This window comes from Mustela erminea, chromosome 3 (assembly GCF_009829155.1).
Source record: "Mustela erminea isolate mMusErm1 chromosome 3, mMusErm1.Pri, whole genome shotgun sequence".
Taxonomy (NCBI): Eukaryota; Metazoa; Chordata; class Mammalia; order Carnivora; family Mustelidae; genus Mustela; species Mustela erminea.
Window position 1 is genome coordinate 15,991,981 of NC_045616.1, and position 144,179 is coordinate 16,136,159.

Sequence of the window (144,179 nt, forward strand, 5' to 3'; positions counted from 1 at the left end):
ATTACTGTAGGACATGTAGGACTCTTTGATAAGAGAACACAAAATTCCCCTTTCACAATTTGTACCAATTATAGTTTCACCAGCAGTGTACGATAGTGCTTAATTTCCACACTTTGGTCAAATATTCTCCACTTTTTTAATCTTTGCAAAAGATTAGGTCTTTTGCAAATCTTCAAAAGATGTAACCTTTTAACAGAATCTTTAAAAGAGTTTATCTTTTGCAAAGATTAAAATGTGGATGAAAAGTTGTATTTCCTTTTATTTTCCATTTATTTCCTTTCCTTCCTATCCTTTTCATTTTTATCTCCTCAGATGCTGAGGGTTTCTTCTTGGTCATTTGATTTCTTCTGTGAATTGCTGGTTGTGTTGTTCTTTTTTTTTTTTTTCTTAAGATTTTCATTTATTTATTTGAGAGAGGGAGAGTGAGAGGGAGAAGCAGACTCTGCTATCTAGAGAGCCTGACCCCATCTCAGAACCCTGAGATCACGACCTGAGCTAAGGCAGACACTTAACTGACTAAGCTACCCAGGCACCCCTGGTTGTGTTTTTCTTTTCTTTTCTTTTTTAAAAAGATTTTATTTATTTGACAGAGAGAGACAGTGAGAGAGGGAACACAAGCAGAGGGAGTGGGAGAGGGAGAAGCAGGCTTCCCGCCGAGTAGGGAGCCCGATGTGGGGCTCTATCCCAGGACCCTGGGATCATGACCTGAGTTCAAGGCAGACTCTTAACCAAATGAGCCACCCAGGAGTCCCTGGTTGTGTTTTTCTTAGTGCTTTTATAACTACATGCTGATGTCCCCACTATTCAGAATTAACAAATGGCTCTAGAATTAATAAATGATAACATTTTATAATAGAAGTTTCTACTATTTTTAAAATTGAACTTTTTATGTTGAGATAATTATAGATTCACATGCAGTTGTAAGAAACAATACAGAGAGAATCAGTGTACCCATTATGTTTCCCCTATGGTAACATCTTGCCCACGTATAATACAATATCACAACCAGACTATTGACATTGATACAGTCAAGACACAGGACATTCCATCACCACAGGGATCCCTCATGTTGACTTATTATACCCACACTTTACCTCCCCGTTCCTTCACTCCATCTTTCACCCTAGACAGCAAGTAATCTGTGCTCTCTGTTTCTATAACTTTGTCATATCAAGAATGTTATATAAGTGTAATCACTCAGTGACTCAGTTCACTCAGTGAACCTTTTGAGATTCACTTTTTCCATTCAGTGTAATTCTCTGGATACTTATGCAATTTATTGAGTGTTTCCACAGCTTCTTTTTATAGTAAGGAGTAACTATTGCACACAATATATAGAGATATAATTCTGAGATACCCACAACTGAAAGGGTAACAACTGAGCTGTTAAAGGAGCAGAGATTTTGCGTTTTACTGAAGGTAAAGTGGTATACATTCAGATTAGTGTGTTATAACTGTAAGATGGTAGATATCATTCCTATAGTAACCACATAGAAAATAACCATAGGGGGCACCTGGGTGGCTCAGTGGGTTAAGAGTCTGTCTTCAGCTCAGGTCATGATCTCAGGGTCCTGGGATCGAGCCCCATGTTGGGCTCTCTGCTCAGCAGGGAGCCTGCTTCCCCCTCTCTCTTTGCCTGCCTCTCTGTCTACTTGTGATCTGTCTGCCAAATGAATAAATAAAATCTTAAAAAAATAGCCACAGAATATATACTAAAGGAAATGAGAAAGGAATTTAAATGTTTCACTACTAAAAAATTAACTAAATGCAAGAAGACAGTAAAGGCAAGACATGAGGGACAAAAAAAGCTATAAAGCAAACAGAAAACTAATAGCAAAATGACAGAAGTAAGTCCCTCCTTATCAGTAATTACTTTAAATTTAAATGGATTAAACTCTCCAGTGAAAAGGTAAAGATTGGCAAAACTGGTAAAAGCCATGATCCAAGTATATGTTGTCTATGTACAGGAGACTTGTTTAGATCCAGACACACAAGTGAAAGAATGGAAAAGGCTATTCCACACAAACAGTAATCAGAAGAGAGCAGGGAGACTGTACTAGTATCAGACAAAATAGACTTTAAATCAGAAAAGGTTACAAGATATGGTAATGGCACAAAGAGAGACACATAAATCTATGGAACAGGATAGAGAGCCCAGAAATAAACCCCACTTATATGGTCATTTAATCTATAGCAAAGGAGGTAAGAATATATGATGGGGAAAAGATAGTCTTTTCAATATATGGTATTGGGATAACTGGCAGCTATAGGCAAAAAAAGAAACTGGATCATTTTCTTACACCATACACAAAATAAAGTCAAATTGGATTAAAGACCTAAATATAAGACCTAAAATCATAAAATTTCTAAAGGATGATATAGGCAGAAATCTCTTGGGCATTGGCCTTGGAAACATATTTATGGAAGGAAATGGAAGGTAAAGGAAACAAAAGCAATAATGAACTGCTAGGGGGCACCTGGGTGGCTTAGTGGGTTAAGCCTCTGCCTTCGGCTCAGGTCATGATCTCGGGGTCCTGGGATCGAGTCCCGCATCAGGCTCTCTGCTTGGTGGGGAGCCTGCTTCCTCCTCTCTCTCTCTCTGCTTGCCTCTCTGCCTGCTTGGTCTCTCTCTGTCAAATAAATAAATAAATCTTAAAAAGAAATAATAAACTGCTGGGACCGTGTCAAACTAAGAAGATTTTTGCACATCAGAGGAAACCATCAACAAAATGCACAGGCAACCTACTGAATGGGAGGAAACATTTACAAATTATGTATCTCATAAGGTCTTAATTTCCAAAATACATGAAGAACTCATACAATTCAACAGCAAAAAAACCCCACAAAAAAACCACCCCCCTAAACAATCTGATTAAAAAATAGAGAACCTGAATAGACATTTTTCCAAAGAAGACATACAGATGGGCAACAGACTCATGAAAAGATGTTCAACATTACTCAAGATCTAGGAAATGCAAAACAAAATCACAATGACATATCACCTCACAGCAGTCAGAATGGCTAGATTCAAAAAGACAAGAAAAAACAAATGTTGGTGAGGATGTGGAGAAAAAGGAACTCTTGTGCACTGTTGGAGGGAATGTAAATTGATGCACCACTGTGGAAAACAGCATGGAGGTTCCTCAAAAAGTTGAAAATAGAACTACCCTATGACCCAGCAATTGCACTACTGGACATTTACCCTAAAGGTACAAACATAGTGATCCAAAGGGGCACGTGCACCCGAATGCTTATAGCAGCAATGTCTACGATAGCCAAACTATGGAAAGAACCTAGATGTCCATCAACAGATGAATAGATAAATGAATGGATATATATATATATATATATATATATATATATATTGCAGCCATCAAAAGAAATGAAATCTTGCTATTTGCAACAATGTGGATGGAGCTAGAGGGTATCATGCTTAGTGAAATAAGTCAATCAGAGAAAGAGAACTATCATATGATCTCCCTGATATGAGGAAGTGGAGATGCAACATGGGGGGTTAGGGGGTAGAAGAATAAATGAAACTAGAGGGGATCGGAAGAGAGACAAACCATAAGTGACTCTTTTTTTTTTTTTTTTCCTCATTAAACTTTTGTTTTAATGGGTCTCAAAATTCTGTGACAGATTTTTGGTCAAGTTGTTTCCATTAAAAAGTATTGATTTTAAAAACTAATAACTTAAAACTGCCACACACACACACACACAAAAACAAATGGTCCACAAAACATTCTCCTTTCCTTCTGAAGGTTTTACGATGCATTGTTATCATTAACCAGTCTTTTACTATTAAACTTAAATGGCCAATTGACACAAACAGTTCTGAGACCGTTCTTCCACCACTGATTAAGACTGGGGTGGCAGGTATTGGGGATAATATTCATTTAGCCTTCTGAGCTTTCTGGGCAGACTTGGTGACCTTGCCAGCTCCAGCTGCCTTCTTGTCCACTGCTTTGATGACACCCTAAGCAACCGTCTGTCTCATGTCACGAACAGTGAAACGGCCCAGAGGAGGATAGTCAGAGAAGCTCTCAACACACATAGGCTTGCCAGGAACCATATCAACAATGGCAGCGTCACCAGATTTCAAGAACTTGGGACCATCTTCCAGCTTTTTTCTAGAAAGACGATCTATCTTCTTCAGCTCAGCAAACTTGCAAGCAATGTGAGCTGTGTGACAATCCAGCACAGGCGCATATCCAGCACTAATTTGGACTGGATGGTTCAGGATAATCACCTGAGCTGTGAAGCCAGCTGCTTCCATTGGTGGGTCATTTTTGCTGTCACCAGCCACATTGCCACGACGAACATCTTTGACAGATACGTTCTTGACATTGAAGCCCACATTGTCCCCAGGAAGGGCCTCACTCAAAGCTTCATGGTGCATTTCAACAGACTTGACTTCAGTTGTAACATTGACTGGAGCAAAGGTGACCACCATGCCAGGCTTAAGAACACCAGTCTCCACTCGGCCCACAGGGACAGTACCAATACCACCAATTTTGTAGACATCCTGGAGAGGCAGACGCAAGGGCTTGTCATTTGGACAAGTTGGTGGCAGAATGCAACCCACAGCTTCAAGCAGTGTGGTTCCACTGGTATTCCCATCTTTACGGGTGACTTTCCATCCCTTGAACCAAGGCATATTAGCACTTGGCTCCAGCATGTTGTCACCATTCCAACCAGAAATTGGCACAAATGCTACTGTGTCGGGGTTGTAGCCAATTTTCTTAATGTAGGTGCTGACTTCCTTAATGATTTCCTCGTATCTCTTCTGGCTGTAGGGTGGCTCAGTGGAATCCATTTTGTTAACACCAACACGCACCATAGCACATACCCTCCCCAATGCCCATAACCCCGCCCAGTGTGTAAGCCAGAAGGGCATGCTCATGGGTCTGCCCGTTCTTGGAAATACAGGCTTCAAATTCACCAACACCAGCAGCAACAATCAGGACAGCACAGTCAGCCTGGGATGTGCCTGTAATCATGTTTTTGATAAAGTCTCTGTGTCCTGGAGCATCAGTGATGGTCACATAATACTTGCTGGTCTCGAATTTCCACAGGGAGATATCAATGGTGATACCACGTTCACGTTCAGCTTTCAGTTTATCCAAGACCCAGGCATACTTGAAGGAGCCTTTTCCCATCTCAGCAGCCTCCTTCTCGAATTTTTCGATAGTTCTTTTGTCGATCCCACCACATTTGTAGATCAGATGACCAGTAGTGGTAGACTTGCCCGAATCTACGTGTCTGATGACAACAATGTTGATATGAGTCTTTTCCTTCCCCATTCTGGTTTAGGATGAGCGGTGGTTTTCACGACACCTGTGTTCTGGCAGCAAACCCGTTGGGAAAAAGCCATAAGTGACTCTTAATCTCACAAAACAAACTGAGGGTTGCTGGGGGGAGGGGAGGTCGGGAGAGGGGGGCGGGGTTATGGGCATTGGGGAGGGTATGTGCTATGGTGCGTGCTGGGAAGTGTGTAAACCTGGCGATTCACAGACCTTACCCCTGGGGATAAAAATACATTATATGTTTTTAAAAAAAATAAAAAATAAAGATAAAAAAAAAAAGCAGGCAACCTACAGACAAAACAACAATAACAACAACAACAAAAAACCAAACCAGACCAAAAAAGGACTGCCATACAGGCCAGGGGTACCTGGATGGCTCAGTTGGTTAAGCATCTGCATTTGGCTCAGGTCATGGTCCCAGGGTCCTGGGATTGAGCCCGCGCTGGGTTTCCTGCTCAGCCAGGAATCTCCTTGTCCCTCTTCCTTTCCCTCTGCCCCTCTCCTTGTTTGTACACACATGTTCTCTCTTTCTCTCTCTCAAATAAATAAATAAAGTCTCAAAAAGAAAAAAGAAAGAAAGAACTTACTGTGCAGTCCATAATTCCATTGTTGGGTGCCCAAAGAAAATGAAAACACTTTTTTGAAAAGATATGTGTACCTCTGTATTCATCGAACTGTTATGTACAATGCCAAGACATGGAAGAAACCTGTATCCATCAATAGACAATGGATAAAGAAGAAGTGGTATCTATCTATCTATCTTCATATATATTCATATATATGTGAATATCACTCAGTCTTAAAAAAAAGAATGCAATCTGTGATAACATAGATGGACCTAGAGGATATTATGCTAAGTGAGGTAAGTCAGACAGAGAAAGATACAATATGATTTCACTTATATGTGGAATCTTTTGTTAAAAAGAGATTTTATTTATGTATTTATTTGAGAGAGAGATAGAGAAAGAAAGAGAGAGCATGAGTGAGGAGAAGGGCAGAGGGAGAGGGAAAAGCAGACTCCTTGCTGAGCGGGGAGCCCCATGTGGGGTTTGATCCCAGGACCCTCCGATCATGACCTGAGCCAAAGGCAGACGATCCACCAACTGAGCCATTCAGGTGTCCCTTAAAGATTTTATTTATCAGAGAGAGAGGGAGAGAGAGAGAGATCTTGTGCATGAGTTGGGGGAGGGGCAGAGGGAGAGAGAGAGTGAGAATCCCAAGGAGGCTCTATACCCAACATGGAGTCTGACTCAGGGCTTGATCTCACAATGCCAAGATCATGACCTGAGCTGAAATCAAGACTTAGAGATGCTTGATTGATTGAGTCATCCAGGTGCCCCTGTAATAAATCTTTAAATCAGGTAGTGTTGGTCCTCAAACTTTTTTTTCTGTTTCCATATTCTTTTGGCCATTCTAGTGCATTTCAGTATGAAGAATCAACTCGTTAATTAAAAAAAAAAAACACCTGCTAGGGGATGTCTGGGGGACTCAGTCCATTAAGTGTCTGACTCTTGATTTTGGTTCAGGTCATGATCTCAGAGGTCTGGGATTGAGCCTTCCTTATCCATTGTCTATCGATGGACACAGGTTGCTTCCATGTCTTAGCATTGTACATAACGGTTCGATCAATACAAAGGTACGTGTCAGGCTCTGTGCTCAGTGGGGAGTTGGTTTGAGGATTCTCTCTGTCTCTCTCCCCCTGCCCCTGTTCTCTCTCTGAAATAAATAAATCTTAAAAAAAAAAAAAAGGAGAGAGAAAAAATATGCGGGGATTCTGATGGGGATTGTGTTGAATTTGTAGACCAAGGTGAGGAAAACTGATATATATTTTTTTAATTTTTAGATTTTATTTATTTATTTGAGAGAGAGAGCGAGAGAGAGAGTGCGCAAGCGAGCGAGCATGAGTGGGGTTGGGGAGGGGTAGAGGGAGAGGGAGAAGTAGGCTCCCCGATGAGCAGGGAGCCTGATGAAGGATTTGATCCCTGGACCCTGGAATCATGACCTGAGTGGAAGGAGATGTTTAACCAACTGTGCCACCCAGGCGCCAACAACTGATATCTTTTTTTTTTTTTTTTTAAAGATTTTATTTATTTATTTATTTATTTGATAGACAGAGATCACAAGTAGGCAGAGAGGCAGGCAGAGAGAGAGGAGGAAGCAGGCTCCCTGCTGAGCAGAGAGCCCGATGCGGGGCTCGATCCCAGCACCCTGGGATCATGACCTGAGCCAAAGGCAGAGGCTTTAACCCACTGAGCCACCCAGGCGCCCCAACAACTGATATCTTAACGTTATTGAGTTTTCTGGTTTCTGAATACTATATACTTTTTGTTCATGTAGATCTTTAATTTTTCTGAGCATGTTCTTATGTAGTTTTTGGTTGTTTAAATAAATCAATTAGCATCAGATAATTCAGTTTATTGTACATGTTTTGCTACTTATTTGCGGTTAATTACAGTGAAAAATGGAGATAACGGGAAAGTGACACATACCACTTCAACTCACTATGCATTTGCCAGAGCTAATGGTATGTTCCCACCCAGCTCTAAGGGGGCCAGGAAATACAATTCTGTTATTCATCTGGAAAGGAAGAAAACCAGAAATATTGGGTGACCATCACTGAAGACTATTATAATACCCTTTGTGGCTATCCAACAGCCATTCTCCATCCTTTATTACTTGCCAAGAGAACCCCAGTCCTGTCTACTCTCTTCTGGGTGATATCTGCTTTAGGAAAGACGGGACCTCTCATGGCAATCCCATTCCTTCCTTTTTGGGACTAGGACATTAACCATGTTCTGGGTAAGAGATGTAAGGATGTCTATTTCTGGAGCTTCTGGGAAGGTTTTTCTCTCTCTCTTAAAAGAAGACATCAGACAATGGGCACTTATCTTTGGTGGCGAGTTATGATGTGATTACTTTAGAGCTGCAACCAAGAGGGGGAGTGGTGGACACTAAAGATGACAGAATGGTAAGCTGGACAGATGCTGGATGATTGAAGGCATTGGTGTGCCATGTTGAAATGATTGGTCCTGGAACCACCCTACTGGTAGACTTCTTGTTAGAAGACAAGAAATGTCCTTCCTTTGGGCCTTTTTTGGGCTTGGGTTTTCTGTCAGGTGAACTGAGAAGCACCTAAATATACCAAACAGCTGAGTCATGAGTTGGGAATTGTGGTAAGAACTTCATCTGTGTAAAAGTAATGTAATCTCATTTCATCCCCATAAGAACACTGTGCCCTAGGTGTTATCATATCCTTTTTGTGGGTAGAGAGATTAAATCATTGCATGAGGCCACACAACTTTAAGTGGTAAAAAGGACAAAAGCTTTTGGTCTAGTCTATGCAAAGAATAACTTGACATCATTTGTGAATGTTCTATACCTTCCCTACTTTCATTTTTCTCTGAAGCATATGTAAAAAGTAGAATTGCAGTGTTTCACCCCAAGAACTCAGAAATTTTCAGGGGTATGGGAAAATACCAGAGAATGTAGAGCTGATTAACCTTATGGTTTAGTGTTATCTAACTTTAGGTAAGTATTCTCTCTTTTTTTTAAAGATTTTATTCATTTATTTGAGAGAGATAGCGAGAGAGAGAGAGCATGAGTTGGGGGGGGGGAGGTGCGGGGGAGAGGGAGAAGCAAGCTCCCCGCTGAGCAGGGAGCCTAATGTGTGGCTCAATCCCTAGACCCCGAGATCACCACCCAAGCTGGGGCAGACGTCCCATGGACTGAGTCACCCAGGTGCCCCAAGTATTCTCTCTCTCTCTTTTTTTTTTTAAATTTGGATGAATGTGTTCTATATTCTTACCAGGCATCAGCAATACAAGCATTTAGTTATTCATTCAAAAGGAAAGGAAATGAATGACAGGGTGCCTGGTGGCTCAGTCAGTATCTGCAATTCTTGATCGTGGGGTTGGGAGTTCAAGCCCCATGTTGGGTGCAGAGATTACTGAGAAAAATAAATAGACCTAAAAAAAAAACCCCACACACACGAAAAGAAAGGAAAGAGTGAAAAAAGGATCACAGCATGAAGTCAATGCTTGATACTTACATATTATATCATAGTCACAACCATCCTATGAGTATTCTTTTTTTAAAGATTCTAATTATTAGGGAGAGAGAGAGAGAGAGAGAGCGCACAAGCAGGGTGAGAGGCAGAGAGAGAGAGGGAGAAGCAGACTCTCTGCTGTGCAGGGAGCCTGACATGAGACTCCATACCAGGACCCTGGGATCATGACCTGAGCCGAAGGCAGATGCTTAACTATCTGAGCTACCCAGGCATCCCCATCCTAAGAGTATTAAATATACCTATTTACAGAGGGGAAATCTGAAGGTTAGAGTAAATGGTCAAACCAATAATTGCTGGAACTCTGTTGTTATGGGATAAGATTGAAAACAGTTATGCGCCTGATCCATTATAAAATGTTTTCTCACTACATACTTGGTATGCTCAGATATTATCTACTATCTGTTTTGTCTCGGAATGAAGCTGGGCTTCATCATAGCCTGGGCCAGCTTTCTATCTCTACCTCATTCGTTACTAGTAGCATGGCCTTGGGTTAGTTATTTTATTTTATTATTATTTTTTAAAGATTTTATTTACTTATTTGACAGAGAAAGAGATCACAAGTAGGCAGAGAGGCAGGCAGAGAGAGAGGAGGAAGCAGGCTCCCCGCTGAGCAGAGAGCCTGATGTGGGGCTCGATCCCAGGACCCTGGGATCAGGACCTGAGCTGAAGGAAGAGGCTTTAACCCACTGAGCCACCCAGGTGCCCCGAGTGCCCTGGGCTCTTAATTAGCGACAGATATTATATTGGCATAGCTAAGGAAATTATGATACACAGAGATCAAGGTAGTAGTAAATGTTCACACGGTTCAGTGATATCTGTGCTGGGGCCAGAATATAGAACCTATTTCTGCAACAGGCAGAAGACATGAACAGATATTTTTTCCAAGGAAGACAACCAGATGGTGAACAGACACGTGAAAAAATGCTCAGTGTCACTCATCATCAGGGAACTACAAGTCAAAACCCCCCTCAGGGGCTCAGTTGGTTGAGTGTCACACTCTTGATTTTGGCTCACGTCATGCTCTCAGGATAGTGGGACCGAGCCCTGCCTCAGGCTCTGTGCTGTTTGTGGAGCCTGCTTGGGATTCTCTCTCCCTTTGCTGCCCCAAAGAGATTAGGAGCTCAAGGATTACAAAGCAAGTTTTTAGAGGGTGGAGATGATCAGTCCTGATTCCAGATTCTAAAATATGGCCAACCAATGAATATTTGTTTTTGTGTCTCTGCAGTTTTAGCTGCTGATGAAACTGACAAACAAGATAAAAAAGGTTCTGGCTCTTGAGTTTATAGTCTAGTGAAAAGAGCAAATTGTAAATAAATAAACTAAATAATTTAAAGCAGTGGTAAATCATAATGGATTGATGTGGGAGAGCCTGTCTAGGTAAGGGACAGAATCTTGTCTTAAATGATGAGGAAGTACTGGGAGGAAGATTGTCTTGGGCAGGAGGAAACTATGCAACTGGAAATTTCCCTTGATGGTAATGAACTTGGGTGTGTTCACAGGCAAGAAAACAGAGCCTGTGAGCGCTGAAAGTGAGGGTGAGAGTGAGGAAGATGAGAGTGAGGAAGATGAGATTCAGGGAGGTAGGGCAGAGGCCTGCTCAGTAGTGTCTTGAGGGTCCTGGTAAAAAATTGTGGGTTTTTAGGGTGCTTAGGAGGCTCAGTCCATTAAGCATCTGCCTTAGGCTCAGGTCATGATTCCAGGGTCTTGAGATGGAGCCCTGCTTCAGGCTCCGTGATTCATGGGGAGCCTGCTTCTTCCTCTCCTTCTGCTGCTCCACCTTCTTGTGCTTGCACACTCTCTCTGTCAAATAAATAAACAAAATCTCAAAAAAAAATGTGGGTTTTTAGTAGTTGGAATAGGGAGTTACTGGAGTGTTTTATGTAGGAGTGTTAGCCTATCTGGCTTATATTTTTATCTTTTTAGGATTTCATATATCTTGAGGAGCAAATGGATGGCTCAGTGGGTTATGCCTCTGCCTTCGGCTCAGGTCATGATTTAGGGTCCTGGAATCGAGTCCCGCATCAGACTCTCTGCTTCGTGCGGACCCTGCTTTCCCCGTCTCTCTGCCTGCCGCTCTGCCTTTTTGTGATCTCTCTCTGTGTCAAAAAATAAAATCTTGCGGAAAAAGAAGATTTTATTTATTTTGAGAGAGAGGGAGAGAACATGAGCAGGGGAAAGGGGCAGAAGTTGAGGGAGAAGCAGACTCCTTGCTGAGCATGGAACCTGATGTGGGGCTCAATCCCAGGACTCTGGGATCAGGGCCTGAGCTAGAGGCAGGAGTTTAACCCACTAAACCACCCAGATGCTCCCATCAGGCTTATATTTTTAAAAGGATCACTCTGGTTGCTCTTTGCAGAATGGATCGTGGAAAGACCAGAGTGGAAGCAGTTAGGGTGGCTAGGATTAGGTTTATGTCAGTGGAAATGTACGCAAGGAAGAGCAAATTCTCATAATCCTCTTTGACTTCCAAAACAAAAGAGTCCCCCATTTAGGGTCGCCACATAAAATACAGTGCTCTGTTAAGCTTGCATTTCAGTAGAATAAGGGGTTTTTGTTTTTGTTTTTTTACTACGTGTTCCCAAATATGGCATAGGAAATTCTAAAAACCTATTCGTTATCTGAATGCAAATAAAAGGGGGCATCCTGCCTTTTTGCGCGCTACATCGGGCAACTCTACCCCCACCGGAATGTGAACTCCTTGAGGGCAGAACCCGCGTCACACACCTGGTCCCACACCTACGTACGTGGTGGCGTAGTGCCTGCCGGGCACACAGAGGGAGCCTGCACAGGCTCACCGAAATAATTAATGAAGGATTTAAGGAAAGAATAAAAGGAGGCATGGGAGCCCCTTGGTGCGAAGGTGCGGACGGGGAAGGACGGAGAGAATGGGCTGCGTGAGGGCCGCGACCCAGGCAGGCAGCGGCGGAGAGGCGAGGAGCGACCGACGCGCTGAGGTCACCGGCGCCCGCTGCCCTGGTGACGTCATCACGCCCGCGCTCTTCGCTTCGCCGGGGCTCTCTGTGGCGCCGGCGCCTCCTCGGCTGTTGTGGTGACGGGGTGGGTTTCTGCTGACCCCGGCCCGCCTCAGGCCGCCTGCGGAGCGTCCAGTCCCGGCAGTGGCCGTCCGTCCCTGTCATTGACCGAACGCCCGCAGGCCTGGCCGCTCCCCCGCGGGGAGAACTTCTCAGGGCCATGTCCAGGCCGAGCAGCGTCTCCCCGCGGCCGCCCGCTCCTGGGGGCGGCGGGGGCGGCCCAGCTCCGTGCGGCCCTGGGGGCGGGGGCCGGGCCAGGGGGCTGAAGGACATTCGTATAGACGAGGAGGTGAAGATCGCGGTCAATATCGCTCTGGAGCGCTTCCGATACGGGGACCAGAGAGGTGAGGTTCCCGACGGGGACCCCGCCGGCTGCCCCGCCTCCCCCACGCCGGGACCCGCGGTGTAGAGGGGCCGCCTCCGAGCGGGGAGGGAAGGCTTGGGCCGCCCCCGGGCCCGCGGCGCACTGGAGCCGGCCTCCACGGCGGGCCCGGGGCGCGCTTCGTAGTGCTGGGTGGGAGGCACGGTGTCCTGCATATCCGCACGGCTGAAGCACTCGCCTGGCATGAGTCGGAAGGTGGAAAGAGACGCGTTGCTCCCCTGCAGGACGCGTTTCTTTGCCCCAGAGAGAGGCCCGCAGGCAGGCAGCTTGGGGGCGTCGAAGCCACATTGATCCTCCCCCTTCCCTTTTTAAAAGGAGATTAAGGTAGCCTTAGCTGAGGCACGTTTAAGCTACAGCAGGAGAGCAGAGGACATCAGACGAATAAATGCATTGGCAATATGTAGTATCTTTGGTTGAAATCCCGAAAGCATCACGCTTAAATACCGAAAAAAATTAAACCGGTTTTGGTGGATGAAACGTCTTTCACACCCCTTAACGATAGAAAGCTCCTTGCCTTGGGTCAACCCGTGCAGAACCCGCAGCCCACCCGCGGTGATCTGTACAACATAGTGTCCTACCAGTCCATGCTGGCCTAGGAAGGAGGCCCTTGACTTTGGAACCTTACAGTCCAGAACAGGCAATGACTTGGGTAGAGTCCGTTTGCCGTAAGCAAAGCCTCAGCAATAGGAAAGCAACACGTCCCCTCTGCGATAGTGAAATATTAATTCTAGACAGTTTTGAAACAAAAACAATAGAGTTTGACGTTGAGCATTTATAATGCTTGAGCATCGCTCATTGCAGAAGGAAACGAACCTTTTGTGAATTAAGCAAGTCAGGACTCAACTAAGTTAAATTAGGAAAATAGGTTCATAGTTAGTCATCTTACCAAATTGAAGATTCCAGTACAAATAAGAGGAGTAATCTTTGGTGAACAGGAGAGACCTCTATCACATTTAGATTTAATTTTTACTAATATGGTAACTCTGGTAGACATTCAGCAGTTAGTTGAATTAATCACTACTTCACACATAAAATGACCTTTTCACAGAATGTGAAAATGACTTTTCACATAAAATCACATATGCTTACAGGGTTTTTTTGTTTTTTGTTTTTTTTAAAGAATGCTTATTGGGGGAGGGGAGGAGAGAGGGAGAGAGAGAATCTGAAGCCAACTCTATGCCCAGAGTGGAGCCCCACTCAGAACTCAGTACACAACCCTGAGATCATGACTGGAGCAGAAATCAAGAGTCGTGTGCTCAACTGACTGAGCCACACAGGGGCCCATTTTTTTCATATTTTATATCTGTATGTTTATTGAAGCACCTTTATAGAAAATAGTGTATTCCCAAATGGTCCTTTGTGTGTGTGTGTGTATGTTTTTTTTTTTTTTTTTCATGTAGAAATGGAATTTCCTTCCTCTTTGACCAGCACTGAAAGAGCCTTTATTCATCGATTGAGTCAATCTCTTGGTTTGGTCTCTAAAAGTAAAGGGTAAGCTGATAGCTTTTTTTATTTAAACATAATTATTTACCAAAAAAGAGAAATGTTCCTGACTCCATTTAAGTAGTCACTACTGTTGTAGATAAACTGATTTATGTCTGTACCAAACTCAGCTCTTTGCGGTTTCCGTTAGGGGTTTAAAAAAAAAAAAGTAAAATTTAAAGTGTAAGAAAAATAGTTTAAAAGTTTAAGTTGCTTGCTGGAGGAAAATGTTTTCTTTTTTCGTAGAAACTAGTCTCTTTTTTTAAAAAAAAATGGATGGACTAAAGATAATAAGTACAATTATTTACAGAACTATTTCTTTTTTTTTTTTAAAGATTTTATTTATTTATTAGACAGAGATCACAAGTAGGCAGAGAGGCAGGCAGAGAGAGAGAGAGGAGGAAGCAGGCTCCCTGCTGAGCAGAGAGTCCGATGCGGGGCTCGATCCCAGGACCCTGAGACCATGAGCTGAGCTGAAAGCAGAGGCTTTAACCCACTGAGCCACCCAGGCGCCCCTACAGAACTATTTCTTTTAATGTTACTATACTGTAATGGTAACTTTAGAATACATAATCATTGTTTTCTTTCCTATCAGCTTAAGAATCTGGTGATTAAAAATGACTAAATAGGGGTGCCCGGGTGGCTCAGTGGGTTAAAGCCTCTGCCTTCGGCTTGGGTCATGATCTCAGGCTCCTGGGATCAAGCCCCGTATGGGCTCTCTGCTGGGCGGGGAGCCTGCTTCCCCCTTTCTCTCTGCCTGCATCTCTGCCTACTTGTGATCTCTGTCTGTCAAATAAATAAAATAAAAAAAAAATTGACTAAATAAAATGGTCCTATATTTGAGGACCACTGACCACAGAGAGAAAAAGTCATTTGAACTATCCAATTCGAAGGGCTCAATTTTAAAATTACATGGAACAATTTCATTTTGGGGATAAGAATGATGGGATTGCTATATATAGCAGGGTTTCTCAATATTGGCACTACTAACATTTCAAACTGGACAATTATTTTGGAGGGCTGCCTTGTGTATTGTAGCATATCTAACCTTATCCAGAGGAGCAACTCCACCCACCATTTTAACAACCCAGAATGCCTCTAGACAGTGCCAGAGTGTTTCTTGGGGGAGCAGAATGACCTCTGGTTAAGAACCAGGGATGGGGAAGAAAGATAAAATTTCAGTTTACCAGGGTTTAGGTTAAGAAGAGAGAAAACAAAAGATTATGAGGTCAGTATTTGTAACAAACAGCAGGACAAGTCCTAAGAGGAAAGTATCTGATGTAGGAATGTCTGGCTTTTGAATGCCCACAATGATACATTAGAGGAAGATGGGCTTTAGCTTAGGTGAACGTGTATTTTGAACATCACTGAGGCCAGGACTGGAAAACAGTGGTAGATTTTGGGCATGCCCATATCATAGTCATCTGGATAAGTTAAATACTGCACTCGCAGATGAAAAGAGTACGGAGCCATAATCCTTTAACCAAAAACAGTTGGAACAAGTGGATTTTGAGATTCAGATTTTAGAGACATTTTAGGGTATATTTGAAATATGTTATGTAATACCCCTCATAAGGTACAGGCATTACATTTAATCACAATATTTCTTCTGGTAACCATGGATGTTCACAGTAAAATAAATAAATACTAGAAATAGATTCATGTCCATGTAGTCAGGCTTTCCTGACAAATGTAGTTGCTGCCTTTAACCTTAGAAATAAAACTGCCAGTTACTTTGCGAGCAAGAGGTGGGTTTCTTTGGAAGTAGGGGGTTGCAGGCTGGGACAAGTAAGCTACTACAAAACCATCTGCAAGTCCAACAAAGAAAAGAGAGGAGCATGATTTTGTGGAGGAGGAGGAAGTTGGGAGGGGTTGTTCTGAACAAAAGTTAGAAGCCAGAAGGGTGATGACAGTTTCTCACTGGCTAGGTTTCAGGGATGGTTGATTTCTTGTAGAAGAAGCAGCAGCAATATAAAGCTTTTCTGTTGAGGCCTGTAGTGGAAGCTCCTTTTCTTTTCTTTCCTCCCCCGCACCCCCCTGAGTGGGAGGGAAAGGGGTAGAGGCAAAGGGAGAGGGAGATAGAGAATCTTAAGCAGGCTCAACACCCAGCATGGAACTCAACACAGGGCTTGATCCCACAACCCTTGAGATCATGGCCTGAGCTGAAATCAGGAGTCAGACTGATTGAATCTTAACCAGACTTAACCAACTGAGCTACCCAGGTGCCCCCAAGTTTCTTTCCTCTTGAGGCTCCTCAGCTGGGTCTGTAGTAGACAATTCTTCCTGTAACTGACATGAGTAGTTGGGCTTGTCCTACCAGTCTCTGTTTCTCACATCCCTTTTGCACTAGTGTGGTTCCACTTAGTGAGGTTTCCCTTTATTAATTTTCACAATGCAGACTTAAAGAAATCTTCTAGTTTTCATTGTTGTTTGGGTTAAGAGTTGCTGCTAAGAGGTTGTCTGAAAGCATTTGTTGTAAAGACACAGTTCTGTAGCTCCATCATTTCTGTGGTCGAATGGGTTGTGAATTCTGAACAGTTAACATGGAAATGACGTTTAGAGATTACCCTTAGAATAGCAGTCCCTTAGAATGGATGACATCTGCTTCTTCCAGTAGCACGATTGTTTAAGGGATGGTCCCAAATGGAGAAACCTGGGGCAGGGGAGAGTGCAAGATAGAAGTTATCAGGACAAAAAAAAGTGGATGAGGAAACACTGAAAGGAGAGAGGAAAAAAGATGCTGAGGGAAGCCAGCCAACCCTGCCTTCTCCTCTAGACCCTAGTCACTATTCCTCGTGCTCTACAAACCCACTAGGGAATGTCCTAGCACTTTCCCTCCCATTTTTATCTTTAATTAAAGGTAGTACAATGTTTATCTAGTGGTCCTTGTGATTTTCAAATGCCTTTTCTTCTTTTCATGTATATGAAGAACTTTGAATGTGGTTCTTGTATCCTTTCTTTTCACTTACATGAGAATTTGTACCTGACTTACATTTTTTTGTTTTTTTTTTTAGATTTTTAAAATTTATTTGACAGGGAGATGGAGAGTGAGCACAAGTAGGCAGAGTGGCAGGCAGAGGCAGAGGGAGAAGCAGCAGGGAGCCCAATGTGGGACTCAATCCCAGGACCCTGGATCATGACCTGAGCCGAAGGCAGCCGCTTAACTAACTGAGCCACCCAGGCACCCGTTTTTATGGGTTCTTTTGTTCACCATTGAGTAGAGGATTTTTTTCCCCACTTCCTTAGTTTTGCGCCCCCCCCCCCCACCTTTTGTACCTGGTATCATGGTTTCTTAATATGTATTTGAGAGAAAGCCTGGTGTGGAGGAAGAGGCAGGCAAGTTGGATTTGACTCCCTGTGTCTTACTGCCTCCTTCTCCTTCTTTGATCATGGCCCTTAACTTTCAGGGCCCGTTTTCTTAAATGTAAAGTATGAAGGAGTTAAGTCTCTTTGTTTTAGTTCAGATTCTGTAGTTTATTTTGAGCATCTTACAAGGTCTGAGAATAGATTCTAGGCTTACTGTGTGAAAGTTGACACTTATTTTTTCTCATCACTTTCTCCTTTTTGCTCTTCTTTCTTTCCAAAATTCAACCATGTGTGCTGGATTTTGTTTTTCCTTTCCTCCTGAAGAGTTGGACAGATTTTGCAATTGATTACTTGTTGTGGATTGCTTTTTTTTTTTTTTAACATTTTATTTATTTATTTGACAGAGATCACAAGTAGGCAGAGAGGCAGGCAAAGAGGGGGGTGGGGGAAGCAGGCTCCCCGCTGAGCAGAGAACCCGATGTGGGGCTCTATCCCAGGACCCTGGGATCATGACCTGAGCCGAAGGCAGAGGCTTTAACCCACTGAGCCACCCTGGCGCCCCTGTGGATTACTTTTTATAATTGCTCATCTTCGGGTGAAAATTCTCTTGTTGGAGTAATGTCCTCATATTGTGCTCTTTAGTGTAGCCTAAAGTTTTGTTTGAAATTGTTGGCAAGCTTCTCCATACTAAAATTTCACCTCCTTATAATTTGTTTCCGTTTTTCCCCAACTGAAATCTGAGTTTTCATTTTAAGAGCACACTTTTCTGAGTCTCTGACTTGCTCATGAACAGAACAGAATTTCTTTTCCTGTTCTTTCTAGTCTTAGTTACACAAAATGAAATTTACCAAATGAATTCTGTTAAAGACTTGTGGAAAGAGAAACTATGAAGTACGTGGAAGTAGGTTTTCCAGGTACAGGTTTCTTACCCTGTGATTGCTGACATTCCTGCTTCCTAGGTATCCATGTGTTCTAGTCACCGTGACTGCAAGTCTCTACCCTGTAAGAAAGCCCCCCTTTTCAGATTCAGGTTACTACCTCCATCGCCTCTTGTCTGGGAAGATTATGTACTGCACTTTTCTTTTTCTGCCCCTACTTCAAATAGTAAAAATTGGTTAAAAGTTACTTAAGTGTCTTACTTACTTTTTGGGCATCCATTGAAAAGAAACAGCCTACGATGCCCAATAGTAATAATAGTGACAATTCATGTTCATTAAGTACTCTTATGCAGCAGACCTTGTGCTAGAGGCTTTAAGTAGATTAGTTAATGCTGACAGTAATCGTAATCAGTAGATATTATTAATAACATCTGGTATCTGTCTAATAGGTGAGGCAGTTCGGGGTTGGAGACATTAAGTAATTTTCCCAAGAGCACATAGCTAGCAAGGGGCAGAGCCAGGATTCGAACATAGTTAATGTTTCATTACTTTTTGATTGTTTATAGGGGCACAGTAATGTCCTAGGAGCTGTGAGAAGTTAAAATGGAAATATTAGATAGATCTCGCCTTTAAGTTGTTCATAGTCCAAAGTCACAGAATGAACCAGTGTGCCACCATCATAGCGTCCATGACATGAGAGCAACTTTAGTGACAGAGTTAACTGATTGGTTTATTAATTTCCACATAATCACAGAAGAAAGTACAAATTAGTGTGATATAAACTTCAATAAATTTACAATTCTATTCTACAGTATTGGGAAGAAAATGGTTTGGAGTTAGGTCTTTGCATCTTTCTGCCTAAAGGAAGTATAAATTAAGGAAATAGGAAATGATGCATCTGTAAGGCATTGTATGAATGTGGATTATTTTTTGAGACATTTAGCTCCTTGGTGGCTGTGAGCTTCTTACATTGTCATCTCAGATTTTGGCTCTTTAGCTTATTTTTTTTTTAAGAAAAGGATTATTAGAGAGAGAGAGTGTGCGGGTGCATGGACGAGGGGCAGAGGGAGAGGTAGAGTGTGCGTGTGCGTGTGCACGTGCATGAGCAGGGGGTAAGGGGAGGGGCAGAGGGAGAGAGAGAATCTCAAGCAGACTTCATGCCCAGCACGGAGCCCCATGAGGGGCTCATGACCCTGAGATTATGACCTGAACCGGAACCAAGAGTTGGGCACTTAACCTATTGTGCCACCCAGGTGCCCCCTAGCTGATTTTTTTTTTAAACTTTTTATTTTTTATAAACATATATTTTTATCCCCAGGGGTACAGGTCTGTGAATCGCCAGGTTTACACACTTCACAGCACTCACTATAGGACATACCCTCCCCAGTGTCCATAACCCCACCCCCCTTCTCCCAAACCCCCTCCCCCTAGAAACCCTCAGTTTGTTTTGTGAGATTAAGAGTCACTTATGGTTTGTCTCCCTCCCAATCCCATCTTGTTTCATTGATTCTTCTCCTACCCACTTAAGCCCCCATGTTGCATCACCACTTCCTCATATCAGGGAGATCATATGATAATTGTCTTTCTCTGCTTGACTTATTTCACTAAGCATGATACGCTCTAGTTCCATCCATGTTGTTGCAAATGGCAAGATTTCATTTCTTTTGATGGCTGCATAGTATTCCATTGTGTATATATACCACATCTTCTTTATCCATTCATCTGTTGATGGACATCTAGGTTCTTTCCATAGTTTGGCTATTGTGGACATTCCCCTAGCTGATTTTTTCAACTGTTTACAGATTAGGAGAGTGGAGAATACTAAGGCATATGGTTCTATTTGAGGTAAATGTTCAGTAACGTGCTGTATCAATTGACAAATTAATATTAAAATTGCATCAAATTTGATGAGTTAATAGTTTTTCTTAAAAAGGAAGAAGTCAGGGCGCCTGGGTGGCTCAGTGGGTTAAGCCTCTGTCTTCGGCTCAGGTCATGATCTCAGGGTCCTGGGATCGAGCCCCATATCGGGCTCTCTGCTCAGCAGGGAGCCTGCCTTGCCTTCTCTCTCTGCCTACCTCTCTGCCTACTTGTGATCTCTCTCTTCCTGTCAAATAAATAAATAAAATCTTTAAAAAAAAATAAAAAGGAAGAAGTCATGGAAATGCCAAACTTTCTGATAGCATGTATTGATTACTTTTACACTTTGAAAGTTAGATGCTATGTTCTTGCCTGTAATATTAGCACATTTATGTTTAAAAATCACACGTGGAGCTTGAATTTTATTTTGAAAAAATTGTGACATTAATTTATTCAGCATTGTGTAGCTAGTTTCTAGTTAATTTTGCTTTGAAAAGGAGTCTCCTAACGGTTTTCTTCAGAGTAGTGCCACTTCGGAATGAAAGCATAATGAGATCTGAGTGTGTTAGTTTACAAAGTAGGACAAATCTCTGGTGTGTTGAATGTTTTCATCCTCACAACAAGACAAATATTTTATTGAACATTTCACTAATCTTTTTATCATTTACCACTGTCAGTGGTGCTGAATATGGCAGGAATGAGAGCACTAGGAGCCACAAGTAGAATCTTCCTGAAATATAAAAACTATCAAGTTGATTATATCTTTCTACCCTACCATCTGTGTTCAAAATGAATTCAGTAAATTTTAAATGGTAATGGCCAAGTACTCACACATGCTTACTTTGAAGTTATTTTTGTACTTAAATGCTGTATTATTAGCAGGCAGCTTATGTTAGGAAAGTTTGAATCTGACCCATTTTAGTTGTGAGCTTGTGAGGAGAGTATATTCTACTCAACTTTGTAATCCCAGCTTCTAGCATAGTGCTTGTCATACAGTAGGTGCTCAATATATGATGAATGATTGAATGAATGAATGAAATAAAATTAGTTAAAGGTAAAATATGGCAGAACTTTCCAGAGACAGTTTTCAAGAAAATTAAAGCCTCTTGGAACTGATAGATACAGTAGAGATTTTTAAATTAACTTGTGTATGGTGTGAGAGGAATACAATTTTTAATCACATAGCTAGTTAGTTGAACACAAGACTCCTGGCTCTTGGCTCTAGTGCTCATTCATTCCAGGACACTTCTTGCCTTCTGTAGTTGAAAGTTTTATGAAATAAATGGCACAGGAGGGGAGTGAATAATTGTGTCTATAATGATTGTGCTGAGTTTTCAGAAAGGTCCGTGGGAGAAGAACCTACTGCAGAAATCATCTCTAGAATCCAGTAATTCTTAATTTACCATAGAAATAACCAAAATTCTTAGATCAGATTAAATTTAGTTATTTCACTTTTATCTCATAATTTAAAGATCACTAAGAGCTTGTTAAGGAATAGATTAGATAGTTCTGAACACTTAATAATTCATTAAAGCATTCCATAAAGTTTCTAGAAATTAAAAATCTTGGTAACTCAAAAGTCTCACTTAAGGCTTAGACAGCTCAAACTGTATAGGTTAATCTCCAGTTTGATATTGTTTTTGCTGTGAAAATATTGTTAAAATTTTTTAAATCTTATGAAAATTAGGAAAAGTATACATGTACTTTTCATTGTATTTGTGGTTTTGTTGCTCACTTCTGTAATGTGATAGTGACAGTAACAAGTGGTAGAATGTTTTATGAAATATTTTGGGTAACTTTTAAAAAAAAGTTATTTTTTTCCAGACTATGTAATAAAAGCTTTCCTTCATTTAATACTTACTTTGTAACAGATTTTGCCGTTTATATGCATTATATTTCGTCATGAGTAATCCTTTGGGGCAGGTATTACTATTATCTTAGGGTCAGAGCTATTAAATAATTTGTTTATAGTCCCACAGCTGATAAGTGGTGGAACTAGGATTCATATCCATGTTGGTATACTTTTAGATCCTGAGTGCTTTACGAGTACTCTATTGTATTAGATTATGGACATGCATTTTTAAATCAGTCAAAACACATTTGAAGACTTCCTGTGTGTTTAACATTGTACCTGAAACTCTTGGAGCTACAGAAGTCATAAAAGACGTCTTCAGTCCTGGACCAATTGAAGCAACAAATACAGTTATATCAAATAATTTGATAACAGTTATAAAGATGTATCAGGTAATGATTTTGTAACTGAAGGCGAGAGCCCAAGGCTTTGAAAAATTTCTTTTTCCCAAGATGCATGTGAAAATACTTATCAGTAATGTTGATTTATGCTTTTTTGGTCCAGCCACTAAGCTTGGTTCTCAACAGGTTTTCATGGGATGCGACATTACCAGCATACTGTGGAAACATTCAGCGGGCCGTGAACTGTACCTTTTTTATTAGTGTTTTTAGATTCTGTTATTGAGTTTGGTTTTCTTCCTCTGTATGCTTCCAACTGGTGATGTTTCATCCACCATGAAGTCTGCTAAGTCAGACTTTAACATTTGTGGGTAAGTAAGCCACTTGGGGGGTTTAAAATCTGGATTTGCTGCAGTTTGAGATTTTAACCGAACATGGTCTTGTGGCCACTTCAGCACCAAACCCCCCCTTCTTATAGACTTTTCAGCATCTTCTCCCAAAGCATTTTGATTTTTTTCAATGTTTTACTTGAGACATGTTTTCTAAGCAGGCATACATCATTTGTGAACAAATTGACTCTATGTAGTAAATAAATGATTTTTATTAATATTCAGAAAGGGAGCAAATAGATACCTAACTGTGAAGAAGAAAGATGGATCAGAAACAGCTCATGCAATGATGACCTGTAATTTGACTCATAATACAAAACATGCTGTTAGGAGCCTAATTCAGAGATTTCCTGTCACCAATAAAGAGCGTACTGAACTTCTACCTAAAACAGAAAGAGGAAATGTGTTTGCAGTTGAAGCTGGTATGTATTTTCTGGGGAGCTTCCTTGTCTGTCCTATTATTTGATGACTGTTCTTTTACCATTTTAAATTTATTTTTTTTTTAAAAACTAAGATGCAATAAGATTTCTCAGTTTGAATCGTCTGTTAGAAATGAGAAAGAACTGTGGAAGTTTTTGGAATGACATGCAGTGTTAAGGTGTGTGATGAAGTTAGACAAGTCTTTAAGCGTCACAGTGACAGCTGTCTATTGAGCACCCGTTGTGTGCTAGACAATGTGATAAACTCTTTATATAGGGCCTCATAGAACCTTCCAAGGCCAGAATTTCCTCTATTTCGGGGGGTGATTAAATGGGTTCAGAGCAGTTAAGTAATTTACTCAAGGCTACTCAACTAGCCACTACACTGCAGAGCTGGGATTTGACTCCACAGTTTGGACTTTCCTATGTTACACTGCTGAGACATGCTAATCAGTGAGCTTTTGAATTGGGGCTTTAGCTTCTGGTAAGAGGACAGTCTTCAGTACACTAACTTGCCAGAAGGTAGATAAATAATATTTTTAGGTTATAAAATGAAGTTTTAATTTTATTATTTGGAAAAATAACTTCTTAGAAAATTATTATTTACCTAAAGTGACAGATATGCAATATTTCCATTGTCTGTTGGAGTAGGTTTGCACAGTGTAGAAAATACATAGCCCTAGATAGCAAGGAATTTAAGTTCTAAATACATGGCCACAAAAATGTTTTGAGTTAAAGAAAATGTTTTGAGTAATGTGAAGAATATAAAACACATCATGCCTCTTTTTTATTCCTGTCTGCTTATTAATTAAATGTAGATGCTGACTCAAATTCTTAATAAGGAAATTTGTTAAGATTAGGACCATATATTTATATGTATTCTATATGATCACATAGTCTTACATATTTAACTTTACACATACAGACTATTACTCTTTTCACGATGTGTTTTCATATTGTGCATAAAAGACTTGTTATGCACGTTGTTTCCCATTTTAGTTTTTTGTGTCGTTATTGATAGAAGCAAGCAAGGAAACTTTTTTAGGATATCAGAATCCCGTTATATTTTTAGTTACAGAGTGATTGATTTTTGTTCCTTTGTAAACATTATGCACCAGAAATACTTTTAGAAATTGGCTTTTTGATTGATAACCGAAATTTGTAACTTGTTTTTAAAGAGTAGGAGTACAGCGGTGGTGCATTGCTCGCTAACTTTATGTAGACTGAGTAGAGAAGAAACATTCGAATGGAATTACATTGGAAATTACATATCTTTGTTTTGTACACTTTTTAAACATTGCTGACCATAATTTTTTTTTGTTCTTTTATTCATTTTCAAAGAAAACCGGGAAATGAGCAAAACAAGTGGGCGACTCAACAATGGCATACCTCAGATTCCAGTGAAAAGAGGGGAATCGGAATTTGATTCTTTCAGGCAGTCTCTGCCTGTGTTTGAGAAACAAGAAGAAATTGTTAAAATAATTAAAGAAAATAAAGTAGTTTTGATTGTAGGAGAAACTGGGTCTGGAAAGACTACGCAGGTTTGTTTCTTCTTTGTTTTTTAGGGAAAACAATATTTTATCCCACAGGATAGTTTTATATCAAATTTGTACTGAATGTATTTTAACCAAAAAAGCCCCTTTTGGTTACTTAGTAGTTATTTTAGAAATACTGCTGGGAGTGCACTTTGAGAGTTTATAGAAAGGAAATGTTTTAAAATAATACTTTTAAGCTAGCACATTGGGGCTTCGTTTAAATAGATGGGGTGGGGGGGGCACCTGGGTGGCTCAGTGGGTTATGCTGCTGCCTTAGGCTCAGGTCATGATCTCAGGGTCCTGGGACCGAGTCCCGCATAGGGCTCTCTGCTTGGCAGGGAGCCTGCTTCCTCCTCTCTCTCTCTCTGCCTGCCTCTCTGCCTAATTGTGATCTCTGTCTGTCAAATAAATAAAATCTTAAAAAAAAAACAAATAGACACGGGGCATAGGATTGGGCAAAAAGGGATATGGACGAGGCTAGTCTTGTAACCTCCATGAGCCAGAGCCCACATTTGTAAAATGGAACTAATAATTGCTCCCATTTACGGTGACGTTTAGAGATGTCTGTAATGAGCCTACCAGTGTTTTGTATGCAGCAGCTAAATTAACAGCAGTATTAACAATGGTTTGTTAATATAAAGTTGACTGTAGACATTGAGGCCTGCGCAGGTCCCAACCTGTTTGTGGTTTGGGGTTGCTGTCCGTCTCATAAAACAAAGTAGAGGGTTTGTCTTCTGGAAAGACAAAGTCGTCTTCTCCTCTGAGAAAGCCTCCTACATCGTTGGCTTCGGCATCTCCCTTGAATAGGGAGGCAGGGATCGAGGCCTCAGGAGTCTGGGTTTTTGGCTGAGGTAAAGAGAGAATGACAGTGCGTATAACCAGAAAGTCCAGAGTCGTGTGTAATTACCTCTGGGACTCATCCCTGTTAACCCAGCCTGGGCTTCGTGACAGGTGTAGAAGGAGATTCCTTAATATTAATGATACAGTTTAAAAAAAAATAAAGTTGGCTCTAGAATGGAATTAGTATGACAGGTTTGACTTGGATGTTTAGTATCAAAGTGCTTCAGTACGCAATTTCCCTCATTGGGTGACGGATTGGAAGTAAGTATGGTATAGTGATTTGACCTTGTTTATGTTCTTTACATGTTCATATGTTAAAATAGTAAAATTTCTTTAATTTTGATAGATTCAGATAGAATAGTCAATATAATTTTACATTTTTTCTCTTCTTTTATCGACACATAAGTTTGCTTTTGACAACCGCTTAACATTTCCTATGGTCATATTGGTTGGTGTAATAAGCCTAGTTCATAGGTAAGGCAAGGGGGTAGAGGCAAAGTTGACTATAAAGTTTACCACTTACTCACTTGAAGGACTTAGCCATAGTCCTTAGGTGTAACTATGCCTAAAACATGAGCCTCTAAAACTGGATAATGAAAAACATGATGAAATTTTTACCTGAGCACAATATATAAGATTTTTTTTTAGCGTAAGTCCTTTTATGATTAATTGGAATTTCCTGGAGTCATTCCAGAGAATCGGTTCAGTTGTTGATTTAGTGTTAGAGTAAGTTTTGCCAGTGGGTTTTAATTGTACTCATTCTAATTATATTGAGCAGGGATTATGAGAGCTCACTTTGGCAGCACATATACTGAAGGGAGATTATGAAAGTTATGACAAATTTATGTTTTCATTTAAATTATTTGAATATCCTTGCTAAATGATCTTTGTATATGGGCATTAGGTATGCTTATTTTCACAATTATGTATATCATTATATTAGGTATGACGATACTTGAGAATTTAATTAGAAATGGATTATTTGATTATGGCTTTTCGAGAAGAAACTATTAATTTACTGGGTTTACATCTAAGAAATGATCACATCTTATTTGAGGAGTTCAAATAAAATTACTTATGTGTCTTTTTTGGAATATAAATGTAACAGAATTTAAAGTTCATATCATTAGCCAGTTTCATCTTGCCTTTACTAGCATTAGGAAGTTAATTGCCTTTTGCATTTTCATGTTCACTGTTCATGTTCATTATGTAAAATTCGAACATTATGGAAAATAGTACATAGAAAGTGAAAGATTTCTAGTTCTCTTGCTACTCTCCATGCATTTTTTGTAAGAAACTTGGAGTATGTATTTCTGGTTTTTAAAAAAAAATTTTTTTGATGCCTTTGCGTTTCATTTTCTTTAGAGCACTGATATATATATATGTACATGTATAATTATATATATATATAACATTAGCTACTACATATAACCACTGATATATATATATATATATATTTTATTTTTTTAAAAAGATTTTATTTATTTATTTGACAGAGAGAGATCACAAGTAGGCAGAGAGGCAGGCATATTGAGAGAGAAGGAAACAGGCTCCCCGCTGAGCAGAGAGCCCAATGTGGGACTCTGTTCCAAGACCCTGAGATCATGACCTGAGCCGAAGGCAGAGACTTTAACCCACTGAGCCACCCAGGCACCATATATATATATATAAACAAACAAACATGAAATAATATGCCTTTTGCATCTTGCTTTTTTCACTTAAAAGATATGGGATATTTTTCAGTAGCTAGAGATATAACTCATTTTTTTTTTTAAAGATTTTACTTATTTATTTGACAAGGAGAAACACAGCAAGAGAGGGAACACAAGTAGGGAGAGTGGGAGACGGAGAAGCAGGCTTCTCATAGAGTAGGGAGCCAGACTTGGGCCTTGATCCTAGGACCCTGGGATCATGACCTGAGCCAAAGGCAGATGCTTAACAGCTGAGCCACCCAGGCGCCCCAAAGATATAACTCATTTTTTAAAAAAACTTTATAGTATTCCCGAACGTTTTACAATAACAATGATAAAAAATGACAATTTACTATGTGTTGAACTTTTGCGTTCTCTTGTTTAAATCTCTCAGTAACCTCAACACATGTAGGCTTTTTATTATTTCTACAGGTGAGGAATAAAAACTGGAACTTACAGATATAATCTGTCCAAATTCCCATAGCTAGGAAGTGGCAGAACAGGGATTTTATTCTTGTATTATACTTCTTAATATTGTATTCTAATACTTCTTTGCTAATTTATGGGAGTAGTTTCTTTTTTTTTTTTAAAAGCCATTTTTTACGTGATTTTTTTTTTTAAGATTTTATTTATTTATTTGACAGACAGAGCACAAGTAGGCAGAGAGGCAGGCAGAAAGAGAGGAGGAAGCAGGCTCCCCGCTGAGCAGAGAGCCCGATGCGGGGCTCGATCCCAGGACCCTGGGATCATGACCTGAGCCGAAGGCAGAGGCTTTAACCAACACTGAGCCACCCAGGCGCCCCTATGGGAGTAGTTTCAGAGGATAAGTTCCTAGGAGTGCAAATGCTTGGTTAAGAATGTGGCAGTTAAATTTTAGTAGCTAGATTAGCTAGTTATTGTCTGATAACTCAAAAGAGAGTTGTATTATAATAAAATTGAAGATATTGAAGATTCCCATTTCTTTGAAGCTTGGGCAGCAATGATTTACCTTTATTAATCTGATAAGCAAGAAATAATGTTTTAATTTGTATTTCCTTTCTTAGTTGAGTATCTTTTCATTTTTGCTTATTCTGTGGTTTGCTTATTTATACCTTGTTTTTCATTTGGCTTAATCATCTTGGTTTATTTTTAATCATTTTGGTTTAATTTTAATCCAGATTAGAAATTTGGATTATTTTTAATCATTTTGGTTTATTTTTAAATTTTGGTTTATTTAGTATTTTTTTAAATGAACCCCATCTTAAGGGAGTTTTGTGGTAATTAGGACTATGGGACTGTGCCGGCAGAAGTTAGATATTCAGTATATCTGAAGTTTTTTAAAAGATTTTATTTATTTACTTGAGAGAGAAAGAGAGAGTGAGAGAGAGCATGAAAGGGGAGAAGGTCAGAGGGAGAAGCAGACTCCCCATGGAGCTGGGAGCCTGATGCGGGACTCGATCCCAGGACTCTGGGATCATGACCTGAGCTGAAGGCAGTCGCTTAACCTACTAAGCCACCCAGGTGCCCTATTTTTGGTTTATTTTTAACTGTTTAATATATAATTTATATGTTTTGGGTACATGTCTTTATGTATTATGGGCATATGTCTGTTGCCTGTTAAGAGATCCTAAAAATGATTTCGTCAGTTTTTTGTTTGTGTTTTTAGCTTTGCTTGTGGTATCCTTTGTATTAGTTTCACATTTTTACTTAGTCCAACCTCTCAGTCATTTTTTAGGGCTTTGAGCCATGCTGAGAAAGGCATTTACTACCCCAGGATTAAAAAAACACTTTCCTATAAATATTTTATTTTAGTATTTTTATACTAAAGTTTTGAAAAGTCCATCTGGAATTTATAATATCATATCAGGTAGGAATCTCACTGTTTTCCTCATGTTGTTATTTAGTTGTTCCAATGTAATTTTTACTTAATTATTCTTTTCCCTTTTAGTTAGGGTACCACTTTTGATCAAGTACTAAGTTTCTATAGTACCTGGCTCCGTTTCTGGAATTTTGTGTGTGTGTGTGTGTGTGTGTTTTTAAAGATTTTATTTATTTTTTAACAGCAATCACAAATAGGCAGAGAGACAGGCAGAAAGAGAGGGGGAAGCAGGCTCCCCACTGAGCAGAGAGCCCGATGTGGGGCTTGATCCCAAGACCCTGGGATCATGACCTGAGCGGAAGGCAGAGGCTTAACCCACTGAGCCACCCAGGCGCCCCTGGAATTTTTTGTTTTATCTTTAGTTATCTATTTTTGTGCCAAGATCCTTCTTTTTGCTTTTTGTCGTTTTACAATGTGTAGCATAGTATTCCTCTTTACTATCTTATCTTTTTAAATATTTCTTAATTTGGGTTCCTTTACACTTCTGGATAAACTAGTCAAATTAAAAAAGATCCTAGAGGCCAAGACATGCATAAAATGAAGTTCTCTCTCACTCACAGTTAAAGAGATGAAATCAAAAGAACAATTAAATTTTTCAACTATCATGGGGCGCCTGGGTGGCTCAGCGGGTTAAGCCTCTGCCTTCCGCTCAGGTCATGATCTTAGGGTTCTGGGATCAAGCCCCACGTCAGGCTCTCTGCTCAGCAGGGAGCCTGCTTCCCCTCTCTTTCTGCCTGCCTCTCTGCCTACTTGTGATCTCTCTCTGTCAAATAAATAAATAAAATCTTTAAAAAAATTTTTTTTCAACTATCAGATTGGCAGAAATTAAAAAGTTGATGATATTCAATATTTGAGTAGGTGTTGGGGAAACAGCATTTTCTGTTTTATGGGTATAAGTATAAATTGTTTTGGAAGGGCACTTTGGTGATGCTTCTGTCAAATTAAATTTATATACTCTTTCACTTGACACACATATATATAATGTATATGCAAACGTTTGTGAAGATAGGTATTCACTGCACACTTTTTAAAATAACAAGCATCAGTAATAATCTAAAAAACTGGAGATAATTTAACATGATACTTGTTAAATTACAGCACATCCGTAGGATGGAATATACAGCTATTCGAGTGGAGTGGGTAGATCTGCATGTTAAGGGAAATCTGCAAATTATAAACATTTAGTACAGTAATCACTTTATGTGAATAAAAACCTGTTTATATACACAAATACTTTAAATTGTGTGAATACTTTCCCCCCAAAAGCATTCATAAGAAATAGTAGTTACTTTTTTGGAGACTACTGATAGTGGTGGGGTGGGAAAGACTTAATTTTTTGTCTTTCTGACCTGTTTGAATTGAGTGTAGAAAGGTTCCTACAATCCCAGTATTAGGCTGTTTTGGTTTTCTTTAGGCTTTTCACTATTTAAAAAATTCCAATGGAATTTAGATTGTTGTTTCATTTATTTCATAGATAGTTTGGGGAGAATTGACATTTTTGCAATTACTGATTATTTCCACTCAAGATTGTGTCGTATTTCTTTATTCAGTTCATGTCTTTTAGTTGTAATTTATAGTCTTCTTTGTGCAAGAGTTAACTGTTTTTATATGAAATTTTTTTTAAATTTTTTTTTATTTTTTATAAACATATATTTTTATCCCCAGGGGTACAGGTCTGTGAATCGCCAGATTTACACACTTCACAGCACTCACCAAAGCACATACCCTCCCCAATGTCCATAACCCCACCCCCCTTCTCCCAACCCCCCTCCCCCCAGCAACCCTCAGTTTGTTTTGTGAGATTAAGAGTCACTTACGGTTTGTCTCCCTCCCAATCCCATCTTGTTTCATTGATTCTTCTCCTACCCACTTAAGAAGAATCAATGTTTTTATATGAATTTTATAAGAATCAATGTTTTTATATGAGTTTTTAAAATTTTATTTTAGAATGAGAGGGTGGGCGAGGGGCAGTGGGAGAGAGAGAGAATCTTAAGCAGGCTCTACCCCTAGGGCACAGCCTGACAAGATTGCTGGATTTTATACCTCAGATCATGACCTGAGCCGAAATCAAAGTCAAAAGTTGAATGCTTAACCAACTGAGCCACCCAGGCGCTCTATATATAAATTTGTTTTTAATATTTTAGTGTCTCTTGTAAATAAGATCTTCTAAAACTACATTTTCTAGTTGATTGTTAGAAGTTATATCAAAGTTGTTGATTTTAAGATTATTTTATGTTAGGACATGTTACAGAACTTTGCTTTAGTTCCAGTATTTTTTCCACTGGACTTTTTGGGTGTATAATCATGTCATCTTATAGGACTTTAAAACTTTCATTTCAGATTCCTCAGTTCCTTTTAGATGATTGCTTTAAAAATGGTATCCCCTGCCGTATATTTTGTACCCAGCCAAGACGGTTAGCCGCAATTGCTGTGGCCGAAAGAGTTGCTGCAGAGAGAAGAGAAAGGATTGGTCAAACAATTGGATATCAGATCAGATTAGAAAGCAGGTAATGCTGGTTCTCCGATAGCCTATCTTTGATCATTCTTCAAAAAGACTAATGTTTATATTTCACTAAATACAGAGGATATGTTGGTTAAAAAATTAGATGATCATTTTGCTTCAAGAAAGTCTTTGATAAGATATTGAGGTCATGACTGAACTTAGTAAGGTTTTGAATACATAGGTTAAAAAAAAGTTGGGCCATAGTTCCAAATCCCGTTTCATAGTTTTATGATTAAATACTAGTTAATTTTACCTCTTTGAACCTCAGTTTTCTCATCTATAAAATGGGGCCAGTAAAAGCAGCTAGAGCCCAGGTTTGATATGAAGTTTATAGTAAACAATAAATGATAGTAACAGAATTAATTTTTAGAAGGGGTACTAGTAGTACCTTCTTGATCAGTGTACTGTTTCTTTGCTCTCTGTAGTTTGGATGTAGTAATTCAAAAAGCTGCTCATTTATGATATACTTTTTTCCTCTGAGCAAAAAGTATTAAAGGTTTTTTTAAAAAAATCTATTTATGGTTCCTTAACAAAATAATTAATTAACGTCTGTTAATAAAAATTTTGTAAGATTAGCAAGTATGAAAGACATATTTTACATAACTTGGGTCATAAAGCATGCATACCAGTTTGCCATTATATTAATAACCTTAAGTAACCCTTATTAAAGTGCATATGAGACTAACATTTAATGTGATCATGCTTTCTTTACGTGTAGGAGTTGTAATTGCATGCTTTATTTTTATTTTTTTAAAAAGGGTTTCTCCAAAGACACTTCTGACATTTTGCACTAATGGTGTATTGCTTCGTACGTTGATGGCAGGAGATAGTACATTGTCAACTGTGACACATGTTATTGTGGTAAGAATATTGCCGAGTTTGTCATATACAACTCAGATTGCTTAGAACGTTGAATATGTAATGACATTTTTAGGACAGGATATGTATGAGAACCAATTCTTTTAAACAGCTGTTATAATTAGGTTGCTTTCTATTGCCTGTAATTGTTAGACATAAATATTTGTATTAAGTAGAGATATTCTTACTATCAGTAAGAATTTAGGTTTTATGAGGGCAAATAAAGTATGTAGGTAAGTTTTTCCAAAGTGCTTTTTATATGAGAAAATGATACATGTATTTAGCATTTCCCAGAATGGTGACAGTTTCCTTTTTTCTGTGTGCTTAGTCATCTGATTCCTCATTTTAGCTACTGTGTATTTCCTAGTCTTGGAGTACACTTTTTTTTTTTTAAGTTTTTATTAATTTATTGGACAGAGAGACAGCAAGAGAGGGAGCACAAGCAGGGGGAGTGGGAGAGGGAGAAGCAGGCTCCTTGCCGAGCAGGGAGTCCGATGTGGGGCTTTGGGGTACACTTTGGAGTCATTTAACTTCATAATTCAGCTGCTAAATTAAGTAGCTACTGATGAAGTGGATGAATTACCACCTTATTAAAAAATTCTAAGTTTTTATCCAGTTTGTGTCAGAAAAACATTAGATTAAGTTGTATAAGTTTGCAGTAAGCAGCTTTTGGAAACTTACTAGTTGTGTGCTTTCAAACCAAAGGGTGCACCAATGCCCCAATGCTAATGGAAGCTTATTTATTTATTTATCTAAAAGATTTTATTTATTTATTTGTCAGAGAGAGAGAGAGAGCGAGAGTGCACAAGCAGGCAGAGTTGTAGGCAGAGGTGGAGAGAGAAGCAGGTTTCCTGCTGAGCAAGAAGCCTGATTCGGGACTTGATCCCAGGAACCTGGGATCATGACATGAGCCGAAGGCAACGGCTTAACTGACTGAGCCACTGGGCGTGCCTAGAAGCATATTTAAATACATTTTCTATGTATTAAAAATACATTAGTCTCCAGTACTTCAGAATTTGTTGTAGTTTGTCCTTTATATCCTCTGGGAGGTGGTGCTTTGTTACCCATGGTGGTTGTTGATGTCTGATTATTTCTGCATTATCCATAATACAAAATTTTCATGAGTACTGATTGGATTTATTCACATTAAATTTGAATTATTATAAAACCTAGTGGTTCTGTACTTTTAAAGTCTTTGTCATCCATAATGTTTTAACTATTCCATGGTTTTATTTTTGTTTATTGCAGGATGAAGTACATGAAAGAGATCGATTTAGTGATTTTTTACTTACAAAGTTAAGAGATCTGTTGCAAAAGCACCCAACTTTGAAACTTATTCTTTCTAGTGCCGCCTTGGATGTAAATCTTTTTATAAGATATTTTGGAAGTTGTCCAGTGATACATAGTAAGTTAAACGATCAGATTTCTTCTAGGATTTTCATGAAAGTATACTTTTTTGGCCTGATTATATTTACTGTAATAGGAGCTGGGGAATGGCCTGAGGTAGGAGCATCCATTTCTGTTTTCTATGAGGTATGCCTCAAAAATCTCTCTAGATTTTTGTCTAGACTCTGTGGGACTGTTGTGAGGGCACTTCTCTAGTCTTAAAAGGACATGTGCTTTATTTTGGTCCTTTATCTTCCTTTAATTCTGTCCTCTCATTTCCCCTTTGTTGCTAGACTCCTTGAAAGAGTAGTCTGCGCTCCCATGTTTACTTCCTATGTACTTCAACATAGGCTGCCTTTCACTTTTGTCCTGTCCTTTAATCCAAACTGGTTTTGACACCAATCTTTAAAAAAACAAATTATTAAATTCTTCCTTAAAAATTGAATAAGTTATGTGTGTTTACCTCAGTGATATATACAAATATAAGAGAGATGTTCAAAATTGCCCCATCCTCTTTCCAGTTTATGGCCTACTTTGCTGATATTACTTGAGGTTAAAGCCTCGTGTATGTCCTTTCTTATGCTCCCCATGCTCATAACATATCAGACACATCCATGTACATGTGTCTAAACTGGTTTTAGAGAAATGAGCACATGCCTTCTACATTATTTTGCAATTTGCTTTATTCATATGACGTTACATCCTGAAAAGCCCTCCAGTGTCATAGTTGCAGATGTAGTTCATTATTTGAAGCAGCTGCTTTAATATTTCATAATACGAATGTACCATGATTTATTTAACCATTTATTTTCGGACACTGATTGGTCCTAACTCTTCCCCTGACCATAAACAGTGTTGTAATAAACATCATTGTGTGTATATCCTTATATACTGGTGCTCTTAATCCTAGGGAGAGATTCCTGAAAGTAACAGTGTTGGGTAAAAAGAGTGTATCTGTTTTTAATTTTCACAGAATTTGCCACTGTACTTTATCAGAAGAGCTGAAATGATTTATATGTATTTCTGTAGTGCATGAGGCTGTTCATTTGTATTCTTACAGATGTTGTTTGATACTGACTTAATTGCCAAGCCTCCTATTTCAGTTTTACACAAAGATCTTGAGTTTTGTGTATTTCTCATGGTTGGCTTCTCCCTTTTTTGTGTGTGAAATGCTCTCATCCTATAATTTACTTGACAGTACTGCCTCCTAATTCTTGCATTCTGCATTAGGGTCCATACTTTCATGGTCTCCTTTGTGTGGTTGTTTGTTGGTATTTTATTGGCATTCTTCCCTTGACCCATTTTTTTTCTCTTCCTTACTCACCTTCCCTTCTTTTCTTTCTTTTGTTTTTCCTCTTTTTTCCTGCTCTGTACTCCTAGGTACTGGAGACACACCAGTGGTTTCCCTGGAAGCTCTCATTCATGCCCTTGGCTTCTACTTTCTTCTTCAAACTCATGACTCCTAAATCCTCATTTCCAATTGAAGTTGTTCTCCAGAGCTTTGGGCTTAGATGTCTTATAAGCAGACCATTTTTTAGTAAGTCCCAAGCTAAATATTTAATCTGTTCTACAAAATCTACTTCTCATTTGTTGCCCCTTTTAGTAAATCATACCATCAACCTAGTCACCTAAGTCACAAACCTGTCTTTCTTCTCGTAATATTCTTAGATGATGAGACACATAAAATGTGTGTGTCTGCTAACTGAAAGCTCATTTTGGCATCTCATGTTTGACACATCTGAAACCAAACTCCCAACTCTGACTCGCCAAACTGTTGCTTTCAGCTTTTCTTGTTACCTCAGAGAATGACCTTGTCTACCCAGTTTTGTGAGCCAGACATCGAAGAAACATGGTTGACGCTTTGTATTGTTCCCTCACATCCAATTTAGTGTTGAGTTCATGGATTTTACTTCCTGACGGTCTCTAGAGTCTGTCTCATGTTCATTTTTATCATCACCAGTTTCATTCAAATGTTGTTCTCTTTCATGTGAATTATTGGAATGATAACCCAGTCTGTTCCATCCCTTCTGCTCTCTTTTAAATCTCTGCTCTCCATTGCAGCTAGAGTGGTCTTTTCTGACATGGAATTCTGAGAATGTTGAACACTTTCTTGATCTGAAGACTTTGGATAACTTTTACCTCAGGATGAAGACCTAAATCCTTAATAAAACTTACCTGTTCGGGGCACCTGGGTGGCTCAGTGAGTTAATAAGCCTCTGCCTTCAGCTCAGGTCATGGTCTCAGGGTCCTGGGATCGAGCCCCACATCAGGCTCTCTGCTCGGCGGGGAGCCAACTTCCCCCCTCTCTCTGCCTGCCTCTCTGCCTACTTGTGATCTCTGTCTGTCAAATAAATAAATAAAATATTAAAAAAAACCAAAAAAACCAAACTTACCTGTTCCTCCTGCCTCATCTAAAATTGCAGTCCCTTCTTTACTCCCTGTCTCTCGCCATGTTCCAGCCAGCTTGGCTGTTTAGTTTCTTTCTCAACATAGGATGTTCGCATGTACTTTTGTTCTCCTCATTGTACACTCCTCTCCTGTTAGTTCAGTATTTTGTTTACCCTTTCTTTTGGTCCTCATCTTCTCTAAGAGGATGATTTTCTAAATTCCTTCAGACCCCCCTTTATGTCATGGTATCTTGTCCTTCTCTCTGAGAGGACTTATTACAACTCTGTTTTTACATTTATATTCTGGATTTTTGGATTGATGTTTGTCTCCTTTGCTAGCATGTAAGCTTTAGGAGATTCGGAGGTGGCTGTCCTTCTTATGATTTGTATTCCTGGTGCCTAGCATGATGGCAGACACATAGCCCTGGAAGAAATGAATGAATGAGTAGTTCTGGAACATAAAAATCAGAATTAGGTTTAAAGGACAATATCATGAGGATCACTTTCCCTGTGGAATTGCTTTTGGATTTTATACTCAGGTTCATTAACTCAGGATTTTCATGTTTTTGTGTGCATTATCTCTAAGATGCAAATGGACTCTTTAAAGTATTCCTGTCGTTTAGTACAGGGAAGACCATTTGAAGTGAAAGAAATGTTTCTGGAAGACATCTTAAGAACTACTGGATACACAAACAAAGAAATGTTAAAGTACAAAAAGGAAAAACAACGAGGTAAGCTTTTTATCAAACAAATACTAAAGTACTATTGATACAGTTTTTAGAGTCTTCGACTGTGGAGGTGCAAGGACACTTGAAAGTGTTTTTCCTTTGTATATAATCATATAATAGTATATTAGAATTCTGTCGCAAGTGTACTTACTACATTGTGGTTTATGCCCATAAATTGTGATCTGTGGAGAGGAATTGACAGTGGATGCCAGGGTTGAGGAGGAGCGTGTCTGTATTCAGAGATGCAACCAGTGTTGTAAGGAGGCAGAGGGGTAGGTGCTGCCCCATCTGTGATGGGCCACGGGGTGGGGGGGATAAGAGTGCAGTATGCCATAGCAGAGCTCATGGGACGGGAGTGGGGAGTTGGGCGAGAAGGATGGAAAAAGGTAGCATGTGAGTAATGACAGTCTCATCTTTGATACAAATGTCAAGGCTTCAAATCTTGATTTCTTTTTTTTTTTTCTGAGAGAGTGATCCTTAGTGAGGGGGCGGAGGCTGTGGAGGGGCAGAGGAAGAGGGGGAGAGAGACTCCCAAGCAGGCTCCACACTCAGCTTGATCTCACAACCGTGAGATCATGACCTGAGTGAACATTGAGAGTCAGACGCTTAACCAACTGAGGTACCCAGGCGCCCCTCGATTTTGTTATGAGTTGCATCTGAACTTAAAATTTAGCTTTATTTGTCCATTACTACATCTTTTCTCATGACTTAACAGTATCTCTCAGCTTTTGAGTTAGGGTGAGATTCCTTTTTTGCTGACTTGTAATTACATTAATCATGATAGAAGATTTGGCTTCAAGCTTTGATTCCTTTGTTTGTAGTCTGTATGACCTTGGCCAGATATCTTAAGTTCTTTGGATTCTCCACTTGAAGAAAAGCAGTTTACTGTGCCTGTTTCACAGAGCAGTGCTGAAGTAGTAATATGCAGATCATGAAACTAGTAGTTCTATAAATTTTTGAAGGTGAAGACGGTGTATAACTATTATCTCAAGCAACTGGCATGGTGTAGAAGTTCAGTAAACTGGTTTTCACAAAGTGCTCTATGAATGTTAGTCGCTGATTTAAGCAGTATTTAGTGTATGGCTAAATACTGTTATTTGAATTTGGACTCACTTAGGAGTAAACGTCTTACTAGTAATGTGAACTAGATGTTTTGAAGCAGTTTCATATGTCCTTAAGGAACAGTGTGACAAATTTTACTGAACGTTTCTTGTTAATGTATTTTGAAAAAGTAACTTCAAAATTAGGCCAATGTTTAAGTATTTTTCAAATTCAGTTAATTTTTTTAAACAAAGGCATATATTCCCCCAGTTGAAACTTTTATCTGCTTACTCTTTCTTTTGTTATTAATTTAGAAGAGAAACAGCAAACCACCCTTACAGAATGGTATTCGGCTCAAGAGAATACTTTCAAGCCTGAGTCTCAGAGGCAGAGAACTGTTCCCAGTGTGACTGAAGAGTATGATTTATTGGATGACGGTGGTGATGCTGTCTTCAGCCAGTTGGTAAGACCTCATTGGTTTCACATTGATATTTTGAGTGAAAATCATACAGTTTAAATTAACATCTTACGAGATTATAATTGTTACTGGATTACTACTGTGTGATTCTCTTAGTTTATCTTAGGTACAACATATTTTTCAGAACAACTTTTTTTTTTTTTAAGATTTTATTTTATTTGAGAGGGACAGAATGATAGAGAGAGAGAGAGAGAGAGAGCGTGAGGGTGGGAAGGTCAGAGGGAGAAGCAGGCTTCCCGCTGAGCAGGGAGCCCAATATAGGACTCGTTTCCAGGACTCCAGGGTCATGACCTGAGTTGAAGGCAGTCACTCAATCAACTGAGCCACCCAGGTGCCCTCAGAACAACTTTCTAATGTACTTTTTGGGCAATTAATGCAGCATCTTTTATTGTTTAATTTTCAGTTTAAATTATTTCAATAAAATAAATTTTTTGAGGAAAATAGTTATAGATATTATGCGTAATACATTATCATTGTCTGATATTTTGTCATCTCAAAAGTTTAAGAACCTGTGAGCTAAACAATGGCTGATAGGCTCAGGCTCAGTTAAGAGAAAATTGAGGAAGGACTGTTGATACTAGAGCACATAATCCACCAACCCGCTGTGTGACTTTGTAAAATCGGTTACACACTACAGACCTCAGTCTCTTCTCTGCTCCTTTTTTTTTTTCTGTTTTTTTTTTTTCTATAGAATCTTTTACACATGAAATATTTCATGGAAGCCGTGCGTGCTCACCCTCAGTGTCCACCCCCATCGGTCGGTGGGGCCTCTGCTACCTTGGGTTTCATGGAATCTGTTTGAAAACTGGAACTAGCTGGTTTCCTAGGCACCTTCGGGTCTTTCATTTTGGCTTAGAATTCTTTAAAAGGCATTGGTGATGAGTGTGATGCAAACTGTTGCTGGGCCAATGGACTTTTTAGAGAATGTTTAATTGTTTTGAGCATGAGAAGGTACACATGCAGGCCCCTAAACAGGTATGTTTTAAGTTCTAATGCGTCCAAATGAACTCTACATGTTCCTAAAAGCACTTGTGCAGAATGTTTAAAAGTTGTTATGTAGTATGGGGAACATCCTTCTGGCTCAGTGAATGGCATTTGGACCAATAGATTCGTGTTTCTTAAGCCTGGCTGTGCACAATCATCACCTCAGGAACTTATAAAGCCCTGTAGGATGTGGCCTGCATCAGCAGAGGTTCTAACGAACTGGCCGTGGGGTGGGACCTGACATCAGTGTTGAAAAACACAATGGGTGGTCCCTCTGGTGTGCAGCTGGGAGAGAGAACCACTGGGGTAGGTATGTTTCACAGCGTTCTGCCAGAAGCACATTTAGATAATATTTTGACTGAATCATACTCCTTTGTTTACAAACCCATTCTCAGATAAAAGGTAAATGTTAGAACAAAATACCGTGTTATAAGTGGAATGTTTGTGTTGAGATGAGAAACTTCTATGGTAAAGCTGACGCTGTAATATGTGGTTAGTAGTTCTTGTGGCCATTGTGGTCATCTCACATACTTTGCACATAAAGGTTAAGCTGTTACGTAATTTATAATCTTTGCTTTTTTTTTTTTTTTTAAAGACAGAAAAAGATGTGAATTGCCTTGAACCATGGTTAATAAAGGAAATGGATGCTTGTCTCTCTGACATATGGCTGCATAAAGATGTCGATGCCTTCGCTCAGGTCTTTCACCTTATTTTAACTGAAAATGTTAGTGGTACGTGTTATTTCTTTTTTTTTTTTTTATTTTATTTATTTTTATTTCCAGCATAACAGTATTCATTATTTTTGCACCACACCCCGTGCTCCATGCAATCCGTGCCCTCTATAATACCCACCACCTGGTACCCCAACCTCCCACCCCCCCGTCCCTTCAAAACCCTCAGATTGTTTTTCAGAGTCCATAGTCTCTCATGGTTCACCTCCCCTTCCAATTTCCCCCAACTCCCTTCTCCACTCTAAGTCCCCATGTCCTCCATGCTATTTGTTATGCTTTGGTACGTGTTATTTCTTAAAACATATTTTTATCACTTTTACGGTTATTTATAGTGGAAGTGTAATTTAATTCGAAGTGTATGTACTACATTTTTTTGTTCATAACCAATAATTTGTTCTTTGGGAGTACTTATTCACGTGGACAAATCAGGATCTTATTAGCATAGTAGGATAAATAAATATTTGTTGTGTTAAATCAGGGAATCTTTTTTTTTAAGGTAAATTCTGTACCCAGTGTGGGACTTGAACTCATGACCCTGAGATCAAGAGTCCCATGCTCTACCAACTGAGTCAGTCATATGCCCCTAAATATTGGGATTTTTTTTTTTTTTAAGATTTTATTTATTTATTTATTTGACAGACAGAGATCACAAGTAGGCAGAGAGGCAGGCAGAGAGAGAGGAGGAAGCAGGCTCCCTGCGGAGCAGAGAGCCCGATGTGGGGCTTGATCCCAGGACCCTGGGATCATGACCTGAGCTGAAGGCAGAGGCTTTAACCCACTGAGCCACCCAGGTGCCCCAAATCTTGGGATTCTTTTTTTTTTAAAGATTTTATTTATTTATTTGACAGACAGAGATCACAAGTAGGCAGAGAGGCAGGCAGAGAGAGAGGAGGAAGCAGGCTCCCTGCTGAGCAGAGAGCCCGATGTGGGGCTCGATCCCAGGACCCTGAGATCATGACCTGGGCCGAAGGCAGAGGCTTTAACCCACTGAGCCACCCAGGCGCCCCCCATAAAGCGGTTCTTGACTTTGTTTTCATATTCCACGTATTCATTTGCAAGTCCTGATGGTTTTACCTTCTAATTAAATCCTGAATCTGACCCCATTTTGCTCCTCCTCCTGCTGCCATTCTAGTCTAAACCAACATTTCCCTCCCGGGACGATTACTGAAGCCTGTGAACTGCTTTTATTCTTAAGTCATTCTGGTCTGTTCTCCAGAAAACAGTCAGAGTTACCCTTTCAAAAAAGCTGGCATCATGCTACTTCCCTTCTTTCCACTCTCCCGTGGCTTTCAGTTACACATTGAGTAAAAATCAGAGCTCTTTCCCTGATTGGGTCTCTCTAACTGCCTTTTGGACCTCGTTTTCTACGACTGTGGACCTTTTGCCACTATTACCTCCTTGCTCTTCTTCACGTATCAGCACATTCTGACCTGGGGGCCTTTGCTTTGGTTCTTGTGCGTGGAGTGCCGTCCCCACAGATGATCATACCGCCCAATGTCTACTTCATGTAGGTCTCTGCTTGGGTCTTGCCTTCTCAGCAAGGCCTCTTTGGGGTCATTTTACTGAAATTGGGCCCTTCTCTCACTCTTTCTCTGTACCCCGCTGTATTATTCACTGTTGTACTTTCATTACCTGACAGTGTATATTTTTAATTTTTCTTTCTTTCTTACTCTTTCTCACTCTGTTTCATCTACTAGAATGTAAACGACATGAGGGGGAAACCTCGTTTGTTTTACTCATCTCTTATCCCCAGAGGTTTTGTAGCAAGTGCCCAATAAATATTTATTGAAAAATGATACAACTTCTAAGGATCCCATCAAATGATTCATTCATCTGTTTGAATATGTTTAGTGATAAGAAGCTCACTACCTTCCTTTGGGACACTTTTTTCAAATTTGGTGTCTTTTAACCGCTAATTTTTTTTATATGTTCTGAGGAGTAAAGTGAAATCTACCTATATAGCTTCTACCCTCTTCTGCCTTTGGGGTGATATTGAGGAGATTTAGTATCTGCTTATGCCTGACAGACCTTCAGGTATGAAGATAGTTATTCTTCCAGCTTTCTCATTTTCTGGGCTGACCAGACCTGACTTCATCTGTTTGTCTTTAATGTGAGATGCGGTTTAGTCTTCTAAAGAAGAGGCGGTTTTGTCTGCCTTCTCTGGTTATGTGGAGTTTGTCCTTTTTTAAAAAGCATGCTGTCCTTTCCTGAGTGTTAATCTTAATGACTACCTTCAAGTTGAGTAGGTCAATCAGCCTAAAAACCTCTACTTTTTACTTACAGTAATTCAGCCTGTGGTCAGGACAGCTCTTTGCCATCCACATTGTCTTACTGATTCATACTGCCTTTGAAACTTCTAGTTCTTTTTTTTTTTGTTTAATAACTGATTTTAATAAATGAATCCCTCCCATCATTTACTTGTTGTTCTGATTTTTTTTTTTTTTAGTTTAAGACTTTCTGTTTGTTCTGTTTAAATCTCATAATTAAACGGCCCATTGCTTTTGTTTCACAGCTCCCCCCCAGTCTAATTGTTACCTAATATATTAATAAACTTTCTCAGGTTATGAACTCAAGAGGCCTGGGTCACTGACCAAGTGCTGTGTATGCTTTAGGTCAACATTTGGGTGTGGTTGTTCAAGTGGTTATAATTCCATTCATCTACTAATCTAGCAAACCTCTTAAGAAGGAAAGGAAGGGGCGCCTGGGTGGCTCAGTGGGTTAAGCCACTGCCTTCGGCTCAGGTCATGATCTCAGGGTCCTGGGATCGAGTCCCGCATCGGGCTCTCTGCTCAGCGGGGAGCCTGCTTCCCTCTCTCTCTCTCTGCCTGCCTCTCCATCTACTTGTGATTTCTCTCTGTCAAATAAATAAATAAAATCTTTAAAAAAAAAAAAAAAGAAGGAAAGGAAGATCTTTTGGCCTTTCTTGTTTTTTTTTTTTTTTTTTTTTTAAGATTTTTGTTCATTTATTTGACACAGAGAGAGTGAGAGCACATAAAGGCAGAACAGCAGGCAGAGGGAGAAGCAGATTCCCCACCGAGCAGGGAGTCCGATGCAGGATTTTATCCCAGGAGCCTGGGATCATGATCATGACCTGCGCTGAAGGTGGATGCCTAACCGACTGAGCCACCCAGACGCCCCATGGTCTTTCTTATTCTTTGTAAATTTATTTTGGTTTCTGTTGCTCTATTTTTTTCTAGCTTATTGGTTATTAAATAATCTATCTGTATTTTGAAATTTTTTGTATTTGGAAACGTTGATATTTGTTCATCTCCAGTTCTCTGGCAGTCTTTTTTTTCACCCACAGAAAAAAGCTTAGCCATCTTAATTGAAAGTTAAGAAAATTTGAGCTCTGAGGCATGTTGCTTTAAAATATTTGTATATTTATGAAGCATTATTCTTGACCTTTTTTTTTTTTTTTTCTAAAAGAGAATGAGAGAGAGAGAGCATGAGAAGGGGGAGGGGCTGCAGGGAGGAGTCTGATATGGGACTCCATCCTGGGACTCCAGGATTATGACGTGAGAAGAAGGCAGTTTCCCAACCAACTGAGCCACCCAGGCACCCTATTCTTGACCTTCTTCCTAGATATTTCTCTAGTGTGTACTGGGCTATTACTTTGATGTCACATCCTGTGAATCCAGGTTCCTCATCTCTTTTTTCTCTTTTAAAGATTTGTTTTAAAGTAATTATTATTATTATTTTTTAAGATTTTATTTATTTATTTGACAGAGATCACAAGTAGGCAGAGAGGCAGGCAGAGAGAGAGAGGAGGAAGCAGGCTCCCCACTGAGCAGAGAGCCTGATGCAGGGCTCGATCCCAGGACCCTGAGATCATGACCCACGCTGAAGGCAGAGGCTCGAACTTACAACCCCGAGGTCAGAGTCACATGCTTTACTGACTGAGCCAGCTAGGTGTCTCTGGGCCACTCATCTTTTATAAGTGTTTCACTGGACATTTTTTTTATCCTTTCTTCCTTCCTTCCCTCTTGCCTTCCTTCCTTCCTTTTTTGGATTTTATTTTTTTATTTGTCAGAGAGAGAAATAGAGAGAGAGGACAAGCAGAGGAGGCAGCAGGAAGAGGGAGAAGCAGACTCCTCACTGAGCAGGGAGCCTGATGTGGGGCTCCATCCCAGGACCCAGGGATCATGACCTGAGCTGAAGGCAGACGCTTAACCGACTGAGCCACTCCGGCCTCTCTCACTGGACGTTTTCTAGAGTGCAGTATTTTTTTTTTTTTTAAGGTTTTATTTATTTATTTATTTGTCAGGGAGAAAGAGAGAGATGGAGAGCACAAGTGGGTTCCCTGCTGAGCAAGGAGCCCAGTGTGGGACTTGATCCCAGGACCCCTGGGATCATGACCTGAGCCGATGGCAGATGCTTAACCCACTGAGCCACACAGGCATCCCTAGAGTGCAAGATTCTAATGTCTGAAGCTGTGTGAAGTGGACAAAATGCTATGGTAGCTCTTTGAACAGTTACTGACTTCCCATCTTTTTATTTCTCTTCTAAAATCTCAACCCTTAATTAGCACCAGAGTTGAAAATGCCTCATGTAATCCAGGAAACCTCCTACTTTGCAGGTTTCTTTTTAATGCCATCAGTTTCTCTGTGGAATCCTGTGGAAGCAGCTAGTAATTAGTGAGACAGGCATTCTCTGTCATGCTTACTATGCTAGTCCTCTGTTGTTGCATGACAAATGAATGATTCCCAGCCTTAGCACCTCAGTCATTTGTTGTCTCACATTGTTCCTGAGACTCAAGAATCTGAGACCGGTTCTGGCTTCTAGTGACTGATAAAGTAGTAGTGGAGCTCTTGTCTGAGGCTTTGGTCGTCTGAAGGTTCACGGGAACTGCAGGGTCTGCTTTCGAGAGGCTCACTCACGTGGCTATTGGCAAGAGGCCTCAGGTCGTCTCATCTCCTCTTTTGGCAGAAAGCCTCAGGTCTTGCCATCCAAACCCCTTCATAGGGCTGGCTGTCTTAATCTTCCCTGCATGTGGCAGCTGGCTTCTTTCTTAGTGAGTGAGTCAAAAAAAGGAGAGAAAGCAAGCAGGAAGCCATACGTACCTTTTAGAGTGAATCATTTGGTTTAGGGAACTTAGACTCTACCTCTGGAAGGGAGGAGTACTAAAGAATTGTTGGATATTTTAAAACACCCACACTTAGTCACACCCTGCTGCTCAAAATACACACATTTTGGTTCTTTTCTCCAAGGCTATCAAACGAATATTCAGCTGAAGCAGTAATTCTCATATAGTGAGTACAGATCATAATCTTTTCAGTCCATTTTAAAACTACGTGTTCCTGGCCATCCCACACCTACTGACTCTGAATCTAGGAGTCAGTCCTGGCTGTCTTTGGTTTCAGAAGTAAGGAACCTTAGGTAATTCTCTTGTAAGTCTTCCCCACTTGAAAAACCACTGACTTATATTAATAATGGTTACCAAGTTTTAGAGTATTATTAAACACTGAGGATGATTGGGTATTTATGGAAAATTAAAATTGCCCATTTGCGATTATTTTAAATTTTACTGCAGAGTTTTTTTTTTCCAGTGATGATTTCTTTTTAAAATCACCAATTTTGTAATTTAAGCAGACCAGTGCTAAGTGATTATAATAGATTGCATTTCTTGAGAAATATATTCTAGGAAGGAAATTAAATTCAGTAGAACTTTAATTATTTTTCTCATGGAGGGCTTTTATGGGAAGTAAACTTTCTGCCAATGTTATTTCCATTAAGCATCTCAGAAAGTAACAGTCTGGAATGATGGGGGAATAAAAGCAAAACAAGAACAACAAAAAATGGTCTTGGACTTTGCATTTGCAGTCTTAAGCATTCTTTTCTAGTTACTGATGAACCTTAACTTTTAATTCTTTAATTATGTCTTGTCATTTGGTGATTAAGACAATATCTGGGCTAGGAAGATTATTTAAGGGTTCTGCAAGTTACTAGCCTTCCTCTTTTGGTTCTCATTACCCTGGTGAGCTTGAGACAGCTGAACGACTATCTCTTGTTCTCCTACCTTCCAAATGGTCATCCCTCTTCCATCCTGTTTAAACTAAGGGTGCGTTAATAATAGATCTGTGTCCAGGGTAATGTAATACTGTTACAGTGTTGTTGGATGAAGGAGCCAGTCCCAGGTTGATGTCCTGACGCTCATTTCTTTCATTAAGTTAAAAAGGAATGAAAATGATCGAAAAGTTTGGAAATATAACCTGCATTTGTCTTTTCCTTGCTTTAGTTGATTACAGGCATAGCGAAACCAGTGCAACAGCCCTCATGGTTGCTGCAGGGCGAGGTTTTTCAAGTCAAGTAGAGCAGTTAATTAGCATGGGAGCCAACATTCACAGTAAAGCATCGAATGGCTGGTAAGTATAAACCACATCCCTTCTTGCTGTTTCTCTGTACAGCTCCACATACCGGTTTTGATTTCTTTTGTTTGTCTTTGTACTAAAAGCTATTGTGTAATAATTGTTGGTCCATCTCTAATGGTGAATGAATCCTTTGACTCGTTTTATACATTTGAGAACATTATTTCTCTGTCTAAATTTGATCTCTTTTTTAAGAATTTTTTATTTTATTTACTTATTTATTTAAAATTTGATCTCTTTTTGAATTTTGGCAGGATGGCTTTAGATTGGGCCAAACACTTTGGACAGACTGAAATAGTGGATCTTCTAGAATCATACAGGTAAAACTTTATACTGTGTTTAATTAACCCTAACCTGTCTTTTTTAAAGGCTTAACCATGTAAATGACAGCATATGACAAGGTAGGCTATAGTCTCTTTTGCAGAGATTTTCTTTTTTCTCTTTTGAATTCTAAGGAACTTTTGTGTGATTGTTATTTTTTGTTTTTGGTAGGGTGCCAGTAAGATCCAGTGTTATAATACTTTATTTTATTTCATTTTGCAAAGCAGAAGGGGGATTTTCAGTTAACCTACTGAGCCACCCAGGCGTCTAGAAGGGGGATTTTCAGTTAAACATAGTAGATACAACACATGTAATTTATCTTTGCATTTTCCTAAAACCTCATTGAAATGGTAAGGAAGGATTATAAAACGTGTAAGCTAACAAAGTCGAAGAGATTGGAAGAGGACATAGCAACTGGTGAAAGATAGGAGTAAACTTTTGGGTAATAGAAGGCTAATGGATGAGTGGTGTTTGACTTAGCAGAGCTGAGAAAATGGAAAGCTCAGTGCAGGGAAGGGAAGTACCAGGGAGAAACCAGCTCATTTTAGCTTCTTAGAGGTTCAAAAACCCTACCCAGAATTGATTGAAATTCTTTCCGAGGAACATTCAGAATTCCAGATTTCCACCTCTCCTGCCATTAGCTGAGATCTCCCTTCCCTACCTTGGCAGGAAGTGGGAAGTTTATTAAAAAATTAAGCCACATGAAGCTTTGGACTTGGGGCCCATCAAGCACAGAGGGAGAGTGGGAGTGAGGTATCAAAGAGGAAGGTCCCCTGACAGACTGAAGGTTGAGATTCCATCCACTCCCTTCCACTGCTGTCCCTGTCGCCGTTTCCTGTTAGAAGCTTACATTCTTCAGCAGAAAATGGGAGAATTCTTTCCTGGGAAAACAGACCAAGCCGACAGAAAAGAATTAGAATTATGGAAGGTTTGGTATTCTTTTCATTGAAATGACCATCTTTAAGCCAAATAGCTCGACAGTCGCTGCCTGTGCACATGGACGTTTTTTGTGCATTCTCTATGAAGATTAACAAACTGCCAAGCAAGTTTGAGGGGAAAAGTACCCACGATCAAACAACAATAGCAACAAAAAACCCTGGAACTTTGATGGGCTGCGCATCAGTAATCAGAAGAAAACTTCAAAAGCTAATAGAAAATACTCATAAAACAGAAACAATGTGTTATAAAACAGGAACAGAACACAAATCTTTATTCAGATTTTATCTTCATGAGGGCTACCTAAATTTATCCTGTTGTGGTAGTTTACCTTCTTGTGCTGTTGATCCTTCTCAACCTACTCTATTTTTCCTTTTTTTTTAAAGATTTTATTTATTTATTTGACAGACAGAGATCACAAGTAGGCAGAGAGGCAGGCAGAGAGAGAAGGGAAAGCAGGCTCCCTGTGGAGCAGAGAGCCCGATGATGCGGGGCTCCATCCCAGGACTCTAGGATCATGACCTGAGCCGAAGGCAGAGGCTTTAACCCACTGAGCCACCCAGGCACCCCTATTTTTCCTTTTGTCTGTAGGACCTGTCACCCTCTGACACATTTTTTTTTTTCTTTTTTAAAAAATTAAATTCAATTAATGAACATACATTTTTAGTTTCAGAGGTAGAGTTCAGTGATTCATCAGTTTTTTTTTGTTTGTATTTTTTTTTTTCTCCGAACTTATTCATATTTTCAAGATTTTATTTGAGAGAGAGTGTGTGCGCATGTCTCTCTAGTGAGAGAGACAGGGAAAGCGAGCGTGAGCAGGTGGGAGGGACAGAGGGAGGAGAAGCGGGCTTCCTGCTGAGCAGAGAGCCGGATGCAGGGCTCAGTCCCAGAACTGTGAGATCATGACCTGAGACAAAGGCAGAGGCTTAACCCACTGTGCCACCCAGGTGCCCATCATCTTATTTTTCTTTTTTAGTTTCTTTTTCTTTAAAAATTTCAATTCAATTAATTAACATGTAATATATTATTAGTTTCAGAGGTAGAGGTCAGTAATTCGTCAGTCTTGTATAATATCCAGTGCTCATTACATCACATGCCCTCCTTAATGTCTGTCACCCAGATACCCCATCCCGTAAACTCCCTCCCCTCCAGCAGCCTTTTGTTTTCTATGATTAAGAGTGTCTTATGGTTTATCTCCGTCTCTGATTTCATCTTGTTTTATTTTTTTCCTCTCTTCCTCTGATCCTCTGTCTTGTTTCTTAATTTCCACATATGAGTGAGATCATATATGTATAAATTTGATTTAAAAAAAGGATTCGGACAATACTTTCAAATGCAATGACACAAATCGTTTATTTAGGTAATTAAAGGTTTTGGCTAAAGTTAGATTAGATATTTAGATAGATATGTAGATCTTAGATTAAATATCTACAGAAAAGAAAAAGGTAATTTTAAAAGAAAATATATCCAAAGAAAATATGTTTTATAATACATTGATAGCACTTTGTTTTCAACCTATAAGAATCAAAAAAGATAAAAATGAATCTTAAGTTAAAATATACTAAAATATCTTTTACACAAGAATATAAAAATGTTTTATTTGAGTTGGGGTTTTGGATTTTATTCTATAGATAATAGTCTCAGGTGAAGTGAATGTTTGAAGTATGAAGTTATTCTTGTTATTTTAATTTCATTAAATGATAATGAAGGTTAGAGTCACAAAGTTCTTAACAGACCCAAATGCTAATTATGTTATGCCAGATTTTGTTGTCATTTCAATAATAGCACCCAGAACTAGCAGTCCTTTTTGACATTGATGCTTTGAATGTTCCAGACGTTCTTAGGGTGCTGGGAATAGCTCAGTAGACACTACAGATTACCAAGTAGCAGTAATCTGGATAGTATTCTAATTATCCTGCCTAACTGGGCTTTCTTTTTATTCTGCAGATCATGACATCAATTACAAATTTCAAATGTTTAAAATTAAATTTATGATGTTTGCAGGATTACTGATAATTGATAAGTAAAGTTAGAGCTTTATTTTTTTTTTTAATTATTTGAGAGAGAGAGAGGAAGAACACAGAGCAAGGGAGAAAGTTGTGGGGGGAGAGTTAGGGGGAGAGGGAGAAGTGGGCTCCCTGCTCATGGGCTCCATCCCAGGACCCTGCGATCATGACCTGAGCCGAAGCCAGATGCTTAAGTGACTGACCCGCCCAGGGGCTCCTAAAGTTAGAGCTTTAAATGTGGTCTTTTTATGATCGGCTTCTGTCACAGCATTGTACCCTCTTCATTTACCTGTTAAGAAGTAAGAAAACAAAAAATTTGGGATGTTTTAAAATGAATCTTAAAATTTAAAATAACTACAGTTAGAATTTTAGTATTTTCTCTTTTGAAAGCAGGTTTAGTTATTTTTCTGCTAAGCTCTTTGGAAGAAATTGGGCAGAACTGAACTTCTTAGAAATCTTAGTAATAGTTACTAGTAATGGCAGAAGATTACATTTTACATATGGGATGAAAAAGCAAGCTGTTATTTCAGTAATTTATGCTGATTTAGGGCTTTTGGAAGATAGCATAATCAATCTGCTTTTAATATGGAATAACCAAATTGGCAGTCATGTTAAGCTGGCACCGGTAGAATTGTTTTAAATGTAGACTTTGGGGGCACCTCGGTGGCTCAGTGGGTTAAAGCCTCTGCCTTCGGCTCAGGTCATGATCCCAGGTCTTGGGATCGAGCCCCGCGTCGGGCTCTCTGCTCAGCGGGGAGCCTGCTTCGTCCTCCCTCTCTCTCTGCCTGCCTCTCTGCCTACTTGTGATCTCTGTCTGTCAAATAAATAAATAAAGTCTTTTAAAAAAATAAATGTAGACTTTGCTTCAGAGTGTTGTTTATAAGAGTGAACAATTAGAAACAACCTATTAAAAAGTGAAAATGATGATCAAAGGTTTGTGTGTTTTAAGTTTTATTGAGATAAAGTTTACAACCATGTAATTCATCCTTTTGAGTGTACAATTCAGTGGCGTTTAGTGTGTTTGCCTTGTTATGAATTTTTTTTCAAGATTTTATTTATTTATTTATTAAGAGAGAGCAAGCAGAGGGAGGGGAAAAGGAGAGGGAGAGGGAGATCTTGAGCAGACTCTGCACTAGGTGCGGATCTCAACGACCCTGAGATCATGACCTGAGCTGAAACCAAGAGTCGGACGCTCAAACACCTGAGCCACCCAGGTGCTCCCATGTTCTGCAGTTATTATGATAATAATTTTGAGAACATTTTCATCACCACCCCCCAAAAATTCCTGTAATCATTAGCAGGCACTCCTCATCTTCCCCAGCTCTTCCAGCCCTAGGCAACTAGTCTGCTTCCTGTTTCTGTAGATTTGTCTATTCCATACACTTGATCTAAGTGGAATGATATATACGTGGTCTTTTTATGATCGGCTTCTGTCACAGCATGATGTTTTCAAGGTTCATCCATTCATGTTCTAACATCCTTTCTGACTTGAGTTATACTCTGCTCTGTGGCTAGATCACAGTTTGTTTAACCATTCTTCAGTTGATGTACATTTGGGTGGTTTCCACTTCTTGGCTGTTATGAATAATACTAGTGTGAACATTTGTGTGCACCAGTTTATATAAACATATATTTTCATTACTCTTGTTTATAAACCTAGGGGTGGAATTGCTGGGGCATCTGGTAACACTGTGTTTAACATTTTGAGGAATGGCCACATTGTTTTTCGAAGTGACATCATCATTTTATGTTCCCACTAACAATGTATGATGGTTACAATTTCTCCACACCCTCTTTAACACATATTATCTTCTGTCTTTTGATTATATCGTCATCCTACTGGTATGAAGTGGTATCTCACTGTGGTTTTGATTTTCATTTCTCTGATACGTAATGTTGTTGAACATCTTTTCAATGTGTTTATTGGCCATTTGTATGTTTTCTTTGGAGAAGTATCTTCAGATCTTCAGATTGTGTTTTCGAAAAGCACTTATTGATAGATTTTACTTCGGATAATGTATGTGTAAGCCAAAACATGAATTGTAGCTAGGACGTTAAGTATCATTTACCCTCCTTAGGGTATATTCAAAATTTAAAGAAGGACATCATGGGAATCATTACTGTTTTTGATGAAAATTGAGTTGGCCTTTTTTTTTTTCTTTTTTTTAAGTGCTTCACTGGAGTTTGGAAATCTAGATGAAAGTTCTCTGGTTCACACAAACGGAAGTGACCTCAGTGCAGAAGACAGAGAGCTCCTGAAAGCTTATCATCACAGTTTTGATGATGAAAAAGTAGACTTGGATTTGATCATGCACCTTCTTTACAATATCTGTCATGGTTGTGATGCTGGTAAATGAGTATTGTCTAAAATAACTAGAACAGCAAAGTGTACTTCAATTTCCAAGATAATATTTTGTGTGTACAGATTTTTACAGAATTCCATTGGCAGTACTGCATAAGTAATCTCTTAAGTGTCCTAAGTATTACACTTTATCAGTATTTCAAAACTAGTTATATAGCTCATCATAGCTGGGCCTGTCAATAGTTTCTGGTTTGTAAAGCCAGAGATTTAATATTTTATTTCATTTATTTTAAAAGATTTATTTATTTGAAAGGGAGACAGAGAAAGAGAAGGAGCAGGTGGTAGGGTAGAGGAAGAAGGAGAAGCAGGCTCCCCCAGGATCCCAGGATCATGACCTGCACTGAAGGCAGCTGCTTAACTAAGCCACCCAGCTGCCCTGAGATGTGATTTTTAAAAAAAAAAAATCCTTGTTTTCCAAGGTGCAATATTAATTTTCCTACCTGGATATGATGAAATTGTTGGACTGAGGGATCGCATCCTGTTTGATGACAAGCGGTTTGCTGACAACACACATAGGTAAAAGCTAAAGTTTTATATTTGTTGCTCTAAGTAACTGATAGGTATCATAGTGTGTTTTCCCTTTCCATTGTCAACAGATACCAAGTCTTTATGCTTCATTCAAATATGCAAACGTCAGATCAAAAGAAAGTATTAAAAAACCCACCTGCCGGTGTTCGAAAAATAGTAAGCTTCATACAGTTTTCTTTTGTCCATTGCAATAGCCATTGATCCTGTATTCATATTAACTGTGATGTCACATCCCCTTGCAGATCCTTTCCACCAATATTGCTGAAACCAGCATCACAGTCAACGATGTTGTCTTTGTTATTGATTCTGGTAAGGTGAAAGAGGTATGTGTAGATAAGTTGTATTTTGTTTAAATGAAGAGGTTTACGTTACATTCCAATAAATGGTTTTATGATTCATTTTAATGAGAAGATGGTTCTGCATGAATTTAACATAGTAATTGTTGATTTCTCCAAAGTGAATATTTTACCATAAGCAGTTCAGAATGTAGGATCTAATTATTGTAACAGATTATACAAAAATAAAAAACAAAACAAACTAGCTTCTGCTGATTAAATACTAGGAAGAATGTAAAGGGTTGGCTAATTACACTGAAAGTTTTGTCACTGTATGGGAATTGGATTACATGTTTTGTATGCTTTCCTTCTTTCCTTCTACATATGGGCATGGAACATGTCCCTCTTCTTCAGAGTTAATCTCCAGGGCTCCACATGTAGTGGGTGTTCAAAAGACATTTTGTTCAAGAGAACCATACTGAGACAGTACAAGCAGTCAGACCAGACTTAAGCAGATGCCAGTTAGCAGCCACACGGGCCCAGCATCTGCTTTTATAAAAATAAATATCACTGGAACACTGCCCTGTTCACTCTTTTGTCTCTTGTCTGTGGTCGCTTTCACACTGCAACTGGAAGAGTTGCAACAGCGACCCTCTACAAAGGGTAAAATATTTACTGCCGGCCCAGATATAAAGAAAAGACAATATTTATTTTCTGTTAGCACTGGGATGCTCAGCAGTTCTCAATACCCTTCATTTTGGTGGATCCTTTCACAGAAAGAATGGAAAGTGATAGAGGTGGTTGATTTTCAAGGGAAGATCCTGTCTATATTGTGGAAAGCAAATGATGTCTGTTATAGTGGATAGCAATGATCATGTTTTAATGTGGGAAAATTTGTTAATTGCTTTTTAATGTTTTCAATGTAATTTTTAGGAATATCTTACAGAAAACAAAATTTTATTATAAAATTTGGACATTTCAGTATAGTTGGGTACTATAAAGAAGAGATATGTTTTATTTTTTTATCAGAGGTTAATGATGCATATTATCACAAAGTCTGAATGGTGAGTCAATGAAAATTCAGATTTTATTGCCCTGATTATCTAAAGCTGATTAAGTAGATTTTGAATATCTTAGAAATTAATTCCTATAGGTGTCATTTATCAAGTAAACCATGGTTTGGAACATGATGGTAGTGTCAGAAGTTATTTTACATACAAAACTGACAAATATGACATTTTATTAAAAACCACATAAGTAGCATCTTTTCTAAAAATCCCATAATTAAACTATTATAAGAACACATTTGTATTTGCTCTACTTAGTTATTTTATGAAAGGGAAAGTATAAGTCACTGAATGGTTAAGTGTATATTTTAGTTAGGAATGCATTCTTTAAAAATCTCTACAGTAAATTTTGGCTTTAGATTAGTTAGGGAATATAGAGGTGATAATGGTTCTTTACTTTCTCTTTTACAACATTCTGGTTAGGCTAACTGTTCGTAGCTCAGCAGAGGGTAAAATGAAAAGGAGTAAAAATTCTTCACTTGGGGATAGGATTGGTTCAGTGATTATTGTTATTCCTCCATATCAGCTCCCTGGCACATATTTTAGAAACTGTCTTTCCCTGATCATTCCTATTCTTCCTGGTGATAGAAATCTGATAGGAAATGACCTCAAGAGAATAGATTTTTCTTCAGTCTTGATGTCTATGAGTACTGACTACTATTATTCAAGTGTAGCAGAGAGGAGCAAATAACTAAACAAGGCAGGGAATGAGGAAGTTTTTATAGCTCTTCGGAGTTTATTTTTCATTCTTTTTACTTAGAATGTTTGTAACCAGATATGGGGATTTTTTTTTTTAAATCTGTGCCCCATTCTAAATATCTAATCAAAAGGGGCTTCGAATTAAACTTGGCATGTTAAAATATATTCATAATACTTCTTGCTATTTCTTCTTAAACACCTTTTATAAAAGTTTTAATATGAAGATAACTTAAATATTACAGAAATCCTTTGATGCACTGAATTTTGTTACAATGTTAAAAATGGTGTGGATTTCCAAAGCTAGTGCCATACAACGAAAAGGCAGGTAATGTATATTTAATGTACATTCATTCACTCAATTGCCTATAAAATGGAAACATTTTGATATGTATTACATATTTAATGTATATTCTGCTTCTTTCTATATTAAATGTTAACATTTTCATGTTAGTCTTAATTCTTACATTGTTTTTGCAAGGCAAGGCATTTCAGTACTTTCTTTGAAAGTTGAATTCAGGTTATGTTAAAAATTTTTGACTAGTATAATCTGTCCTCAGAAGATGTAAGAAACTTAAAAAAAACAAAATTGAAAGGAAAATATTTTAAACATTTGCAGTATAGGACAAAGGGCTAATTGCTATATTATGCAAAAAACTCTTTAAAATCAGTTCATAAAAACCAACACATTAACCTCACATACACCACCTCATATATGCCAGAATAAGTGCAAATTGAGGAAATTTTTTTGCTTATCACCAGATTGGCATTGATGAAAATGTTTAACAGTACCTACAACAGAGTTGGCCAAAGCATGGGCCAGTAAGCTTTCATAGTTTGCTGATGGGAGTGTAAACTGCTGTGACTTCTTCAGAGGACAGTTTGAAACTGTTTATCCAAATCTCCCCTTTGCCGGTGGATTCCGCTTCTCGTAGTTTATCCTGAGTGTACCTGTGCATGTGCCCAGACGTGTGTTGAAGAATGTTTTCCACAGCACTGTTTGTAATAGTGAACTCTCTGGAAGTTTTGTAGTTAAATAAATTATGCAATAGTTGTGCAATGGTATATTAGACTATGACGATGAAAGATGTGGATGTTTGTATTGTTTTATGTGCGATGAGTTCTCCGAATATATTATTAATTGAAAAAAGTAAGGTATACAATATGCATCTATAGTATTTGTACTTAATATATATGTATAGTGCTAAATAAATATATATGTATGTATATATGTATTTAGGGCAGAATTGCATTGACAGATTTGAGAGAAACATTAAAAAACAATTGTTGACTCTGAGAAGGAGGATTTGTGGAACTCTTTGAAGGAAGGAGGATTTAATTTTCTTTTTTTTTGTAGTTTGGTTATTTATTTTAGTATGTACTTGCATTACTTTTTCTTTTTAAAAAAGGGAAGATTTAAAAGTATCCTATTTATCAGTAATCATTTGACTAATTTTTCTTGCATTTTAATAGGAAAACATCTGATACTGACTTTAAAGCAGTGGCTCATGTGCTGAAGCTGGTGGATGCATTATTTCTGTACTTTATAATTTCATGGAATGTTCTTGAAGGCTTTTGCTATTACCGTACCAGTCGTTTTCCTATGACAGGGTGTGGCTTGATAACACTAGCTAAAGTTAGTTAGTAATACTCCATCTCTTCATCGTGTTTACCTCTTAATCGTGTTTACCTCTTAATCGTATATTATCCGGGAGGAAAATCAGAAATTATAGGAATTTTCCTTGTCTTATTTTTCAGCCTATTTCTTTTGACAGCCATTACTGTGTAAGTGTTAGGGATGCGACAATGAATAAACTGTAGTCTGATGAGTGAGGTTTGTGGTGGGGGAATGGTGCAGTCCATCCTGGAATCCAGTAAAATAAGCAATTTTAATACCATGTGATTTGCACTACAACTGGATAATGCTTCTGGAGGAGTGAGGGTAGACTCTGAGATAAATACAAATGAAGAGTTTTTTGAAAAGGCTTTTCTAGCAAAGGCGAGGCACACACAGAGGCCTAAAGGCAAGAGTGAACAACAAAGTTGTCTGGATGGAGTTTAGTTTAGAGGAGAATAGTGAAAAAAATGACTAAGTTGTAGACATGTCCTTAAGGATCATTTTGTGTTTCTTCTCTCTTTTTCTTCTTAATAAACCAAAGGATGACATGATTTTAGTATTCTTTCATCTCCTTGAAGAATGAATTGGTAGAGACAAAACTGATGGCAGGAGGATCCAGTAGGAGGCTCTTTCATTAATACTTGGAATTTACAAAAAGGGAGAGATGACAATAGTCTGGATTGTGATAGCGTTGTTAGAAGATATTAAGGAGAGCAGTATTGGGGCGAGTGTGTGTCCAGGGGCAAGGAGTAGTGTGGAGTCAAGGATGTCATACAGGTGTCTGTCTTAGAAACTTGTGTGGATGGTGGTGCCCTTGTTGGGGGAAATGGGAATAGTGGTTATGTTGGTGAGAAGAATTAATCTTTGGTTGTGTTGAGCTTGGGTTGGCTAGAAAATCCAAGTGGAGCTAAGAGGCTTTTGAAGTATGGGTGTACGGTTAGGGTGAAGAGATCTCAGTGCATGAAAATTAAAGTCAGGAGGATACTTACGATCCCCTTGGGAGCGAGGATGGACTAAGAGAGCAGAGGGCTGAGGTCCAGCCTTACAGGAACACTGCATTTAAGGACTGGCGAAGGATGGAAATGTCTCAGAGAAGGCTGAATAGGAGGGAAAGCAGAGGGGTTGATAGTGAGGACACTACTGATGAAGGAAGCAGTGGTCCAATGTCTCATTTTGTCACTTGTAGCACAGTGTGTTGTAGCTTTGTGATGGGAGGGATATTTCTGGATCTCTATCGCTTAGCACATTCAGCCTGGCCATTAGCTGATACAGTGACTCTGGGGGAAATGAAGAGAGGCTGCTTTCCTTCAGGATATTTCTCTCCTACTTCCCAGAAAGTGATACAAGTCTCTTTGGCGACAGGAACTGCCACTCCCTGGAGTTGTGTAATGCTTACTTTGCACAGCTCTGAGCTGTGGGCTTGTGCATGGTGCTTGTGTCAGTTGAGTAAAGCAGATGAAACGTCAATTACCGTGTATTTTTTCATTATTTTTACTCACTTTCATGTGTATGTCACTTACAGATTTGTTTTTATCATTACCTTAGTAGGTGTATCAGGTAGGTGTCATTCGTAAGTTTTTATGAATGATGCCTAGACAAGTGACGTGCCTTCTGGAAAGATTCGGGAGGGAATCACAGTCAGCTGTCCCGACACTGGTCCATTGCTCTGTCTTCTAAAGCACACTGCTTTTAGAGTTGCCGTGGTCTAGTCTTTATTCCTTGTTTGAAGCTTAATTTTTTATTTCACTTTTAAGGGCAGGGAGATGCAGACCTGGAATTTGTTTCCGGCTGTTCAGTAGACTCCGATTCCAGAATATGTTGGAATTTCAGACGCCAGAACTTTTGAGAATGCCATTACAGGTAGAAATGTACTGAACTCTAAAAGGCTGCTTTCAGGGGTGAGGGAGGAGAGGGACCACTTCAACTTAATACCAGTCGAACTTTTAAATGGTAATTCCTAAAACAAAATTATAAAATATATATGATGGGAGGTGGTTATGTATCTAACTAATATTTTTTTTCTAGACAAGAACATTTAATCCAGGGAAGCCTGGGTGGCTCTGTCAGTTGGGCAACTGCCTTCAGCTCAGGTCCTGATCCCAGGGTCCTGGAATTGAGCCCTGCTTTGGGCTCCGTGCTCAGCGGGGAGCCTGCTTCTCCCTCTCCCCTTGCCTGCTACTCTGCCTGTTTGTGCTGTCTGTCACATAAGTAAATAAAAATTCTTTAAAAAAAAAGTTTAATCCATAAACCTCCAAAATTTTATTTATTTATTTATTTTTAGATTTTTAAAGATTTTATTTATTTATTTGACAGACAGAGGTCACAAGTAGGCAGGCAGAGAGAGAGGAAGGGAAGCAGGCTCCCTGCCGAGCAGAGAGCCTGACTCGGGGCTCGATCCCAGGACCCTGGGATTATGACCTGAGCCATAGGCAGAGTCTTTAACCCACCGAGCCACCCAGGCGCCCCCAAAATTTTAAAGGATTACTTGAGTTCATTTAAATTATGGTACAGTTTATATATATATATATATTTTAAAAGCTACATTTTAGAAGTCTATCAACCATATAATAGTGTTCATCTTTCACATTCTCATTGAAGATTAGAAAACAAATTATTTAAATTCCAAAAGATAATAGCAAAATTTCAGTTTAAGATGCTGAGATTAATCTTGGTAGTCTGGAACTCAGTCCACTGAGATTTCCTGACTTTTACTAATTGTTTTGAAAAATGGTTTTCTGACTTCACACTAGCCAGACATTGTAGTTTCTAGGGAAACCTACCAGAAATACATTAATTTGATTCTCTGGTGTGCTGAGCCAGATGCTAGCTTCCAAACTTTTTTAAAGATTTTATTTCTTTATTTGAGAAAGAGAGAGAGGGCGTGGTAGGGATGGACAGAGGGAGGTGAGAGAGAAACTCTAACTAGACTCCACTCTGAGAGCAGAGCCTCACTCAGGACTTGATGTCATGACCCTGAGATTAGGGCCTCGGCTGAAAACAAGAGTCAGACATTTAACCAACTGAGCCACCAATGTGCACCCCCCCCCCACTGTTCTTTTTATTTAAATAATTTTTTAAAAAAAACATTTTGTTTATTTATTTGACAGAGTGAGAGTGAGCACAAGCAGGCGGGAATAGCAGAGGGAGAGGGAGAAGCAGGCTCTGCACTGAGCAGGGAGCCCAGCGTGGGGCTCGATCCTAGGACCCTGGCATCATGACTAGAGCGGAAGGCAGATGCTTAACTGACCAAGTCATCCATGTGCCCCTCTACTGTTCAATTTTTTTTTTTTTAAGTTTTTTTTATTTATTTGAGAGAGGGAACACAAGTGGGTGGCCGTGGGAGGGACAGAGGGAGAAGCAGGCTGAGCAGGGAGCTTGATGGGCTTGATTTCAGGACCCTGGGATCACGACCTGAGCCCAAGGCAGACATTTAACCGACTGAGCCACCCAGCTGCTCCTCTACTGTTCATTTTAATCAGAAGACTCTGCTAGTCTGTTTGGGGACTATGTTTCCCATGATTTCTTTCTCTTTTTTCTTTTTTTAAGATTTTATTTATTTGGAAGAGAGAGAGCATGAGCAGGGAGAGTGGCAGAGGGAGAAGCAGAAGCAGTCTTCACGCTGAGCAGGAAGCCCATGAGATCTGGCGCTCAGGCTCGATCCCAGGACCCTGGGATCCTGACCTGAGCCAAAGGCAGACACTTAACGACTGAGCCACCCAGGGGCCTCTGATGATTTCTTTGAAAGTCAAAATCAACATAAATTTCAGCATTTCAAAATGATTTGCTGTTCTTGTTTACAGGAACTTTGTTTACATACTAAGCTGTTAGCTCCAGTGAACTGTCCTATTGCCGATTTCCTTATGAAAGCTCCTGAACCCCCACCAGCTTTAATTGTAAGAAATGCTGTACAGATGCTTAAGGTTGGTGTCTCCACAGTTTTATTTTACCTGTTTTACTTGAAATTTAAACACAGTGAGGATACATCTTACTGAATTTTGTCCTTAAAAATGTTATCTTAAATAATCATGTACTTTGAATAATACTCTCATGGTAATTATAGTAAAACAGTAGAGTTCGTAGTTCTTTTTTATATAAAATATGGAAAGCAGAATTTTTTTTTATAAGATGTAGCAGAAGAAAATTAACATTTTCATTTCCTGATGACTTTTTAGGTATGTGATTTGATTAAGCATAGTTTTTGGTCGTGTCAGATTCTGTTTTGTGTTCTTTTATTTAGACAATAGATGCAATGGATGCCTGGGAGGATCTCACTGAGCTGGGATATCATTTGGCTGACTTGCCGGTAGAGCCACATCTTGGTAAAATGGTCCTGTGCGCTGTTGTTTTAAAGTGTCTGGACCCCATCCTCACAATTGCTTGCACGCTAGCCTATCGAGACCCTTTTGTCCTGCCAACCCAGGCCTCTCAAAAACGGGCAGCTATGCTATGTAGGAAACGCTTCACTGCAGGGACTTTCAGTGACCACATGGCCCTTCTCCGAGCATTCCAGGTATGGTTTATTATTGTCATTTCATTTCTGAACATGGTGTTGCCTATACACGTATCTGGGGCAAGTGTAATGAATTCACAAAGAGACACGATTCTATTAATTTTGTTTCATTCAGAAGTCATATTTTATACTGGCTTATAAAAATACCTTTCTACTGTTAATGTGCTGGAATTATCAGTTTCTACCTTTTTTCTCTTTCATTTTCTCAGTTTTCTCCATGTAGGAATATGTGAATGCATGTATTTATGTTTATTTACTTGTATTCATTTTCTAATACTCAAGTTCCTACTCTTAATCATATCTTGGGTAGGGAATGCACTAAAATTTTAGTTAAGAAGCAATGTATATTACTCAAAGTGTATAGAACAAACATTGGAAGAAAATTACCTTGAATTTAGTATCTATTTATTGATTTCTTTTTAGAGTACATCTTTTTCTTATGTGCTCGCAACACTGCACTAAGAACTTAATTTTATAAAGTAAAATCCAAATATCACTTAAAACTTTTCAAGATAGGAGTAGTGAGAAATTGAGGAATGTGATAAATCAGAAAGCAAAGATAAGGAAAATGGGATTCTGAGGGAAGGAAGTGATACGTAATTTAGAATTTCAAATAATGTGGAGAAGATGAGGTTACTTCCTGAAAAGGTAGACATGTTATTTATCCTTAAATTCTCTCGAATGTAGACTGTGACTATACTTTTTTCTTTGTGACTATACATTTTTTCAAAAAAATTTCATTTTGTTTATGCAGAAAATACTCTTTTCCCAGGCATACAGGATTTTTCTGTTATATATAGATTAAAAAAAAATAATGGCAAGCTGTTTTGTGAGCATCATTGAACAATGGATAATATCATGCTATTGAGTTCATTAGATACTCCATGTTATAGTAGATTAGTTGAGTGGATAATAGAGGGAGATTTGGTGTAGAATTCCTATGCATTCTTTGTTTTTTCCCCAGCTCCTTCAAAAGCAGAGAGGATAAAGTACTGCCTTGGTCTTTTAGTTATATTCCAAAGTAAGAAAAGTCATTTTCAAAGAGGAGCTTTCTTATACTGCATATAGATGGTTTCTAGAAATCTCACTTCCCATTCTCAGATAAATTAAGAAGAGGTTGATACAAAGTTTTGTTTTGGAGGACAGGAGTGGTAGAATCCTTACATATAAACGGTGTTATGGTGGCTTAGTTAAAAACCTCCAGTACTTCAGTGGAAGAAGACTAGCAGACACATCTGAAAAGGTAGATGTTTTTACATAGCTGGTCCGTTTAGGTTAATGGATACTTTATTCTCATTAGGATTTTATAAACTGAATGGCTTTCATAGCATTTGAGTATAAATTAATGATAAATTTTATTTAATCATGAAGTCTTAGATTTTTCTTATATTTAATTTTAAAATTTATATTTTTAAAAAATTGAGATGTCATTGACATATAAGATTAGTTTTAGGTGTAAAACATAATGATACTATAATTGTATATATTGGGAAATGATCTCCATAGTAAGTCTAGTTAACATCCATCATTGCACATAGTTACAAATATTTTTCTGTTGTGATGAGAACTTTTAAGATTTACTCTCTGATATGTTAATTAGATTTATTGTAATCATTTCATAATACATACAAATACTGAATCACTATTTTGTATACCTGAAATGAATATAATGTTAAATGCCAGTGATACCTCAATTTAAAAAAAAAGTTTACAAAAAAAAAAAAAAAATCTATTCTTTGGGTACCCGAGTAGAGCAGTTGTTTGGGCATTCAGCCCCTTCTGCTCAGGTCATGAGATTGAGCCCCGCATTGGGCTCTGCACTCAGCGAGTGCAGAGAATATCATGAATATCATGAGACTCTCTTTCCCTCTGCCCCTCTGCAGACTCTCTTTTTCTCTAAAACAAATAAATCTTTTAAAAAAATCTATGCTCTTAGCAACTTCCAGATATATAAAGTAATGTTATTAACTATGGTGACCTTGCTGTAAGTTACAGGACTTAAATATTTTATAACTTTAAGCTTGTATCTTTTGACCCTCTTCACCCCACCTCTGCCTCCTCCCCTGCCTCTGGGAACTACCAATCTGTTCTCTGTATCTTTGAGTTTTGGGTTTTTTGTTTGTTTGTTTGTTTGTTTAATTTTGTTTATTTATTTGACAGAGATCACAAGTAGGCAGAGAGAGAGGAGGAAGCAGGCTCCCTGCTAAGCAGAGAGCCCAATGCGGGGCTCGATCCCAGGACCCTGGGATCATGACCTGAGCCGAAGACAGAGACTTTAACCCACTGAGCCACCCAGGCACCCCTGAGTTTTGTTTTTTTTTTAATGAGGGCCTAGATTTTATCAAATAATTAGAAGGAGAATTGACCTTGACCTCTAGCTAATATAAAGGTTTTCAGTTACTTTGCAGCCTAACTAAGGAATTTAGTGAATGTATCTTGTTATATAATTATATTTTCGTAGGCATGGCAGAAAGCACGAAGTGATGGGTGGGAGCGAGCCTTTTGTGAAAAGAATTTTCTTTCACAAGCTACCATGGAAATAATCATTGGCATGAGAACTCAGTTGCTTGGTCAGCTTAGAGCATCAGGTAAAATTTTCCCTAAAAAACTTACTTAGACCACTGAGAGCACCTTACATAATTATAGCTGTGTTTTTATTGTTAACTGATGCCATCTGATATTATTTTTATGACATTTTCACATTGTTTTATATCTTGTATATAACAAACTGCTTTGTAGACTCCTTTGTGATTTCAGCTTTTGTTTGTTCGTTAGAAAAACGATATTGTAGAAGCTGTAGCTGAGAAATCTATGGGTACCTTTTGATACTATAGGCAGTGAGCAATTTATAGTACATTTGTTGGCAAAAAGCAATTTAGATGTTGTTCTGTTTTATCACTTTAATAAACAGCTGTTTAGCTCTATAATAGATTTAAATATATAAGTAGGTTGATACAAATGTGGTCTTCATATTTTTAGAACATAAAACGCTAGTAATCTCTCTTTAAGGCACTTATTTTTTTTTTTAAGAGAATGCCAGTATTGTTATGTCAGTTTGGAATTACTTCTTTAAATTTCCTTTTGTTAATTTTTTAATAAATTTCCTTTTGAGTAGCATAGTACATTGAGAATATAGTCGAAAAATACCAGAGCCCGGATGCATGGATGAGCTAAAGAGCCAAAGTAATAAAAGGAGTGAACCAAAAGGTTTTAGAGTGGTCTCAAATATTAGGAAATATAAAAGGCTTTGGAAATTCAAGCAAGAGTATATGTATTCTCGTCACTCTAGAATCATGTCTGTCATAACCAAAATGTTATTAATACCAGTCAGAAGAATGATTTAGATTTTCAGCTATGATTTTAGTATATTTCTTTTTTAAAAAAATTTTAGTACATTTCTGATAGCATCTTACAATGAACTTTATAGCAAGGATGTGTATTCTTTAGAAGTCCCTAAGTCCCCCATACTTTACTTTAGCCTGAGCAAACTTAAACTTTCTTAGAATGTTGATTCTGTATTTTAAACTTTACAGAGGAGATTTTATTAATTATTGTGGAATTTGAATATCATGAAACGTGCATGGGTTAGTACAATTTTTGTAAGAAATGCACATGTTTGAAAGTATATTTTGTGCAATAGTGTGTTGTTGTGTTTTTTTCCCCTCCGTCTAGGCTTTGTTAGGGCACGAGGTGGCGGTGACATTCGAGATGTTAACACAAATTCCGAGAACTGGGCTGTCGTTAAAGCTGCCTTGGTAGCAGGCATGTATCCTAATTTAGTCCACGTGGACAGAGAAAATGTCGTATTGACAGGGCCGAAGGAGAAGAAAGTTCGGTTTCATCCCACTTCAGTTCTCAGCCAGCCTCAATATAAAAAGGTAAAATATTTTTAATGCTCTTAGGCCTTGAGGTGAAAGTAATCTAATTTACATAGTTGAAGAGCAACAAAAAGATGTTTCACAGACCAAGCAATTAATTGGCTATATATGTATAATTAAACATTGGAACAAAATTTTGATGAAATCTTAGCATTGGAAGAGGTCATGTGTTAGGTAATGAGGACTTGTTTTCCAGCTGCGTGAGCAATGACTTGCTTTACTGTTTGCCTGACAATATCTGTCATCTGTTGCGCTGAGGGACTTACTGCAGGTTAAAAGTATGGCCAGTAAAGTAGGTGGTAAATTAGTTAAGATTTTGATTTCTTTTTCTGATAGATTCCTCCAGCCAATGGTCAGGCTGCAGCGATTCAGGCACTGCCTACAGATTGGCTTATTTATGATGAGATGACCAGAGCTCACAGAATAGCTAACATTAGATGTTGTTCGGCAGTGACCCCTGTCACCGTGTTGGTATTCTGTGGACCAGCAAGGCTGGCAAGTAATGCTCTTCAGGAACCTTCATCGTTTCGAGGTAAATGGATCATAAGGAAATACAAATCTATTTGAAATGAAAAAAAAAAAAAAAAAAGATTTTTTTTACTAGACCAAATAAGATTTGAAATTCCAAACACATATGTAGGAGTAGCTCTCTTTTGATATATTGAGACAAATTAAGAAAATACTAAAGTGTACCTCAGTTCTTAAAATTGATTTCTAAAGTAACTCATTACTGGTTTGTGCATTTTTGGTTAATCTTGCTGATAGGAAGTTTAGTTTTCTCTCCCACTTGAAGTTAAATAATAGTTTAACATAAAGGTAATTGTTCAAAGGAAATCATAAGAGTGACCCATGACCCCATTTCCCTTATGCAAGCAAACACTTTTTATATTATGTTAAGAATATTGGGGCACCTGGGTGGCTCAGCCGGTTGAATGTCTGCCTTCTGCTCAGGTCATGATCCCAGGATCCTGGGATCAAGTCCCATATCGGGATCCCTTCTCGGCGGGGAGACTGCTTCTGTCTTCCTCTGCATCTCCCCCAGCTTATTCCTTCTCTCTCTCTCTCAAATAAATAAAACTCTTAAAAAAAAAAAAAAAAAAAGGATGTAGCCAAAAAAAAAGATTATGTGATTTTATAAAGTTATATATATATTTTATTTTATATCCTGCTATTTTCATTGTACAAAAATATTTATATTAATGGCTGCAAAATATTCTATCACTTAAAAGTGGCATAATACATTTAAAATGTTCCTTTGTACTTGCTTGTTTTCAGGTTTTTGCTGTTCAGTGATTCAGCAAATATTCATTGGTCAACTCCTATATGTCAAGGATGCTAGACATTGAAGATGTAACAGAAAACAGTATAGACAAGGTGTTTTGGTCCTTAAGAGTTTACATGGTAGTGGGGGGTAGACAGTAAAAAAGTAAATAATCTGCATGCTACTATGAAGGAAATAAAGAGGACTGCCTTAGGGGGGTAACTTGCTTTAGAAAGAGACCCTGGAACAAGTATCTCTGAAGGGGTGTGATTTGAGTATAAGACCTAAAGTATGAGATGCTGTTAGGAAGAGAAGCAGATTCAAAATGATTCTGGGGGTACTGCTAATTGCTGGATTGAATGGGTGGTGAGTGGAAGGGAGGAGTCAGTAACTTGCAGGATTTTGGCTGTGGTAGCTTGCTGGAGTAACTTTTTAAAATTCTTTTTTCTTCTTGATGTTCACCTTGGATGGTTTCTACCGCCCTGTCTTCTAGATCACTGATCCGTTCTACTCATCTAATCTGATGTTCAGTCCTTTTAGTTTGTATTTCATTTCAGTTCTTATATCTCTCAGCTTTCTCTTCATATACTGTTTTAGAAAGCTTACATGATTGTATATCACATTTGGCATCTTTGTTTTTTTAAAGTATTCATTTATTTAAATCATCTCTACACCCACCATGGGCCCTGAACTCACAAACCCGAGATCAAGACCTGAGATGAGGGACGCCTGGGTGGCTCAGTTGGTTAAGCAGCTGCCTTCGGCTTAGGTCATGATCCCAGCGTCCTGGGATCGAGTCCCACATCGGGCGCCTTGCTCGGCAGGGAGCCTGCTTCTCCCTCTGTCTCTGCCTGCCATTCTGTCTGCCTGTGATCACTCTCTCCCTCTCTCTCTCTGATAAATAAAATCTTAAAAAAAAAAAAAAAGACCTGAGATGAGATGAAGAGTCAGCCACTTAACTGAGCTACCCTGGTGCTACATCTCCTTTTTTCTTTTAAATTTGAAACTTATGAATTTATATGAGCTTTTCTTGATTTATAGTGTTTTCATTCCCTTCTTTATGTTCTTAGTTTTCTTCTCCATCCGGTTAATATTTAAAGATTGTGTTTTGATTTTTAAGTTCTTGTCTTTTTTTTTTTTTTTTAAGATTTTATTTATTTGAGAGAGAGAAAGAGAACACAAATTGGGGTGAGGAGGGGCAGAGGGAGGAGGAAAAGCAGACTCCCTGCTAAGCAGGGAACCTGATGTGGGACTCGATCCCAGGACCCTGAGATGATGACCTGAGCCGAAGGCAGTTGCTTAACTGACTGAGCAAGCCAGGCGCCCTATTCTTGTCTTTTTAAAATTTCCTGCATTTTGATTAGAGATTATAGTCTTTAAAATGCCTTTCCCCCCCTTTTTATAAATACTGAGACTTAATTTGTGAACTCTTGGATTTGAAGAGCTCTCCACCCAAACTGTGAGTATATCAGGTAGATTTATGTAAATACAGAGTGTCTGTGTTTACTGACTTCTTTTGCTATAAGATGTTAAAAGTGAAATTTTTTGCTTTCGATGTGTTTGAACAGCGGATGGTATTCCTAATGACAGTAGTGACAGTGAAATGGAAGATAGAACTACTGCTAATTTAGCAGCTTTGAAACTTGATGAGTGGCTCAATTTCAAACTAGAGCCTGAGGTAAGTTGCTCTTCAGTAGTGTGGTGTGTTTCTTTCATTCAGTGAGTATGAACTGACATACGGTATGTCACGTGAGCCCTTAGTGTTAGAGAATATTGTTGTGTTTCAGTTTTCACGGGGCCCTTATGCATTCTCTGACATTCTAGGGTGTATTCAAGTAGAGGATTTGAAAAGCCTCGGTGTGGCTCGTATTTAAGCACACTGATATTTGAGTGTTTCTGTGGGTGGTACACAGGAACTCCCTTTGTTTCGTGTAACTCTGTTTCTGAGAGAAAGATACGAGTTCATTCTGTTTTCTCTTTTTGTATATTTCTGAATTGGGAAAGATGAATGTCTTTTCTTCAAATTAAAAATGTTCTTGACAAAGCCTTCCCTTCATTCCATCTCCACCTTTATGTATTTATTTTTTTTCAAGGTATTCAAATCTGTATTGTTATTGTCCTCCTTTATCTTTCTATACAGTTTTTCTCCTTTTGGAATGGGAATAACAGAGGAAGTACGTTACTTTCTAACCTTACATGTTTATACAGATGCTCAACACATTTAATTATAGAAAATCAATTTGTTTTGAGTTACAAAATTGATGTGGATATGTAATTAATGAAAAAAAGATGTTAAAAAGATAACTATAAGAATACCCAGATACATGCTGTATTCCCAGTTATATGGCTCTGATTCATAAAATATCAGCACATTCACTTGCATACTAATTTATTTATTTATTTATTTATTTTTTAAAGATTTTATTTATTTATCGGGGGTGGGGGAGAGAGCGAGCACAGACAGACAGAATAAGAATGGCAGGCAGAGGCAGAGGGAGAAGCAGGCTCCCTGCTGAGCAAGGAGCCCCGATGTGGGACTCGATCCCAGGACGCTGGGATCATGACCTGAGCCGAAGGCAGCTGCTTAACCAGCTGAGCCACCCAGGCGTCCCTCACTTGCATACTAATTTAATCCATGGATCAAGGCTATGTATTCGAAGGATGCCAGGACCCTTCAAGAGCTGGAGAAAAGAGTTTGGGAACAGAATATGCTTTATTTAGCCAGTGAATACCTAGAGTAATAAAGTTTGATCTCATGATAGCAGTCAGACTTGCAAACATGCAGAAATAGGATTTAAGGTTTTTTTTTTTTTTTTTTAAAGAGTTATTTGAGAGAGACTTATAATGCATGTAAGTAGGAGAAGGGGGAAGGAGAGAATCTCAGGCAAACAACCGCCCTCCCCACCCCTGCCTAGTGTAGAGCTTGATGCGGGCTTGCCCTCATGTTCCTGAGATCACAGTTGGAGCTGAAATCAAGAGTCAGATGCTGAACTGACTGAACCACCCAGGTACCCCAGGAATTAAGGGTTTTAAATGTAGTTATAAAGCTCATAAAAAAGCAGACTGAGGTACATTTACTCAAAATGTTGAGATTCATTAACTGGTAGCAAACAAAATAATTCCTCAGACAAATGCACATTTTCCAGTATATTGGGGGAAGGAAGGGAGAAGAATGTGCGTTAAGTAGTGAAATCCGCCAAGCTGTGTATCAGTATTCTGTCACACCAAACAGTTTGGAGACAAGGAAAGTGTTCTAACATAATTTCAGATTATGTTTTGCTTGGCTAAAATAGAGCTTAAGGTTGATTTGCCATATTAAAATTGACTGCAGTGAATTTTCACAGGTTATAGACTTGAACTCTGGGACTAAATATGGCATGATTTTTTTTTTTTTAAGATTTTATTTATTTATTTGACAGAGAGAGAGAGATCACAAGTAGGCAGAGAGAGAGAGGAGGGAGCAGGCTCCCCGCTGAGCAGAGAGCCCGATGTGGGACTCGATCCCAGGACCCCAAGATCATGACTGAGCCGAAGGCAGCGGCTTAAACCATTGAGCCACCCAGGCGCCCTATGGCATGATTATTTTGCTTTTAATCTGTCAAATAGCTAAAAATTGACAATTTTAAAAACTACTACAAAGAACAAGTTGTAGTGATGTGACTCTTAAGTCACTGAACCACTTGTAAGGGGGTCGACTGATAGTATTTAACCAATTCAGAGAGTTAATCCTCTCTGAGTTAATTCACTCAGTCTCTATGCCTTAGCTGGGACACATAATTACAAAAGATAGCTATTGGTAAAAGCTCTGTCTCTCTCTCTTTTTATCTTTTTTTAAAGATTTTATTTATGTGTTTGACAGAGAGAGACACATAGAGAGAGGGAACACAAGTAGGGGCAGCAAGAGAGGAGAAGCAGGCTTCCCACTGAGCAGGGAGCCTGACTGGATCTCAGAACCCTGGGATCATGACCCGAGCCAAAGGCAGCTGCCCAGTGACTGAGCCACCCAGGTTCCTGCTCTGTCTATATTTTTAAGAGATCCTACTATTTCCTTTTTTGTTATTGTTGAAGGGGGAGGGTGGTCAGCAAAGCTATCAAAAGTCGACAGCCAGCTAGGTTTACTTTTTTACTCTCTGTTCACTCATCACTTCAGTCCCACCCCTGGAATCCCACTTCTATTTGCACCAGCCCTTCCGTTCCCTGAAACGGCCTTTGTAAAGGTCAGCATGTCCCCCACATTGTCAAGGGCAGCCTACTGTCCTTGAGTTCACCCTTTCTCTTATGTTTGGCACTGTTGTTCATCCCCTTCCTTGTGTAATACTGCCCTTCTCCAATTTTCCTCCTCACCTGTCCCAGCTTCTTTGTCACAGGTTACTATGACATTAGTCTTTCCTGATTCTTCTTTCTTAAAAAGTCATTCCTTCTTAGGTTCTTTCATTGACTCTGCCCTTATGTGTTTGTGCCTTAAATGTTAGATATTCTCCAGTACTCTGGGCTTTACTGTGCTCTTTTCATGTCTGTTGTACAATCTCTAGGGACCTTACCTCGGTGTGTAGGTTTAGTAACCATTGATGCATGGATGACTCCCAGGTCAGTCTATATTTCTAGCTTTGGCCTTTCTCTGGATCTGTGAAACTAGCTGCTCTCTGGATCATCATGTGGATGTTCTCTAAGCACCAAAATAAAGTATGAAGGAAACAAAATGTATTTTTCTTTATTTACTCTGCTGTTACTGTTCAAGTTTTAATCACATTCTAACCACACATTATTGGCCGTCTGATCCACTGGACTGTGTCATTTGACTTTGTGTCTCTAGTCCTCATATGTGGTCAAGAAGAAATGTTACCTCATTCATGCAACAAAAAGAGTGAAATACATTACTTCCTGACAAGTTGCACAGTGTCCTTTGGAAACAGTCACAGAGCTTCACTAGTAAATGGGTGTCTTGCAAGTGGTTTGCCATCTTGCTTGGCTCGCCTTGAACTGAGGAGCCCGTTCTATTCCAGGCAGCCAGTTTGCTGCTGCAGCTCCGGCAGAAGTGGCACAGCTTGTTTTTACGCCGAATGAGAGCGCCATCCAAACCCTGGTCTCAGGTTGATGAGGCCACCATAAGAGCCATCATCGCTGTTCTCAGCACGGAAGAACAGTCTGCGGGCTTACAGCAGCCGTCGGGAATAGGCCAGAGGCCAAGGCCTATGTCTTCAGAAGAACTTCCTCTGGCATCATCTTGGAGGTCAAATAACAGCAGGAAAACTTCGGCAGATACTGAATTTTCAGATGAGTCTGCTGCTGCAGAAAGGTAAATTGGTAACATTTTATCAAAACTGGAGACATTTTTCCCCCTAGAAAAATGAATTATTTATCAAAGAATCATGAGCTTTTGTAACATTTAAAAATTACTTATCATCGAAAAAAACATAGAAAGGTTACAATAAAATGGGAAGTTTTTTTTACCTTTTTTTAACATTTTTTTTAAAGATTTATGTATTTATTTAAGGTGGGGAGGGACACAGGGAGAGCAAGAGCATGTCTTAAGCAGACGCCGTGCTGAGCTGAACTCGATCTCACGGCCCTGAGATCACGACCTGAACCGAAACCAAGAGTTGGGCACTTAACCAACTGTGCCACCCAGATGCCCCAAGTTTTTTACTTTTAAAACGTGTTTTTCAGCAGTCTTAAGATAAAATGAGGGATTTTAAACTCTTGGTATTTATGAGTTATTTAGTAAGGAAAATTTTTTTATCAGGAAAATCTCAAATGTTTAATTTCAAGAATTGACAAGTTTAGCATCTGTTAAAAAGCTACCATTATTTTAAAATTATATATTTTTGTTGCTACATGTCAAGTAATATCTTTCCCAGACATCCTACAGCAAGAAGCATGGGCTGTGGCCATTTGAAAGAACAACATTCCCACAAGTCTTACCTAAGTATCAGTGTTGCTGATTGTATTGTATTCCTACAGGAGATCCATTATTCATTCATTGATTCAGTGATGCGTTACATGTGCATTGTTCTTGGTGTAAGAGATATAGCAGTGTACCAAACAAAGATCTCTTTCTTCAGAGAGTTTATCTTTTATCCAGGGGAGGCATATAATAAGCAAATTTACTATAATGGCCGAATCTGTTACACTTTAGCCAAATTCTTCTTTTTTCTTCCCAGCATTAAGCAATTAGATGTGATATTTTTACTTACTATATGATGATGATTAGTAATAAGAGAGCTTTTCTGTTGAATTATTTATCCAAAAATGTGCTTCAATTATAGTGGTTGTAATGAATCATTGGCCATGATTCAAAAATATTTGTAGTGTAACATTTGTTAGAACCAAATTTGTTTCTTTTTTTTTTTTTTTAAAGATTTTATTTATTTATTTGACAGAGAGAAATCACAAGTAGATGGAGAGGCAGGCAGAGAGAGAGAGAGGGAAGCAGGCTCCCTGCTGAGCAGAGAGCCCGATGCGGGCCTCGATCCCAGGACCCTGAGATCATGACCTGAGCCGAAGGCAGCGGCTTAACCCACTGAGCCACCCAGGCGCCCAATTTGTTTCTTTATATCCATTAAAACATGTCTTACCCTGCTAGAATTGATAACAAAAACAATATTCTTGTCTGTGATGCTAATTTTGGCAATATTGGTAGAAAGTCTGTGTGTTAAGACTATTTCATTGTTTAAAAAAAGCTGAAAATACAGACAGTGAAAACATGAAAGTTATGTGATGTTTACTGTTTTTTAAGGATCAGATGGGGCTGTTAGTGTCTTCTTTTGGTCAGATTTGCATATTTGAATGAAACATACGGTTTCATCAGGTCAGACTTCAGTTAAGGGGAGTATTCCATACTGGTTTCCAAGTTCTTCAGATATTACACTTGAGGAATAATTCAGTCATTTGTTAAGAAAATCTTCTCATGTGTGTTCCTGAATGTTTCTGATGTAGGCTCTGCTGGGCAGTAGAAGAGTAAAAGGCACATTTTCTTCTAGACACTAGCTACTTTTTGAAAAGATTTTTCTTTTTTTAAACATTTTTTTATATTTTATTTTTTTAAAAATTTTATTTATTTATCTGACAGAGATCACAAATACGCAGAGAGAGAGAGGGAGGGAAGCAGGCTCTCTGCTGAGCAGAGAGCCCGATGCGGGGCTCGATCCCAGGACCCTGGGATAATGGCCTGAGCCAAAGGCAGAGGCTTTAACCCACTGAGCCATCCAGGTGCCCCTGAAAAGATTTTTCTGAAAGCTTCCTTGAACAATGGTTTAGAATATGGGAGTAGATTTCCATAGATACTGTTATGTGGTAATGTTATTCTAGGCCCATCTATAAAAACCTGTTAGGTTCGTAGAGACTGTGTGTTTTGTGTGTGTGTGTGTGTGTGTGTGTGTAAATGCTAGTGTATATGTATGTGTGCATCTATTCGCATACACACATACACATTTTTGGAAAATGTGTAATAGATGCTTATTTAATAAAAGATAGAAATTTAATAAAATAAAGAAAAAATGATAAAATGTAATATTAGTTATAATTCAGATATTCGTTGTCTTATAAATTTAGTTTTTCACCGGTGACACTGGAATCAAGCATTTCTATTTCTTTACAAGTTGTAGCCTGGCAGTCTTAATTTTCTTACCTGTTGAATGGTGAGATCTGGAATTTCATCTACCTTCAGAATTTTGGTAGTATTAGTAGATAAGGCCTGGAGTTGGTGGATTTGGTGGGGAATAGGATGAGGACGCTTAGGAAGATTTATTTATTTATTTATTTATTTTTAAAGATTTTATTTATTTATTTGACAGAGAGAAATCACAAGTAGGCAGAGAAGCAGGCAGAGAGAGAGGAGGAAGCAGGCTCCCTGCTGAGCAGAGAGCCCGATGTGGGACTCAATCCCAGGACCCTGAGATCATGACCTGAGCCGAAGGCAGCGGCTTAACCCACTGAGCCACCCAGGCGCCCCAGGAAGATTTATTTTTAAAGGGAGAAATTAACAGTCTTTGTGAGACTACTTCTTGGAGAGAAAGTATAGTTAAGAGTTTTCCTCTGCAGTGGTAAAATACATTTACTTTTTTTTTAAACATAAGTACTTTTTTCTTTTTTACTATATTTATTATTCTTTTAATAAAAACATTTTATTGAAACTATTTTAAAATAGTTTAAGAAACTATTAAAGTATTAGAAATTGCCCTTCTTTCATCCTAAATCATACCAGTGTATTTTTTGCTTGTCATTTTGATAATTGGATGGCAGAGGACAGGTGCATCTTTTCTATAAGAGAAATGAGATAAAATGAATTCAGTGTCTGAACTTCTTAAGTGAAAAGGTGGGGGGCTTGCGGAGGGCTTTGTTTCCATCTTTATGAAATTTTCCAGGGAAGCCAAGCATAAGAGAGAGAAGCTAGAATGGAGCTCAGATTAAAAGATCAGTTTGAAAACCAAAAGGTAGACCGGAAAATACATTTTTATTTTAATGAGGTTTTACCCTCATTAAGTTCTGTTGCCTAATTTTCAGGTCACTGAGGTGCCAGGCTAAGAACGATGTGATTTTAGGGGGGTCAAATTTACATAATGCATTGAACATCAGTTCACAAGAGAAAAAAACCCCTGAAAGATCTTTTACACTTCTTAGTAGGTTGTTAATGATTCAGATGTGCATTCATTATATAGTCTTTTGTTAATATGTTTAGGCTTTACTGCTTTTATTTTATTTGTGAAAGAAATAATCCTGGATCTGAGATAGTTATTCTTGAAGGAAGAGTAATTATAATTGTAGGAGTCTATGGTAGTTTATGAATTATTAAACACATTCTTTTTTGTTTTAAACTTATTATCAATATTGTTAAACACAGCAAACTAAATGATAACACCATAATGAACTCCATGTCCCACATTCAGCAGTTACCAAGATTTTTACCACTTGCTGTATCTAACCAGATTTTCTTTTTTCATTCTTGGCTTTCTTATTTGGTTTACATATTTCCAGATAAATTCCACACATCGTGTCATTTTACCCTTCCATATTCAAACATGCATCTCTTAAAAATAGAGGAATTTTTAAGTGGGTGGCCCAGCTGGTTAAGCATCCAATTCTTGATTTTGATTCAGGTCTTGATCTTAGGGTTGTGAGTTCAAGCCCGGCATTGAGCTCCATACTGGGCGTGGAGCCTGCTTTAAAAAATGAGGAAATTTTTCTACATAATTAAAATCCATTGATCAATCCCAGCAAAATGATCATTTCCCCAGTTGTCATACTATATACATTTATTTGAATTAGCATCCAGGGAAGACTCATCAGGGCGTCATGTTTCTTGAGGCTTCTATGATCTAGAGTAGTTCTTCTGTTAACTTTTGTTCTTTTTCTTTTTGAAGATTTTATTTATTGGAGAGAGAGAGAACGAGAGTAGTTCCTTTGTTAACTTTTGTTTTTTAAAGATTTTATTTATTGGATGGGGCGCCTGAGTGGCTCAGTGGATTAAGCCGCTGCCTTCGGCTCGGGTCATGATCTCAGTGTCCTGGGATCGAGCCCCACATCGGGCTCTTTGCTCAGCGGGGAGGGAGCCTGCTTCTCTCTCTCTCTCTCTCTCTCTCTGCCTGCCTCTCTGCCTACTTGTGATCTCTCTCTCTGTCAAATAAATAAATAAAATCTTAAAAAAAAAAAGATTTTATTTATTGGAGATAGAGCAAGAGAGAGAGAGAGAGAGTTCTTTAAATAACTTTTGTTTTTAAAAGATTTTATTTATTTATTAGAGAGCAAGAGAGCGAGTATGAGTCGGGGTGGGGGTGGGAGGGACACAGGGACAGGGAGAAGCAGACTCCCTGCTGAGCCAGGAGCCTGCTGCTGGGCTCTATCCCAGGACACCTCAGGATCTTAACCTGAGGTGACTGGGCCACCCAGGTGCCCCCTCTATTGACTTTTTTGAAGAAAGTAGGTTGGTAGTACCGTGAGGTATATCACATTCTGGATTTGTCTGTTTCTTCTTGGCTACCTTTGTTGGCATACCATGTATATTTCGTCCAAATTGGTAGTTAGCTCTCAGGATTTGATTTGAGCCAATATTTTGGCAAGTGTATTTTATAGGTGGTGCTGTGAACTTTGTATCACATGACTTTAGGAAGTACTCAGTGTCTTTTTTTTTTTTTTTAAAGGTCTGGTTGTTCCACTAAAACCTATACTTTTAGAAAAATTGCAGTTTCTGACTGCCAGCTTTGCTGCATTTATTCATAGAATTTTAGAATAGAAGAATTTTTTTTTTTTTAAATTTATTTGTCAGAGAGAGAGAGAGCGTGAACACAGGCAGACAGAATGGCAGGCAGAGGCAGAGGGAGAAGCAGACTCCCTGCCGAGCAAGGAGCCCGATGTGGGACTCGATCCCAGGACGCTGGGATCATGACCTGAGCCGAAGGCAGCTGCTTAACCAACTGAGCCACCCAGGCGTCCCAGAATAGAAGAATTTTTATAGTTTAGTATAATCCTTTTATTAACACGTAAGTAAATGAAAGCTCAAATAAGTTAAGAGACTTGCCCAGGATTAAATACCTTAGTTGTAAATTTAGTACTGTCTTAGAAGTCTCTCCTGACTGTAGTCCAGCAGTATTTTAATACTTTATCATATTTTTTTGGTATGCTTTTAAAATATATTTTACTTGGCTCTAAGATATTTTGTGAAAGTGGAAGGGAAGTAGAGTGAGTGATATTTTAGTAAGGGCCCATAGCATAGATGTATTTAAATAACTATATAATGTTAAAGACCTCTCCAATAGCATCATACAAGAGGTTAGAAATTTGTTTTTTAGGATTTTATTTATTTACTTGAGAGAGAGAGAAAGAGCAGAAGCAAGGGGGGCAGCAGAGGGAGAGGGAGAAGCAAAACTCCTGCTGAGTGAGGAGCCCGACAGGGGGCTGTACCCCAGGACCTTGAGATCATGACCCGAGCTGAAGGCAGACGCCCAACTGACTAAGCCACCCAGGCTCCCCGAGGTTAGGAATTTTGTAAGGGAAATAATATTTTGAGTATCTGTTAACATTAAGTTAAGAACTTATATAGATTTTTAAAAATACATTTTTACCTATTGTTTGTGTAAATGCACCCTAATATCTCAGATGTTTTTTCACTCTAAATGTGAGATAAATGAAATTCCCTTAGTATTACTCCATGTATCATAATGCCACTGCGACTCTGGTTTGAAATGGGATCTGCTTTGTATGATGAACTTGTGGGTCACTGATCTTTGTTTCCTCCTTCCCACTCAAGAGTATTGACGAAATCTCCATCTCCAGCACTGCATCCCCCTCAGAAGTACAAAGATAGAGGGATTTTACATCCTAAACGAAGCACTGATGACCGATCGGATCAGTCTTCTGTGAAATCTACGGACAGCAGTAGCTACCCAAGTCCTTGTGCCAGCCCTTCTCCTCCATCCTCAGGAAAGGTAGAGTATCTACAAGTTGATATAGCAAGGAGCAGATGGCTAGCACATTTCACATTACATATTGAAGCAAAATGACAATAGAGTTCTATCTTTGGTTACTAATCCTGGTCTTTGTTCTAGATATAAATGGAATCTGGCAGACTTGAGACACCTTGCTTAAAATTTTTAGTTTTTCCTGCTTGGCAGAGATTTCTAGTTAGCACCATCTTGGGATGTTTTAAAACTAACAGACCATTTACCAATGGCATGTAACTCAGCCGCCCGCCATGTCCTTTCTGTATCGTTAGAACTAGTTTTGATTAAGTAACAAGATGATCTCAAATTAGTTTAGGTTTGTAATTTCAGAGTTGCAAACAATGGTTTCTTTGAATTACGAATTGATTTCTCCAATTCAGTGATTATATTAAAAAGTACAAGATAGGGTGGGAATTAGGAAGGTAGGGAATGTTGGTAGGGAATTGAGAACTAAGTATCTTTAAAAAAAATTTATAATATGAATGATTTCAAATATTTAGAGTACGTTTACTTCTAATTGCCTGTGTTGATGGTACTAAGTATTCAGTTAGGGTTATTTAGCTATATGTTGTGTTCTGGGACAAATGTCTGCTGAAACACTCTTGTTAAATAAGAGGAAAAGAAATGTTTTTTGTGTATTTGCATTCTTAGGTTTTAGGGTGTTTTATTTTAAAATATATTTATTTAGGTATATACATAATAAAATTTACCAGTTTATATAATTCAGTGAATTTTGACAAATGTATATAATTATGTAAACATATCCCAGCCACGTACAGGATATTCCCACCAGCCATGGATCATGATGACTACTGAATTGCTCTCTATCTCTAGAGTTTTGCCTTTTCTGCAGTTTGCTCGAAATGGAATCATATGTATGTGGTTTTTTCGTGACTGGCTTATTTCACTTTTGAAACTCAACCAAATTATCAAAGTGTATTCTTAGTTCATTGCTTTTTATTGCTGGATAATATGGCTAATATCATAGAATGTTTATCCATTCCCCAGTTGACAGGCATTTGGATTGTTGCCACATTTTGGCTGTTATGAATATTCGAGGACAAGTCTTTATGTGTACACATGGATTCTGTTCTTGGGTAAATACCCCAGGAGTAGAAGTGTGGGATTGTATGGTTAAGTGTATGTTTAACTTTACAAGAAACTATCCAGCTAATTTCCAAAATGGCTGTACTTTTTTCCATTCCCTTCAGTCATCTGTGAGGGTCCCGTATGCTCCATATTCTTGACAATACTTGACATTATTAATCTTGACATTATATAATACTTGACATTATTAATCTCTTTAACATTAGCCGTTTTGGTGGGTACGTAGTGATACCCCATTGTAGTTTTGATTTGCGTTTCCCCAATGACTAGTGATGTTGAGTATCTTTTCGTGTGCTTACTCGCTGTTCCTGAATTTTCTTTGGTGTGAAGTATCTGTTCAAATTTTTGTTCAACTTTTTCTGGTGGTTTACTATTTGTCTTTTTTATTTAATAGTAAGATTTTAAAAAATGTATTCTACATATAGATCTTAATTTTATATGCTTTGCAATTTCTCTTACAGTCTGGGCCTGCATATTCATTTTCTTAACAAGTGTTTTTTGAAGAGAAGTGTTTTTAATTTTGATGAAGTCCATTGGAGCTATTTTTTCCTGTTTTGGTTTCATCTATTTTTCTGTTGTTGTTCATATTTTTTGTGTCCTAAGAAGTGTCTATTTAACTCTGGGGCGCCGGGATGGCTTAGTCAGTTGAGTGTCCCACTTTTGTTTTTGGCTCAGGTCATGATTTCATGGTCTTGAGATCGAGAACCCCCCATGGGGCTCCTTTGCCTAACAATTGTTCTAGCTCCATTTGTTGAAAAGGTTAAATTTTCCCTTGATTTATTTTGGCACCTTTGTCAAAAACCGATTGACCATAAGTAACGTGGTCTATTTATTGAACTTGATTCTGTTGCATTGATCTTTACACCTCTCTGTTTGCCTCTGCTACAGTGAGTTGATTATAATAGCTTTATATTAAGTCTTGAAACCAGTTAATTTTTTTCTCCAATTCTGTTCTTCTTTTTAAAAATTGCTTTGGTGTTATGGGTGTGCTAATGTTCTTTCATATCAAGTTTAGAAAATGCTTTTGTCAATTTCCACAGAAACTTTTTTTGGTGTTAAGTGGAATTGCATTGATTCTGTAGGTCAGTTTGAAGAAAACCAACAACAGGTTTTAGTTTCCTAATGCGTAAGCATAATATACATCTGCATTTCTTTTATCAAAATAAATTTTTCAGACGTGTTTTGTAAATTTCAGAGTTCAGGTATTACACATTTTTTGTTAAGTTGATCTCTAAGTATTTTATACTTTTGATATTTTTTTTTTTTTTTAAAGATTTATTTATTTATTGGGGGTGCCTGGGTGGCTCAGTTGGTTAAGTGACTGCCTTTGGCTCAGGTCATGATCCCGGAGTCCCAGGATTGAATCCCACATTGGACTCCCTGCTCAGCAGGGAGTCTGTTTCTCCCTCTGACCCTCCCCCTTCTCATGCTCTCTCTTTCATTCTTGCTCTCTCTCAAATAAATAAATAAAAATCTTTTAAAAAAAGATTTATTTATTTATTTGACAGAGAGGGATCACAAGTAGGCAGAGAGGCAGGCAGAGAATGGGTAGGGAAGCAGGCTCCCCGCTGAGCAGAGAGCCTGATGTGGGGTTGTATCCCAGGACTCTAAGATCATAACCTGAGTTGAAGGCAAAGGCTTAACCCACTGAGCCACCCAGGCACCCTGTTCTTTAAATTTTTAATTTCCAGTTGTTCATTGCTAGCATATGGAAATACATTTGACTTTTGTTATATTTACCCACTATGCTACAATCTTATTTCATTTGTTAATCCTATTAGTTTTTTATGTAGATTTCTCAGGATTCTCTGTATATATAATCATTTCATCTGTTAATAAAGGTAGTTTTGCTTTTTCCCTCTCTAGTGTTGATTCTGTTTCTTTCTTTTCTTGCCTGTTCTCTCTGATTAGAACCTCCATTAAAATGTTTAATAGAAAGTGTTGAGAGCAGACATCTTTGCCTTGACCTTAGAGGGAAAGCTAGCCCCTAGTTAAATCTGTCACCATTTATGATAACATAACTATGAGACATTTCCTTTAGATTTAGTTTGCTGAGAGGATTTATTAGGAATAAATGTTGAATTATGTTCAGTGATTTTTTTTTACATCTACTGAAATGATAACATAATTCTTTTTTTCTTCTATTAATAAAGTGGATCTCATTGACTGTTTTTCTAATGTTTATGCTTCACTTGGTCACGATGATTATTGTTTTTAAATATTATTGGATTTGATTTTGCCTAATCAAAACTTCTGTTAATTTTGGGATCTTTGTTCATGAGGAATATTCTGTAGTTCTCTTTGCTTGTGTTGTTTTTGTATAGTTTTAGTATTAGGGTAATGCTGGCCTCATAAGATTAGTTGGGACGTCTTCTTTCCACTTAAGGTTTTTAGAAGAGATGCCTAGAATTGATATGATTTTTTTTCCTTAAATGTTTGGTAGAATTCGTACCTAAAGCCCTTTTTAACTCTCCTTGGTATATTTCCAATTAGTATTATGTGCTTCAGGTATAGTTTGAGAAGCTTGCAACAGTGTATTTCACCCCCCAGTCTTTTGTGTTACTGGTCTCATGTTAAAAATGCCAGTGTAGTATTTTTACTTCAAAGTAAAGTGTCTTTTCTCAAAAGTCAGAAAAATGTCTTTTATATTTATTCAATATTTACCATTTCTTGTGCTTTTTATTCTTTTGTGTTGATCTGAATTTCTGTCTTGAATCATACACTTCTGTCTGGAAACATTTTATCATTTCTTTTAGTACAGATATTCTAGAAATGGAGTTGTTAAGCTTTTGTCTAGAAAATCTTTTTCACCTTTATTTTCGGAAGATATTTTTACTGTGTATATAATTCTAGGTTGACAGTGGTTTTCTTTAATTTAGGCAAAGATGTCATTCCATTATCTTCTTGTTTATAATTTCTGAGGGAAGTTTACTGTGATTCTTATTTTTATTTTCCTGTATTTAATGTATTTTTTTTCCCCTCTAGCTGCTTTTAAGATTTTCTTTTTGTCACTGGTTTTCAGTAGTTCGATTTTGGTATGTTACTATTTGTAGTTCTTATAATCTTTGTATTTATAGTTTACATCAATTTTGTAAAATTTAGGACCATTACTTCTCCATATATATATTTTTTGTCTTACCACTTCCCTCTCCTTTATAGGACTTTGGATGCACAAGTGTCGATACTATTCCACAGGTCACTGAAGCTTTCTTCATTTTTTTCAGTTGTTTTCATCTGTTTGTTTCATTTGCGATGGTTTCTCTAGCTGTGTGTAAGTTCACTGAGCTTTTTATTTGTGGTGTCTCATCGGCTATGTATCCTTTCTACTGTATTTTTCACTGCCTTCATCTCTAGAGCATCTTTTGGGTCTTTAAAGAAATACCTTCCATTTCTCATTTCAAAAGGCATGTTCATGTTCACTTTACCGTCCTGAGCACAGTGCATGTATTGGTAATAGCTGGTCTGACATTCTTGTCTCCTAATTCCATTATCTGTCAGATCTCTTTCCCTATTTGTTCATTTTTTCCCTAGGTTATGGGTCATAGTTTCTCATTTCTTGACATTCCTTATAGTTTTGTTTGGCTGCTAGATTTTTGTTGTGTTCCTTTAAGTACTGTCAGACGTTGTTCTGTTACAGAGCTAAATTAGTTGCTGTCGGTTTAATCTTGTTGAGATTTACTTTTACGTGATGTTATGGTAGGTCCAGAGCAGTTTTTATTCTGGTACTAATTTAGTTTCAGTACTAAGGTGTAAGCCTTCTGGGGGCTAATGCCATCTGTATTAACAGTTCTTTCCATCATGGCTGGGGATAACGGGGATTGCTCCCAGCCCCATGTGAGCTCCAGGAATGGTTTAAGTCTACTGCTTTCCTCTGGATCTTTCCCTGGCATTAGGTCAAGTTTTCGTAAGCGTGTGCAGGTCAGTATGGAGTCAGAAACTCCGTTTCTGTGGGGACCTGTCTTCAGTTCTTCAGGAACTCTGTTTCTGTGCAGCTCTCTTCTGTCCAGCCCTCTGTTATGCACACTCTGACTACTGGGCCTCTCGACTCCAAGCTCTGTCTCTGCAGTTCAGGGAGACTGGGGTTCTGTTTGTTTCCCTCTCCTGCACTGTTGCCTGGAAACTGTATCCAGGCGGTAAGCTGAAGCAATTTTTGTTTTGTTTTCAGTGTTTGAAAGTTTATTAAAATATTTTCTGAAAGTACATTTGGAGCATAAATCAAAGTTTGTAATCCAGGATCCTTTCTTGATAAGGGATTTTGAATGCTCTTGAAAATGAGTGCTTGGTTTTGGCTCTTTAACCTCATTTTGATCAAGTCTTATGTAGCTTTTCAGGCATGATGGAGCTATTTGCATTTGTTGAATATTTGGTAAAATATTTTGATTTATATGTTTATGAAGATGTTATTTAATGGAGCCTATTGATTTCGGAAGGTCAAATTACCTTTCAAGAATTTATGCATTCTTTTATAGGGCTCAAAATCTCCTTCACCAAGACCAAACATGCCTATTCGATACTTCATAATGAAGAGTAGCAATTTGAGAAACCTTGAAATTTCTCAGCAGAAGGGTATCTGGTCTACAACCCCTAGTAATGAGCGGAAGCTAAATCGAGCCTTTTGGGAAAGCAGCATGGTTTACTTGGTATTTTCTGTTCAAGGATCTGGACATTTCCAGGTGAGCCATCCTGAACCAGTAAAACGGGGTTGTTCTGGCTGCACATTAGACCACACAGATTAAAACAAAACCCCAAAACCACCCTGGCTTTTTATTGTATCGGGATGTAAGAACGCATTTTGCATGACTGAGCATGAGGGATGTAGTGTTAGCTCTTCAAGGGACTGACTCTAGGGATCCCGTAGTTTTCCTCGTCTTACCAGAACCTCTCTAGATGAGCCATTTCTCCTTCTGAGGACAAGTTCAGATTTATTATTTCTCAGGTGGATTGAGAGTAATGAGAAGCTTGACTTTTTGGTAAAATGTTTTTTTTAAAGAGATAAGAAAGTTAGAATTGGTAATCCAGAAACTGAGTGTGTTTCTTAACTCCTCTTGACTCGATGTCCATCTGAATTTAGAAACTAAGGAATTTATGATTTGATATTATTATAATTTTTGGAAGTAAAAACTATTGGGTTAGATTGTATCTGTTTATCATGGAATAAGTGTGGGTTTAGGGCTGTTAATACATTATTTAGAAAGTATCTGTTCATACTGAAATTATGTTAGAAGGCTGGAATCAGTCTTCCCTCTAAAATTTGCGAATACTTCTTTTTATGAAAAACAGTAAGTAACTAATTTTTGTTTTTTGTGAGATATCTATTATTTTTATATTACATTTTTACCTTAAAATTTAAAAAACCTCAGAGCTTTCTCAGATAAATTGAATTCAGACAATTTTAATATCATCCTCACCTTTCCCCTTGCCCTCATTTTACCCACAGGGATTTTCTAGGATGTCTTCTGAGATAGGAAGGGAGAAGAGCCAGGACTGGGGCTCAGCTGGACTGGGAGGAGTATTTAAGGTGGAGTGGGTCCGGAAGGAAAGTCTTCCCTTTCAGTTTGCTCACCACTTACTCAATCCCTGGAACGACAACAAGAAAGTCCAGATCAGCAGAGATGGGCAGGTATACAGTGGCATTTAATATTTGTCTCCTGCTTTTCTTTTTGTTTTGCTTGCTGTTACTCGGTGGCTTGAGGAGGAGACGTAAGAGTACAGAATGTACGTTCCACACGCACACAGGAGGTGGTTCCGACGTGTGGAAGAGCTAGTGAACACCTGCTTGCACAGGTGTTTGACAGAGCTCGTGGCTTTCTTCACATTGTGTAACCTGGGCTTCTCTCTGCCATTACATACATATAAAATCTTTCATAAGTTACTTCACGGAGGTTCCTGTTACCTTACTAATGGGAGATTTGCTCAAAACCGAGTGTAATTCTGAAGTCTAAGGGTAACAGTAGTATCTGACTTCTTTGTGCTTTAACTAATTATATAACATAGATAACAGCCTTTTTATATTTTTGTGGCTTGTTTTATTTCTGTTGCATTTACTTGGGCTTTATCATGATAGCTGCTGACATGCATTTTGAACTAGTTAAGGAGATGGGAATTACCATAAATATGGACCACATTGCTAGCTGCTATACATGAAGTAGTTTAATTCAATGCATGTTGAGTTATTAGCCCAGTTTTAATCAGGAGAAACAGGAGAAATTGTTCTAAGGTCACACAGCTAATAATTTATTTAAACTAGTGTGACTCCGTTTAAATCACCATACATAAAGTGTTTGGGTTCTCTTTAAGTGCACATAATATCACAAGAGGACTATAAATGACATTCTTTTCAGTTGTATCAGAATATTTTAATTTTTATTCTATAATAAGGATTTTGAAATAAGTCTAATTCCTAAGATAAGAATATCATATACTCTCGATGATTTCTTTAAAACCCCCAAACATCTAATATGCTAGATTTCATAGTAAACCTTTGAAAGCTGAAGCTGAGTGCCGTTGGCAAATCCCCATTAAAAACGAAATTCTGTATTTCCAGATAGAAGTTCCGGGAGAACTCTGTGGAAATTACCATTTTGTCACACATTGTTGCCATATTCGCAGGCTAGCTCTAATCCTGAAGTCTGGAAGTGAACTTCACAGACCTGAACACAGAGAATCCCAGAGCAAACATGCCATGTGATTTTATCATGTTCTGGTAGAAAAATGAAATTGAATGGATTTGTCCTACATTTTTATCAGCATAGGTTTTGGTGATTTAAATAATTCAGTCTAGTTCCTTTGGTGTTTATTCTGACGTCTGCTTTATCTAGGAGCTAGAGCCTCAGGTTGGCGAACAGTTGCTGCAGCTATGGGAACGCCTTCCCCTGGGAGACAAAACCGCAGCCGACTGACACTCAGGTTTTCTGCTCCTTGACTTTGAGTATTGGCAGTATTTGTGATCACTAAGGATATCTTTCAAATTATTTATCTTTTTTTTTTTTTTTTTTAACTCGTTTAGAGCTCTTAACTACAGGAGAACGCTGAACCTATTTAAAGCCACTGAATGCACTGACTTCTAAAAATCGAGGTGGACATGTTTGTTAGGAGTGGATGGGCTTTTCTGGTTGAGAGTTTCTCTTAAGACCCACCATCTTCATAAAAAAGAGAAAAGGGTAATTTACATTTTTATAGTGATCGTAAAGAATGATTATGTCATGTTTGTTAACTATATGTTTATAAGTGAATAAAATAGTAGTAGTTTCATTGTTTGGCACAACAGCAGTTGTTCGAACCATACTTAATTTTGAAGTTAAACATTTCATTTGTTGAAAACACTGACCTATGACTCTTAATTGACCTATGATTTTTTTGTAATGCAAAGTTGTTCTAAGAAAAAGGCCTGAATGTGTCAGTACACCTGAGCACCATTTTAGAACCATCAACTCTTAAGTTTTGTTGTTAAAAAATAAGCAAACAACCCAATTCTAAAAATGCCCCTTTTGAAAATAGTGTGTGCTGATTAAGGACTATTCATTCTGCCATTTTAAACCTGAGATACATGAAGAAAAAACGGAGAGATGTTCTTTTTCTTTGATTATGAAGTGCAGTAACATCTGAAGGAAATGAGAGAGTTCCTCACTCCTTGTCTTTGCTCAGATCAGATTTAGTGCTTAGTCTTATTCCTGATCCTCCTGCCTCTTAACCCAGTGTGCTGCATACCAGTCTCTTCCTCCCGTCTTACAGCCTTCACACCTCTCTCGCATGAGTGCTGTAATTATGTCCTCTTCGTTTTGGCTAGAGAAGCTTGATTTAGACAAGTTAAAAATGGAAACAAATGAAACATGTTAAAAAAAAAAAGTGCCTAACAGTTAGTGAGAGCTTTGTTGGTGTATGTCTTTCAAACTAAGGTCCCCAGCACCACGATTCTGAATGCCTTTTATTTGTTTTCTAGTACTTTCCATCCTACTTACATTTTTGGATTTCTTATTTTTTTTGCATTTATGGTTTAATAAATGGGTAATTTTTTATAAACCTGTGTAGTGCCAACTCTCCTATTTTTTCTTTTTTTTTGTCATCTCAGGATTATTTGATAACTTTACCACCACTGTCTATAAAGTTTCCCCGGAGGCTTTTTGAAGGGAAATAAAGGTACAGGGAGAAATGAAAGAAATGTCTTGGTTATTGAGCTCTAAATAGAGCAGCTTTGATAGCACGTCTCATGATATATTTGGGTTATTGCTGCATGAAGAAAAACCGACCTGAATCTAATTTAAACACAGGAAGACAACTCCTCTAAGTTTTTTGCTTCTGCATTTGAGAACAAAGAAGTGAAAAGTTAGGGTGACCATAAGATCTTGAAAATCCTCCTTTCTCTTGGAAAGCGTTGTATGTTGGCATAGTAGCTTAGAACGGCAGCTGTGATTTTTTGCCTATTTTTGCCTTTTTGTAGTTACTGGTTTTTGTTTGTTTTATACTATGAGAGATACACCTGTAAATTGAGCCTATGTGAATTATGTTCTGCTCTATGTGTATTACAGTTCTTTTCCTATTACAGAAACTTGTGTTTTTTCTGATAATGTATATATACTTTGTTGAGGTATATATTTAGCAGTTTACGGTGTTCTAAATTTGGAAGTGAGGACTTTTAAAAAAAATAAAACTTGTTTTAATTTCCTTCTGTTTTCTAATATCTAGCTCTGTATGTAAATGATGGGTTTGTTGATATTTAAAATGAACACAATTTAAATGTAATTAAAATGCTGTTTTTGGAAGAGATGAACTTTAAATACACTCATTAAATGAAATTCTGTTAAAATATCTATATCTTGTTATTTCTGACCCTCTGTAATAGGGCTAAGGTAACAATGACCAATAATATCCCTTGAGATATTAGGGAATTTCAAACACCTTGAAGAATACTAAATTGATAGAGAAGGTGATGATTTCATATCAGTATCTCCTCATTGAAAAAATTTGCCTTATTGCCATAAGGGAAGGAAAAAAACCCTCAAGACACATGTTCAATAGGAAATCTTTTAAATGTGTTCCCTATCAGGACACTGGATCTTGGTAATGTGCCCTTCTATCCACTGCACACCCCAGCCGTATTCTGCCAATTACAGCAAAGCTTGCCAGCGAGGGAAGCACAGTCTCAAATGTGTACTTCGAGAAAAGACTAATTCATTTAAGACTTTGTCTTCAGAGACTCCTTCTTTACCAAAGAAAGCCTTATTTCCTGCAGCAGGGGAAGTCTGGAGGACCAAGTCAAATGAGCTTCACCTCTGAGTCAACACCGGGGCACAAATCCTGCCCTTGAACTTGTCATTGACAGGTGATGACGCCTTCCGGTCTGTGAGCTTCCCACAGCACACATGCTCACTGTGCTCCAGAACCTTCCACAGCTCCTCTCCACGCAGAGGCCCACCACACAGTGCACTCACGTCTGCCCAGGGCCCCTGGGTGTGCCTTGGTCTTTGCAGCCAAGGGTGAAATTTCCACTCGGCTGTCTCATAAAATCACAAACGCTGCATATTGAAAATGGAACAACTGTTCTTTCCTACCGCCTGCTCCACCAAAAACTACTCTGTTCAGCGGCCCCCATTTCCATCACTTGTGGTTGCTCAAGGCCAGAAAACTTGTAGTCATCCCTGATGTCTTTCCTTCTCTCAGTCTCCTCCAGCAGAGAATCTTCTTGGGTCTACCTTCAAAATAGACCTAAACCCCAACTGTTTCTCCCCACATCTGTCACAACCACTCTGGACTAAGCCATAGTCCTCACCTAGGTTACCGAAGTCGCTCCCAGTCTGTTTTCCACACAGAAACCAGTGATCCTTTTATTATTTTATTATTTTTTAAAGATTTTACTTAAATATGACAGAAAGCACAAGCAGGGGAACAGCAGAGGGAGAGGGAGAAGCAGGCTCTGTCCGTGGCAGGGAGCCCGATGCGGGACTCGATCCCAGGACCCAGAGACTATGACCCGAGCCAAAGGCAGAGGCTTAACCCACTGAGCCACCCAGGTGCCCCTCCTGGTGATCCTTTTTAAAAGTTTGCATTACTTGGCTGCTCAGAACCTTGTAGTGGCCCCCCACTTCTCCCAGGAGCCGAAGTCCTTACAATGGCACCAACACGACATGATCCAGTTCCCCGTTATATCTCTGGCTGTCTCGCCTCTCCTCTACTTACTCCACTCTAGCCACACCAGCCTCCCCACTGTTCCTTGAATATCCTAGGCCTGTTCCAGCCCAGAGACGTGAGTGAGCTGTTGACTCTGCCTGGAATGCTCTTCCCAGAATATCTGTGTGGCCAACTGGTTGTCACCATGTAGTGTTAACTCTGCTGTCAAGTTTTCTGTAAGGCTTATTTAACTTTTAGAAGTAACATACAGTAAAGCTAACTTTTTTTAGATGTGCAACTCTGAATTTTGACACCAACACAGATTTAGGAACTTCCACCTCCATTAGGAGCTGGTTCCATCACCCTCAAAATGTCCTCATGCCACCTACCCCTGTGTAGTAACAGCTTCCTCTCACCGCTCATGCTGTCCCACCATAGATTTATTCTCTGACATGCAAGTTTTCTCCTTTTGAGAACATCAGATAGGTAAAATCCTACAGTATGTAACCTTGTGGGGCTGGCATAAGCTGGCACTCAGCATAAGGCCTTTGAGACTGATCCAGGCTGTATATATCAAAGTCCATTTTCTATTCCTGCCAAGTAATATTCCTTTGTATCGAATGTGCCACATTTTTTTGGAAGCCATTTACATGTCGGTTATACACACGTGCAATTGTATTCGGAACAGCTAATTGTTTGTGCACAGGTTTTTGGGCAGAAATATATTTCCGTTTGTTGAGCAAATAACCAGGACTGGAATCGCCAAATCATATGGTAAGTGTATGTTTTATAAGAAACTGTCGAACTATTATCCAGAGTGGCTCTACCAGTTTGCATCCCTATCAGCAATGCTTCAGAGTTCCAGCTGACAGCACTTAACTATGGTCAGTATCCTCTTTTTTCTCTTTTAAGTTGAAAATTCACATCACTTTTATGAAATTGTTGCTAAATTCCATTGAAGAATAGTATAACTAATTAGTACTACAGAATGTGTGTTCTGCATGTTATTTTGTCGTATTTGGTACAATAACTTCATAAATATAAATACACTGTAATTGATCAGTTTAAACCGAGAGACCTGCTAGAGTTAATCCAATGTATCTATCTAAGAAGAATATGTTCATTCCTTTTTATTAATTTTTTCATCATGATGAGTATATTCCTTAATCCCCATCACCTGTTTCCCCCCTCTCCCACCATTTCCTTGCTGGTAACCATCAGTTTGTTCTCTGCAGTTTAAGAGTCTGTCTCTTGGTTTGTCCCTCTCTTATTTCCTTTGCTTGTGTGTCTTACTTAAATTCCATATATGAATGAGATCATAAGGTATTTGTCCTTCTCTGGCTGGCTTATTTTGTAGTCTTTAGCTCTATCCATCTTGTTGCCAATGGCAAGATTTCATTCTTTTTTATGTCAGAATAATGTTACCTCGTATATACATGCCCACTTCATCATTACCCACTCGTCAATTGATGGATAGTTGGGCTGCTTCCATAATTTGGCTGTTTAAACAATACTGCAATAAACATAGGGCTGATGTATCCCTTTGAATTACTGTTTTATTTTTTGGTTAAATAGCCACTAGTTGCAATTACTGGATCATAAGGTAGCTCTATTTTTAATTTTTTGAGGAACTTCCATCCTGTTTTCCAGAGTGGCAGCACCAGTTTGCATTCCCACCAACAGTGCATGAGGGTTCCTTTATCTCCACATCCTCGCCAACATCTGTTGTTTCCTGTGGTTTTTATTTTAGCCATTCTATTGTCAATATCTTTTGTTTTTATCATTCTTTCAGATGTGCAGTAGGATCTGATCATGGTTTTAGGTTGTAGCTCTCTAATGTTTCCTAATGTTGCTCATCTGTTCATGGCCTTGTTATGTCACTCAGTCTGTTCAGGCTGCTCTAACAAAATACCACAGACTTACACAGGCTTACAAACCACAGATATTTGTTTCTGACAGTTCTGGAGTCTGGAAGTCCAAGATCAGGGTGTTGCCATGGTCAGGTTCTGGGGGTAGCCATCTTCTCAGTTGCGGACTGCTGGCTTCTCGTTGTGTCCTCGCATGGTGGAAGGAGATACAACATTTATCCTCTTTGGTGAAGTGTCTCTCCAAGCGATCTGACCATTTTAAAATTAAATCCATCGTTTTCTTACTGTTGAGCTTTAAGAGTTCATTATATACATTACCCCCCCTTTTTGTACAGGGCTACATTCTAATACCCACCGTGGATGCCTGAAATCATGGATAGTGCTGAACCCTATATACTGTGTTTTTTGCTTTCCTCTATGTACACACCCATGATAAAGTTTAATTTATAAATTAGGCATAGTAAGAGATTAACAGCAACTAATAAAATAGAACAGTTATGGGGCGTCTGGGTGGCTCAGTGGGTTAAGGCTCTGCCTTCAGCTCAGGTTATGATCTCAGGGTCCTGGGATTGAGCCCTGCATCAGGCTCTCTGCTCAGCGGGGAGCCTGCTTCCTCCTCTCTATCTGCCTCTCTGCCTACTTGTGATCTCTGTCTGTCAAATAAATAAAATATTTTTTTAAAAAATAGACCAGTTATGACAATATACTGTATTAAAGGTCATGTGAATGTGGTTTATCTCAACATACCTTACTGTACTGTACTCACCCTGTGATCACGTGAGATGATGTGTACACGATGAGATGAAGGGAAGGGAATGATGTAGGCATTGTGTCATAGCGTTCCCCTACTGCTGACCCGATGATACCTGAGAAGGAGGATCATCCATCTCCTTCTGGATTAAGAGTGACTGTGGATACTTGAAACCTTGGATAGGGAGAGCTTCTGTATTCGGAGTCCAAGATTTTTGTCAGTTATGTGATTTGCAAATATTTTTTCTCTGCCTGTAGCTTGTCTTTCCATTCTCTTCCCAGTAATTTTTTTAAATTTTTTTTGGTGGATTTACTTTTTTTTTTTTTTTGTAGTTTTAAATTTTTTAAATTGACAAGTTGCCAATTTTTTTCTCTTATGGATTGTGATTTTGGTGTCATGTCTAAGAATTCTTTGCTTTATTCCCAGTCAGGAAGGTTTTCTTCTGTTTCTTCCTAAAAGTTCTGTAATTTTATATTTCTAGATTCATGATTCATTTTGAGTTAATTTTTGTCCAAGTTTTGATAATTAAGTTGAGGTTCATTTTTATGCATGTAGATATGCAGTGGATCTAACACCATTATTGAAAAGAGTGCCCTTTATTGAACTGTTTCTGTACCTTTGTGAAAAATGAGTTTGCCATGTTTGTTTGGCTCTGTTTCTAGACTCTTTATGTTCTATTGAACTCTGTATCTGTCCCTTCACCAATACTGTAGTCTTGATTATTGGTGTTTTAGAGCAACTTTTAAATATTGGATAGTGAAGACTTTCACTTAAAAAATTTTTTTTTATTTGCTTAGTCTCTATATCCAATGTGAGACTCAAACTCAAGACACCAAGATCAAGAGCCACACACTCTTTTGGGGGAGTCAGCCAGGAGCCCCAAGAAGTTGACTTCTAACTAAAATGAAGTAACATGGACCAGATTTACTTTCTTCCCTGAAACGACATATATATAAATACATGGAACACTGGTTTTCAAAACACTGGTCATCAGGCAGTGAAGGACAGTAATCCCTGAGAGATGAGAAACAAAGACACCTGCCCAAACTTACTGCCTTGTGAGATATCTAGGCCATGACACAGGGAGGGGAGGGGAGTTGAAGCAGAACTTGACAGCGTCCAGAGCTGAGGCAACACAGTTGAGAGTGGGGAAACCAAATAGCTAGAGTTCATAGAACAGAATACCAAAGGGAGAACTGCATACAGAGAGAACCCCAGAGATGCATAGACAGTATCCCTGGAATATTCAGCAGAGTGCTGATGCAGCATGCTTGTGCAGAAATGGTCAGGAAAAGAACAATTTGAAAGGATTAAAGGGAATAGTACCTGTTCCCACCAACTAGACTTGTAAAAATCCAAAAGAAGGCAGGAAAGAGGAAAAAAGAAAAAACAAATTGAAATAACAAATAGAAACAACAACAAAAAAGAACAAAAATAAAATAAGTAGCAAGATGATATACTCACCTCTAACAGAATCAACAATCATATTAAATATCTAAAAATACCAACTAAAAGGCAACTGGCTGGCTCAGTCAGTGGAGTGTGCAACTCTTGATCTCCAAATCTCTGGGTTATGGGTTTGAGCCCCACATTGGGTGCAGAGATTTTTTTCCTTTTTCTTCCTTCCCTCCCTCCCTCCCTTCCTTCCTTCCTTCCTTCCTTCCTTCCTTTCTATCTTTTTTTTTAAAGACTTTATTTATTTATTTGACAGAGAAAGGCATAGAGAGAGAACAGAAGCAGGGGGAGTGGGAGAGGAGGAAGCAGGCTTCCCACTGAGCAGGGAGCCCAATGTAGGGCTCTGTCCCAAGATCCTGGGATCATGACCTGAGCCAAAGGCAGATGTTTAATGAGTGAGCCACCCAGGCGCTCCAGGTATAGAGATTTCTTAAATAAATTATAAAAAAATTAAAAATCCCAATGAAAAATCCCAATTATTATTAGGTAGAATAAAAAAAATCAAGATTCAATTACATAATGCCTGTAAGAAAGATACTTAAATATGAAAGCACAAATAAAAGTTAAAAAAAAAAAATGGAAGGAGTTACCCTTGCTAGCATTATGGAAAAAAAAGCTTCTGGCTATATTAATATCAGGCAAAAGAGAATTCAGAGCAAAGAATATAATCAGGGATAAAAACTGTCATTTAGTCCTAATAAAGGGGTAAATGCATATAATAATCCTAAACACATAGGCACCTATAAAAAAGCTTCAAAATACTTAAGTAAAAATTGATAGAACTGAAAGGAAAAATATGCGTAAGTCCACAATTATTGTCAGAGAATTCAATAACCCCTCTCAATAATTGATAGAAAAAATAGGCAGTATATCAGAAATGATACAGTGGGCTGGAAGAATGCTATCAACCAACTCGATCTAATTAACATTTACAGAAGGTATCACCCAACAGCAATGCTGCAGTGAACATGGAATGCATGTATCTTTCTCAAATCCTGATTTCAGTATTTTTGGATATATACCCAGAAGTGGGATTGCTGGATCAATATGGTAATTTTGTTTTTAAAGAATCTCAGTAAATTTGGGGCACCTGGGTGTCTCAGTCAGTTAAGCTTCTGACTCTTGATTTAAGCTCAGGTCATGATCTCAGGGTCATGGGATCCCTGTGTCAGTCTCGGAGGTCAGCCTGGAGCCTTTTTGAGATTCTCTCTCTCCCTCTCTGCCCCTTCTCCCAACTTGTGTGTGCCCTCTCCCTCAAAATAAATAAAATCTTCTTTTTTATTTGACAGACAGAAATCACAAGTAGACAGAGAGGCAGGCAGGGGGTGGTGGTGGTGGGCAGGATCAGGCTCCCTGCTGAGCAGAGCCGATGCGGGGCTCGATCCTAGGACCCTGGGATCATGACCTGAGATGAAGGCAGAGGCTTAAGCCACTGAGCCACCCAGGCACCCCAATAAATAAAATCTTTAAAAAACACCTCAATACACTTTTTAAAAAAGATTTTATTTATTTATTTGACAGACACAGATCACAAGCCGGCAGAGAGGCAGGCAGAGAGAGAGGAAGGGAAGCAGGTTCCTTGCCGAGCAGAGAGCCCGATGTGGGGCTCGATCCCAGAACCCTGAGACCATGAGCTGAGCCGAAGGCAGAGGCTTTAACCCACTGAGCCACCCAGGCGCCCCTCAATACACTTTTTTAAAAAAGGTTTTATTTGGGGCACCTGGGTGGCTCAGTGGGTTAAGCCTCTGCCTTCGGCTCAGGTTATGCCCTCAGGGTCCTGGGATGGAGCCCCACATCCCACTCTCTACTTACCGGAGCCCGCTTCCCCCTTTCTCTCTGTCTGCCTCTCTGCCTACTTGTGATCTTTCTCTCTCTGTCAAATAAATAAATCTCTTTTAGATTTTTTTTTAAAGATTCTATTTATTTGACAGAGAGAGATCACAAGTAGGCAGAGAGGCAGGCAGAGAGAGAGGGAGAGGGAAGCAGGCTCCCCGCTGAGCAGAGTCTGATGCGGGACTCGATCCCAGGACCCTGAGATCATGACCTGAGCTGAAGGCAGCAGCTTAACCCACTGAGCCACCCAGGCGGCCCCTCTTTTAGATTTTTATTTATTGATTAGAGAGAGAGCACAAGCAAGGGGAAAGGCAGGGAGAGGTTATTTGCTTACACATATAATTGCAATAAACGTAAGTTAAAATGAAAGCAATACCATTTATGATAACATAAAATATATCAAATACCTAAGACTAATAGCTGACAAAAGATGTAAAAGGCTTATAGAAATACAAAATACTGCTGAGAGAAATTAAAGCAGACCTAAAAAACAAATAGATTAACCTTGTTCATGGATTGGAAGATTCAGTACTGTTAAGTTGTAAATTCTCCCCAATCCCAGTCAAAACCCCAGCACCCTTTTTCTGTAGACACTGACAAACTGATTCCAAAATTCATATGGAAATGCAAAGGATCTAGAATAGCCAAAAAACCTCTGAAAAAGTACTGGTTTGGAGGGCTCACACTACGTAATTTCAATACTTACAAAGTTCATGGACCACGAAACTTTATATTGGCATAAAGATAGACAAATGGATCAGGGGAGCATAATGGAGAGTTCAGAAGTGACTCCATCATCTATGGACAACTGAATTTTTAAAAAATTCCATTTATTTATCTGAGAGAGAGACAGTGAGAGAGAGCATGAGAGGGGAGAAGGTCAGAGGGAGAAGCAGACTCCCCGTGGATCTGGGAGCCCGATGCGGGACTCGATTCCAGGACTCCAGGATCATGACCAGAGCCGAAGGCAATTACCCAACCAACTGAGCCACCCAGGTGCCTGGACAACTGACTTTTTTTTTTTAAACAACAACATAAAGGCAATATTTTTTTTAAAAATTTTTATTTTTTATAAACATATATTTTTATCCCCAGGGGTACAGGTCTGTGAATCGCCAGGTTTACACACTTCACAGCATTCACCAAAGCACATACCCTCCCCAATGTCCACATAAAGGCAATATGATGGAGGAAGCCAAGTCCTTCCAAGAGATGGTGAAAGAACAATCGGCTCTCCCTATGCAAAATAATGAACTCAGATCTTTGTCTCATGATATACTAACATTAACTCCTAATACATCATAGGCTTAAATATAATAAGAATGACAGCTATGGAACTTCTAGGAGAAAATAGGAGAAAATCTTACCTGGGCTTATGCAGAGATTTCTCAGATCCACTATCTCTAAAAGAGCAAAAAGGTAAATTCGACTTCATCAAAATTTAAAACTTATGTGCTTCAAAAGACACTTAGGAGAATGAAAACACAAGCCATACACTGCAGGAGGCTATTTGGAAGGCATGTAGTCAATAAACCATTCGCTTCCAGAATACCTAAAACAATTCTCAAAACTCTACAGTAAGGGGGAAAAAAAAACCTAGTTAAAAAAATTGGGCCATTTGAACAGATATTTCCCCAAAGAAGATAGAAGACAAGTAAGTACATGAAATAATGCTTAGCACCAATAGTCATTAGGCAAAGGCAAGCTAAAACGCACCACAAGATACCACTGCGTATCTAGTAGAACAGCTAGCGTGAGAAAGACTGCCTGTGCCAAATGTTGACAAGGCTATCCAGCAACTGGACTTCGCACCCACGGAAGGTGGGAATGTAATATGATAGAACCGCTTTAGAAAGTAGCTGGACACTTTCTGAAAAAGTTAAGCATATACTTAACCACTTGCCACTCCTTAGTACCGACTTAGTTTTTTCCTGATTTGCATATTTTCTTTTTTTTTTTTTAAAGATTTTATTTATTTATTTGACAGACAGAGATCACAACTAGGCAGAGAGGCAGGCAGAGAGAGAGGGAGAAGCAGGCTCCCTGCAGAGCAGAGAGACCGATGCGGGGCTCGATCCCAGGACCCTGGGATCATGACCCAAGCTGAAGACAGAGGCTTAACCCACTGAGCCACCCAGGTGCCCCCTACCTGGGTCAATTTAATAATTTATTTATTATTTAGAAGTTTTTAAAGCTTTATTTATTTTAAATTTTATTTTTTTTAGAGAGAGAGCATATTGCGGAGGGTGGTTCTGAGGAAAGGTCAGAGGGGGAGGGAGAGAGAAACCCAAGGAAGCTCCATGCTCAGTGTAAGTCTATCCCATGATTCTGAGATCATGACCTGAGCCGAAATCAAGAGTCAGATGCTTGATCGACTGACTCACTCAGGCACCCCAAAATTTATTTTTAAAGGAGGAAAATAATCTTTATATATTTTTCAACTTTTAAATTTTTTTTTTTTTTTTTTAAAGTACGCTCCACGCTGTATGGGGAACTCCAACTTGGGACCCAAACTCAACTGTGAGTTCAAGATCTGAACTGAGATCAAGAGTCGGGTGCTTAACCGAGCCACCCAGGTGCCCCAGGAAAATAACTTTAAAAAAAATTGGGCCTATTATCTTTGGGTTTAAAAAACACACACCCATTTTAACTGCTGGTGGTTCTTTCTCTTCCATGTAGCAATAATTTTTTAAAAACAATTCCATAGTTACAATTTATTTTTTTCTAAGAACATGTTTCATCCACTCTTAATATATCCTGGCTAACTATCAGAAACCCTTATGTGAGTATGTAAATATGTAAAATACTCTGTCTTGTTTCAAAAAGGACTTGAGATTGTATTAAATGCTGGTGTGAAATGTTGGGGAGAATAACAACACAAGAAATGATTTCTTGGAGGACTGTATCAACAGCATAGTGTACGGTCTTCCGGTGAGGAAGGGCACCTATAATGGGCCAATACTTGGATCATCTTTAGAGATGTGGTTCATGGAATTTTTTTTTTTTTTTTAAATTTTGAGGGAGGCATGCAGAGAGAGAATCTTTTTTTTTTTTTTTAATTTTATTTATTTATTTGACAGAGATCACAAGTATGCAGAGAGGCAGGCAGAGAGAGGGAGGGGGCGGGGAAGCAGCTTCCCTGCTGCGCAGGTAGCCCCATGTGGGGCTCGGTCCCAGGACTCTGGGGTCATGACCTGAGCTGAAGGCAGAGGCTTTAACCCACTGAGCCACCCAGGCACCCCCAGAGAGAGAATCTTAAGCAGACTCCATGCTTAGCATGGAGCCCGACATGGGGCTCTATTTCACAATCCTGAGATCATGATCTGAACTGAAATCAAGAGTGGGTCGCTTAACCAACTGAGCCACCCATGTGCCCCATTTTCTGGAAATTTTAATTAGTTTTTGGTCTTCTGCTTTAAGTAAAAGTGCTATTAAGTATACGATTAAGTATGTTGGATTGGGGAAGAGTTACTTTGCTGGTCACCCTTATGAACTGAGCATGTGTATCAGTCACAAACTTTGGTGTTACTTAATTGCAGGTATCACATTCCGACTTTAAGTGGTAAAGGGATTTATTGGAAAGGTGCGAAACAGTTCCCAGAATTGATGGGACTGAAGAACCAGGTATGGAAATAGGCAGGGGGAGATGGAATGAGAGCCAGGGAAAGGCTGGGTCGGGACCTTGCGCCTGGCTTTGCTGCTGCTGCACCCAGCCAACGCTAGATTCTCCTCTCTTTTTCAGCAGTTTTCCAGCCTCTTCTGTTTCTTTGTCACACTCTCTGAAGAATCACGGTTGGTGGGAGCAAGTGACTGGCCAAGTGGGTACCCTTCCTGTTAGACGGTACAGGAAAGGTTCCACGGGCAGGAAAAGGGAGGGGTCCCTGGTTGGCTCAGTTGGTAGAGTGTGTGACCCTTGATCTCCAGGTTCTGAGTTCAAGCCTACTTAAAAAAAAAAAGGGTCTGGCCTCTTCTGTCTCCCACCAGTTATAAAACAATCAAGTATCCCCTCAAATAGAAGGGACGTTTGGGTTATGGTTAGGTTAAAACAGAAAGTCATAATCTGTTATATGTGTTGATTCCTGATGATTATAGGATCATTTTTCATTTTTTAAATAACGTTTACAGTTGTTAGAACCACGCATGATTGGGAAGGGCTGGGGAAGGCCACATACTCCCTGAAATTATACACAGAATTTTGGTATGAGTGCCTTTTGCATTGTTGGGTGGCAGGGGGACCCATAACCTTTGATAGCTTCTCCAGGAGGCCCACAGTCTACAAAAAGTTAAGAGATCCTAACTGGAATGTTCTTCATAATCAACTTTCTCACTGGGAAATTTGGGTTAATTTTATTAACTGTCGCTGGTATTACTACCTTCTGCCGCTAGATGGCGTTGTGGCGCGCCTTTTCAAGCATCAATCACAAGGTTCATTGATTTATCAAGAGAAAAAGCATCCTGGTTTAAATAAATGGCAAGTCCTCGAGTTCATTTTAGGTTGGAAGGAACTTCCGAAATCACTTAGTTCCATCTCATTGTTTTACATATAGGCACCTGATGAGTTTGACTGGGTGGGACCAGACCTTTGGAAAAGTCAAAAGGATGCCCTGAGTAGTAGAAGGGAGGGGAAGGGGGTCGGATTCAGGGGTTTGGGGGGTAGTTGTGGGGAGAGCTGGGGCTCTCCTCCTACCAAGCTGTACTTGAAGGCGGTGCCTCTGGTCTCTGGAGGACTGGGGGCAGTACGCCTTGTGGACTTTATAGAGTCTTTCCTTCTGAGACATTTGTTTATTTCACTTACAGTCATGACGTGAAGTGTGGTCCTTCCCCCCTGCCCGGGGGTGATATTGCTGAGAAAGGCTTTACTTAGTTAGGGAGGGAAGTTGTACCAGTCCCACGCCCTTCCCTGGTTGGCTTTAGACGTGGCTCACAATTATGTGCATTGTGTTCCTTCTAGAGCCAGTGGTGACCCTATAAAAATATATGTTAAGCAGTATCGATGACACAAAAGGAGGGTTTTATAGTAAGCAGTTTTTAGGCATTTACATAATAGTTGAACATTGACATTTTTATTGTATGTGTATATATATATATATATAGAGAGAGAGAGAGAGATTATTTGTCACAGAGAGAGCGAGCGAGCAATAGCAGGGGGAGAAGCAGTTTCCCCCCAAGGAATCTGATGTGGGACTTGATCACAGAACCCTGGGATCATGACCTGAGCCAAAGGCAGATGCTTAACTGACTGAGCCACCCAGGCATGCCTGTATGTGTGTTTTAAAACACTCTCATAAGAATACATTACTTCCTGCTTGTCACAGTTTCTGTGATGAACACAATGATTAGTTACTCAACTTCCCCATGGGGAAGGAAGAACTTTCTCTCCCAGTACTGGGTGGGCTGTGGGCAGAGGCCCTCAGCTGTCAGAGACTCACAGGTGTTGCTCCTCCTGAAGAGAGCTGCCTTGCCCAAGTCATGTCCCCTTCCTGGGGTGGCCCATCTCTAGTGGCTGCTTGATGTTTGGGGCATAAAGGTTCAGCCTTCCCGTCCCAACTCCGGACAACTGCGAAGAGTCATCTCACCCACAAGACTTCCCTGAGGGAGGACAGAGAGCACCAGGGACACTATGGTGGCTTGGCTTCTCCCTTTGCCAACTCTGCTTCCCTGCTTCCCCCTTCCTGGTGTCTGCCTCTAAAACTCTCCCACATGCCATTCTCCTCCTCAGAGTCAGACCCAACCTGTTGATATCTGGCACCAGAAGTAATTCCAAAATGCAGATGCTGGGAGAAGATTTTGGATCTGGATCTTGCACGAATGGCTTGACCATGAGGACTCCCATCAGTAGTGGCGAGTGGGGTGCAGAGGTACAGACGGCACGAGGTACAGATGTGGCTGTTGAAATTTTTGACCCTGTGTGGGTCACGTGACCACTTCCTCACTGTGGACTGGGTGAGAAGGGGCCTCACCTGGGTCGTATACTTGGCCACCAGGGATAGGCAGGACACCGTGATGGAGATTCCACAGAACCACATGGGGGAGGGTGGGAATTCACCAAAAAAAAGGAAGATGTGGTGTCCAGTACAGTTGCTAAAGTCCTTATTATATCCCCAAAGCTCTACTCCACCAGGCCTTTCTAAACTTCCTGTCCTTCCACTGTGGCCCCCACCACCCCCCCCCCCAATAGGCAATGCTAGCCTTCTCGTTGTTCCTTAAATAAGTGGAGCATTTAGTTCCTGCCTTGGGGTCTGTGCAAGGCCTTTCTCTTTGCTTGGGAAGCTCTCTACTCACCTTACTGTGATTACTCCCTCACTCCATTTGTGTCTCTGCTCAGTGACATTGGTGTCACTTACTTAGGTCTTCCCAGACTACTTCTGGAGTCATTTGGTTCATCTTATCCTTTAGCTAAGCTTAATTTTCTTCACACCATCAAATTGCACTTAGCCTGAAAAATTTTTTTTTATTAACATATAATGTATTATTAGCCCCAGGGGTACAGGTCTGTGAATCACCAGGCTTATACATTTCACAGCACTCACCATAGCACATACCCTCCCCAGTGTCCATCACCCAGCCACCCTATCCCTACCATGTCCTCCCCTCCAGCAACCCTCAGTTTGTTTTGTGAGATTAAGAAATCTCTTAATCTCCCTTTGTTTGTCTCCCTCCCAATCCCATCTTATTTCATTGCTTCCCTCCCTACCCCCCATGATTCCCTGCCCTGCCTCTCAAATTCCTCATATCAGAGAGATCATATGATAATTATCTTTTTCTGATTGACTTATTTCGCTCAGCATAATACCCTCTAGTTCCAACTACATCATTGCAAATGGCAAGATTTTGGTTTTTTGATTGCTGTGTAGTATTCCATTGTATATAGATACCACATCTTCTTTACCCACTCATCTGTTGATGGACATCTACGTCTATGTTCTTTCCATAGTTTGGCTATTGTGGACATTGCTGCTATAAACATTCAGGTGCATGTGTCCCTTTGGATCACATTTGTATCTTCAGGGTAAATACCCAGTAGTGCAATTGCTGGGTAGTAAGGTAGCTCTATTTTCAACTTTTTGAGGAACCTCCATACTGTTTTCCAGAGCGGCTGCACCAGCTTGCATTCCCACCAACAGTGTAGGAGGGTTTCCCTTATCCACATCCTCGCCAACATCCATCATTTCCTGACTTGTTAATTTTAGCCATTCTGACTGGTGTGAGGTGGTATCTCATTGTGGTTTTGATTTGTATTTCCCTGATGCCGAGTGATGTGGAGCACTTTTTCATGTATCTGTTGGCCATCTGGATGTCTTCTTTGCAGAAATGTCTGCTCATGTCCACTGCCCATTTCTTGATTGAATTATTTGTTCTTTGCGTGTTGAGTTTGGTAAGTTTTTTATAGACTTTGTATACTAACCTTTTATCTGATATGTCATTTGCGAATATCTTCTCCCATTCTGTGTTGTCTTTTGGTTCTGTTGACTGTTTCCTTTGATGTGTAGAGGTTGAAATTGTTTTTGATCATTGCTTTGTATCGGCCACTTGAAGATGAGCTCCTAGAACAAGCATTGTACCTTTTTTCCAGCACTGTAGCAGTGCTCCCGAGAATAGGGCGTGGCCTATAGTAGGTGTTGGGTAGTGATTACTGAATGGATGGAGATAAAGTGCAGATGGTAACAGAGAGAGGCAAAGTAGGGAAATTAACCTGTTTTGACTAAAGAAAGCGATGATAGGGCTTCCCGGAGGAGAAAGCATTTGAGTTGGATGCGGAGGGTTGGATAACATCAACAAGCAGAAATGGAAAAGTTCAGGGAGAAGGGTGTTTGTGGGCCCTAGAGAGGAGTGAGTAGCCCATTGTGACAAGGGTTATGATGTAGTCTGGTGACTCAGACCACGTGGTCTTGGGGCTGGTTCATAGTGTGGTCTAGGTCCCATTGATAAGCAGTGTCTAACTATGGAATTCATGCTCAGAAATTCATTTCTGCAGTTCTTCAAATAATTCCTTACTAGGTGGCATGCAAACCACCCATTTGTGTTTCCTGCTCACAATTCAAACTAATTTACCTATCTGTTGACCACACCATTGTTGATACTTACGCATAGTATGTTCAAGTTGAGTAGTTACTCCTCCCTGGGGTGTGCCTGGGTGGCTCAGTGGGTTAAGCCTCTGCCTTTGGCTCAGGTCATGGTCTCAGGGTTCTGGGATCGAGCCCCACATCGGGCTCTCTGCTCAGCCGGAAGCCTGCTTCCCTGTCTCTCTGCCTGCCTCTCTGTCTACTTGTGATCTCTGTCTGTCAAATAAGTAAATAAAAAAAATAAAAAAAAAATAGTTACCCTTCCCTGCCATTTCTGTGTTCTTGCAGGGTCCTAGCACAATGCAGAGAGGACCAGTACTCCTGGCAAGATGGTGGTCGAGAGGGAGTGACATGATTTCTTAAGCCTGTCAGAGGTTCACACTTGAACAAGGCTTAGGTAAGTCCTCTCAACAATGACAATCAGAAGAGGTTTCAGGTGTTTGCATGTTTGTGTCTTTTCTCGATATTCAAATGCATAGCTCTGCCTTTTAAAATATGGAATATCTAATGGGTATTTTGATGAATAATCAATTATTTTATCAGCTACTTAAATATTCAAATTAGAGAAATTTCTAGAAAGATGGTAAAATCAAAGCAAGTTTACCTTGTTCCTCTTCCTGAAAACTAAAGAAATGAATACAAAGAAATAAATGTAGGGAGAAAAATATCTATAATGAAACTAGGAAATAGCTCAATGCCACACCACAGGTTAAAGAATATCTTCTAGATACAACCTCATTTGAACCTAATCAAAGAGGGTACTCAGAGCTGACTCCTGTATCCTCTGATATTGGGAAGGGATTAATCTTGTGGGTGTCTCAAGGACAAATAGGGGGGACCATGGGAACATTTCTATTCCAGAAGATGTTCAAGGGAGATGATGGTCAAAGGGATCATGCGGTCATTCGATCTTGTCTGTGACCTGTCCCCAGAATAAGATAGCTTCCTGAGTAGCAAGACCTTGAGAGAGCACCCTCACAGAACCAGTATGTTTACATAACAGAGGAGTCTTCAGTTTTGTAAGAAAAGAGATTATATGAAGCCAAGGTTTCAGTGGAAAGCACCCCCTACCCCCAGATTTAAAAAAACCAAAGACTAAGAAAGAAAATGAAGATTGTGGCAGAGATATTCTAAAGCAAGTGGTTTTGACAATAAAATGATCAAGAAAGAAAGTCATTGTGAAGATGTGGTACTACTCAATGCTCTTTTTTCTGTCTTTTGGAAATGTCTAATTCCTGGTTTGGACATAGAGAAAGAGGGAGATTAGAATAATTTTGAAGTCATTTGCTTACATGCACCATTGACTCCCATTCTATTTGACTATTATTCCCCTATAACTCAAGTTAATGTTCGATCTTTGTGCATTAGTTCTTTGCAGCCTTATCTAACTTCTTCTAAGTCAAATAAGAGAAGGAATCAGTAAAGCAAATTTGGAGCTTTCCCAAGATTTCCATGGTTTAGGTCTTTTTCTGATTTTTGTATCCTGATGATCAAGAATTGATTGGAGGTGAAAAGCACATTGAAAAATTTTGTCATTAGGTGATTTCTTTTCCTCCCTTTAAGATTTCTAATATATGCAGGTTACCAGTTCTCCTTATCATTATTTCCTGTAGAGGTTCTGTAGTCCAAAGACAGGGCATTAATTTATGGCTCTGCTGTTTACTTATCTGCTTGAGTTGGGGCAAGTTTCTTAACATGTTCAGGGTTTGCCTTTGTAAAACACAAGTCATATGCACCTCATAAGTTGTTGTGAGGATTAAACAAGATATCGTTTTGTTGGAAAACACCTGACTCAGAGTCTGGGACAGAGAGGGCATTCCAGTAATATGCTGTTGTTTCTTATTTGATAATAAGAGCTCATAACTCATGAAATATGATAATGCCAAAAAGAACGGTTCCTTCACTGAAGGATTTTGTCCCTCCTAGGTAGTAGCTTGCCTACGACATCTGTTACATTATTCTATATTCTTAAAATTAGCATACCCTATCATTCTGCTGGACATTTTATGGATGGAAATAATGAGAAGTTTTATTTTTGGTTCAGATAATGGCCTCTGAGCATATGGAAGCCTCCTAATTCATTGGCAATGAGTTCATAAACTCTGTTGGGCCTGCAGCTGTGAACCTACAGGACCCGTCCTCTGGGTATTTTTAACAGGTTTTTGCTCAGTGATAATTAATAAATTAATAATTGGTGCTAAGAGTATTTAATGTATCATGCAAGGAGAAGCAGAAACAGCAAGTAAGAAACGCATGTTTCTGTAAGGGACATGCTATTAGCACAAAAGGAAAGCTCAAAGGGTGGCTTGACCTTGGCCAACATGCTGGTTGGGTAGATTGCTTACCCCCCCATCCCCTCGTGATGGTAAAATGAATGTCCATATTTCAAACACTGATCGTTGATGTTATGGAAGTCATCAGACTTTGTTAGAATAATGGTATGATGGGAACTCTTGAATTATTAATGATCAGTGCCCAAGTATTACATTCATATGGAATACATCTGTACCCTTTAAAGGAAAAGTGATGCACATGTTGTCTTTCTTGTAGGAAGTCCTATTTTTCTACATAATTGTTCTCTTTTGTAGGAAAGAACTCTGTGTCCAGTCTCGTCGCCATTCATGTTCAGTATGATTGTAGAAGGGGCTCCTGGGTGGCTCAGTCAGTTAAGTGTCTGCCTTCAGCTCAGGTCATGATCTCAGGGTCCTGGGATCAAGCCTCTGTTTCAGGCTCCCTGCTCAGTGGGGAGTCTGCTTCTGTCTCTCCATCTGCCACTCCCCAGCTTGTGCTCTTTCTCTCAAATAAATGAATAAAATCTTTAAAAATACCAGTATGATTGTAGGCACCCAATAATATGAGCTCAGAATCTATACAATGCTCTTTAAAGAGCTTCCTCAAGTATTATGCTGAGCCAAATTAGTCAGTCAGAGAAAGACAATTATCATATGATCTCTCTGATATGAGGAAGTTGAGAGGCAACGTGGGTGGCTTGGAGGGTAGGAAAGGAATAAATGAAACAAGATGGGATCAGGAGGGAGACGAACCATAAGAGACTCTTAATCTCACAAAACAAACTGAGGATTGCCGGGGGGAGAGGGGTTGGGAGAGGGTGGGGTTATGGACATTGGGGAGGGTATGTGCTATGGTGAGTGCTGTGAAGGGTGTAAAGACTGAAGATTCACAGACTTGTACCCCTGGAGCTAATAATACATTATATGTTAATAAAAAATAAAAAAAATTATTTAAAAAAATAAAGAGCTCCTTCAAGTTGTTTGGAATTAAATTTATTATTTATTTATTTATTAGTAGTATTAGTTAGTATTATTTAATGTCCAGGGATTGAGAATATTTATTTATCAAACATTACAGGCCACAGTGCCCTTCAGATAGAGTCATGGCCTGGGAATGAGACTGTTCTAGTAAGAATAGTGCCTATTAATTTTCTTAGAAACTGGAGAAAAGGGATGCCTGGGTGGCTCAGTGGGTTAAAGCCTCTGCCTTTGGCTCAGGTCATGATCCCAGTGTCCTGGGATCAAGCCCCGGTATTGGGCTTTCTGCTCAGCAGGGAGCCTGCTTCCTCCTCTCTCTCTGCCTGCCTCTCTGGCTACTTGTGATCTCTGTCTGTCAAATAAATAAATAAAATCTTAAAAAAAAAAAAAAAGAAACTGGAGAAAGGAATAAGAAACATACATGAAGAGAATATTGTTTTTGTGCTTTTTCTTTTTTTTTTTTTTAAGATCTTATTTATTTATTCGACACAGAGAGAGAGAGATCACAAGTAGGCAGAGAGGCAGGCAGAGAGAGAGGGAGAAGCAGGCCCCCTGCTTAGCAGGGAGCCTGATGTGGGGCTCGATCCCCAGAACCTGAGATCATGACCGGAGCCAAAAGCAGAGGCTTAACCCACTGAGCCACCTAGGTGCCCCTGCTTTTTCCTTTTTTATCAAAATAATAACCCTCCAACTGTGATCAGAACCCACATGAGAGGCTGACAATCCACACTGCCTGCCTAACATCTCCATCGGATGTCTTGAACGAAAGCTAAATCACCATGTCTAAAACTGTACCAAGCTCACCACTGGGACTCCCCCATACACATTCCCCCTTTTGGGTTTCCTAGTTCAGCAGATGGCACCGCAGTTCCCCCAGATGGGTATGTCAGGAATTGGGCATTGTTCTTAATCCGAGTACAGCCTTTTGGCTTTAACCTCCAGAACCACAGCTGACCATTTTATTTCTCAGTATCTTCCAAATCGGTCCGATTCTCTCCACCTTCATTGCCACTGCCCTAGATGAGCCAGGAGTACAGCAGTGGCCATGTAATGGGTCTGTTCCTTTCTGCTTTTCCCCGCCGGTGCGTTCTCTTGCAACTCAAGTAACCATTTAAAACCTAGTTGGATCACATCACTGGCCCATCTTAAATACTTACAGCTGGGATAAAGCCTGTCTGATCTGGACCCGGGTTTGTCTGATTGCTACTGCTATCTTCTTAGACTCCTTCAGCTGTGACATGCTCCTTCCAAAAGCAGGAATCTCACCTTAGTTAACTCCTTCAGACCTCAGAGCAAAAGCTACTCTTGGGAAGATCTCAGATACTCCAGACTTTTGGTACCAGGTACTTTTTCCTTGAACATTGATCACACACATTCATTGTGTGATTGCTCAATATTTGCCTGTGCAGGTACCCTGTGAGGTCACCATCATGACATTGTTGCCTGTCCCGTGCCCTTCTTTTTACATTAATTCCTTAGCTCCGTTCATTTTCAATATGTAATCTTCAGGGCTGGTTTGGGGGAGGAAGCAAGAGCCTACGATAATTACCCATCTTGACAGGTGTTCCAGTCCTTTTAATTTTCACAAATAGTATTTTAGTGGCTTCTGTAATCACTATGAGGGACCACAATATGAGATGTTCAGAAAGGCGGGGAAAACAGAACTGTAGTATTGAGGACCGTATAGAGGTAATAAAGCAATGAGGTAGTTACCATAAAAATTGGGATAGATCTTAATTTCATGGGGAGAAAAGGGATTGTAACTGGGAAGGGACAGGCTAGAGGGGCTTCTGAAATATGACTTTTTTTTTTTTTAAGATTTCATTTATTTATTTGGGAAATCGAGAGAGCATGAGCAGGGGAAGTAGGAGAAGGAGAAGCAGACTCCCTACTGAGCTGGGAGCCTGATGTGGGGCTTGATCTTGGGACTCTGGGATCATGACCTGAGCCGAAGGCAGACGCTTAACTGACTAAGTCACCTAGGTGCCCACATTTGTTTATTTCTTGACATGGACCTTGATCAGGATGGGTAACATAAATTCTGGAGTCTGTACCACATGGAGACGTGGGGCCCCCTGTTTTTAAAATTATTAGAAATATCAAAATGTTGACAGCAAGTCAGCAGGCCAAGCACGGTACCCTTCTAGGTGGGGGTCCCTGTGTGACAGGACAGGCTGCATGCCCATGAATTCAGTCTTGGGGGTGATTATATGAGAATTCACTCTGTAATGATTTGTTAAGATATGTATATATATTTATGTTTTATGGATTTTCCTCTATGTTTGCAGTGTTTCACAATGAAAGAGATGAAAATAGTTGAATACAATGAGAAGTCCAAAATATATATAAAAAAAATTAGAACCCTATATGATTACTTTGAGGAACTTCTACTGATAGGAAAATGTAAAAGGGTAGAAAATATGAACAAAAAGTCAAGAGATAGGAATAGCAAAAGAAACTGTACTAGCATCTGCATAAAAATAGGGAGCCTCCAAGGAGATGAAAAAATATAAGCAGAGAAGTAAATCCTTTAAGGAATAATGACCGAGAACTTTCCAGAGTGAGTGAAAGTAGAAAGAATTCATAGCGTACAAAATAGGATAGATAAGAAGTCTACACCTATGTTTACTGTCATGAAATTGAAGAACAAAAAACCATTTAAAATTCTAAAAGCTTCCAGGAAGAGAGAACAGATAACTCATAAGGAACAAGAATGAAATGGATGCGTGCTTCTCTTCAATGGCATGGAATACAAAAATATAACGTAGAAGTGTTTTTGAAGTATTCTCTAGGGTCATTCAGGAGGCTTCTGAAATAAGAATGTGGGTAATCAGAGGACAACAGCATACCCTAACATGAGGCTTCATTCCCACTTAACCTAAGAGTTCAGGAAACAAATGCAAAGGAAAGAAACTAGCCAATCAGTTTTAAAGCAGAAACCTGGGCTCCAGGGTAGAGTAGAATCTAGGACAAGAGTGTTTAAGAAAATAATACCCAACTTTTGTAGCAACATGGACGGGACTGGAAGAGATTATGCTGAGTGAAATAAGTCAAGCAGAGAGAGTCATTTATCATACGGTTTCACTTATTTGTGGAGCATAACAAATAGCATGGAGGACAAGGGGAGTTAGAGAGGAGAAGGGAGTTGGGGGAAATTGGAACGGGAGGTGATCCATGAGAGACTATGAACTCTGAAAAATAATCTGAAGGTTTTGAAGGGGCGGGGGGTGGGAGGTTGGGGTACCAGGTGGTGGGTATTATAGAGGGCACGGATTACATGGAGCACTGGGTGTGGTGCAAAAATAATGAATACTGTTATGCTGAAAATAAATAAAAAATAAATTAAAAACAAAGAAAATAAGATCAAGAAAAATAAATAATGCTGAAAGCACCCAGGAAATGAAGCCTGGGCTACTGCTCAAAGTCAAAGGACTACATCAAAAGTAAAAACTTGGGATGTCTGGGTGGCTCAGTCAGTTAAGCGTCTGCCTTTGGCTCAGGTGGTGATCCCAGGGTCCTGGGATGGAGTCCTGCATGGGGCTGCTCGCATTGCAAGAAGTCGGCTTCTCCCTCTACCTGCTGTTCCCCCTGCTTGTTCTCTCTTTCTCTCTCTCTGACAAATAAATAAATAAAATCTTAAAAAAAAAAAAAGTAAAAACTTTCAGGTGTCTTAAGTGACATAAGAAGCAGGTCAGTAAGCTGAGCAAGGAGGAATTCAACAGCTACTGGCGAAACTTTTTCCAGTTAGGCTCACAAAACGAAGCCCCGTCATGTAAAGGGTCATCCTTTGAGAAAGCAAGCCTTCATCCACACTGTTGTCTTGGTCTGGCACTTCTTTTTCACTCTTGAGAGTGCAGATTATGTGCAAGGAGCCTATAACTCTTTCCCTAAATCCATAAGGTAAGTTAGTCATGTTCCCATGGGGTCTACTGTACCCTTAGCATTTTTAATCCTAGTATGGGTAAGCCTGGAGAGGAGGGAGAATGGATTCATGGGATGTTTTTTTCATCCTGTTGCTCCATCTGGACTTGTCCCGATCCTGAAGCATTACCATTTTTGGAGGTTAGGAGGGAATTGAGTTGAACCCTCTAGGTCCACTTCCTGCAAAGCTGGTAGGGTGTAGGAGCCTTCCCTCGCACGCCCAGGAGCTCCATGTATTTGAGACCAAACCAACCAACGGACAACCGCTATTGTGTTTACAGAAAAATGCTTTATCACTGGTTGAATGAGAGAAATGATTACTGTTTTTCAAATTCAACCAGGTGCGGACATGGTAACAGGCACAGAGCTAGGCGCTTACGCATCTATTATTTCATTTTATTCTTAGCAACGTTGTTCCCCCGAAGTCCCAATGGGAAATTCAGTGATACTGCAAGCCATTTGTGGGGGAAATTGCTGCCAAATGCTTAGAGGAAATTCAGAGCTTTAATGAATGGTTTAATTCAGGCCTGAGTTGAACCAATCCCAAGTGCTTTCCTGTCCCTGTTCAGATTGTGTGGTTTTTGCCTCTTCCTTTGAATCTCCCACAAATGCCTCAGGTCCCAGACCTTGTCACTGTGAGCCCTGGAACATGCAGGCAGATTTGAGATGAGTGAGCTCTGCTGGGAGAGCACGACTGACCAACTCTTGTCAAAAGGTGTATTTATTAAAAAAAAAAAAAGTCCATTTATTACATTGATCCAGCCAAGAAGTTTGCATCCAATACTCAGGGTCTCCTACTCTGATGAGATGCTGACAGAGGGGCCAGGATGCAGACCAGGCGGGTGGGGCTTTCTGGATGGTAGGACCTCAACAGGTCAACCTCAACCTACTGGTCATAGTCTGATTCCAGATAGAAGGCATTTTCTAAATGCCACAGATGGAGTTGCTGGTTCAGTTTTTAACCCTTACTCCAACTCACTATGTGGCAGGCAATTGAGCTCAGAGGTAATACGGTCCTTCCGAGCAGGTCAGGGTCCAAGCTGGAGGGCATTCATGGGTTCTCTTGCAAGGTCAGGAAGAAGAGAAACCCCATCAGGACCCTTCCCCTCCCTTCCTCAGTCAGGAGCTAGGGTGTGACCAAGGAGGGCCTGGCTCCCTGGTCCTGCCTCCCTGCTTCTCACTGTAAAGTTTCAACCTGCTCTAAACTTTATTATTTACTTAGTAAAAGAAAAAACATAAATGTTTTTAAGATTTATTTATTTATTTGACACACAGATAACGAGAGCAGGAACACAAACAGGGGGAGTTGAAGAGGGAGAAGCAAGCTTCCTGCTGAGCAGGGAGCCCGATGGGGGGCTCGGTCCCAGGACCCTGAGATCATGACCTGAGCCAAAGGCAGATGCTTAACTGACTGAGCCACCCTAGGTGTCCCCTGTTCTGAATCTTTAATGGATGTTCAGAGGGATACCTGTCACTGTCAGGCTGTTTTCTGAGCCGGCAAAGAGCCCTTTGAGGTCAGCTATCACCAAGAGGGGTAGCTGTCACCTGGGGGAAGCAGAGGGGTGACACCAATGAAGCTGAGAGACTGTGGTCCCGGGGTCCTCCTCCATCTCCTCTGATCCCACATGCAAGCTGAGAAGCACACCCCTGAGGCAGAGGAACTGGGGGAAGTGTGCTTTCCAGGACCGGCACCTGGAAAAGAAAAGCAAATCCTCAGAGCGTAACTGAGGAGAGTTTTATACCCAGTGCAAGGACACAGCTTTGGGGTGTGTGTGTGTGTGTGTGTGTGTTGGTAAAATATATATAATATAAAATTTTCCCTTTTAACAATTTTTAAGTACACAACTCAGTGGCACAAAGTACAGTCACACCGTTGTGCAACCATCCCCCCACCCATCCCCAGAACATTTCCCTCACCCCAAACTGAAACTCCCTACCCACTAAATACTGACTCCCTAGCCTTCTCTCTCCCCAACTTCTGGCAACCTCAGTTCCTTCTGTCTCTGTGAATTTGAATACTTACCTACCCCATGGAAGTAGAATCATGCAGTGTTTGTCTGCTTGGGACTGGCTGATGTCACTTACCAAGTCATCAAGTTTCATTTGTGTAGCAACATGCGTCACAATCTCTTTTCTTTTTCCTCTTCTTTTTTAAGTTAATATATGATGTATTACTTGCCCCAGGGGTACAGGTCTGTGAGTCATCAGGCTTACACACTTCACAGCACTCACCATAGCACATACCCTCCCCAATGTCCATCACCCAGCCACCCCATCCCTCCCACCTCCAGCAACCCTCAGTTTGTTTCCTGAGATTAAGAGTCTCCCATGGTTTGTTTCCCTTCCAATCCCATCTTGTTTCATTTTTTCCCTCCCTACTCCCCAGACCCCCTGTCCTGCCTCTCAAATGCCTCATATCAAAGAGATCATATGATAGTTGTCTTTCTCTGATCAACTTATTTTGCTCAGCATAATACCCTCTAGTTCCACCCAAGTCATTGCAAAGGCAAGATTTCATTTCTTTTGATGGCTGCACAGTATTCCATTGCATATATATATATCACATCTTTATCCATTCATCTGTTGATGGACATCTAGGTTCTTTCTATAGTTTGGCTATTGTGGACATTGCTGCTATAAACATTCAGGTGCACGTGCCCCTTCGGATCACTACATTTGTATCTTTAGGATAAATACCCAATAGTGTGATTGCTGGGTTGTAGGGTAGCAAAAGGTTAGCAATGACCCCAGAAAGATATACACTAACCAAATGAGAAGAGACCTGAAACCAGGGGGAGAAGAAAGGAGGAAAAAAAGAAAAAAGAAAAAAAAATATATGTTAGACTAGTGACTAGAACAGAACCACACTCTTGATTTTGGGTGTATTTTGGTCTGTTAGAAGAAACTAACTCCCAAAATTTTCAAGGAAGAAAAACTTACATATATACACAAAAATAAAGGGAAACAGAATGAAGGGATGGAATATTATTGTAAAGATGAAAATTAAGAAGATTCTAAAAAAGCAATTGGTAAGATAAGAAGTTGGTTGAAAAAAGAAAAAAAAGTTGGAAGAATGTGATAAGAAGATGAGACTAGAACAAAGCCATGCACTAGATTTTGCATATATTTTGATCTATTAGAAGGAGCTGTATCCCAAAATTTTAAAGAAAGAGAGACCTATATGTATACAAAAAATAAGGTTAAATACAATGAAGGGATAGAATATGACTATAACAATGAAAAATTTAAAAAGATTTATAAAAAGTTATCGATAAGATAAAAGTTTAAAAAGGTTAAAAAGGGAAAGAGGAAAAATAAAAAAAAGATTGAAAAAATAAAACTTAAGAAATTCAACTTTGGGGGCGCCTGGGTGGCTCAGTCCTTAAACATCTGCCTTTCGCTCAGGACATGGTCACAGGGTCCTGGGATCGAGCCCTACATTGGGCTCCCTGCTTGGTGGGAAGCCTGCTTCTCCCTCTCCCACTCCCCCTGCTTGTGTTCCCTCTTGCTGTGTCTCTCTCTATCAAATAAATAAATAAAACCTTAAAAAAAAAAAAAGAGATTCAAATTTGAAAGACTAAAGAATCATGGGAACGAAGCCATGATTTCTATGTGCTGTATTCTCATAGCTGTGAAGTTCTGCAGTTCTCCTTGATTGGTGAACTTGGTCGTGGCTGGATGTTCTTGCTGATCTTCTGGGGATGGACCTGTTGCCGTGATTCTCAAATGTCTTTGCCGGGAGGCAGAATTGCACCACCCTTGCCGGGGGCTGGGCTAAGTAATCTGCTCGGGTTTGCTCTTGGAGCTTTTGTTCCCTGAGCACTTTCTGTAGAGCTCTGGAGGACGGAAATGAAGATGGTGGCCTTCCAATCTCCGGCCTGGAGGAGCCGAGAGCTCAGGGCCGGGCTCCGCAATGCACCCAAGGAGAAAAGCAGTCACTCCCTCCTGTCTCCCTCGTCTCCAGCTGCGCTCTGAGCTCACCCGGCCTGTGACCGAGCATTTCTGTCTCTGGTGCACGGCCCCATTTGGAGTCTCCAAACCCCACAGATTCCTCCCGTGCGTTCCTACCACTCCTGCCAGGGGGAAGGTAAGTCTCCTGGATCTGCTACTTGTGGGGTCCCTGCTCGAAGAGTAGTGGCGTGACTGTGCTGGGGATCATGCTTTAAGGTGACCCTGAGTTGAGAGCTCACTCCTCAGCTCTGTCTGTGTAGCCGGCTTCCCTGCTCCTATACCTGGGGGCTCTGCCGCACTCAGACACCCCCAGTCTTTCTGTGACCCCAAGGGACCTGAGGCCACATTGTCCCCGCAAGGGCTCCACCCCTGCTTAGCCTCTGGAGCGATGTCCCTCGATGGAGCAGACTTCTAAAAGCACCGATTATGTGCTCCGCGGCTCCACCGCTTGCCGGGAGCCGGCCCCTCCCCCCACGGTCGGCCTACCCTTCACTTCGATTCACTTCTCCACACATCCTACCTTCAGGAAGGTGGTCGCTTTTCTGTTCCTAGAACTGCTGCTCTTCTCTCTCCTGTTGGGTTTGTAGGTGTTCACTGAACTCCAGCATCCTGATGATATTTAGGTCTCCTTCTCCTCCACCATCCTGCTCTTTATTGGTTTATTTTGGAGAGAGAGAGAGAGAGCATGAGCGGTAGTGACAAAGGAAAAAGGAGAAAGAATCTCAATCAAATTTCATCCTGAGCATGGAGCCAGATGGGGGGCTTCAACTCATGACCCTGAGGTCATGGTCTGAGCTGAAAACAAGAGTCGGATGTTTCACCCACTGGGCCCCCCAGGCGCCCCTTTTTCCAATTTTAGATTATGGGCTCCTGAAGTGAGCCCACTGGCTTGATCTCTGCAAGGTCATCAACTCCCTCAGTTTTTGTCTATCGTTTTTCCATTAAGAAAACAAACAAACAAACAAAACCCTCCTTTTATTTGTGATAAAACCATCTCTCTCAAGCACAGTGTTTTCCTTTGTTCTCTTTTCAAAGAAATGAGGGAAGACATGTTTTTATTTCAATGATGCAGACTCATCTTTAAAATGAGATCCTTTGGGGATGCCTGGGTGACTCAGTCGGTTAAGCCTCTGCCTTTGGCTCAGGTCATGATCTCAGGGTCCTGGGATTGAGCCCCCATCAGGCTCTCTGCTCAGCCTGGATCCTGCTTCTCCCCCTGCTTGTGCTTTCTCTCTCTCTCTGACATATAAATAAATAAATAAAATCTTTAAAATAAATAAATCAAATGAGGTCCTTTGAACATGACCTGGCAAATGAAATCAACTATTATAGTAACACAGAGGACCCTGTTCTTTTCACCCTAGTAAGACAATGTAAGTGGTTTTTATTAATTTTAAAAAATTTTTACTATGTTATGTTAGTCGTCATACAGCACGTCATTAGTTTTTGATGCAGTGTTCCAAGATTCATTGTTTGCATATAACACCCAGTGCTCCATGCAATATGTGCCCTCCTTAATGCCCATCACTGTGCCCACCCAACCCCCGATCCCCCTCCCCTCAAAAAACTTCAGATTGTTTTTCAGAGTCCACAGTCTGTCATGGTTCATCTCCCCTTCCAATTTCCCCCAACTCCCTTCTCTTCTCCATCTCCCCATGTCCTCCGTGTTATTCCTTATGCTCCACAAGTAAGTGAAACCATATGATAATTGACTCTCTCTGCTTGACTTATCTTACTCAGCATAATCTCCTCCAGACCCATCCATGTTGCTACAAAAGTTGGGTATTCATCCTTTCTGATGGAGGCATAATACTCCATAGTGTATATGGACCACATCTTCCTTATCCATTCGTCCGTTGAAGGGCATCTTGGCTCTTTCCACAGTTTGGCAATTGTGGACACTGCTGCTATGAACATCGGGGCCCTTCTTTCCACTATATCAGTATCTTTGGTATAAATACCCAGTAGTGCAATTGCAGGGTCACAGAGTAGCTCTATTTTTAATCTCTTAAGGAATCTCCACACTGTTCTCCAAAGTGGCTGCACCAACTTGCATTCCCACCTTCTCACATCCTCTCCAACACTTGTTGTTTCTTGTCTTGTTAATTATACCATTCTAACTGGTGTAAGGTGGTATCTCAGTGTGGTTTTTATTTGAATCTCCCTGATGGCTAATGATGGTGAACAATTTTTCATGTGTCAGCCATTTGTATGTCCTCTTTGGAGAAGTATCTGTTCATGTGTTCTGCCCATTTTTTGACAATATTTCTGGGTGACAATTTTTGGGTGTTGAGTTTGAGGAATTCTTTATAGATCTTGAATATCAGCCCTTTGTCTGTAGTGTAATTTGCAAATATCTTCTCCCATTCCGTGGGTTGCCTCTTTGTTTTGTTGACAGTTTCCTTTGCTGTGCAGAAGCTTTTGATCTTGATGAAGTCCCCAAAGTTCATTTTCGCTTTTGTTTCCCTTGCCTTTGGAGATGTGTCTTGAAAGAAGTTGCTGTGCCTGATGTTGAGAGATTACTGCCTGACATAGATGATTTCTTAAAATGGCTGCATTCTGTCTCTCACTGTGAAACATAAAGCTATCGCTGAAGAGCTAACGTCTGGGGATCATTGTTTGGGACAAAATTTCCCAGCAAAGCTTCTGTGCTTTTTTGAGACGTGGTTAAGCGCAGCACCAAATATGGATATTTTGGTCCTTGCTTTTCCCTGGCGAATTAAGGAAACAAGCTTAGTCCTTTTTAACTGAGTGGCTGGATACGCAGCTTCCTTCCTGGGAAGAAGGAAGGAAAGAACAAGAGAAACAGGCAGACTCTATTGGCAGACAGTTTCCCCCCATGTCTCTTGTGTATCTGCCCGTCTTATGAGCAGAGGTACTGAGCGGCTTTGTCTTGGGCTGTCTTTTCTGTGATGTTTGTACAGCAACTGCCTTGGAAGATGGAAACAGGGTCTCCCTCTGGAACAGAGAGTTGGCAGGTTTACTGCCTTTATAAAAAGCTGGGTTCCTGCAACACACCTGTTCACCTGAAACTAGAGTCCCAGCGAAAGGTGAATGTGTGCTCATTTGGGATAAGAATTGCAGTTCATGGAACACAGGTTCAGGTAGAAATCCAAACAGAGTCCTGCTTGTAAGGTGAAAGCTAGAGGTTTTTTATTTTTTATTTTTTAAAGATTTATTTATTTCAGAGATGGGGGGAAGGGGCAAAAGGAAAGGGAGAGAGAATCCTCAGGTAGACTCTGTGCCGAGCTTGGAGCCCGACTCAGGGCTCAGTCTCATGACCCTGAGCAGAAACCAAGAGTCAGATGCCTAGTGGACGGAGCCACCCAGGTGCCCTGAAAGCAAGAGGTTTTTATGAGGAAAATGTAAGGGAGCCACTATACAAGTTGAAGAAAAGGAGGAAAGAAAACCGTTTTCTATGGGCACTAACAGCTAAGCGACTCTGGGTTGTACATTGACTGGCTACTGAGTCTATCTTCAGACAGTTGACAGCTGTCAGCCTTGGGAGCAGGACGTCTATTCTTGATGGCTGGCTTTCCCGGCAATTGCTTAGAACAATTGCCCTTTTGCCCAGTCCATAGGTGGGGAAGGCAGTCTCTCTGCAGTGCCAGCTCTTACTCTGTTTTAAAGATTTTATTTATTCATTTGACAGAGATCACGGTAGGCAGAGAGGCAGGCAGAGAGAGAGGAAGGGAAGCAGGCTGAAGGCAGAGGCTTAACCCACCGAGCCACCCAGGCGCCCCTCATGTTTTTTTAATTAAGATTTTATTTATTTATTTGACAGAGGTCACAAGTAGGCACAGAGGCAGGCAGAGAGAGAGGGGGACGCAGTCTCCCCACTGAGCAGAAAGCTGGATGCAGGGCTCCATCCCAGGACCCCAAGATCACGACCTGAGCCGAAGGCAGAGGTTCTAACCCACTGAGCCACCCAGGCAACCCTCTGGCTCTGTTTTAAAATGGCTGCCATCATGCCACCTTTTCACACACTTCCCTCTGTGCAGGTGTCCCCTGACTCCCTCTGCACTGACCTTCAGGAACTCAGCTCAGGGAATTGGCAGAAGAACATCGGAATAAAGTTCCCAGGTTCCCATGTGGCTCAGTTATTTGAGTATTTGACTCTGGATTTTGACTCAAGTCATGATCTCAGAGTTGTGAGATCGAGCCCCAAGTTGGCTCCCCGTGGAGCCTGCTTAGGATTCTCTCTCTTGCTCTTCCTCTGACCCTCTTCCTATCCTCCCCACCTTGCCCTGCCCACCCCCCCCCCCACTAAAAAAAATAAATGAAATGCAAATATTTTGGCAGCTGCCATTGCTGTGAGTAGCCAGGTGTTTTGACCCTGACCCGGGAGTTTTGTGTCTCCTTGTTATTGCTGCGAGAGTCTGTTGTGTGAATAGTGGTCTTGGTTCTTGGATTCCCCATGAAAGCTTTACATGAGGATCCATGTTCATAAAGACAGCTAGAAGGAAGGTAGCAAGCACAAAGCAGTGAATTAAGACCAGTACGCTCTCAAGAAGGGGGAGTGGGCAGAGGGGGCCGCTACACCGAGGTTAGGGGTGTCTTTTCTTCTTATGTCTGCATAGGTTATGAATTATGGCTAGGGCAGTCTCCCACTGAGGGTTCTTCCAGCGGTCTCAAGGGCTCCTCCTGCTGGTTGGAAGGGGGAGATTTTGCCCCCACCAGGTTCTTGGCGGAACTGTCTGGACCATATCCACCCCCCACCAAGGCCCCCCACCCCCAGGGGGCTGATACCACAATGTAAACATATTCTAATGCAGCTCTAATGTTCCCCTGGGGTACAGATGGAAGAGGAGAGAGGTGTCACCTGTTCATCACTGCCTTTGGCTCCAGCTCTGTTAGTCTCACTAACTGCCTGCTCTATCACTCTGTCACCATCCCTAACTGTGACCCCTGAGAGTGGATCTTCCAAGAGATGTTGTAGGCGGTTGCCTGGAAAGGATGTTGTGGATGTGGGGCAAACTATGACCAGACGTCTGCTCCCAAGACAAGGAGTTCCATATCCATGGCCCTTCCCTCTTATGATTTTCTTGCTTAGAGACTTAGTTATCACTCTTGTCCCAGAAGATCTCTCCCACCCAGGACTGTTATCTCAGTCCTGGAAAAAGGCATTTTATAAAGTAGGCACACAAGAAATAATAGCTGTTGATGACTTTGCTCTGAGTTCTCCTCTGTCCTCTGGCTATATATACAACTTGGCGAGACACTAGGATATCTGGGATTCTATTGAAGTCTTTAGCAAATATCAAAGTATGATGTAAAAGTCTTATTAATCTAATCAATACACATTAAGATGAATGGTGTTGGTAACTCGATTTTTACTGGCGTCCACTTTTTTAAAAAAAGTATTTATTTATTTATTTATTTGACAGAGAGAGAGAGAGAGAGAACACAAGTAGGCAGAGAGGCAGGCAGAGAGAGAGGAGGAAGCAGGCTCCCTGCTGAGCGGGGAGCCCGATGTGGGGCTCCATCCCAGGACCCCGAGATCGTGACTTGAGCTGAAGGCAGAGACTTAACCCACTGAGACACCCAGGTGCTCATGCTGGTGTTAACTTGTAATGTGGGGGAAATCGCTCAGTAATATAAAATAGATTTAAAAAATAGATACAAAATCCTTCTTTTGGTAAATATAAATGGTGTTCTAGTCTGTTCTGGGCCTTTGGATCAGGCAACAACTTCTGATGATACCCTTGCCGAGAACTTTAAGATTTGAAGCGGTGCATATTAGGAAATATTTTTACCTAAAATATTTGACTAGAATGATGGCAAATTTAATTTAAAAATTATTAAGAAGAATGGGAAGGTGGGTGAAATAAGAGATAGTTTAACTACATGTGTCTCAAGGCAAACTTCTATTTTTTTTAAAGATATTATTTATTGATTTGAGAGAGAGAGTGAATGGGAGAGAGAGGGAGAAAGCACAAGTGCTGGGGAATGGCAGAGAGGAATGGCAGAGAGAGGGGGAAACAGGCTGAGCAGGGAGCCCAAGGCAGGACTCGATCCTGGGACCCTGGGATCATAACCTGAGCTGAAGGCAGTTGCTTAACAGATGGAGGCACCCAGGTGCCCTGCAAACTCCTATTGGTACAAAGAAACAAGGTATCTACCTGAATGCACCCAGTCTCAGGACAAATGCTGTGCCCCCAAATTCTCTTGAAGATCAGGGACCTCATTTAAAAACATTCCAAACCATCTCTCTCGAAATAGAAGGGATAGGAGTATCTCTTCTCCACACTCGGATCAAAATTTCTTCAAAATTCCATCCCTACCTTTTCTTCTCTGGGGTTCATATTTTATAGAATTTAAATGTTTACGCATTTCTTTTAGGAATTTAAACGTTGAATCATTCCTTTTAGGATTTAGAGCAATTCTTTGAAAATGGTATGTAATTCAAAGGAATTCAATCCAAAGCAACTTGCGTTTGCCTTTGGCAGAGATGTGCCTACTTGAGGGAGAGAGACAGGCAGATTTGTGGGTCTCTAGAGTGAAAGTTCTTCTTAGTTCTTAGAAACACAACCATGGGGAAAGCATAACCAAATAGCCAAGAAGATGCTCTTTTGTTTTGCTTTTGTAAAATGACTTCATTTTGATATAGGAAACCACAAGGGAAACATTTAAGTCTTAAGAAACAAACAGAGAAAGTTGACTGGAGAATTTTGAACTGGAGGAGGAGTGAAAAAATACAGAAACAAAGAGCTGTTAAGAAAACAATGTCTCCCGAATTTTGTTGCGTGTTAGAGTGACTTGGGGAATCTTTATTTTATTAAAAATTATTTATTTATTTGATGGAGAGGAACACAGCAGGAGAGGGAATGCAAGCAGGGGGAGTGGGAGAGGGAGAAGCAGGCTTCCCGCTGAGGAGGGAGCCCGATGTGGGGCTCGATCCCAGAACCCTGGGATCATGACCTGAACCGAAGGCAGAGGCTTAACTGACTGGGCCATCCAGCTGCCCCTCAAAAAAAAAAAAAAAAAAGCAAAACAAAACAAAGTCTAACTGGCCTCCCCCAAAACTGGTAGAACAACGATTGACTGAGGGATCCTGGTGGAAGGCACACGACTTAATTAGGGGATCAAACTATGGAAATAGGGTAGAATTTCTGTTCATCTGCCAGCTCTGTCCTTTGTGTCGGTGGGGATGCAGCTACAGATCTTAGGTCTTCACAACCATATCGCCTCTGACTCCTGGTGCTTCACTGTGGTGTTGCGGGCGGTGGGGAACCGAACCACTGATTGATGGCCGTGGTCAGCAGGATATCAGGTATGGATGGCTTTGGGCCGGTGTGAAGAGGACATGTGTCCAGATACGCTCCTGAGGGTTTGATTCTGTTTCAAAGCCAGATTTTCATGATTAGGGGTTCTGATTCACAGTAATGTCTTCTAGCAGAATACCCTGTATTTTAGTCTTGCTGGTCCCTAATTAGCACTCAGAAACTCTTTCTAGGGACATAAATTTGGCTTTTTAGGGCTTTGTTCTAAGATCCATATATAAGTAAGTTAGTACAGTGCTTGTCTTTTGCTGTCTGACTTAATTCATGAAGCACGATGCCCTTGAGATCCATCCATATTGTCAAAAATAGCAGGGATTTCTTTTTTTATGGCTGCATAATGCTCCCCTCAATATTTTGAAGGCATTATTCAATTCTCATGAAGCTTCCAGTATTCCTGGGAAGTTCTGATATCTTGATTCCCTAGCCTTTGTTTATGACATTTTTCCCTTCTAGAGAATTATACTTGTGTGAGTCCATTCTACATGGAAAGTCATGTCATTTAGCTCCGGGAAAGCTTTTTTAAAAAAATTATTTCTTTAATAATTTCACGTTTAATGTTTTCTGTTTCTTTTGTTTTGTTTTGTTTCTGTTCTGTGTTTTGTTCTTAAAGTCAGACACTGCACCTTCTAAACCAGGCCTCCAGATGCCTTTCCTCTCCCTGCTTCCCATGATTTTCTGTTTTGGCTCTACTTTCTAGGACATTCTTCTCAACTTGATTTTCCAACCTTCCATTGATCTTTCAGAATTTTGTTTTACATTTTCAAGTTCTTTTGTTTCTTTCTTTTTTTTTTTTTAAAGATTTTATTTATTTATTTGACAGAGAGAAATCACAAGCAGATGGAGAGGCAGGCAGAGAGAGAGGAAGGGAAGCAGGCTCCCTGCTGAGCAGAGAGCCCGATGCGGGACTCGATCCCAGGACCCTGAGATCATGACCTGAGCCGAAGGCAGCAGCTTAACCCACTGAGCCACCCAGGCGCCCAGTTCTTTTGTTTCTTGAAGCAACCCTTCCTTGTTTCTTGAAGCCATCTTTTACTTAGGATGTCAATGATTATTTTGTTTTTTGAGTTTTTCTTTTTCTTTCAAGTTTCTCTCTTTTTTTTTTTTTTCCTCCATGACCTTTCTTTTGTCTGGTTTGCCTGTTTTGATCTTATCTCTCACACTGAAAGCCATCTCTAAGTGAGGCAGTAACAAGTTCTGTGCATGGGCAAGGCATAGCTGTTGGTAGCTTCAAGGTAAGCCCATCTTGGGGGCCTGGGGTTATTTATTAGGGGACTCCCAAATATCAGGCTTTCCTCCTTACTTAACTCATTTTTCCAGAAAAGAATTCCACTTCCTGCCTGGAGTGGGGTGATATGATCCCAGATTCCTGGTTGCTGAATGAAGGTAAGGGGTAGAGTAGCTCTATAGATCAATACAGTACATAGGCTTTTACAACTTTTGTTGTTGTTTTTAAAGATTTTATTTATTTATTTGACAGACAGAGATCACAGGTAGGCAGAAAGGCAGGTGGGGGGAGGGGTAGCAGTAGGGAGCCCGATGTGGGACTCAATCCCAGGACCCTGAGATCATGACCTGAGCTGAAGGCAGATGCTTAACCCACTGAGCCACCCAGGCACCCCTTTTGTTGTTGTTTTGTGCCTTATTTTTATCTTCTGATGTTCAGGATAGCCCCACATCCAGAGTCTTTCAAGTTCGATTCCCCAGAGTAGGGGATTTCAAAGTCTTTGGTTTCAAAATCCTTTTACATGATCTGAAACATTATGGAGACCTCCAAAGAGTGTTTATGTTGATTATATGCATTGATTTTATTGTGCTAGAATTCAAAACAGAAATTTAAAGAGTAGTTATTAATTCATTAAAGATAACCATAAGAAGCACATTGTGTTTTAATATAAACACATGTTTATGAAAAGCACTTAAAATTTCCAAAACAAGCAAACAATTTAGTGAGAAGAGTAGCATTGTTTTATATTCTTGCAAATCGTTTAAGTACCTCGCTTAAATAGAAGACAGCTGGATTCTCACATCTGCTCCACGTATATTCTCCGGAAAACTGCACTCTAGACTAATGAAGGCAAAGAATATTCTGGCATTCTTGTAAAGATAGCTTTGACCCTGTAGACCCTGTCTTGGGGATTCCACACTTTAGAACTACTGCTCATGGAAGCAAACTTCCCTCGTCCTGCTGGGATGGGAAGGGGTTGGTGGTCTGTCTGTGCAGGTTGGGGAAAGGACCTGGGGGTCTAAGTGTTCCTTATGTAGATACTTCCCCAGACTTCCTGTTCCAAGCTTGACCCCCATCCCTGCCTCCTGTCCCCTTACCTCGGTATCTGGTGTGTCTAATTCCTGGGACTGAGTGGGATTCTGCAGGATTGCTTGCCTTGTTTTTATTTGTGCCCTCTACTCGAAAGTTCCAACCTTTTCCCACTCGGCTAAGTCCGTGTGGTGCTTTTAAAAATTTTGTTCTATTTATTTATTTTTAAAGTAATCCCTACAGCTGACGTGGGGCTTGAACCTACAACCCTGAGATCAAGAGTTGCATGTTCCCCCAACGGAACAAGCCAGCTGCCCCAAGTTGGTGCTTTTAAAACATGTCTGCAAATACCTTGACATTCCTGCTCATGAAAGGTGGTGGCAGTGAGGTCTGTGTTTTCTCTTCTTGAACATGGGCCAGCCTCCATGACTCGTTGACCAGTAAAGTACAGTGAAACAGTGTGACGTGTTAGATCAGAAAAGGTAGACCTTCTGCTTGGTTCTCTTGAGACGCTCATCTTTGGGTCTCTGAGTTGCCATGTGAGAAGTCCTGGGCTGTCATGCTCTGAAGAAGCCTAGACCATACAGACACGTCCTATGCAGGCATTCCAGCCAGCAGCCAAAACTGAGGTCCCCACCGGCAGTCAACTTTTGCCCCCCGAGACATGAGTCACAAAGCCTCCCGATAGTTCCAGACCCCAGTTGTCCAATCACCCCAACTTGAGTCTTCCCAGCTGATGCCTCTGACCTGGTTGAATGACAAGCTGTCCCTGTTCCTGCCATGTCCTTTCTAGATTCCTGACTTCCATAACTGGTAAGCATGTGCACACGCGCACGCGTGTACACACACACACACACACACACACACACACAAAGTTATTTTAAGTCACTAAGTCTTAGGGTAGTTTGTTATCCAACCAAAGATACAAGGCAGTTAATGACCTCTCATTCTTCTGCTCTCCATCTTCTAGAATTTTCTTGTCATCATTCATCCACTGTCTTCTTATATTCTGTCCTTCTGTTTGTTAACCCCTTTATTCTTTAATGTTATTTTGGGGATTTTGGCAGATGGTGAAGAAGAACACCTGTTCAATTTGCAGTGTTTTGATGGGTGACTTTTCCAAGTGTCTTTTATCCCACTGAAATACATTTCAAGATTGTTTCCATTTTAATCGTAGTCTGGCTATAAGTTTTCTCTGTGAGTGGGTATGCCTGTGGACTCATGAGATATATTTATTTGACCTTCTGGAGGAAAAGTTAGAAGACAAGTGACGCCTACCACATAAGAACAGTATGCTTCCTGTCAAACATGCCCACGGTATTCCTCCAAAGCTGAGGAGCTTTAGACAAAACATGTTTCCCCTCACCTTTGGGACTCAAGGATGGTGTATTCTTTCTTTCTTTCTTTTTTTTTTTTTTTTAAGATTTTTCTTTATTTATTCTACAGACAGAGATCACAAGTTGGCAGAGAGTCAGGCAGAGAGAGAGAGGGAAGCAGGCTCCCTGCTGTGCAGAGAGCCCAATGTGGGACTCCATCCCAGAACCCTGAGATCATGACCTGAGCTGAAGGCAGAGGCTTAACCCACTGAGCCACCCAGGTGCCCAGGATGGTGTATTCTTGAGTTATTACACAAAGAGTTACAGAAATCCTCAAAACCCCCGACAGGAAAAATTAGTCAATAACATTAAAAAAAAAAAGATTTTATTTATTTGACAGGAAGAGAGAGCACAAGCAGGAGAGCAGCAGGCAGAGGGAGGGAGAAACAGGCTCCCTTCTGAACAGGGAGCCCAATGTGGGGCTTGATCCTGGGATCCTGGGGCCATGACTTGAGCCAAAGGCAAATGCTTAACCAACTGAGCCACCCAGGTGCCCTAGCCAATAATATTTTTATGCACCAAACTGTGTGTCCTCAAAATTCCTATTTTGAAGTCTGAGGCCCCCCAGCCCCCTCAACCCTGGACTTCACAGAATGTGACTGTATTTAGAGATAGGACCTTTAAAGAGATAGTGACCAAGTTAAAAGGTGCCTTCTAAGGCATGCCCTAATCCAATTTGACTGGAGTCCTTAAAAGAAGAGGAATCTGAAACACACAGGGAGACACCAGGGATGTGTGTGCACAGAGAACAGCCCAGGTCAGGAGGCAGTGAGGTGTGAACATGTGGAGAAGGCTCAGGAGAAAACAAACCAGTTGGCCCTTTGATCTTGGACTTCTACCCCCGGAACTGGAGCAAATACATTTCTGTGGTTTAAGCCCACCCACTCCCCCATCTGTGGTATTTTATTACCGTAGCACAAAACAGAATTAAAAATTGATAGCAACATTAAGTGTTGCTGCTTTCTCTGTAGGTTCCAACACTTGACAGATAACAAAGGATCAGATTAAATCAGCTGGGATCCAATGGAATCCAGTGGTGTTTGTTGAGCTCTTTGGGTGGAGCTGTGTGCAGCAGGACCTCCGTAGTGGTGCCCAGGGGAAATCAGCATGGAACATTCTGCTGCCCGTGCAGGTAGGATTGGGCCTTTGGGGCTAATGCGTCCTGTGTGATCATGCTTCTTTTCCCCGGGGTTAGGAAGAGAAGAACGTCCACATGGACTCCATAAACAGATGGGTTTCACTTTCTCTAGTTAGTATCCAAGGCACTTCCTTTAAATTTTTAATTCCATCAAGATTTTGCTTCTCCAGAGCCAGGATGTACTCTTGAGGAAGTAGCACTCTGAATTAAAAGAAGAATCCAGAGTGTGAATAAGCAAAACTCAAGGAAGGAAAAGAGTGGAGATGATCTCAGGAGCCCAGGTTGTATCTCCTACAACGGCTCTTCCCTCCATTTTGGAGGTAACACCATTTCCACGTACAAGGACCCATTGCCAAGAATGTCTTCTCGCGACTCCATCTTGTCCGCACGGTAGACCTTTCATCCATCCCTGTCCGTGGATCTGATACCACTTTGTGAAGCCTTCTCAGCTCAGCCACCCCACCCCTTCCTCAAGCCTTTTCTGGAAAAGACCAGACAGTTACTTTCCTGACAGTTGGCACTGTGTAGTTTTTAAAGACACTGTCTGTATAAAGTATAACTGTATTTTTTTTAAACCAAATTTAACATTTAACTTGAGCCCCATTCAGTGAATTCTGAGTCGTCCTGCTTCTTTTTATAGGGAGGGGAAGGTATATCCTCTTCTTGGGTCATCAGTCCCTACTGGCACGTGTCCATCTCAGTCACAATGGCTCCTTCCTGCCTATCTTGGTCATCGGCTTCCGTCTTTGCCGGCCTCCACGAAACGTGGGCTCTCCCAAATGGATTCAAGTGCAAGTTCTAGAAGACAGTCCCTGCTTCTTCAGTCTGACTCACCTCAAGTCTTCCTTAGGTTCTTGGGCTCTCTGTGCTACACAAGGTCTCACCAGGGTCAGGTCAAGGAGACTTGGGATGCTCTTCCAAGCCACAGTGGGTCATGAGAACTCAGTGGGGGCTGTCTTAAGTTCCTTCTTCCCCGTCACCATATCTTCCCCACCACTGCAGAGTGTGAGTGAATGCTAGGATTTCATTTAGGAAGCAAAGCTCAGATTTTATCTGATCACGCATCTCCAAACTCAACAGTGGATTCTTTCAGCCGAAGAGGACAGAGGTGGTCGTCAGGGACATGGTTAATCAGGACCAGTCTCTGGTCCTCTTGCTTCCCTTCTGACTACACTCGTGAAGCTGAGACGGTCCCCATCATGGGTGGGAGATGCTCGCTGTAAGTAGTCACTTATGACTACAGATATGAGTTTCATATCTGGACTTGGAAGCACCAAAGCCAATATTTGGATCCTTTGTTCTTCAGGCTGCCTGTGACAGTCTCCCTCGTGTCCCTTCACTCCCCGGGACAGCAGGCTCAAATTGTGACTTCTATTTCTGTCAAGTATATGGCATGTGTGTAGGTGAGAGTGGCTTGTTGTCCTCATTTTTTGACGTTTTTATTTTTGGAGATATAGGTGTACTATTTTTGCTCCTTTTCCTGTTTTCCTCTCTGGCTGACTATAATTCATAGATGACAACGGGGAGCAGCTGGAAGATGTCCTTGGCCGTGGAAGTCAGACTCTGAGGCTGGCAGGAGACAAAGAGGAGCCTGGGTCACTGGTAACTTCCTAGAGCTAAAATCCCTGCCCTGGGCTGCCTACCCCAAGACAAACAGCTCTAAGCTCGGATTGTCTTATGTGAAAGAATCCTCTGTTTTTTTGTGTTTAAGCTCCTGGTCTTTTTTTTTTTTTAAAGATTTTATTTATTTATTTGACAGAGAGAGAGTGAGAGAGGGAACACAAGCAGGGGGAGTGGGAGAGGGAGAAGCAGTTCACCTGCTGAGCTGGAAGCCCAACATGGGGCTTGATCTCAGGACCCAGGGATCATGACCAGAACTGAAGGCAGGTGCCCAGTTTTTTGTTTTTAAATAGAGCTAAACCTACTTCTAACTGATACCTGCTCCCCCAGTCATTTCAAACTTGAGTCTGTAAGTAGGGGGTAGACACAAAGGGAAATAGGACCTCATCACTACTCTCAACCCATGCAATGGGCAGAAACCTGCAGAATTTGCGCCAGCACAAGGTCAAGTTGGAGAAATGCAGAAGGATGTGCAAAATGCCCAAGGAGCTTGGAGGCAAAGGACATGTAAGTGTAGCCTGGGGCAAATAAAGTGGAAGACTTGGCAGAAGATGGATCTTGCTAGAAAAGGAAAGATTGGTTTGGGTTTTCACTAGAGACAGGAAGGGAAGGGGTTTCCAGGCAAAAGGGGAGTTGCATGGCATCTGTTCTAGAAACATTCCCTTGTCTAGTCTGGTAACATTCCTATGTGGAGAAGCATAGGGAGAGATGAGGTTGGAGACCTAGGCTGAGGTTCATTGAGTCTCCATGTAGCAAGGTCAACTGAGAAAGAGTGATGAGAATTTCTCAACACTTTGTGCATTTTTCAGGGCTCATCATGGTAAGTGTACTTTTAATCCCCTGCACCTGTTTCTCCCATCCCCCTCACCTCCCCTCTGCTGACCACCCGTGTTTTCTCTATGATTAAACGTCCACTTTTCGTTGGTCTCTTTTTTTTCTTTGTTTTGTTTCTTAAATTCCACCTCTGAGTGAAATCATATGGTATTTGTCTTTCTCTGACTGACTTATTTAACTTAGCGTAATACACTCTAGTTCCATCCATATTATTGCAAATGGCAAGATTTCATTCTTTTTTATGGTTGAGTAATATTCCACCATATATCTGTCTCTTCTTTATCCATTCAAGTACTGATGGACACTGGGGTTGTTTCCCTATTATGGCTATTTTAGGTAATGCTGCAGTAAACCAAGAGGTGCATAGATCTATTTGAATTCATGTTTTTGTATTCGTTGGGTAAAGACCCAGTGGTGTGAGTTACTGGGTCATAGGGTAGTTCTATTTTTAGCTTTCTGAGGAATCTCCATACTGTTTTCCACAGTGGCTACACCAGTTTGCGTTCCCACCAACAGGGCAAGAGGGTTCCTTTTTCTCTGCATCCTCGCTAACACCTGTTGTCTGTTGTTTTTTGTGTTGTTGATTTTAACCATTTTGACAGGTGTGAAGTGACATCTCATTGTGGTTTTTGGTTGTATTTCCCTGAGGGTCAGCGATGTTGAGCTGATACACAATTTATGTGCATAAGATCAGCCTCAGGTTTCTCTTAAAAGATTAGAGGGGCGCCTGGGTGGCTCAGTGGGTTAAGGCCTCTGCTGTTGACTCAGGTTGTGATCCCAGGGTCCTGGGATCGAGCCCCGCATCAGGCTTTCTGCTCGGCGGGGAGCCTGCTTCCTCCCCTCTCTCTCTGCCTGCCTCTCTGACTACTTGTGATCTCTGTCTGTCATATAAATAAATAAAATCTTAAAAAAAAAAGATTAGAAAATATCTTGTGTGTTTTATAAACACTCAAAATTTATTTATTTTTCTAACACTTGGCCTTTTGTTTATTACAATTGTATACCATGAAAACAATGTGATCCATTTTTCAGAAGGCCCCCTGTAGATGTCCGCAGATCTCTTCTAGTTTACTCCAGCGTGCAGACCGAATAGCACCACATTTTGTGTTTGTTATGAAAAAGGATTGGAAGCACTGACGAAGAGGAAGAAAAGTCTGAGGTCCCGCCATCCCCTCCATGGAAGGGGTGAAAGGGAGCCACGTACGTAGGTCAGGCGTCAGGGATTATAGACTGGTCTGGATGGGTAGGTCCCTAGGAGCTAATGGCAGTCTGATGTGAGAATAGAGCAATTACCAGGGGTAGGGCCCTCCACACAGGGGACAGGAGCTGAAATCAAGAGATGGATGTTCTCACATGACTCCAAACAGCGAAATGTGGCCAGTGATTTCTCAGGGGTTCAGACAATTTTGCCTCTTTGCAGCAATGATTAGAGTGGATTCAGAGGCAAGCATGGGGGCCTGAGGACCCGTCCCTGCTGCCACCAAGAGGCGACAGTAATATACTGTGGCTGTCTTGGGGAAGTTGGAGGTGAGGAAGCAAAATCCGGAAGAGTGAAAATTTGGTCGAAGGGTCTGTGTCCTCCAAAAGAGGTCACGGAAACTCATGGTCCTTTGAATCCACAGAGTATTTCGATGAAATCATTTAAACCATTTCAAATGGAAACGATTAAAATATTACTAATTGATGGGGGCACCTGGGTGGTTCAGTGGGTTAAAGCCTCTGCCTCCGGCTCAGGTCATGATCTCAGGGTCCTGGGATGGAGCCCCACATCGGGCTCTCTGCTCCACGGAGAGCCTGCTTCCCTCTCTCTCATTCACTGTGCGTGTGTTCCTTCTCTCCCTGTGTCTCTCTCGCTCAAATAAATAAATAAAATCTTAATAGAAAATATTACTAATTGCAAATCTAAATTATCTAGCTAGGTGAGAGCTTGAGGAGGAAGATCAGACTGGGCCTTCCAGAAACAAGAAATCAAGCTTTCTGGCCACATGTGAAGGCGGAGTGAGCAGATAAGGAGCCAGAGCAGGTAAGAAGTTAGACTTCATTTGGTCAGCAGCAGCGGGGCGGGGGTCCGGCACTGGCTGGCAGAGTTGGCTGTCTGTGCTATAGATCGTGACCTTCTTTTCCCTTTTACTTTCTAGTTTGTCCAAGCTGGACTCACTGGTCCCAGAACAAGACCCATCTTTGCTCCCCTCAAAAACCCAAAGTTAAAATTTCCTGTTAAGGAAAATCAGAAGTTTTCTGGTTAGGAAAGAATCTGGTCCAATGAATATACTCATTGGAGTTTTTATTTCTCACTATCCACCTTGTCTTTCTAAATCCTAAAATCTAAAGTACATTAGGTAGCAGAATGGTGATGAATCTCCTCCCACAAAAGTAGCTAGAAGTAGAGACTGGTGAAAACACTTGCACGGAGACGTCACGAAAACCATCTTCTTGGGTCTGTGGAAAGATTTCGGAAACGGCATGTGAGGCAGTAATTCTGACTTACTGTTTCCCACATACCTTGGAGTAATTTTTTTTTTAGCCGAAATTATTGGATGATTCTTTCTCATGTGAAATGTTTTCCCATCATCAGATGTGCATTGTGACATCCCTGTCATGTGTGTCTGTTTGGTTGGTCATCCCAGGGATGAACGCAAATAAACCGGAAAGCAGGAAAATAAACGGGAGGCGGGGCACCTGGGTGGCTCAGCTGGTCAAGCGTCTGCCTTTGGCTCAGATCCTGATCCCAGGGGGATCAAGCTTCAAGTCAGGCTTCTTGCTCAGCAGGGAGTCTGCTTCTCCCTCTCTCTCCAAACCTCCCCCTCAGGCTTTCTCTCTCTCTCCAACAAATAAGTTAAAAAAGAAATAAAAATAGATGGGAGGGGGGCCGACCTTTCATTGATGATGTTGGTTTGCTTGGCTTCTCCCCTGCCTGACGTCACACTTTTGCTGACGATCCTGCTGTTTCTCTGCTTCTCCCTGAAATGCTGCTTACCGCGGGCTCTTTCTCTCGGGACACTCACATTTTATCACACCTCGTGTGGGAGTCATCTAGGAGATGTGGTTTTGTGCTTTTAAAAATGCTTTATTGGGGGGACCTGGGTGGCTCAGGTCATGGTCATGATCCCAGGGTCCTGGGATCGAGTCCCGTATCGGGCTCTCTGCTCAGTGGGGAGCCTGCTTCCCCTTCTCTCTCTCTGCCTGCATCTCTGCCTACTTGTGATCTCTCATTCTGTCAAGTAAATAAATAAATAAATAAATAAATCTTTAAAAAAAATGCTTTATTGTTTTATTTTTTCAAAAAGGAAGGATCCAGTTAGGATGCCCAAATTTGAATTAGGCACAGAAAAAATGAGAATATTACTCAGTTAAAATACAACTTCTCTACCATTTTTTTTTTCTTTCTGCTTCCTAATTACACTGCTAGTTTATATGTTACAAAGAAAAGCTGAGTTATGAAAGGTGAGGAAGTTATGAGTGAGGGATGCTCAGCTTGGAGATTTTTTAAAAAGTCAGCTTTTCAATAGCTCAGAGTCTTTTTTTTTTTTTTTTTTAAGATTTTAATTATTTACTTGACAGACAGAGATCACAAGTAGGTAGAGAGGGGTGGAAGCAGGCTCCCTGCTAAGCAGAGAGGCCAATGCCGGGCTCAATCCCAGGACCCTGTGATCATGACCTGAGCCAAAAGCAGAGGCTTTAACCCATTGAGCCACCCATGTGCCCCAATGTCTCAGAGTCTTAACTTATAAGGTCCTTCTTGGCAGCTTGCCCATCTTACCTGTCTCCTGAGCATTCTTTATTTTGAGGACACAGAAATGCCATTCTTTTAGGGGAGAGTCTTTGTAGAGCAGCGAGGAGGAACTGAAGAGAAATCCAGTATGATCCAAGGCTTTATTTTTTCTTAGTTTTGGCAGTTTAAGCAAATCATTTTTTAAAATTTTTAATTTTTTTAAATTTCTTAGATTTATTTAGTTTTTTTTTTTTTTAAGATTTTATTTATTTATTCGACAGACTGAGATCACAAGCAGGCAGCAAGGCAAGCAGAGAGAGAGAGGAGGAAGCAGGCTCCCCACTGAGCAGAGAGCCCAATGCTTGGTGATCCCAGGACCCTGGGATCATGACCTGAGCTGAAGGCAGAGGCTTTAACCCACTAAGCCACTCAGGCGCCTCTATTTCTTAAACTTATTAACATATAATGTATTATTTGCTCAAGGCTTTCCTTTCTTTTGACACTCTTACCCTTGAAGAGGGAAGGGATACTGTGTCCACTATTCACATTAATTATGAGCTGCCTTCCTTTTTTTTCTCTGAGAAGACAGAAAACATTAAGGTTTTTAGATGGTAATTGTTCCTTGACTCTGGCCATGAGTCCAGTCTTTGGAGAAGTTCCCTCTGGTAAAAGCAAGTCACCCACATGCATTGGAAATGACGATCAAAGGCTTTCCTAAAGAAGCTAATAGTACTGCGTCCTAAAGACTTGCAAGGGAAAGTTGAGAGAATTCATCAGAGAGGTTTTGCAAAGGGGTTTGGAGACGAAAAGTGCAATATAAATGCTAAGCAGCCACAAATTTTTCTGGGAAAAGGTGGAGTAAATGTAACCAGGGCTCTGCTCAAGCATAGCAGCCTGGTGGCCACCTCCACACTTCTATTTAATGTTGATGGAATCACTGGCAGAACTTCCAACAGAGACGATCTTTCCTCTTACCATAAGGTAAGTAATTTCCACAGAACTCAGGGCAATGTGAGCTTCAGACGTCTCGTGCAGAACTGAAGGAAAAAAGCCAGGCGTATGGTATTTCCATAGTAGGTGCTCAATAAGTATCTGTTGATTTTTATCTTATTTCACCCACGGTTTTCCAGACTCCCCTTACCCTCCTCCCCACGTGCTTTAAGAGGATCTCGCCACTAGATGGCGCTCTGTCACCGCGGAAGACTGGCCCCTGGGGTGGGTGGTCAGGGACGGACCTCTCTGATTTTGTTAATTCGTGAAGAAGGCAAGGGCTTCATTTTAATTCATTTCCTCCTGATTTCACTTGAAAAGAAATCACGACCTTTTTATTGTTTAAATGGTGGGTTAGGGATCCACCGTGTGGTTTTCCTTCTGCATAAAGCAAGTTTACTTTTTTAAAAGATTTTATTTATTTATTTGACAGAGAGAGACCCAGCGAGAGAGGGAACACAGGCAGAGAGAGTGGGAGAAGGAGAAGCAAGCTTCCACTGAGCAGGGAGCCCGATGCAGGCCTGGATCCCAGGAACCCTGGATCATGACCTGAGTCCAAGGCAGACACTTAACGACTCAGCCACCCAGGCGACCCATGCAAAGGAGAAAGTTTAGAAATGAAGCCAAGAAAGGTACTCATGAGGCTAGAGGTAGCTGGATCCATGAGAAGGCAAAAGTTTTTTAATTTTTAAAAAATTGTATTTATTTATTTATTTGGGAGAGAGAGAGAGAGTGCACGCATGCAAACCGGGCAGGAGCAGAGGGAGAGGGACAGGCAGACTCTGTGCTGAGCCAGACTGGGGCTGATCCCCAAACCCCAAAGTCATGACCCCAGTGGAAATCAAGAGTCAGACACCCAACCAGCGGAGCCACCCAGGCGCCCTGAGAGAGAAAGGAGTTTGGGTATAGGTTAACTCCCCACGTCTTAAACTGTGTGCTATGACAGCCGGGAGCACGGCAGCCAACTCACAGGGTTGCTCTGAAACGCCCTGACTTTTTATTTTATTATTTTATTATTTATTTATTTATTAAAGATTTTATTTATTTATTTGACAGCGATCACAAGTAGGCAGAGAAGCAGGCAGAGAGAGAGGAGGAAGCAGGCTCCCTGCCGAGCAGAGAGCCCAATGCAGGGCTCAACCCGGGACTCTGGGATCATGATCTGAGCCAAAGAGAGAGGCTTTAACCCACTGAGACACCCGGGCGCCGCCCCCCTCCCCCCGGCTTTTTGTTTTTTAAGATTTTATTTATGATCCTGACTTTTTAGAGAAACATCAGTCAGAGACCAGGCTATCCGCTTCCCGGTTGAACTATTAGGTTGCATGATTTTCCTTCAATGACATGGTGTTTTTGCAAAATTGGGTCTTCAGGTGTCGATGGGATAAAAAGCAAGTCGGTATAAAAATCAGTACAGAATAGTTAATTAAGAGGGCACTATCCAGTCTGATGCCGATGTTTAAGGAGCCACGCAGTGTCCAAGAGGCACCTACATCTCTTTCGTAAGTAATTATGGTTATTTTGTAATTAAATGGAACAAGTTTCCCTTCAGTGTCCGGGAATTGTTTTTCCAAACGGCTACTCAGCTGTTAGGACATAAGTACTTATTTGGCTTTTTGGATATTACAACTGAATGAATGAAAGGAGTGGTTAGGTGTTTATTTTGGCATGTGGGTAAAAAAGTTACCGAGACACAAGGAGGGCTTCGAACTTAGAAAATTAGGGAACTTCTGAGCTAATGTTGGAAGTGGCTCCCTGATCCTTCTTGAGGAATGGCAGACACACTCCTACCTCAGGGCCTTTGCTCTCACTGTTCTCGGCATCTGAAATGTGCCTCTTTCAGATGTCTGCTTGACTGAATTCTTCCTTTGTGGTTAAGTCCTTTCTCAGGTCCCACCTACTCATGGAGGCCTACACTGTCCTCCATCTTTGGTATCGTACACATCTGCCCTCCTCCGTGCGCCGCAGCTACCCCTGCCTTACTGTATTTTTTATTACGCTTATCACTTTGAAAGGCATTACCTAGTTGTTTCTCATTCTTACGGTTTATTATTTGTTCCTCTCGCTAAAGTATAAGAGTCCCATGGGCAAAGTTCTTTACTGTTTTATTTACTAACTAAAAAATTTGGGAAGTATTTAGGGGGACACCTGGCTGGCTCTGTCGGTAGAGCGTGAGACTCTTGACCCAAGGGTTGTAGGTCTGAGCCCCCCGCTGGGTGTTTATTTTTACCTAAAAATAAGATATTTGAAAAATAAGTGTTTAGAACAATGCCTGGCACATAGAGGTCTTTGTAAATATTTGTTGAATGAATGAAAAATCATCTATGGCACCTGGAGCCTGGTAAATACGAATTTCCATATATGTTTGTTAAATAAAAAGGATACAGAAGTTATAAGGATGAAAGTACCTTAGGAACGCTTCCCTGCTCCAAGGTTATTTTGCAATTCCTGTTCTTCCAGCAAATGATGAAAGAAGAGCTAAGAAGTCACTGCTGTTGTTGAAATAAATCCTTATGTTTTTGCTTTATAGAATGAGGGTGCAAAGAAATCAAAGAGTCTACTCTTGATGTTTCTAGCTCTCTGCATTCTTTAAACGCAGAAGAGCCTAGAGCTCTTCTACATTCAGTAGTCTTCCAGGAGACGTGATCCTTCGCTCTGTGAAAGAAGGAAAAGGTATCTTTCATTTTTCGTTTTTCTAAAAGTTGTGTTTATTATTTATTTGAGAGCGAGAGAGCGCAAGCAGTCAGAGAGGAATAGGACGAGGGAGACAAGCAGACACCCCGTTGAGTGCAGAGCCCCATGGGGGCTCGATCTCAGGACCCTGATGTCATGACCTGAGCTGAAATCAAGAGTCAGACTGACTGAGCCACCCAGGTGCCTCTCTCTGGGGGTTATTTTGCAACTTCAGACCTTTCTGAAGGGAAGGACACCTGATTGAGCTAATGCCACATGTTCTACAGGGAGGGCTGGAATCATCACGTATGCATGAGGGCATGAGGGAAGGAAGTTACTGAGTTCGGTTGATTGGACGTGAAAAGGTTGCCATGTTGACTCAGTGTATTAGTTTCCCACATGTGTAACAAGTCACCATGAACTTAGTGACTTGAAGCAATGACCATTATCTCACAGTTGGAGGTGTTACACAGGCTGCATTCTTGGCTGGGGGCTGGGAAGTGTCTGCTTCCAAACTCAGTCATGTTGTTGGCAGAACTCATTTCCTGTGGCTGAATGAAAGGACCACACTTCTTAGTGCCTGTTGGCGGAGGCCGTCTTGGGTTCTGGAGACCATCCTGGTCCTAGATATCCTCAGGAGAATTATCTGTGAAACAGCTTTCAATCCTTGGAAAAGTTGTGGTGGGGATGTTTTGGGCAAAGATGTGACTGCATATAGGGAGATAGTCAATGCATATTAAGTAACTATATTTTATTTAATTTGACCATAAACTTTCACTGAAACAGAGTATGCATTTTATTAAATGTTGGTAACCAACATCTTTTTGGAAATGAGAGAGATAGCTATTTTGGCATTAAAGAAAGGAGGTCTAAATTGCTTTCTTGCATTATTATCTACAAAATCATTCCATTCTCCTGGTAAATACTACTAACTATAAAACTGAATCATAAAAAAACCCCCCAAAAACCAAAGTACTGACTTGAAATCAATCTGTCATTTTTATACCGAATATCTATATTGTTTCTGTAATAAGAAAAATCAAGCGTTACCAGTAAAGATATTAACTTATCAAAAGACGTGTGTAAAGGATTTAGAGAGATGTAGGAAAACAGTCATTTTATGTAAATTTCACTGGGGAAGAATACTGGAATGTTTTCCTCAAGACCCACGAGAACCATAAATCCATGGAAACTTGAGGAGTTTCACTTTGCTCTGGGAAAAGAGGACTGCATGAAGCTTTACCTAGGGGTATAAATTTGCATTTATAAAAATCTATAAAATTTTTACTAAAACCTTGTTTTTAATCATCTCACCATTACATGGATTTCATCACACGGGGAGTGAACTCCGTGCCTGCAGAGAGCCAACGATAAGGGGTTACCCAACAATACAGTCAGGATTCAAACATTCCAAGAAGTAGATAAGCATTTTGGAAATATTTGTTAAGCACTGCTGACATCCTGGGTGCCATACAGAAAATACATGGTTTTTCTCCGTGGCCTCATAACTCAGAGTACCATGGCATCCATCCTACCTTTGGTTGTCAAAACACAGCAGGGCACATTTTATTCTCTTAAGGTTTTGTAGGCTCCATGGGAACTTTATAGGTAAGGACAGGTTCTTAAGGACTTTTTAAGGCAGAGATGTCCTGTGCCCAGGGTGGGGAAGCTTCATGAGAGATGTCAGCAGATGCCTGGGAGAGGGGGATGGGGTCTGATGAGAGGTAGGCAGATGGCTGCTCCGGGTGTGGAGAAGCCCACCAAGAAGGTACAGGACCATCAAACAGCTGTTAAGACCTATAGCAGTGGTTCTCAAACTCAAGCCTCCAACAGAATCTCCTGGAAGGCTTATTAAAAACAAAGATGGCAGCCCCTACTCCCAGTTTCTGATTCAGCAGATCTGGCTGTGGGTCTGAGAGTGGCATTTAGGACAAGTTCCCCTATGATGCTGATGAGCCTGTTCCAAGGACCCCGCTTTGAGAAACACTGAGCGTCCTACCACTCAGTATGGTTAGGTATGGGTAACTGGCAGAGACAGTAGGAGGTGTGGAAACCTAGAAGGAATGCCTAAAAGGAGCGTGAACGTGAGATGTTTTCCAGGGAGTCTTTGGTTGACAATGGCCTTGGGGACAATCATTTTCCTCCCACCATACATACTGATGAGAAGACGAGTCATCTTTCACTCAGGGAAGCACTTCTCTTTGTGATTAGGGTCACAGGCTTTGGCTTTGGGGGTCAGCTAGGACTTGAGCCTGAGTCCCCGTACTTGGGGCGACACATTCTGGTTTCCTACATCCACGTGGATGTTCTTCCTGGAGTGAGAGGGTGTAACAAATGGGAGAGACAAAAATGACGAGATGGTGGCATCTGTTGGTAGCCGAAAAACGCTCAGTGTTCATCTGTAGTGATGGCAGCATCTAGCAGTGGTGGCATCTCACCAAGTGACAGATTGTTCAATGCCTTCACCTCCTCTGGGTCTTTGCCCAAATGTCAACTTTAGGTTATGTTCCAGAACCATTTTTAAAAAAAAAAATTTATTTATTTGACAGAAAGAGAGGGATCACAAGTAGGCAGAGAGACAGGCAGAGAGTGAGGAGGAAGCAGGCTCCCTGCTGAGCAGAGAGCCTGATGTGGGGCTTGATCCCCTGACTCTGGGATCATGACCTGAGCCAAAGGCAGAGGCTTAACCCACTGAGCCACCCAGATGCCCCCAGAACCGTTCTTATTTACAGGAACAATAGGCAGAATATATCCCTGTCGCCCAAGCAAATGTGTTCTTCTCATCCATACTTCTTTTTTTAAAGAGTTCTCTACCATGCTGTATATTTTATTTGTTTTATCTGACTCTTCCATTGGAAGCTGAGCTCTTTGAATTGTCCCTTGTTCACTGTTGTATGGCTTTGGCTTTGGAGTCAGCTAGTCTGATGCCCAGAACAATACCTATCACATAGTAGTACTTGGTATGTATTTATTGAACACATGAACAATGTAGGCTTGTGTTATTCTTTGGTAAGTTTGCTCTTTGCCTAAGAGAACTAATATCTGTTTGCTGCTTGTGATTATGGACCCTGGCCAACATAGATAGCTATTATTATTAAGTTTTTAAAAGCAGTTTTTAGCTTCTTTAAAAATCTCCCTATTCATCTTTTGGCATTACTGCTCTACTTTACATAGAAAGGTTATCAGTCAAGGATGTTCCTTATTAGCGAGGATTTGGTGAGATGCAAGTATGAAACAGCTTTGTTTCTTATTTCCATTTTTTTTCCTTTCTGCCATTAACCATGAGCTGTCAAGTCTTACCCATCTCAACACTATCTTGGAGAGAGCCTATTGTTTTATGGACATTTTTGGGCTTGAAAGCCCAGCCTGGCTTAATTTAATCAGGTTACAATTTCAGCCTCTTTTTTTTTTTTTTTTTTGATTTTATCTATTTGAAAGACAGAGATCACAAGTAGGCAGAGAGGCAGGCGGAGAGAGAGGAGGAAGCAGGCTCCCTGCTGAGCAGAGAGCCCGATGTGGGGCTCGATCCCAGAACTCTGGGATCATGACCTGAGCCAAAGGCAGAGGCCTTAACCCACTGAGTCACCCAGGCACCCCTACAATTTCAGCCTCTAGACAACCCTTTTCCACCAGACGTGGCTGGGAGCTCACAAGACCTGTATGGTGGAAGTCTGGCTTGCTCCTTCTCTCCTTCTCTACCTCTTTCCTTCCCTCTCCTGGGACTTGCCTTTCCTTTAGTGCATTAAATTTTGGGAGGCAGAATGGAGGAAGAACAGATGTCTCCTACATGAGAGGAGTGCTGTGTTTCTTTACTGGCTAGCCATCTCCTCCATGTGGCAGACATCAAATGACCACACCCTTCTTGCTTAGTGGGCAACCCTCTGGCTACACCGCTTAAGCCTGGATGACTTCCTTGGTGGGGGGCAGTCCATTCCATTGCTGCCCCGCCTTCAGTCAGCCATTTTCCCATAATACAATTCCCTTGTATTCACTTTTTAAAGGAGCACCAATAGGGCACCTGGGTGGCTCAGTGGGTTAAAGCCTCTGCCTTCGGCTCAGGTCATGATCCCAGGGTCCTGGGATCGAGCCCTGCATCGGGCTCTCTGCTCAGCAGGGAGCCTGCTTCCTCCTCTCTCTCCGCCTGCCTCTCTGCCTTCTTGTGATCTCTGCCTGTCAAATAAAATCTTAAAATAAAATGAAATAAAATAAAAATAAAGGAGCACCAAGGCAGATTAATATGTCCATTCATAAGTAGAGTCCTCATGGGGGAATGGATGCCAGTCGCCCCCTTTTTTGTAGCCACTGCTAATTTCTTGAATCTCTACTGCTTGGATTTAGGGTAGGAGAATAGCCCAGTCCCTGAAGGGAATGGAGAAACCCTAGGACTTTCACCTTATGCCAGCATTTCCTAATAGGAGCGCTATTGGCAATTTGGGTGGGAAAACTGTTTGCTGTCTAGGGTTCTCCCTTTGACTGCAGGATATTTAGCATCCTTCGATCCTGCCCATTCGACGCCAAGAGCGCTCCCAGAAACGCCTCCTCACATTTCCAGCTCACACTCAGTTTGAGAACCCTTGCCAGGCCAACAACTCAGTGACACATGAGAATCGAGAATTTCGAATCTATCACTTCTACAGGCTGGTGGGAGTCAAGGGTGATAGTTGTGTGACTTTTAAGTTCTGTAGATACATGTCTGTCAGTTCTCTTTAGAACGTGGGAGTTTTTGGGTGCCTGGGTGGCTCAGCTGGTTGAGCGACTGCCTTCGGCTCAGGTCATGATCCTGGACTTCCAGGATCGAGACCCGCATCGGGCTCCCAGCTCCTTGGGGAGTCTGCTTCTCCCTCTGACCTCCTCTCTCATGCTCTCTCTCACTCATTCTCTCTCAAATAAATAAATAAAATCTTAAAAAACAAAACAAAACTAAAAAGAACATGGGAGTTCTTAGTCCCTATTATCCCCAGCTTTGGGCTTTAGTTGACATTCTGAAACAAGAGAGGGTCTTTCAACATCCTCTTATAGGCTGATCACAACATGTTTCCAAATTGCATGTTTGCATAGACTGTATTATGTCTGGGGTTTCCTTTGCACAGCTGGTCCCCTCCTAGTGTGTAGGTTCCAGTCAGACTCAGTTGGAAAAGCTGTCCTTTTCCTTTTTTCTTCCTCAAGTTCTTATGGAGGACCCATCTGGTAGAACAGTATGCTTATTCTTCTATAAATACAAATCCTTTCAGAACCATAATAGTGACTTAAAGAATATTTACTTATTTATCTATCTATTTACTTATTTATTTATATATTTAGAGAGAGCCTGAGCAGGGGGAGGTGGCCGAGGGAGAGGGAGAAAGAGAATCCCAAGCAGACTCCACGCTGAGCACGTAGGCCAATGTAGGGCTCAGTCTCACAATCCTGAGATCATGACCTGAGCTGAAATCACGAGTCAGGTGCTTAACTGACTGAGCCACCCAGGTGCCCCATAATAGTGAATTTTTAGGAAGTCTGTAGTTTTACAGGATTTTAAAAGTAAAGCTCATGCTTTGTATTTGGTTGAACCATGAAATGAGTACTCTTGCAGGTTAAAAACCATTGAATATTGGCAACTTTGTGTAATTCAGTTTGATGCTGTTGGTCGATGCCATATTAATTTGAAAGCGACCTTTGCGTAAAACAGTGGTGCCTATTTTTAGCAGTTGAGACATTATGTTATTTATGAGAGATTTTATCCCTGTTGATCGTGGGTCAGTCTCATCTGAAGAACAGGTAAGATAGAAAGGGAGCCAATCTTTTAGGTTTGCATTATGTCCTGTAGTTTTAGAATGTTTTCGTATGAATGATCTCATTTGCTCTTCCCTAAAATCCACTTCACAGAAGGATATTTGTGCTCCTTCCAGGGTACAATGAGAAAAAAGGACAGTTTCCATGCGTGTATAAAACATCTAATCTCTTGGGGTGCTTGGGTAGCTCAGTGGGTTAATCCTCTGTCTTTAGCTCAGGTCATGATCTCAGGGTCCTGGGATCGAGCCCCACATCAGGCTCTCTGCTCAGCGGGGAGCCTGCTTCCCCACTCTCTCTGCCTGCCTCTCTGCCTACTTGTGATCTGTCAAATAAATAAATAAAATCTCTTAAAAAAATCTAATCTCTTAATGGGATCTCTAGTTTTAGAAAGCCCTTTTGCTAATACTTAGGATATTCTCTCAAATTGATTCTCTAGTTAGTCTAAATGTTTAAAATGGTTAAATAATAAAGAACTACCTTGTTATGATCATTGTGTTTTATGTTTTACACTTAGTGGTTCTATTGTAGGTTTTGATGAATAATTTCCACATATCCTACAACATACACTTTAAATGAAATGTCTTTCCCGAATCAATGCATACACCCAGTAAGGAAAACGTCAGTTTTCTTACCAAAGCAGTCAAGGGAGGAGATAAGTGGTTCTGGGAAGGGAGTGTGGTTCAGGAGTCTCATCATGTGGTTTTTGGGATTGGCAACTTTGCGGGGAGGTTGTCATGGTAGAGTTGAGATTGTAGCATTGGCTTGAAGATGAAAAGAAAAGGACTTTTATGGGTAAGAATAAGAGAAATTAGTTAATGATAATTAAAAAAAATCCTCAGATCTCTTATTTGTTGGTTATCTACAAACCAAGAGGTCTACATCCTTATTCTAATACATGCCAACCCATGAAATTCCGCTGATGTGGATTTTTCAAGAAAGCAAGATCTTTCACAAAGTGAATTTAACCTTTGTGTCCACGCATGTGGATTTGGAGACTGTACCATAGAGTGGAGCCCTTTAAAATCTGAGTGTTACTCAATATACCTGTTGTTACAGCCGTAGCTACCTCTTTCTTCTCCTGGAGAAGGCCATGAGAGTCTGGAGGCTGTGTCCTTTATTCTCCTTGTTCTGGAAGAAGCTAGGATGTCATGTTGGTCCATTTGCAGTGAACCCTTTCTATTTGCTCTCAGTAACTGTTTCTTTTGACCCTCTACGTTGACTCCCCAGAGAAGCAATCTCAAATCTCTGCCAACTTGACATCCTCAATTCTGCTCTAGTCTTTCAGATGACCTCCAAAAGTCCTAGAAAATGCTGAGGGAAAAGAGGTCAAAGGACATTGGGTGAGTCCCAACCAGAGATTTATAACAACTTAAAAGAAGAAAAGCATTACATTTTATCATACACCCTTTGGTGTGCTTCTGTCTTTTGGATAGGACACGAGATAATTAATGTGTAAATACCAGTTAGGGTGCTTGGCACAGAGAAACCGGTTAATAACCGTTTTTTTTTTTTTTTTTTAATCTGTCTGTCTCTAATTAATAAACTTTGACCAGCAAAGATGGTTTAGAAAAATATTAGGTAACTCAGTGTCAACAAATGTGATGCTATAATGAGTTATGCTGACCTAATTAATGTCCTTGTTCATTTGGTGTCTCAGCTGGCATAGCGAAAATATGCGTGTGAGATGACTCTAAACAATTATGATGTCTCAAATGACACCTGCGGTCAGGCCAGGTGGATGGAGATACCTTTTACAGCTATCACCCTACCTTGGATTCAGTTTTCTTACTAGAGGCCCCATGATCTTCATGTTACCAGCATGAAACTACAGAGCAATTAGCAAATTTTTTTTTTTTAAAGATTTTATTTATTTATTTGACAGAGAGAAATTACAAGTACACTGAGAGGCAGGCAGAGAGAGAGATAGAAGGAAGCAGGCTCCCTGCTGAGCAGAGAGCCCGATGCGGGACTCGATCCCAGGACCCTGAGATCATGACCTGAGCCGAAGGCAGTGGCTTAACCCACTGAGCCACCCAGGCGCCCGCAATTAGCAAATTTGCCACTTCTCAAAGATATCCACTCATTTTCACTGCTGCTGTGATTGCTACTGCTTCCCTGGACTGATGGGTGACCATTACAGTCCCCCAGCCTTTTCTAAAACCCAAGAGATGGCTTACGAGAGCCTTCCGACTTGGCGTAATACAACTGGTGACCTATGGCACATGCTGGGGCCATTTTCAGGGAGAGGGGGGTGAAGGCACTGACTCAGCTAATGCTTGCTTAGGGCTTGTGGGTTACAGATTACTTCTTATTTGCTGCCTCTTTTTTTTTTTTTTTTTTAATACTTACATTAAATCCATGAAGTAGGCCCAGCAAGTGTTTTTATTTCTCTTTTATCCATCGAGTTGGACAGTATTATTTGAGGATATTATTCTTTTCCTTTCAAATGAAAAGTGTATGTCCAGCTCTTAAGTGAATTGAAAGAATGGCTAGTTCTAAGAGAAATGGCTAAGTTTCACCCTTTTATTTTATTTTATTTTTAAAGATTTATTTATTTACTTTAGAGAAAGAGACAGAGAGTGAGTGTAGGGGGAGGGGCAGAGGGAGAGAATCCCCAAACAGA

The 144,179-nt window shown here is 40.3% G+C and overlaps 1 protein-coding gene and 1 pseudogene across 4 annotated transcripts; one reads left to right on the plus strand and one right to left on the minus strand.

The window, feature by feature from the left end:
- Positions 1–3,747: 3,747 nt before the first annotated feature.
- On the minus strand, positions 3,748–5,370 carry LOC116585946 (annotated as a pseudogene).
- A 6,977-nt stretch (positions 5,371–12,347) lies between these two features.
- YTHDC2 (YTH domain containing 2) lies at positions 12,348–87,501 on the plus strand. 4 transcript variants are annotated; one of them, XM_032335379.1, is made up of 30 exons: positions 12,348–12,748; positions 14,187–14,277; positions 23,114–23,310; positions 24,649–24,848; positions 31,572–31,738; positions 32,493–32,595; positions 33,841–33,997; positions 36,989–37,096; positions 38,449–38,597; positions 40,192–40,327; positions 46,563–46,689; positions 46,947–47,012; positions 52,126–52,304; positions 52,737–52,833; positions 52,914–53,001; positions 53,088–53,168; positions 55,129–55,211; positions 58,256–58,361; positions 60,302–60,421; positions 60,739–61,011; positions 63,473–63,599; positions 64,684–64,889; positions 65,226–65,421; positions 67,719–67,828; positions 71,154–71,446; positions 77,393–77,570; positions 83,162–83,365; positions 84,130–84,312; positions 85,511–85,598; positions 85,699–87,501. In XM_032335379.1, the coding sequence occupies exons 1-29, from the start codon at positions 12,565–12,567 to the stop codon at positions 85,589–85,591; spliced, it is 4,290 nt and encodes a 1,429-aa protein (XP_032191270.1). In that variant the 5' UTR covers positions 12,348–12,564; the 3' UTR covers positions 85,592–85,598; positions 85,699–87,501. The 4 variants fall into 4 exon arrangements, with proteins under 4 accessions (XP_032191270.1, XP_032191269.1, XP_032191272.1 ...); XM_032335378.1 differs by having other exon boundaries at positions 85,511–87,501; XM_032335381.1 differs by lacking the exon at positions 84,130–84,312 and having other exon boundaries at positions 85,511–87,501.
- The last annotated feature ends 56,678 nt before the right edge of the window (positions 87,502–144,179 follow it).

What these genes read in the sequence shown, in the direction of transcription:
- YTHDC2 (XM_032335378.1), top strand. Translation starts at nt 12,565, where the DNA reads ATGTCCAGGCCGAGCAGCGTCTCCCCGCGGCCGCCCGCTCCTGGGGGC. An exon ending in TGTGTTTGCAGTTGAAGCTG is followed by an intron (nt 23,311 to 24,648) that starts GTATGTATTTTC and finishes TCATTTTCAAAG; the next exon opens with AAAACCGGGAAATGAGCAAA. An exon ending in GCCAGCCTCAATATAAAAAG is followed by an intron (nt 64,890 to 65,225) that starts GTAAAATATTTT and finishes TTTTTCTGATAG; the next exon opens with ATTCCTCCAGCCAATGGTCA.